Source organism: Pinus tabuliformis, chromosome 7 (assembly GCF_031772625.1).
Source record: "Pinus tabuliformis cultivar Carrire ecotype Pingquan chromosome 7, CPIR1, whole genome shotgun sequence".
NCBI lineage: Eukaryota > Viridiplantae > Streptophyta > Pinopsida > Pinales > Pinaceae > Pinus > Pinus tabuliformis.
In genome coordinates, this window is record NC_142293.1 from 690444551 (window position 1) to 690588729 (window position 144179).

Genomic DNA, 144179 nt, shown 5'->3' on the forward strand with positions numbered 1-144179 from the left:
TTGAAACAGGGACTCGTGGCAATTCGTACAAGTTCGCTCTACTGAACCAGTCTAAAAGCAAGTCACTGTGGGAGATTTCACATAACTCTTCCTTGGAGAATCCAATTTGGCTCAGACTTGTGGCATTGGAAAGAGGACACAGAAGGCTACTACAGGTAGCAATTTCAGAATTGGATGATCCGAAATTACAGAGATACATCAGATTCAATATCAGGCTTCTATAAAGTGAAAAAAGGTGTGTAGTTTTTTTTTTTAATTTTTGTGTAAGCTTGGTTTAACGGAATTCAAAGGGCATAGTAAAGCATTATTATCGGTAACTGATGCCCCGAGGAAAGAAAATGCAAACACCTAGTAAGGAACCTGAAAGCTCTAGCATGACTCATGAAGAAGAGGAAGAAATGCTACATGATATATCAAAATTACAAGAACAAGTGCAACAAATGTCACGCTCACAAAAGCTAACAGAAGCTAAGATAAGTGGCGTGGAATCTAAGATAAATGGCGTGGAATCTAAGGTAAATGGCGTGGAATCTAAGATAAAGGGCATGGAAGCTAAGATGGATGGCATGGAAGCTAAGGTGAATGGCATGGACGCTAAAATTGATGGCATGGATGATAAGATGGATGAATTGAAGAAGTTGCTACAAGAAAGGGTCACTAATGGTGAAAAGGTAGTAAAGGAAACTCATGATGAGAACAAAAGAAATGTTAATCATGATTCCATAGACTCTAATGTTGGATCGAAGACTCACCATGTTCCAAAAATCGATATGAGGAAGTTTGATGGCAAGGATCCCGCCACATGGATATTACAGATGGAGCAATTCTTCGATCTCAATAATGTGCAAAACACACAAAAGGTACGTATGGCAACTTTATATTTGGAACCAAATCAGTTTGTATGGTATCAATGGCTTTGTTCTCGTAAACAATTTATCACTTGGGCAATTTTTACGGAAGAATTGATAGCACATTATGAGGATACAAAAAGCAACACTTTTTTTAGCCAATTGATAAGTCTCAAACAAAAGGGTTCAATAATGGAGCACATTGAGGAGTTCCAAAAATTGAACATAAGGGTAAAAGATATTCCAGAGGAGCATAGGATTGATGTGTTCATAGGGTCTTTAAAGGATAATATCCAACATGATGTGCGCCTTTGGGAACCTGATTCATTAGAGAAGGCATTCAGGTTAGCAAGAAAAATGGAAAGCAAAATTATGGCAACTAGGAAGCATACCATTCACAACTATAAAGACGGAAGTGTTGTTGCCCATAGTCTTCCACAACCTACAAGGTTGACACCACAACAATTGGAAGAAAAAAGAGCAAAAGGGCTTTGTTACAATTGTGATAGCAAATACACAAAAGGTCATAAGTGTGCTGAGAAGAAATTATTCTACATAGATTGTGAAGAGGAAGAAGAAAAGGAGCAAGAAAGGTCAAAAGAAGAGGATATATTCCAGGAACAAAGCCTAGATGAAGAACAAATAAATCCGACCATATCTTGTAATGCATTGGCGGGAATTACCACTCCTCAAACCATCAAGATAGAAGGACAAATCAAGAAGAAAAAGGTAATAGTGTTGATTGATTCAGGAAGCACCCACAATTTTATTCATTGTAGGGTAGCAAAAGAATTGAATTGCTTCCTATATCCAGCACCAGAGTGTCAAGTGATGATTGCAAATGGAGGAACAATAAATTGTTCTGGAAAGTGCCATAATATCAAGCTATCCATGGGAGAATATGTATTGACTAGCCCAATGCTTTCCATTCCAATGGGAGGTGCTGATGTTGTACTAGGAGTCCAATGGCTACAATCCTTGGGTACAATAGCTTTTAATTTTCAAGAACTTTTCATGAAATTTTCTGTGGAAGGAAAGGAAGTTGAATTAAGGGGTATTGCAGGGAAACCAGGAAAGATAATCAGCTCTAATGGCATGACAAAGCTTCTAAAAAAGGAGCAAAGAGGTGTAATTGCACAATTATGTTCGCTAGATGTTTCCACATTGGAATCATCTATTTCTCCAGATCTCCAAAAAGTCCTGGACAATCATTCCAAGGTATTTGAGACTCCCAAAGGTCTCCCACCTATGCGTGATCATGATCATGCTATTCATCTGATTCCAGGAAGTGTTCCTCCAAACATCAGGCCGTACAGATATCCCTATGTCCAAAAAAGTGAAATTGAACGTATGGTTGCAGAAATGCTAGAGGCTGGTATAATTCAACCGAGTCAAAGTTCTTTCTCAGCTCCAGTAGTATTGGTGCACAAGAAGGATGGATCATGGCGCATGTGTCCAGATTATAGGGAGCTCAACAAGCTCACTATTAAAGATAAGTTCCCCATTCCTGTTATTGATGAATTACTGGATGAATTGCATGGATCAATTTACTTCACCAAGTTGGATCTTCGTTCGGGATATCATCAAATCAGAATGAAGATTGAAGACATTCCGAAAACAGCATTTAGAACTCATGAGGGTCATTATGAATTTTTGGTCATGCCTTTTGGCCTTACCAATGCACCTTCAACATTTCAAGGTTTGATGAATTCAATTTTCAAACCATTCCTTAGAAAATTTGTGTTAGTATTTTTTGATGATATACTAATCTACAGCAAGTCTTGGAAGGATCATGTTGAACATGTTGACAGGGTGCTACAACTATTGGAGGAGAAACAATTATATGCAAAAAGATCCAAATGTTTCTTTGGAGTCCAGGAGGTGGAATATTTGGGTCATATTGTATCTCATGAAGGAGTTAAGGTAGACCCTAGCAAAATTAAAGCCATTAAGGAATGGAAAATCCCCACATCCATAAAGCATCTGCGAGGATTTCTTGGGTTGACAGGGTATTATCGCAAGTTTGTTAAGAATTATGGGAGAATAGCAGCACCTCTAACAACATTATTGAAGAAAGATTCATTTTCATGGACTCCGGAAGCAACAAAGGCCTTTGAACATCTTAAAGAGGCAATGTGCCAAGCACCGGTCTTAGCTACACCGGACTTCACAAAAACCTTTATTGTGGAATGTGATGCTTCAGGAAATGGAATTGGTGCTGTTCTAATGCAAGATGAAAGACCCATTGCTTTTGAAAGTCGTCCAATCAAGGGAAAGTTTTTAAGCAAAGCTATTTATGAGAAGGAAATGTTGGCAATACTCCATGCACTTAAGAAATGGCGACCCTACCTAATGGGAAGACACTTCAAGGTAAAAACGGATCATGATAGCCTTAAATACTTTTTAGAACAAAGATTATCCTCTGAAGAGCAACAAAAGTGGGTCACAAAGATGTTGGGTTATGACTTTGAAATCATCTACAAAAAAGGGAAGCAAAATGTGGTGGCAGATGCACTCTCAAGAAAGGATGAGGATGTGGAAGCATTGTTGTGTGCCATTTCTATTATCCAACCAGATTGGATAAACGAAGCAAGGGAGGAATGGAAGAATGACGAAGAAGTGTGGGCACTTATTCGAAAGCTACAACAAGATTCCAGTACTTCTGATACATTTAGCTGGAAAAATGATTCGTTATGGTACAAAGATCGCTTATACCTCTGTAAGAATTCCCAGCTAAAACAAAAGATTCTTATGGAATTGCACACTTCTCCCTTAGGAGGGCACTCAGGATTTTTAAAAACTTACCACAGGGTTAAGAAGGAATTTTTTTGGGATGGCCTTAAATCAGATATTCAAAAGTTTGTGGCGGAATGTTTGGTTTGCCAACAAAATAAAGTTGAAACAATTAAGACACCGGGTCTATTACAACCTTTATCCATTCCAAGCCAACGTTGGGAGGAGGTTTCAATGGATTTTATCACAGGTTTACCCAAGTCTGAGGGAAAGAGTGTCATCATGGTGGTAGTTGACAGACTTACCAAGTATGCACACTTTTGTGCATTATCACATCCATTTAAAGCCAGTACAGTTTCTACTGCATTTATGGAAACAGTTCAAAAGCTACATGGAAACCCAAAGATTATTGTAAGTGACAGAGATCCCATTTTCACTGGAAATTTTTGGACAGAATTATTTTCTTGTCTTGGTACTCAGTTAGCTCATAGCTCATCTTATCATCCTCAATCTGATGGGCAAACTGAGATAGTAAACAAATGTTTGGAAGGATATCTTCGTTGCTTTGTATCTGATAAACAGACACAATGGGTCAAATGGTTGCCTCTGGCTGAATGGTGGTATAACACTTCCTTCCATACAGCAACAAAAATGACCCCATTTATGGCACTTTATGGGTATCAACCACCATCCATCACATCATATTTAAGAGAAAATTCTAAGGTTCAGGCAGTGGAACATCACATCGAACATCAACAACAAGTCCTCCAACTCTTAAAGGATAACCTCGTGTTGGCACAAAATAGAATGAAACAACAGGCAGATCAACATCGCAGTGAAAGAAGTTTTGATGTAGGTGATTGGGTATTCCTACGGCTACAACCATATAAGCAAATGTCCCTCAAGCAAGCTAAGAAGGATAATAAATTATCACCAAAGTATTATGGTCCGTACAAGGTGTTGCAAAAGATTGGTACTATGGCATACAAATTGGAGCTTCCTGCAGCTTCTCGATTGCACCCAGTTTTCCATGTTTCATGTTTAAAGAAGGTTATAGGTGACAAGCTCCCAGTTCAAACAATATTGCCAGAACTTGACGAGGAAGGAAAAATTATATTGGAACCGGAAGCAGTCACAGAAACAAGAACTCGACAGCTACGAAATCGATCAATTTCAGAGTATCTTATCAAGTGGAAGAACTTATCCGCTGAAGATTCCACATGGGAGGATGAGAATTTTATGCAGAAGTATCCAGAACTACTCAAGCGTTGAGGACAACACTTTTTTGAAGGAGAGGGGCATGTTGGGTCCCTATAATACTAGTGATTACCCCATTACTATTGTAGTTATACCCCTTATTTATATTGTTGTGCCCATTACCCCCATATTGTTATATTGTGCCCCATAGAATCCCTCTATTGTTATTTTTGTGCTTTACAATATTATTGTTAGGTAGGCTTTGATTATATTGTGACCCTTAGACTCCTATATATAGAAAGGAGGTTTTTCATTTGTATCATCCAAGAATTGTTCATTTATGTAATGTAAAGGAGGTTGCCCCCTCGAAGAGGCTGAATTATAAGGCGTTGATCTTTCTTTTCTATCTTTTCTTGAGCTGGTTTCATAACAGTTCAATAGATGAATATGAGAATAGATGACACTAGACAAGATGACGATGATGATTCTACTTTAGATGGTCAAATTGATTGTTGAATATAGGGTGGAATTTGGATGCTCCACTATGATGATGATTGAGTTAATAGGGTGGTAGTCGGAGCTCCCATATCATGATTATTCTTCTTCTATCGATACATCATTGTTCAACTGATAATAAAAGGAATCAATTTGAGTCAATATATGATGAGATGGATGTCTTATTGATATAGCAGGGATATATGCCTTTGAGACTAGTAGGGTTTGAGGATTGATCTCCCCTACCTTTAATTTTGCATTATTCCTCTTCTATGTGATGAGATATATCTGATATAAAATTCATGAGAGATGACATAAAGCCAGTTAGGGTTTGGAGGGTTGATCTCCCCTACCATTGGTTATAGAGTCCTCTTCTTGCATGAGACAATATGATATGGGTCATATAGATGATACAATTTTCTTTCTTCCTTGTGATTGAGATATATATATGATAAGATATCCTATATGAGGCTTAATTATGTTGATAGAAATTCCTCCCTAGCTGAGAGGGAGTGTTAAAATATGGGGCAACGTCGAGAAGAATTTCCCTTGAGAAAATGCATAAAATTATTCGAGTTTAAATTTAAGTTTCTCGCCTAATTTTTTAAGGTTGTCTTCAAATGGTTCATGTCAGCTTCCTCCAAAGGTAATGACCCTTCGTTAATGACAAAAACTATATATTTCCCATTGTGTTAATCTCTAAAGGGAAATTCGAATGGAAATTTGTTTTGATATTTTCGGATGGCATTTATGGTCAGTTATTTTCACAAGGGTTATGGGTTATGGACTTTGGATCTGCCTTAGAACTACTCTATCTCTCCAGTCAATACTCTCACTGATCAAAAAAATTATTCATTGGACTCTCACTCAAGCTACATGATCTATTTCACTCATGCTACATGATTTTCTCACTCTACCACATGACCATATTCTTGCAGGTCCTCTCTCACACCTTGCTATGGATATGGTCTCACATTATTGGCATTAATACACAATTTTACATATGGCTTGATTTATGGTTCCTTTGTGTTATAATCTACATCTCATGTATGATATCCTCAGCGTCACGTTATGTATGACATTCTTTTCATATGGTATGGCTCGTTTGGTTTGGTTTGGTTAGCATGGCCCAGTGACAGTGGTTCACATGGTCCAGTGTGAGCTGGTGACAGTGGTTTGCATGGCCCAGGGTGGCCCGGTGATAGTGGTTTGCATGGCCGAAGATGCCCTGATGATAGTGGTTTGCATGGCCCAAGGTGACTTGGTGACAATGGTTCACGTGGACTAGGGTGGCCTGTTGATAGTGGTTCATAGAGACAAGGGTAGCCTAATGATAGTGGTTTTCATGGCCTAGGGTGTCCTAGTGACAATGGTTCACATGACCCAGGGTGGCTCAGTGGCATTAATTCGTATGACCCAGGGTGGCTCAGTGATAGTGGTCCATATGGCCCAAGATGGCTTGCTCAGTGATCTAGCCCACATGGCGAATGGTTACATGATAGATTATGCAATAGTGATATGGTAGAAACCTTCTTATACTCGTTTGTTTATCAGAAGCTAGTTCACAAGCAAAGTTGTGAACTCACTTGGGATGGCCCAAGGAAGCCTGATGTGATGATATATATATTACTATGGATGCACTTTTTATCTCAGTTGAATAAATGATGAATATCTAATAGAAGAGGAAGAACTGAATTTCAGGTTTTCCCCCATGTGGGATTTTTCCCTAGTCTCCAATCAAATCATGGTGTCTCTACTTGTGCTTTATTTTCTTCCATTGTTCCTTTTTGTTTTGTTTCATTCTTGATGTTATTATGCTTTTTACATAGTTGTTGATGGTGTTATGATATAATGGGGTGGATGCATTATGTAAATATTGAAAAAAAATGAAAATGTAATTATCTAAAGCAAAGAACAATATATCCGTAAGAAAAAATAACACCTTCTAGCACCAAATCTATTGATGGGGAAAAAGGTAGCACCAATAGTTAGGGGGTCTCCCCAATGTGAGAGAAAGTGTCAAATGCTTAGAGACTAAGGATGAAATCAACCCACAACTGACAACTTGTAGAACACATGAATGTAACAACAGAATAAAAATGAGTATATCTCAAGAAGGACTCAGTTAGTTAAAACCATCTAAGATATATAAAAATGAGAATGTACTACAAGTTTACTACAAAATATTTCACAATAAGTTACTAGTATAGCATGGAATGAGAAAGAAAAGTTTCAAAGAAAACATATAAACATAATCCACGAATTAGTTCGTCAACATATGCCCAATATGTAAGAACGCATGCACCCACGATAAAAGTATCAGATATCTGTTACAAATACCATAAAGATACATGAGAATTGATGCAAAGAGTGAATAACTTCTCATTAATAATGTTACAAATTTAAATACATGTCCAGTAGGTCCATCAAAATATAATAGTGGAATGTAGGTCACTCATATTATCTCTAACATCAAACCTTAGCCTCACCACAACTCAGCGTAAAATCTACCAAGATCAAAGTTCTTTGAACTCCCTAAGCATAAACAACTATCTAAATGTTAGCAAATCTTCAGTGCTAAAATTCCCTTTTGAATGAGGTATGAGGGTACATTTATAGAAGTGGGGGGTGACCTTTCACATTCCTTATGATCTTTCAATGACCCATGACTCTTCAAATTCCCTAGGACCCATTTAACTTCCTCATGACCTTTGATGTTCTTATTGACCTTTTCCATGATTTTGATATTTTTCATTCTTATGAAAAAATAATATATTACAATATAACAAGAGGAAATGCAATGAGCTTTGATATAGTAGCTTGTAGGAAAAATATTGCAATTAGGGAGAGCCACTTTGATGTATTTGCTTTATCCTAGTAACCTTTATGTTGGTTGGATTGTCTAATGATTTTTTATTAATTAAGATCATATATCCATGCATCAATTATCCTAACTGCTTCAATCTTGTAAGCACACAGTTAATAATCATAACACAAGATGAAAAAAAATTACCATAACACTTGTAATCAATATAATCAATCCTAAGAGACTTAAAGGAGTTCTTAGCCCTAAAATATCAATTTGACCATGAGATTGAAGTTGATCGATCAATTGTATTTGTGTTATTTCTCTCACGGACCCTTTCCTTTTCATTGGTTCCATACTTTCTATGGATGATCATTAGAGAAATTTTGATGTCTAAAATGGCCTCCTAAGGAAAAATATAAAATAATAGTGGAAATAATAAAATAAGATTGGATTACCTCATCAAATTTTGGAGGGAAAAAAGAAAAACTACCTTTTCAACTCATATTTTCAACTTATCTCCACACAATTTTACTCAAATTTTGAGTGGGAGCACTCATCAGATGCAGAATTTAGTTCCTCATCCAAGAAGTACTCATGTTTCATACTTTCGATGGACCCTATGATACGAAAAATGAGAAATAGAAATAGAAATAGGAATTGAATGAGTAAAACTGTGGGGAGATAAATATAAATAGAAGTTGAAAAGGTAGTTTTATTTTTTTTTTATTTTATCCTTTTACCTTTTCACTCCAAAAATGGTGAATCATCCCCCATGGCTGACATCATCATTTTGAATCCTATTGATTCTCATAAAGTTTATTTTAGTTGTAAATTGTTGTTTTGAGGCCCACTTTTTACCTCAAAATTTCTCTAATGTCTATACTAAGGCACTGCAAATCAATTGTCCCTGAAACTTCAAAGATATTCATTACTAATACAAGTTGTCAGCCAAAAATATTATTCTAATTACTATTCTATAATGGATATGAATTTACAAAAATGTAGTGCATTAGGCCCTTTGGTCACAGTCGCACTTCTCAGGGATGGGTGCAATCAAGGTTCTTAGTGATGGAGTGTAATTTGAGAGTAGGTGGCTAAGTCACGCAGGTGTGGAAACAAGGGTAGAGACCAAGGTTAATTATAGTCAAGTTTCATCAGAGTAAATTACAATGAGGAAGAGTGAGTCACTAAACTAGACGAATGTGATAACTAGGCCAATAACAATTGGGAATCACAAGGATAGTGCGCAATGAAAGGAATGGAGTACTAAAGTTTATAAGGGAGATAATAGATGATTCATAATCGGGTTTTTCAAGGATAGTGTGATTCAATGTGAGTGATCCTTAGTTTGCACGAATGCGATCGAGCCAAATCGTAGTCGTAATTTTCAAGGGGAGGGTTAAAGCTTTTCTTAACTAAAATGAAATTATGCATGGGAAGTTAAAATTAGCTAATTGCTCAATCATATTTTGGCTCAAATAGAATGAGAGAAAGGGTTTTGAATGAAGGCTTTTACGTGCATATATACATTATCAATTATGAGCATTCAAAAAGTCACAGAATATAAAAAATACACATAACGAGACAAAATCTCATAAACAAAAAGAAAGACTCGCAATTGCAAAATTAGAATATAGGACACAATGCCTTCCTAGGTTCGATGCTTGTCATAGTCACAGGTCACAATGGCAGTGGAGAACTCTCCATGAAGATATTGCACAAATCATTAAGATGTCAATGACATGATAAATACACACTTGTGAGATAAGATGCAAGGGTTAAGGCGATCTCAGGGATTTCTTTATCGCATACTAGCCTTGCATAGTGTGATTGCAACTAAGTTGGTTCGATGCTTGCAAAAATGTGCAAAGTAAGCTTGTGAATGAAAAATGTGATTGTGATTGGTCTCAAAATTTTGATGGATAGTACAATAATTCTTACATGCAATATTTTGTTAAGTGGGGGATGAGAACCAAGTAAGTCAATGCTAGAATTTTCACTTATACAAATCCATTCCTGAAGAATGCAATGCATAATATGGGAGTACAGAGCTTTAAAGTTGCATGAATGAAGCAACACTTCTACAAACCATGATGCAGGTAGAATAATGATAACCAATATAAAGCAAGGTGGTCATAGGAAAAGTAGAGGGGGACCCTCAATGATAGCTAGGTCACCTAAGGATTTAACAAATTCAAGACACAAGAATACCTGTTAAAAAATTGAAAAGTAGAGGGGGACCCAAAATTTAGGTATTCATGCTAAAAATATTGGGGGGTGTTGTAGTGGCTACAACACCACCTTAACCATTTCCCACCAACTCATTCTTTCCCACCCGCACTCTCTCTCTATATCTCTCATTCTTTCTATTTTATCTCCCTTCACCCCTCCATCTCTCCCTCTCTCACCCTCACCAATCCCCCCAAACCCACCTTAACCATTTCCCATGTGTTAAAGTCACTAGTTACGGGAATGCATGTGCATTTCTAGCACTAGAAATGCACACGTATTTTTGGAACTAGGAACGCACATGCATTGTTGGTGCTCAAAATATTTGCATAGGTGTTGTTTTGAATTTAAATTTTTCTTGGAGAAAATCCTATGTGCATGATGAATTGGTTACTTTGGATATAGGTTCAAGATCACAAACCTGGTGGCTTGGGGAGTAAATACATGAAAACATCAATTTTTGAGAAAACACATATATATATATATATATATATATATATATATATATATATATATATATATATATATATATATATATATATATATATATATGACATTGGTTTTCTATAAGTTGAACAAATGTTTGTCCATGAAACTACCTGCACATATAGAGTTCATTGTGTAGATTCCAAAAATATATTTTTTAAATAAATAAAATAATAGTTTTATTTTTTATTTTTAATACTTTATTGTCTTGATATATATCAAAATATTAAAAGACATACTTATATTTCCACTATAACTTTTTGGGACCTTGACTAATTGGAATGAATGAATATACATACATACATACATACATATATATATATATATATATATATATGTGTGTGTGTGTGTGTGTGTGTGTGTGTGTGTGTGTGTGGTGTCCTAGAGGATATTAAGAACTACAACATAAAAAAAAAAAAAACAAAAAAAAATTGCTTGATAATGGTAAGACCCTTTTAGGTTGCATTAATGGGAGGCCTTGTAATTTCAAGGATATATATATGATTTTGGAAAATTAATTTTGAAAAAATAGATATGCAAAAGAGTAATATCCTCTTGACAACTCCACAAGTTTTTGTAGCAAGATTTCATCATTTAGATACTCAAAAATTGTACTAATGGGAAGATATGCATTATATTTTGCATGAAAAAAAAAATTTGAATGCCAAGAAAACTCATAATCCACAAAGTTAAAGAGAATTTCTATAAATAAAAATTATATATTCATAAATCCGACTCATTTTTCTACGTTTCATCTTTTTACACCATCTTCAAATTCATTGTGTCATTACTTCAAATCATCCTTCCAAGTTAACATGTTATTGTTTTCAAGTTTGCATTGCCACTAATGAGTGATGAGAGACGATGAACAACTTGCACCCACCCATTATGTGTGTGTGTGTGTGTGAAATATGTTTTTAATGTTTTTTATTAAATTTGGTTATACAATTTTTGTTGGGATTTCAATTTTTTTTAAAGTAAATTTCTATTATCTTCAAAAACTAATAATTACATCAAAATGTGTCATTGACTTGTCAGTCTATTGATGGGGAGATATGACCACAACCAAAAAATAACTCTCTAAAAAGAGGACAAAGATATATGGGAAAAGATGAGACAATACATGTCAAGAGGTTACGCAGGACCTTTCCTAGGATACAAAACCGAGATAAACTATTAGCAAAAACCGCATAGAGAAGAGTCATCATAAAACTATCCAAAGGGATTAGAATTTGAGGTAGTGATTTGCATAAGATCTTTTGAGCCCTCTTGAGCTATAGCCATCATCTATGTAAAACCCAAAGGTTGTTCTATCCTATCAAACCTGGGTCAACTTTACACAAATGGTGGTGAATGTGATCTAGAGATTGTAGTATGTCCTCATGATGCTCCTCTCTATCCACCAGCATATTCCCCAAAAGGAATTTCATCTTCCAATATATGTATATAGTTTACATGTAATGATTGAATTAACCTCTCGTATGCCTAGTGTTAGGGATCTATTCATCCAATTCAACTAGGACCTTTGTATCAAAGAGGGAGGTTATGTGCATGGGGACTATAGCTCGAGCTTCACCAATTTCCTCATAAATAGGACTTGGTGTCAGCTCTCAATAACACCTAGAAATGTCCTCCAATATGCAGTGCAAATGGGATTGTCCCCTCTAGGAAAATCCCCAATAATGTGCAACCCCTCTCCTGACATGTGCACTTTTATGTGGCATTGTACCATGCAGCTAATACTTGACTACAACAAGTTGATCCAACCATTGATACCTACTAGCCAAGATAAGGAAAAAAAAAATTGCCACCCCAAACAACCCCCAACTTGACGACTGATGTTGAATAGAAATTCACCAGTAAAATAATCCATAAGGTATTTCCTCTAATGCATTAACCTCCACCTTAATGCAACAATGGCAACCAACACCCCTACTTGTGCTCATCGAGGAGACTTCATAGAGATATTAAAACAAACTTCAGTCTAGAATAATACCAAGGGGAAGAGGATGGTGTGTACAAGTCTACAGCCAGCTCGAAAGGATCACTTGAAACAACCAGTAAAAAACCCAGTCTCCAAGCCATCTCTTCCTTGCTAAAGTGAACCACCCCGAAAATGTCATTCTTCCCCTTGCTATTAAAATAATGGATTATATTGAAACAGGAAACAATATACGATCCACAATTAAGCACATAAACTATCTATTATGGGAACAAGACAACAAAAGTCAGACACCTCACCCCCTCATAATTCCAAGCATTCCCATACCATGACCTACATCTAGAGTACACCAAGACTATCCCATCCAATTCTAGGAGCTCCAAATTCCTCTCGTCATAAAACACAAATGAAATGCAAATAGAGAAGGTGCTACAACCTTGTAACCCGAAAGCTAGATTCATAGTGACAATGCAAAAGAAAAACATGTAACCCCTTAACCCATTATTCCAAAAAAAGCCTGCAAACCTCCCTTATTTTTAGCTGATGTTGGTAGGCTTATGGAGGGGAGCGAGAAGATACCAATTCCAAAGGCCAAACATGTAATAGAATTGGTTGTCAACTAATTCTTCCCTGAAACTTGGGGGAAAAAGTTGTTCCAAAAAGCTTAAAATCTAAATTAGCCAACCTCCAAAAAAAAACCCACATCCTCTGAGTTAAAACTCCATACCCATGAGATTTCAATTTTTTATTACTAAAATTACATTTTTGGAATAACAAATGAATTTTAATGTTCTTAAAAACCTTTGAGACACTCACATGAATTCAACATCCAAAAAATACTAACTAATATTCAAACAAAATTATATATATATATATATATATATACCCATTCAAATAAAAAAAATTATGATGTGTTTCTTACATAATATGAGTATTATTAGCATTCGTAGAATACTTTATATATGTGAGAGGTCTACCCTATTATTAAGGAGAATGTATCTTTTATCCATTTTCATGTTGAGGATAAAGGTTTTTCCTAACTAATTAAAAGTTTATGATTTAGGGATGAACCAAGATTCTTTTATGATCATGGTTTTCTTATTTTGTATAGAGTTTTTTTTATGTTGATTATATCTAATTTTAAATTGTAAAATATTTTGATTAATCTCTATCTATATATATATATGAGATGTTGATGTGTTACCTTGTATGAGAGGTTAAAATTTCATGAGAAATTGAGGGTGGGAATCAATTTTGGGGTTACATTGTTACAAAACCTTAAGCTTATGTAGATTCAAGCATTAAAAAGGCATGGAAGAAGATCAACTATTGACTATCTTCCATGCCTATTGCATGCCCAAATCTACAATCAAGAGATAAAGATGTTCATTTTAAAAGGTGTCCAAATTTAATTCACTTAAACTTATATAATACTAATAACAACATTCTGCATCTTATTATTGAACCAATTATTTTACCACCTAATATATAAACTAACCCAACTTAAATATAATCTTAATCTTGTTTAAATATGAAGCAAACAATTTCCAATACTGAAATAAGTTAAGAATCAACTTAAAAACTACCCTTATAAAACCATAACTCCAATTTTCTACCACATAAACCAAAAAAAACAAAATATATAGTGATCCACTTTGAATTGGAAGTTTTATTAAATTTCACTTTAGGCTCTCAAATAAATTAACCATTTATTAAATTCCATGTGTAAGTTTTGTCTTCTTACACAATTGAACCACTATAGTAGATTTGTTGGTGTGTATAACTATAAGTAATGTACCATGAGACCATGATTAGAGAGGAGAATCAAGAGTGTTCTTTTAATGGTAATGTATATCACTTGCCTACAATTTTAATATTTTGCACAAAAATATATTTTTGTAAAATCTTTTTAATAGTATGTATCAATGTTTTTATGTGAGTTTATAATCCATTTTTTTGACTTCCCACAATAATAATATTGGTTTTTTTACAACTCTAAATAATTAAATTCATCAATAGTGTTGCCAAGTAATGATAATCAAATAGTGAAAGTTGGGAAATCATTTGAGCTTGTAATCAATCTTTTTGACTTCCAACCATAATGATAGTGGTTTGAAAGTTAAGAAATCATTTGAACTCGTAATCAATCTTTTTAATCTCCAACCATAACAATAGTGGTTTGTTTTCTTATGATTCAAATAATTAAATTTATCTAAAATCAACTGTAAATAATATTACTAAATAATAATAATAAAATGAAAATTGAGAAATGAAATATATAAAGATATTTAATTTTTTAAAAATTTACTATATAATAATAAAAAAATAATAAATAATAAACTAATAAATAATTTTCTCATACCAAAACCTTTCAAATCCTTTGAAAAGATTAAATCTAAATTTTGTTTATAGAATAGAAAATTAAACTACAACTACAAATATATTATTAATTTTCCACTTCAATTAACTTGTATTTAGATTCCTATATTAAATTCAATTATCTTGTATTTAAATTCCAATGTTTTTATTTGTATATGTTTTTTAAACTAAGTAAATTTTAGATCCCCATTTATAATTTAGCATATATACAAATTTTTTGTACTTCAAGGTGACAGGAATGCTTTTGATGGACTGCTTAGAACTTGTTCTTTTGATGGACTGCTTAGAACTTGTTCTTGACACCCTAACCAACATGTGTTTCAAGCAATTACATTTATTTCTTTGTGTAATTTGAGTGTACGTGTATTTTACAATTATTTTATATTAGTTTATAAGGAATAAAAGTTTTATAGTCGATAATTAATAATATGAATAATATTTAATAATTTATTATAAATATTTAGATTATAACTTTCACTATTAAAATGGATACTTTTATATTGTTTTTTTATTTTATCGAAGATTTTACAATTTATAAATAATGAAATATAATTAGTTTGAGGTTGAATACACTATGTTGTTGTGAAACAACTTCAATTTGAAATTAGATAGCAAGGATTTCAAAGTTTGGGCATCATACAATTTAGGGATAAATTGATAAAACAAAGTTTAAAGTGGCATATTCACTCCAAAGAATTCCCAAATAAATAATTTAGTAAAAAAAATTGTTTACTTCACATAGACACACATATATATCCAAAATAATTGAAGTCACCCTGAGGTAGTGATTGAATGTGTGATTATGCCTAAGGAGATTGTATTAAACAATCTCATGATTCATACAAATATAAGTGGATCCAAAGTCATCTTGTTGTCATTTAATCTAAAGTCAAACAATTGGTCACAGTAGGGACACTGTAAAAATGCCACACCGGATAAGATTGGCAAAATCTTGAGACTCTAAAGTAACACTTAATGGCGTTATTTCCACATAGAATCAACACTCTAACAAATTTTTTGACTATGTGGAATTTGTAAAGCTATGTTACTAGAAATGAAAAATCATAAACAAAACCTTAGACTCACACAAGTGCATAAATGTGTGTGTGTGAAGCTAATTGTGTGAAACATATGATTTGTTGTTTCTCATACCACATCTCATTCTCATTTCCTATTTCCTATTTCTAGTAACATAGGTTTACTAATGTCACATAGTTGGCAACTCTGCATATGCAAAAATATAATAAAATATTTCAATTTCTACTCGAATAAAGAGATATCATATTAATATTCATAAACAAAGTTTTGACAAGAATTAAGGTATCTTCCTTGTCATTTATAATTAAAGTGAAAATATTAAATGATCTCATGACTTGTACATATATAAGTTGATCGAATCCCACCAAATTCCCTTTCAATTTAAAGTCAAATTGCCCATATGCACATAGAAATATTATATCAAATGATCACATGAGACACATAAAAAAGACACATATATGTATCAAGGCCGACCTCCATGTCCTTTAATTTAAAATCCAAAGGGGATTGGATCCATTGGTGAGGTGCTAGGAGTTTTCCACATATAAGCAAGGAACAATTATCATAAGCGTTTTCCCTAGAGCTATGGGGTCACCTTGAGGTAGTGGTCAAATATGTGATTGCACCCAAAGGATTATAATAAAAGGTAACATGATTTGGCATAGAAAAGTGGATCAAATCCCACCCCCATGTCTTTAAAATTGTAAAATACTGGTGGTTCAATGTAATTAATTTGATGAAATTTTTAATATTGAGATCTCCAATTCTTGTCCCGCTATGTCTTAATGGTTTATCAACTACCATTGTGGTGGGTTCTAGTGTGGCGAAGGTTAAGGCCTAGCTATGTTCCACTTGGTTACTAGCTGCTATTACGGTAGGAAAATAAGTTTCCCTCAATATAGATATTTCAAAGAAGAGAGGGAATTTCAAAAGATTTTCCAAAAATGTCATTGTGCGTGTGTGAGAAAGAGAGAGAGAGTAAGAGAACTAGTAGTAGATCCGATTAATATGAAACCAAAACTAACATGTCAATTGGTCTACTAAAAAATACATATAGTATGCAAAATATATATATATATATATATATATATATATATATTGCTCCAAGTGCCTCTCCATAATCCATGTATGTTAAATAGTGTAAACTATCAACCTCATCAACTAGATCAAGAGATTTGATCGTATGACCTTCCCAATCATGAGGGAGGGAAAGTCCATTTGGCTCATGAGTGCTTAAGCTAACTCTTATGGCTAACCTTCGACTTGTCTATGAAAACCCAAAATAGCATTTTCTTAGAGTGCATGGCCCTGGATTAGAAAACCCAAAATGACATACATTAACATACACCTACATTTAATCAAGTTAGAGGTACCTTTTATGAACAATTAGTTGTTCATGCAGTAGGGATGGACCAACTATGTAAGCAATTCCAAAGGTACAAACTAATTTCTTCATTTTTTAACCTTTCTTTATTATATTGTGGTGGCATGTCTCTTATAAATGAAACCCATGGCCAATTTATCCTCATCCACAACCTAATGCACCTAAACAAGGGGTTCGACAACTTTGACAATCTCTTCTACTTTAGACCTAAAACTATTTTCAAAAGCTTCACTACAAATGTCCTTTCCATCATTATTGTTGGCCATTAAGATATACTGTAGTTCCTTATAGAAAAGCATATTCCTCACGTTCTACATTGTATGAAACAAGAAATTGAAACACGAGGAAGTTTGTCGCAAGTTCAATGATTAAAGGCCTAACAACCTACCCACCCCTATGTTTTTCCTCATCGTGTACAATGACCATGTGTTTGCAAATATGTTTGGGAATGCACTTGGCATGATCTAGAATGTTCTTAACCCGCTCCAATTTTCCTATATCTTCAAAAATGAAGTCCATGTGCATCACACAAGGTCCAAAATATGGTTTTGTGTTTTTCCTTCTTACCAGTAGAAACACAGTTAGACACATTATCAGTGATGACATGTATAACATTCTCCACCCCCACCTCCACAACCAATTCATCAAGAAGCTCAAACAATAATTGTGCATCTTTCACCTAATTAGATGCATCTACTCGTTCCCAAAAACATGGTTCATTATGGACAAGCAGTAAGGAAATTAAGTATGGTATGAGGCCATCCATTAATCTGTAATTGCATATATTGCCCTGGTCCATGATTCTTTAAAACCCTTCAAGTTCTCATTCATGGATCCAACTTCAATCTGTAAATGTTCCCTTAATGCCATGAAAACCAAAGCCTTTTGAAGCTTTTACCTGCAAAAACTATGGGATCCACCATAGGCTAATAATATGCTAATCAAGAAGTATTGAAAGATATATCCGCGTCATACCATCATCTAGCAATCAATTTGAAAGTTTCATCCTTGTATTTCATTTTTCAATGGCTATCAATGGTGGACTATGTCTAAGTGCTGGCCGTAGGGGTGAAGGTGGGTGGAAAAAGACCATCAACCTTTGTTCTCTTTGTTGTAGGTTTTTCATGGATTGGAGCAACATATCTAACAGGATCCCTGATAGGAGGTCAGCATCACTGTTGATAATATCGGCGATATATCGGCGATATTCGAAAATATCACGATATTTTCGGCAAAACGATATATCGCCGAGAAAATATCGCGATATTTTCTGTTTTGATAATATCGCGATATTTTCAAAATATCGGAAAATATCGGCAAAATATCGGCTATATTTAAAAATTTGAAAAAATTATTTTTTATGCTTGCCAATATTTGCCGATATTTTCGCCGATATTGCCGATAAGATATTTTCTGGACCCTCGCCGATATTTTGCCGATACCGATATTTTCAACACTGGTCAGCATTAGTGGAGGAGCCTTCGGACCTAAGGTAGCCTTGGGATGCAAGCTACTGCCTTCTCCGTATCTCATCATCCATCTTTTTCTAGTTGACCTCTTTTGCATGATATTCCTCAATAGACTCTAGCATTTCTTATCTAATATCCACATCAATTTCAGGGTATGCTCTAGCTTGTGCTCTAACACTAGCAAAGTTTTCCTTCGGTTTCTGAATCCTGATAGCTGGCGCTCGAACACCAGCCAAGTGTTCTTCATAAATCCCCCACTCCTTTTATGTTCTTGCAATATTTGCAAAAAAAGTTCCCATCAACCACATTATACTGACTCCATGCCTTTTTTTTCATCTTCATTGGGACCATGGTAATGACACAAACAAAAAAGGAATCTGCAAATGCAAAACCTCACTTTCCTTATTTGCTAATCTACAACTTTATGAGAAAAACAATGAGGATTTAAATAGAAACATTCGAATGGGCACAACAGTCCAGTCTCAAATGGCCCCCAAGCTTGTAAATGATAAGTAGACCACTAAGATAGAAGCCAAATCTACCAAAAGCAGCCAACAAACAGTGTCAAATCAGCTCCAAGCTCACCCTGAATCAAGTCTCTTCACCGCAGCTTCACAATCATCAAATGCTCACACGCAGCTCTATGAGAGAGATGTGGAGGAAAGAGAGGTGGGGGTTCTTATATAAGTTCTATTTAGAGTTTGGGAGGGAGGGAGGTCTTTTTTCAAATTTTTATGCCATTTTCTGCCCCCCAGAGATGCGCTAATGCCACGCAATTCACAGACCAGTTCACAGCCTAGTTACCAGAAACGGGACGATGTCCGCCGTTTCTGGCAGAAACCTTATGGGAAACCTAGCCATGCTAGAAACGCCGTCTGCAACGGCCGTTTTCGTTTTCACTGGCAAGAGACAGTTTCCCGCGAAACGAAACAGTTTGCCGCGAAACGAAACAGTTTCTTCTCGCCCTTTCCCGATAGACTTGCAGTTAAATTTATTTTTTCGAACTCGGTTTAAATTTAATTTTTTCAAATTAATTGAGTGGACAGTTAATTGAGTTTCATCCTCTTTAATTTGAACTCATTAAGGAGAAGAGAAGCCATAACGTTGTAGCTTGTCGCTTGCCTGGAAGGCACAACATAGTTCATGTGTGTTCCACAAATATGGAACAACCAGATGTACATGATGACTGAGATAGTTAAGCTAACGAATAAATCAAACCCTTACATTTAGCAACTTTGCTGACTTCAATACCTCTTCCCAACTTTATGAGATTCGTTTCTTTAACATTTAGATTCTGAAAGAAGATTGTTTGAACATGGTGATTCAAAAATAGTTAACATCATTAAAAAAACATGGATATTGTCATGGAAGCTGGAAGCTGAGCCAATTTGGATCACCAAGCACAAAGATTGCAGCGTTAGTCAATGCCTGAATACCTTGTCAAAAGAAACCGATGGTCTATGCAATTGTAACCAAGGGAAAGCACTAGTACTATCATGACAATCTGGAACAACACTTTCGAATAAATATACAGTTAAATACTCCTTGTTGTAAGTTTGGCTCTATAACGGTGGTAAATCAGTAAGCCAGTTGTTGCATATTCTGAAGGTCTTTATTTATTTCAGAATTATCATGTGACCGCAAAACCAATCTCCCGTTCCCAGAGAAGTACTTTTAAAGTTTACAAAGTTTTCATTGCTTGCAAACTAAATTCATGCATGCAACATGCAAATGGTCAATCATAGTTGTTGCTAATTCTGATGATGGCTAAATTTTTGGATCTACAAAATTATCGCTTTTTTCTTAAAACTGAATTAGTACTTACAATTGTTTTTTTACAATTTCATGAGCAGAAACATTGCAGGTTTATGATTAATACTTTGTTTATATTGTTCACCTTTAATATAGTGTTTTTCTCTCTCCTCTTTCTCTCTCCTCGTTTCTTATATGCGAAACTTCCAAACTTCGTTTCTCGTACCGTTCTCGTTTCCCGTTCCATTTCCTGTTTCTCGTTTCTGGTAACATAGGTTCACAGCTGTACCAGTCCCAAACCTGCTGATTTGGCATTGACAACGTCTTCCGGTCCAGTCCAGAGACAAGTTCAACGGCTGGCTGGTATGGACAGTTACAGAATGGGCAGTCCTGATAACACTAAAATATATATACATATTCACTTTTGACTTTAAACAGAAGTGCGAATTCGTTGTTTCTTTTATGTAGATGTCAATAATTGACAATTGATTATTTGTCATTGAGCTTGGAGTTCAAAATTAGAAAAGTGTATTTGGGACTATTTGTCATTGATCTTGGAGTTAAAAGTTAGAAAAGTATATTTAGCACTATTATTACAACGAGTCCAAGCTATTTTACCAGAAACAAGATATTTGGCTTTCTCCATACAATACTTTTGAGAAGAGTGGCTAGAGAGAATAATAATCGTGATTGGTGGATGTGACAAGATGTGTACCACTGGGATTATAACAATGGAGCATTCATGGAGTGGCATGATAAGATGGTGGAAGTGACCCAGCCGAGAGTCACACCTAGGATTATCAACTAGTATAACAAATGGTTGAATTTTGAGGTGACCAAGAACAATAGATACCTCTGCTTTGTGCCTCTAACATACTGTCCCGCTTTAATCAATGCTTTCCATCCAAATGGAATTTTGGATATCAGAACAGTATACCTTCACAGAACACTCACAGAAACAAAGAATTACTAAGCCCTACGCTACCAAGATAAGGCTAGTGATATGCATCCGGATGTTGGGCAGAAGCATAAATTTCCCACTCATTGCACTTGGTATCACCAATAATCCCTACAAGAACATTTTCCATCCTTGAAATGATGGAACCGGGTGGCATCCCGCAAATAAAAATCTCTTACAACAATCTTGGAGATGAACTTTATAGCCAAGTGGCATTCACCGCACATTCTAAGATTCTTGATGATCCGAATAGATGTCTTAGGAGGAGTGTTGATAAGCCCGAACGCAATGGCTAGCTTTTCACTATGATGGCAAACCATATCTTCTTTCTGCTCCTCTTCCACATCATGCAGGGCAAGGCTTCTGTTAGGTACATATCCTGCTTCCTTGATCTGCCCATATAATCTATCCAATTCTGCATAGATTTCCTGTGTCTGTGGGTGTGCTCGGTCACCTACAAGGAAAGTATAAACAACACCATTCAGCTCAATCCAGCTGCATCCAGGTGTCTTTCTTACTTTCCTATTAATCATCAATTTTCGGACCTTTTCTACATCGGCCCACCTGCCTGCTGCTGCATAAATATTCGACAGTAGCACATAATGTGCAGCATTATTTGAATGTGTCTCAAGAAGATTGTCAGCCACAAGTTCTCCTAACTCTATATTGGAATGGTTTCTGCAGGCACCAAGCAAGGATCCCCAGACAGCATCATTTGGTTTTATTGGCATTTTGTTTACAAAATGGTATGCCTCATGAAGATGGCCAGCACGACCGAGAAGGTCAACCATGCAGCAATAATGGTCTATTGTAGGCATAATGTGATAATTTCTAGCAATAGAATCAAAGTATTTCCAGCCATCATCCACTAGGCCTGCATGGCCGCATGCAGATAAAATGCCAATGAAGGTGGTCTCATTTGGATTTATATGGGATTGCTGCATTTGTTCAAAGAGTTGGAGGGCTTCCTTGCCACACCCGTGTGTAGCATATGCTACAAGCATAGCAGTCCACGAGATGACATCTCGTTGAGGCATCTTGATAAACACTCTGTACGCATCCTCCAAGCTCCCGCATTTGGCATACATGTCAATAAGGGCGTTACTCACAAATGTATCAAACTGAACTCCACTTCTAATTATATCTTCATGGACTTTCTTGCCATGTTCTAGAGCTGCCAAGTTAGCACATGCTGGAAGAACACTGGTGAACGTGACACAGTTTGGCCCCACACCTGTCACTTGCATTTGTTGAAAGAACTTCAGAGTGCCGCTGAAATTCCCACTCTGTGTACATCCTGAAATTATAGCATTCCATGAAACTACATCTCGTTCAGGCATGTTTTGAAAAAGTTCCAGAGCCTTATCAATATACCCAGTTTGTGCGTATCCTGCAATCATTGCATTCCATGATATCACATTCCGTTCAGGCATTGTCTGAAAAAACTTCAGGGCTTCATCAACATGTCCATCCTGTGCATATCCCGCAACCATAGTAGTCCATGACACTACATTCCTTTGAGGCAGTCTGTCAAAAACTTTAAGTGCATCCTCTATGCTCGAACATTTGGCATACATGTCCATAAGGGCGTTCCCCACAAAGATGTCATACTGAAACCTACCTCTAATTATAATTTCATGAATCTCTTTACCAACTCCCAGAGCTGCCAAGCCAGCGCAAGCTGGGAGAATGCATGCAAATGTCACTGAGCTGGGTTGCACAGTAGTCTCTTGCATTCGTCGAAAAAGATTCAAAGCATCCTGAAAATTCCCATTCTGTACATATCCAGCTATCATTGTATTCCATGAGACTGTGTCTTGTTTAGGTGCTTCCTGAAAGAGCTTCAGCGCCTCAGTAACATGCCCATTTTGGGCATACCCTGAAATCATTGTGTTCCATGACACCAAACTTCTTTCAGGCATTTGCTGAAAGAGCTCTGCAGCCTCACAAACAAGCCCATTCTGAGCACATCCTGCAATCATGGTATTCCAGGAGACCGTGTCCCGGTCGGGCATTTCATGAAACAACTTGAGAGCCTCCTTGACGAGCCCGTTCTGAGTATATCCTGAAAGCATCGCATTCGATGAGACAGTGTCATGTTCAGTCATTTTGTCAAACACTTTGCATGCATCCTGCGGACTTCCACATTTGAAATACAGATCCAAAAGGGCACTCCCTATAAATGCATCACACTGAAATCCGCTTCTAATTATGGCTCCATGCGCCTCCTTTCCATATTCCAGAGCTCCCATGTTGGCGCATGAGGGAAGAACGCTAGCGAAAGTGAATTCATCCATTTCGATGCCCATTTGCCGCATTTGGGAAAGCAATGTCAGGGCTTCTTTATCGTAACCATTCTTAGAGTAAGCTGCAATCAGGGCAGTCCATGAAACCACATTTCTTTCAGGCATTTCATCAAACACTTGGCGACCATCTACCAAAATCCGGCATTTAACGTACACTATCAAAAGTTTGGTTTGTAGAAAAGTGTTTGGGTTGAATCCCGTCTGTATGAAGTGGGCATGGATTATTTTTCCCTCTGGGAGGGCTGTTGTGCTGACACATCCCTGCAAGAGAGAAACATAGGTAGCATGATCGGCTGGAATACCAAGGGCGTCCATGTTATGCAATGTTAGGACGGCTTCTCTCAATCGCCCCAGCTTACACAATCTTGTGATATCATCAAAATGGGTTCTGTTAACAGTTCCATGTAGTTGTTTTGGTGGAAGAGGATCGGGATTAGGATCAGTGTCACAGTGTGTGAGGATGAGGTTAGTTGCTGCATGAAGATGGAGCAGAGGTTGGACATATAAGAGCACCCTGCTGCTTTTGTTTCTCCATAATAATAATCCGATGGGCATTGCCGTTGAACAACCTCCACCACCCTTTCCCACACGAGGGAAAGTGGAAGGATATCAACTTCAATGCGCTTCTAATTTACCATCACAGCAAGAGCCGAAACTAAGATGTGTTTTCCTCCGAATTTTCACTTCTAAATTTGATCAAATTCACAACAGAGCTCATTCAATAACCCAATATATCTAGATTATCTAGATGTTTTTGAGAAGCTCATTTAACAACAGAAAGGTCATTCAATAACCCAATATAAAGCTCATTCAATAACCCAATATATCTAGATTATCTAGATGTGTGTATTGGTTCTTGGACCAGCCGGGGTGTATTCTCCCAGCAAGCAGCAAGCGGCCGTGTTCATCTAGCAAGGCGCTGCATGGCTGTCGTCAGCTCGTGTCGCGAGATGTTTGGTTAAGTCCTATAACTAGCTCGCCCGGGAGATATCCTCCTGTCCTATCTCCTAGTTTCCTCTTTGATGTTGTTTAGTCATCCTGTCGGTGATGGCGGCTTTATCCGTCGAGCATGCTTACTCATTTTATTAATTTTTTGAGGCGGAGGTTTTTCAAAATTTCGATGGCGGCCTCTCCTCTTGAAAGAAAGCGTGACCCGTTAGGTGTTGGAAGGGCCTAGAATGACCTCTGAGGTGTTTTTGGATGTATTTTTTCAAATTAAAATAAAATAAAAATAAAAAAATTATGTTTTAAATAAAAAAATAATAAAAAAATAAAAAATGATTTGATAAATGTTTTGATATTGTTTAGAAAATTTTCGGCAAAATCACATAATCAATCTTTTGTCGACGCGTTTCGAATCAACCAGTGTGGTTCATCGTCAGGACAAGTTGAAAAACAACCAGTGTGGTTCATCGTCAGGACAAGTTGAAAAACAGATCCAGCGTCGCCTGTTTAAATAGCTAGAGCAGAGACCCCAACGGTTACCTGGCCAAAGGTTGACTTAAAGAGCAAGGTCAAATTTAATTATATTAGGTAAGAAATAAATAAATAAATAAATATCTAAATATATCAATGATAAATTATAATATACTAATAAATAAATCCAAATTTAATAAATATATATAAATCTATATAAAAAAAATTTTTTATATTACGTGTGAGATAACCAAATAAATATATAAATATATAAATAAAACAATAATAAATTATTTATTTATTAACTAAATATATAACTATATAAATCATAATAAATTATATTTATTTATTTATTAAATCAAAATATAAAACAAAAATAAATCAATTATTTAATTTATATAAATGGTATTATTAGTGAGGTAAATGAATATAAATTCATATATAAATATATAAATTTAGTTATATTAGGGGTGAGATAACAAACTAAATATATAACTAAATTAATAATAAATTATTTATTTAATAAATAAATATATAAAAATAATAATAAATTCTATTTATTTATTTATTTATTTATTAAATAAATAAATAAATATAAAAACATAAATTAATAAATATAATAGGAAAGATAAATTATTTATTTAATTTTATATAAATGGTATTATTAGTAAGGTAAATAAATATAAATTCATATATATAAATTTAGTTATATTAGGTTGAGATAACCAAATAAATATATAAATAAAATAATAATAAATTATTCATTTATTAACTAAATATATAAATATATAAAAATCATATAAAAAAAATAAAAAATTATTTATTTATTTATTAAATAAAAAAGTAAATTATTTATTTATTTTATATAAATGGTATTATTAGTGAGGTAAATAAATATAAATACATATATAAATATAAAAATTAGTTATATTAGGGGTGAGATAACAAAATAAATATATAAATATATAAATAAAATAATAATAAATTATTTATTTATTTATTAAATAAATATATAAATATATAAAAATAATGATAGATTATATTTATTTATTTATTAAATAAATAAATAAATATAAATTAAAAAATATAATAGCAAAGGTAAATAATTTATTTAATTCATATATAAGGGGTTTTTTTTTAGACGAAAGTTAAAGGGAGATTCAATTCTAAGGTTCTAATAGAAATAAATGGAATTTTTGGAAAAAATCTAATTATAACATGCTCAATAGTATCATAACCGGATAATACACTACATAACCCGAAATTAATTCATAACATATTAAGGACTCAAACACTCCAAAGAACTGTGACAAACTTGCCCAAAGAGAAATTAAAGGAGGGGGAAAGACAGAAACCCTAAGACCTAACAAAAAGGGGAAGAGGAGGCTAGGAAGACAAGGCTGGGACCCAGCACCTACTAATCCTCCAGCCATCATCCCTATTAAGATTGTTCGGCCTCTTCTCAATCTCCAGGGCCTCTCTAAATTTGCGATGGTGAAACTGCGCAATTTTGGCAATGACTTGAGCCTCCTCTATACACACATGATGCATAGTCTTTTCCGCATGCTCAGCCAGGGTCGAGGACTTGGTCCTCCCATGCCTTAAGTCAGCCGAATGCTCGCTAATCCGCTGATTGATCGAGCGACCAGTCTCACCAATATAGGGGGTCCCACAGGAACAGGGAATGACATAGACGCCTTTCATGTCCTTAGGGTCAATCGGGTCTTTCACAGACCTGAGGGAACTACGGATCGTATTGAGAGGTCTAAAAGTAGCGGGCACATCATACTTCCTCAGAATCCTCGCAATCCTGTCCGTGGTTCCTTGGATGTAAGGAAGGTTCACACCCATGCTACGATCATTAGGGACCCTTCGGATTGAAGGCTCCTTCTTGGCCCTGAGGAAGGCTTTTTGCCCGAGGTGCCTATTGTAACCATTCTTCTCAAAGACTTCTAGGAGGTGAGCCTTCTCCGTTTCCAGGCTCTCCTCATCCGAAATTCTAACAGCGCGGGTGGCAAGCGTGCTAAGAACCCCTAACTTCTGAGCGGGGAAATGATGCGAAGAAGCATGCAAGTATTGCTCAGTATGCGTCTTCTTTCTATACACCTGATGCGAAAAGGAACCATCCACCTTCTTAGAGATGAGGACATCCAAGAACGGAAGGCAACCATTGTTTTCTTTTTCCATCGTGAATTTAATGGCGGCGGATTGGTTATTAAGGTGACTAAAGAAACGATCCAGCTCGTCAGGACCATGAGACCAGACAACACCAGTGTCATCCACGAATCTTCTCCAAAGCTTTGGTAAGAGACGAGAGGAGGCCAAAGCCTTAGACTCAAAATCCTCCATGAAGAGATTAGCGACGACAGGGGACAAGGGGGAGCCCATGGCAACTCCGCAAGTCTGCTCATAGAATTCTCCCTCGAAGCTGAAAAAGGTAGAGGTAAGGCAAAGCTCAACTAACTTAGCCGTATCAGGGTCAGTTAGCTTATTAATAACCATCATGGCCTCATTGATAGGAATGCAAGTATAGAGAGAGACCACGTCGAAACTTACCAAAATGTCCTCAGGCTCAAGATTAATGTTCTTAAGATCCTCAATAAAAGAAGCTGAGTCTTTGACAAAGGACTCAGTCTGCCCGACCAAGGGTCTCAACTTTGCAGCGAGGAACTTGGCCAGGAGGTAAGTCGGACCACCGATGGTATTGACAATGGGTCTCAGGGGGACCCCATCCTTATGGATTTTAGGAAGACCATAAATCCTCGGAGTGATGGGGTTACCCTCAATAAGTTTCTGGGCTAGAGGAATCGTGGAATTGCACGACTTGATCGCAAGAGCGACTGCCCTAGAAATCTTTTTGAGGGGATTCTTCGAAAGCTTCTTATAACTCCCACTATTACAAAGATGGTCAATCATCTTATTTCTGTAATCTTGTCTATCCATGATAACGGCAGCCCCACCTTTATCAGCTTTTAGGACCACAACGTCACGATTACCGTTCAAGCTCTTCAGAGCCTCAAACTCAGCCTTGCTGATATTACTACGGGGAGGCTTAGCCCTCCTCAGGGTAACGGCACAATCCTGCCTAATCGTGTCTTTAATCTTATCAGGAAGGTTCTTAATACCAAATTCAACATCGCAAATGATGTCTTCAATCGGGATTTTTCTGGGTGCTAAGGCAAAATTAAGACCTTTCCCTAAGAGATTAAAAACCGCCGGCGAAAAGGAAAAACTCGACAGATTCACCACCTTATTGCCCTTCGAGTTACCCACCGACAAGCCCTTACTATTAGACCGGCTATCAATCCTATCCAACCCTCTATTACCACGACTACTATTCTTATTAAATACTTTCATAAAATCGCACTTAGGAATATCGACTTCCTCATTGCTACTTTTATAAATTATCGCTTTTTTATTAAGCTCACAATTGTTTTTAATATGCCCATTATTCTCGCTATTTAAATTACTTTTAAATATTATCTCTTTATTATGATACTCACATTTGTTTAAAATATGCTCATCCTTCACGTTATTTATATGTACATTCTTTTCGTTATTTAAATTACCTTTAAATATTATCGCTTTATTATGATACCTATAATTATTTATACTATGCTCATTATTTAAATCAACCTTAGCATTAACGCTCTCGCCTAAATCAGGGTCTATATTACTACAAGAGAAACTTACGGTCACATTATCCACCGCATCGTTTTGCTGGAAAGACGCACCAGGCAATACCGACTCCAACTTGTATACGCCCGGATCACTCCGCACAATGGAACGGCCTGCTCCTTCCTCGCAAATCTCAATACCCACCGCATCGATCTGCTGCAAAGACGCACCAGGTAATGCCGTCTCCAGCTCATAGAAGGCCGGATCACTCCGAGCATAAATTATATCTATATATATATTGTTTAAAAAAATAATGTATATATCATAAAAAAAAATTAACTTTTATAGTTAACACGTTTATTTAGTCATATATATTTCATTTAACATTTAAAAATACATTTTAAATAATGAATAATAAAACATTGTATTTTAAGCTTAAAAAACAATTATACCTAAAAAAATTTTGATACCGTTAAATCTATTTTATATTAATAATTAATAATACACAATACACATTTAAACCATATCTTTAGATAATAAACCGATAAGCATCATTTTATAACACTGCTTATCAAATTCCATTTGTTCACGTACCCTGGCCCAAGCTATGTATTTTAGCTAATAAGGTACAGTTGGGCCACTCTTCAGGCGGTAGGTAGATAAGCATTCTTCTATGGCACTTCATTGGATTTTTATCTTTTCATTTATAAGTTTGACTTCCGTCATAGTTTTGGTCTAGATTTTGTTAGTTATTTGCGACCTCTGAATTGTCTTTTCTCTTTTAATAAATCCAGAGGCATCCTACCATGAGTGCGTGCAAAGAAACTATTTAATAGTATTTAGTCTTTAACCTAAGATCTTTGATGTGGGGTACTTTTACTAATAGTTGTTCCCCATGTTAGTGACCAAATTTTTTAACGTGGATTATTTTTGCTAATAAATTTTTATCATGTTTCGTGATTAAATTCTTGCACATATTTCTTTCTCTCTTTCTTTTTAATTAGTTTATGAGTTGGTTTTATTAAGTTTGGTATTTGTTTGTTTTATATATATAGTTTTTGTCTTCTTAATAAGAAGCTTTGTTTTATTTTAAGAGTTGATTTTATTAAATTTAGTAATATATAGTTGTTTTCTTCTTAATAAAGAGATTTTAGCAATTTTCTACCCGGAGATTAGAAGATATTCTTGTATTTAAGAAAAATGAGGGTTTATGTTAAAATAATTTTTTACTGGGTGAGGGATTGAGTTTGGCGGGGGAAAGGGGATTGGTTTTCGGTTCTTAGGGATAAAGTTAGGATTGCATTCCCTGAAACTAAGAGTGTATTTTTGTGGCCTGTGTGCTTTCTAATTCCTATGGAATTAGTCTGTAGTAGAGCCTTGTAATTCAAATATGATTCAGATAGGATTTTTCCTATGTATAATGGATGATTTCTATTTGAATGAATTTATTTTTTGACTAAATTTAAAAAGTGTTTGTTTTAGTTCTATGAATGCCTTGTAGCAGAGGTGATCAACACAGCTCTATGGATGACTTGCAACAAAGGTGACCAACAAAGTTCTATGAACATCCTATAGCAAAGGAAATCAATAGAGGTGACTACATGTTGTAGCTACTACAACCACCCTCCAAAATTTTGCCCATGCTTAGATTTTGGAGCCTTCCTTCTATCCACAAGACCTCATCATTCACTGCCATCAAGTATTCATGCTATCTGAAAGACTTATATTTCATGCAGTGCTTGTGATGCCTTGTTTTGATCCCGACTAGAACCTTTTTCAAACACAAGCCATTTATTACCTTAACTTTGTAGCTTTATCAATCTTCCCTTCAGAAATGGTGTAATCTTGGAAGGCAAGTCAGCCTTAAGGATATGAATTGCGCAATACAGAGAGGCGAGCTAGCCTTGAGCTCAGAAATCGCTCAATCCTAGAGGGCAACCTGACCTTGAGCTCAAAAATTGCACAAAGTTATCCTTCCCCTAAAAAACTGCACAATTCACTGAGGCAAGGAATTGCCCAACCCCTTAAACCTAGGAATTGAACAATCTCTTTTCCCAGTGTCAAAAAGAAGTTTCCCGAAAAAGAAGAAGTGGCATGCCTAAAAAATAGGAGTTGCCCAATTGATGTCTGGTTCAATCCACTAATCTGTTAATTGTGACGTTTAGACAAGTGGTGTGTTTTCCTTTATTTTAGGCATGTGCGTCAGAGACCCTAACCAACCTAGATCTATATAATAAATACCCCTAGAGCTCATTTTCACATTCGATCTTGGAGCTCTAGATGTCCCAAGGAGATCAAGAAACATTCGGTTGAGTTTGCAGCACTTTTCTGAGTGAGTTTTGTTTTTCTCGCTTTTCCTATTACTTTTTGTTGTTTTGCTTCTGTGAGTGTTATTTCTCTCATTTCTCTTCATAGTTATTGTTTGTTTACCTTATATTAGCTTGTACAAGTGTTGGTTCGGTCTGTCATTCGCTTTTTACAAGTGTCACATCATTTTCTTGTTTTTACCTATTAGTGGTCGTCGTTTCAGCAACTCCTTATGCACGTTGTTTTTCCTTTTGCATGTTGATCTTCTGCACTTGATTTTCACTTATCTATATTTCCCTTAGTCAATTCTACACTCTTACTTGCACCATCACTCAGATCTACCACTTTTCCATCCACTTCTAGGGAAAATCTACCCTTTGCTTGGCCAACAGTTGCCAACTGGGCATTGCGCAACTCCAAGGCTCAAGCCTCATGCTTGGCCTCTGAGACTATGCAATGCACAGTCCTTGGCTTGCCAAACTACACATTACATAGTTTCAAGGCTCTAGCCTCATCCTTGGACACCGAGGTTGTGCAATGCATAGTCTCTCCCTCAGTCTGTCGAGGCTGATACTATGCATTGTACAGTCTCAAGCCTCAATCCTCTCCCTTAACTATTGAGATTGCACAATGTGCAGTTCATGAGGCCAGTCTCTTTACTCAGTCCAGGAATTGCATAATTTGCCCTCTCAGTCTTGTGGTTCTTGCCTTGATCTTGTTGTGTGAGTCATTTTGCTTGAGCTAGTTTATGTTTTCCATGTGTGAATTTTTCTCCTAAAGGTACTGCACTTTTTGAGCACTTCTCTCAACCAATAAATGTCACTATGGCTCCTAAGAGATCTATCTCAAAGACACTACAAAGAGCAGCATCGAGGAGGCAGTTGAGAGTACTCTAGTGAATTTTCTAGTTTTCTCAGACACAGTTTTTTATAGAAAAAGAGTCAGACATTACATGGCAGAAGGTGAATGAGGTATTCTCACCAAAAAGCTTCAAAGTACATCTTGAAGACCGGAAAGTTTACATCAATGTCCATAGGTTAGGATTACACAAGATTGCATGCAAATGCCTGGTTATTCCATGTGCAGACATTGTCAGCTGGACATTGTCCCATGCGATTACAAGGCCATGGCTCTCAACAGTGCTAGTGGACAAAGGCTTGCATCTTTTATGGCACAAGATTTTCAGAGTATGTATCATTTGTTGCTTCCAGAATATTACATGGATTCCCACTTCTACATAGTCACCAGCTACCTGAGCACAAAGGATATCATCAAATTTGGGTGAAAGAGGCTTTCAAATTCTGTCAAACACCCAACAACACTTACAATACCAAATCTCCCAAGAAGGCTTATCATTACTTAATAATCTTATGTTGTCAAATCTATGGCCAACCAAGACCATCTTTTGAATTTTGTGGTACTTTTCTTGTTAAATGTGGCCATATATGCTTTTAACTTTCTTTTCAACTAGATCAACCTCCAGGCTTCATTCCAAGCCATGACCTAAGGTGTGAGCAAGGGGAAGGGGAAAGTTGACCCTATGTGGACCCAGTGGAGGAATGTCTACCCATGTGGGAGAAATGATGAATGGGGTTAAAATGAATGGAAAGAGGGTAATATAAGCAGATAAGGGAGGTGGGACCATGCAACCAAAATTGAGGTTTCCATGAAATATCATCCCTGTAATGAAATGGTCAATAAAAGAGATCCCATAGCACTAGAATCCAAGTTTAATTCCTAAAAGGGGTATAGGGGACAAAGCGCAAACCTAACCCATTATTTCCACTGAATCCTCCCATTAATCCATGCCTATAAGTGTCCATGATAAGCAAACTATAATACTTAATTTCCAAATGACAAGGCATACCTTTAAATTCCGAAGGCCCACCTTCAAACATACGCTCATGGCAGATGGGTGAGGGACAACATGGCTGGCTCGGGTGGGAGAGAAAATGGTACAATGAGCTAGACGGTGGCTGCAAGGGGATGCTGGCTGCCGACTGAGGACCATCTTGGAGAATTTTTTTCTCTTGAGGAGATTACCCACCAAATGGTGTGTAACAAGTCCAACGCATGTCAGGAAAAAAGTTCTGAGAGCAGGTTGCATCTAGCAAGTAGGAAATTAGGTAGAACTTGGCCATAGATTTCTCCCTCCTATACATTATAAACGCAAGTATGAGCTTCCCTCTTATTAGCTACCCTTGTACCCCAACATGTGACCCGCGGCTACCCCCTCTCATTCCCTACTTCACTCACCTACCTGTCACATGCCACCACCTTTTGAAGGATGTACTTTGACTATATTAACGCCTTTAGAAGTAGAAACCACCTAATAGGGTACTTGGTTAACCCCATTTGGAGTTTAGGAAAACCCATTATTGAAGAGCAGGCAATTATGAAGTTCCCACATGTGGTCCATGATTAGGTAAGCTCATTTACTTGATTTCTCTAATGACTTGTTGTACTAGAAGGCTATGGGACGCATTGGATATTATGCAGGATTGCAAATGGTTTCTATTTGGGTTTGGTCTCTCTACACAGGGTGGTTCTAACCCTCCATAGGGCTACATTGGTACATGTAGGGTGAGCATTGAGATCCATGGGCCTCCACAACAACATATTGCACTCCATTGATCCCCATAGCCATTCAAAGATTACCCGTGGTTCACTTATTGGACAAGGAGGATGCACCTGATCCAACATGCACAGATGGCCCCAGATCTACACCATAAACTTGGCAGATGATCCAAGACTTGTACAATGATGTGGCATCACCTACACCATCATCCTAGCCCTTGCAAATGATCTACAACATCTTTGATTTGTTTGGAGACCCATGAGGATGCCTGTGTGCCCCCACATGTTATTTGGAGCACCACAGGTTATTACAATACGCCAAGCCCTTTTTTATTGCTTTTGAGGGTCATATTATTCATTGTGGCACCTAGGGACCTCATTATGCCTCTTAGAGGGCCCTACGACATGCATAGATTATTATTGGACCTCTTGAGAGGCTTACATTTTCATTTATGAGCTAGTTTGGTGGGCTTTTCACCAAAAGTTGTATTATTAGCACATTATTTTATTTTTGGGGCTTATGTAGGCCAAGGAGGCTAATTCAAACTCCGAAGTTGTGTATAAATAGGAGTGATATGAGTTCATTTCTCATCATCACTTTGGTTTGGATCACTTATCTCTCTTGAGATTTTCACACTTTTTCTTTAAAGGATGAATTGTAGATTTATGGATGAGTTTTCATGTATGTAATTGGTCTATCTTCTCTTGGAGCTTCCTTATTGTCAATTGTGAATGGATATATATACTCTATTACATGTAAGTATGCACTTTTTGATGTTATTCTTGTTTAGTTTTGTCATATATGTTGGACTGGGATTTTCATTGTTCTAGGGAATAATTGTTGCATGCGTTTACTGCTTAATATTGTAAAATTTGTCTCTATTATAGCATTTCCTTGAATTCCTGGGTCATGTAATAGGAGAGAAATGTCCTAGGGGGGGAATTTGACCTTGACAAGCCATTTATCTTACACATTGAAGTATAAAAGTTGTAGGGTTGCTTCATCTTGACCTGGAAGGAAAACGAAGTGATGTTGAGGCCTCCTTTAGTGGGAAGCAATAAATCCTACTCTTACTCAACATAAAATCCATTCTAAAAAAGATTAAGTCACTAATATACCAAGGGTGGTCACTAAAATCCACATTTTTTCACATCCTTTCGGGACTAGCCATATTGGGGTGACTAGGGCATCAATTTCCCAAAAAACTAGCCATAAAATAAATTCAATCTCCTAGGGTCTCTTGCGCTGGCCTTTCCTCTAGCCCTCCTCCAATTTTGAAGCCATTCCGACAATGGAATTGGAAGAAAAGTCAAGTCCTAGCTTCGGTCAAAAACTTCCTTGCCATCCCCAAAGCTAGTACCTCATAGGGTCAAGACAACATCTTCTAGTGAAATTATTTTCTCGATCCTTTCCCCCACCTTGTCTAGGGTAAGAATATCATTGGTTGCTTCATACCTCCTCATATCCTAGAGTGGGTCCACTTGGTCCCACTCAAAAAGACCATTCTCCAAGAACCATCCAAGATACCAATTCTAACAAGGATTTTAGGGATTAGGGAACTCATTCACAAGCCTATTCTTATAAAACTAACCCTCCAAATCTTCTTCCTTTCCCTATAAATACATAGTACCTTTCTTAGAAAGCAAGCTCCGTCCTTCAAACTTTTCTGGGAAAGGTTTTGGGTCACTCATATCCATTGACTTATCATTCATTAGTGACTACACACACATTGGGTCTCCTCCCATCGGTGAAATTCCGTAAATAGAAGGGAGCCTTAGCTAAGGTGACAATGGGCTAAGTCTCAATTTTTTTCCCTTGGCCTAGCACTTTCCCTTTAGGGATCCCCCTTAGGTCCCCTGCTAGTTTGAGCGGTAACATTTTGGCACCGTTGTCGGAGACATGTAACGTGTTTTTTGTTCCCCACATGACATATTGACATATCATTATTGGCGACTCCATTGGAAGAATGAAGCCTTAATTCTTCATTGAACTTCAAAGTCAATGCTTGTAGGGTGAAGCAAACATTTGTTAAGGAAATTTCATTAACCCTAGCAACTCACATGTCATTAAGGACCCAACAACATGTTGACCACATATTTTCTTGCCATAGATATGACAAGGACCCTAGGATACCCTTCATTGAAATCCATGAAGAATATGCTAATTTTCGATGGGGATCCACATTCTGCAACCAACCACATGGTAAGGTTCATAAGGTACCTTTCAAAGCAAAATATAACTCAACCTTGTGACCAAATGGAATTGTTTGTCCTATCCATTTCCCAAAGTATTGATTGGCTCAAATCATGTAAACCTAAAAGCATTCCTTCTCTTGCAATGTTGACTACACAGTTCTTTTTGCATGAAGGGTTGAGTTTCCAATCTCATGAAGAAATATCTCAAATGTTAGATGTGGCCCTTTGAGAGGAGGAAGTCATTGAATAAGGTTTTATGTTTGAATAAGGACCTCTTATTGATGTGTACTTTTATAATAATTGTTACACTAAAATTTGTCACCATGACTATTTGCAGTCAGTATGGCTCCATCAATAACCATACTGTCCTCCTTGGCAAGTCTTATACCTCTGCTCCTCATGTCAAACTCCAAAAAAGAGAGAAAGACTCTCTAAAATTGAAAAACACCGAGTTTCTCCTATACTGGACTCGTTAAAATTTCACAGTAAATGACATGTTCAATTACAAATAGGAACGAACCACTCCTTCTTAGGGTTCGAATCTAAACTAAGTTGGACTCATCCAAAGGATGAGCTTATAATCAAGAAAATGTTATCCTCCTCAAGCTTGTAAAAAATAAAGAGGTACTTGCCAGAAATGGTGGGGGAAAAGAGAGGAAAATGAGCCTATTTGTTATACTCTGTCTCGGAAAAACCTTATCACCACTCTTGAACACAACACTTTTATTCACCTGGGTTGGGAAATCCTTTGCCTAATAGTTGATCAAACCACATTGAAAGTCTTCAGCCGGTTTCTGGGTATTAACTTTGGGTCAATTATCACCAAGCCATCTGTTGTGTCGTTATGTGTTCAAGAGGTCACTGCCAATAAGCCATTCATCTACAAAATATCTGTCATCCATCTTGACCATCCCTGAGTTAGTCCTTGCAACTAAATTTCTTCAACTTGATCTATGATTTCGTGTTGTGGGCTTGCCTATGACGGATCACTTTCTATCAACATCAGCACATTATCTAGAAAGATGATCTAGGAATCATCAGTACCTTGAAATCTGCATGCCTCAATGGCAGATTTCTCGCCTTTGACGACAGTTTACATCATTGACTTTCGATCGAAGGATTCCATGACATGTTCGACATCAACACATCTACTCACATCTCATGGATTGTACTGGGTACTTTGAGAACCATTAACATCACTGGTGGTCTCTCTCACACTTTTTAACAGTTTACATCATTGACTGGTAATCAAGTGGTTTCTACCATGTTCGACATCAACTCATTTATTCGCATGGATAAAATCGTACTATTTCGGGAAGCAGAAATGAAGACCCTGGATCTAGTTTCCACCATCTAGGCTGCGAGGAGTTTTGTATTCATTATACATTAGACTAATTATAAACAGATGGCTATGTCCATACTGTGTCTACATGTGTCTATGATTATGATGTATTGCGAAATCATTCCTATGTCAGAGCAGTAGTTAGTTAGTTAGTTAAGTTTTTGATCTGAGTATGGGAATGCCTACCTCAGCGATGATATGATCTCATATATGTATTTTGTGTTGAATATTTGCAGGTTCCGACTAGGCTCTCCACAAGATAATCCTCGAAATGATAAAGTGCTTCACCCTTCCTAGATGATACAAAACCCTAATCTACTACAGACCTCGCACTTTAGGGGGCAATCTGTTACACTAAAATTTGTCACCATGACTCATTGCAGTCAGTATGGCTCCATCAATAACCATACTCTCCTCCTTGGCAAGTCTTATACCTCTGCTCCTCATGTCAAACTCCAAAAAAGAGATAAAGCCTTTAAAAAATCAATATAACTCTGGTTCCGCACTTTCTCTTACTCTTACCTGTGGGCCCGCACCTCAAGTACATAATACCTGCGTACTTGTACGCTCTGTCTGTAAAGGGGTGGGTGCGTACCCCTGTAAAAGTCAAAAGGCACAAGTTTTACTTCAAAAAACTTACTTGCGGTCGATTCTAGAGCATTCTAGAAGATGGTTTGACGTGGATTGAGCGCCTCCAGATGGTTCATGCATCCCAATGAAAGAGGAACTTATCCCATGAAGAGGGGAGCTATCCCTTTGAAAGAGGAGCTTATCCCATTGATGGTGGACCTGTTTAACTTCCTCCAAAGCATTATAAATACAGGCATTGGGCCAGAGGCAAGGGAGGTTGAAAGCTGAACATTCCTAAGGGTAAATGCTGCTGAAATTAGGACTCCCTTATCGAGCTTGAGAGGAGAGATTCCAATCCTTTCTTAGCTTCATTTGGAAGTGGGTGAGCTGATCAAAGTAGAGGAGAACTCTTACTGGACCCTGGGAGGGACCTGCACAACACCAAGGCACTGGTTGTAAGGTTTCTTTTGTTTCCAATTAATACAATTAAGTTCCTTTTTCTCAACAAGTTGTTATATATAATTTGTTTCATAAACTCCTTGGCCTTTATGATGAATATGTTTTATTATATGAGTTATTCAGGTGCTATGTAATCGTTTTCTTGTTAGTGAATGCAGGCTTCAAGGAGAAGGAGCTCATCTGGATCGAAGAGGCTTGGCTACTACAAACAACGTTGGACTAGAGGTAAGCCTTAAACACCTGGTTGATTTTATTTTAAATGCATATTTAGGGAAAGATAATGCTTGATTGTTTTGTTTGTCACTAGAAAAGCCTTGTTTTCTAGGGAGGTCGGTTTTGTCCGCAAAATTGACTCTTTCCGCATGACAAAATGGCGACTCCACTGGGGACTTGATTGTTTTCTTTGTCTATACTTTGACCTGAGAAACTGTATTTTCTGTTTCTGTTTTTGACTTGATGATTGTGGGATTGGGTGAATTTAGTTAATTTTGAGTTAGTTTTCTTTTTTCATAGTTTTGGGAGAAGTACGCACCCTCTGAGTTAAGCACAGTGCGTACCTGTACGCACTTTTGCTTTGTGCACAGAGCGTGGATGCACCTGTGTCAACAAGTTGCCTGCGTACCCTGTCAAAAATTTGAAAAATTTTAAATTTTTCTCTTTTTTATCATTTTAGAATTTGTTTATAGGTTTTAGCCATTGCCCAGACCTGCTTGTTTCCTGTCAAAAACTTTCCTTGGTTAATTTCATTGGCATTCCTGCTCTAAGCTTTTATCAATTGGGTGTTTTGAGTCTCTTTTTGAGAAATTCTTGATTTGTTTTCCTTTGGTCATTACTTGGAGGTTTCTCTCAGTCCTTTCACAATTTTGCATCTTTTTGCTTTTGTTTTTGCAAAAAAATTTCCTTTGAGTGTTAATCGCCTTTGAGTGTTTTTATTTTTTGATCTTTGGAACTCTCACCCAATTTTCTCGACTTGCACTTGATTGGTTCTTAGATTACATTAGAATCATCTTGTGTTTGAGAATTCTCTTGCATAGATCACATTTGCATAATTAGAATTCTCATTTTCAGAATATTAATGAAAAATGTGCATATATTACATTTGCATACTTTTCAAGTGAATTGTGCATAGATTACGATTACATAGTTTACATTCTGAAAAATCAATCGTAGATTTAGATCAGTTTTCTTTGATTTGAATTTACACAAAAATAAAAAATAAAAAAAACTATTTTGGAATTGATTTGCATTAGTTTTTCTTGATGAAATTAGTGCATTAGAGAATTTGTTATATTTTCTCTTAGTGATCAATTTTTTGCATTGTTGGAAGTGAATGGAAACTCTCTCCTTACTTTAGTTAGGATTCATCGAATTGAAAGGATTACATTATCATATTCAATTGCATTCAGTTTTGAGTCGGGTCATAACACCATTGGTTTCATATCCATTTACCCTTTTGAGTAATAACAGCCTAAATAACACAGCGCTTAATTAAAATTCATCTAGTAATTTTTACATTTCTAGGGCTCTTATACACCAACATAGCTTAGGCTAGTGTCTTGGAGTAGGAGAGTAATTAACTCTCCAAGACAGTAAAAACAAACAAGTAGCTGTATCTTGTGGTAGGGAAGAAATCCAATTGTTGCATTTATGCTCTGGGAAAGCTCCTCTTAAAGGAGAAGCACGAGATAGTGTCCGAACTAGTGCGGGAATCAATCCTTCCTCATTGGGAACGATGCCAGATATTCACGTATTAAAAACGGTAAACCTCGGATTAACCATTGTCGAGGAGCCTGGAGTCACTTGTTGGTAAACCTTGGATTATGTCAAGGAGCCTTCAAGGGGATTGAGCTTGCTACTCTGCCCTTGCGAGCGTATCGGATCGTAGACTGTTCCCCCAGGTATATTTGTTTTAGTTGGTAACCTTAGTGGCCATATTCTTTAGGATTCTTCCTAAGGTGACAATGGTGGGAAAGAGTCAATTTTGTCATGCGGAAAGAGTCAATTTTGCAGACAAAACCGACCTCCCTAGAAAACAAGGCTTTTCTAGTGACAAACAAAACAATCAAGCACTATCTTTCCCTAAATATGCATTTAAAATAAAAGCAACCAGGTGTTTAAGGCTTACCTTTAGTCCAACGCTGTTTGTAGCAGCCAAGCCTCTCCGATCCAGATGAGCTCCTTCTCCTTGAAGCCTGCATTCACTAACAAGCAAACGATTACATAGCACCTGAATAACTCATATAATAAAACATATTCATCATAAAGACCAAGGAGTTTATGAAACAAATTATACATAACAACTTGTTGAGAAAAATGAACTTAATTGTATTAATTGGAAACAAAAGAAACCTTACAACCAGTGCCTTGGTGTTGTGCAGGTCCCTCCCAGGGTCCAGCAAGAGTTCTCCTCTACTTTGATCAGCTCACCCACTTCCAAATGAAGCCAAGAAAGGATTGGGATCTCTCCTCTCAAGCTCTATAAGGGAGTCCTAATTTCAGCAACATCTACCCTTAGGAATGTTCAACTTTCAACCTCCCGTGCCTCTGGCCCAATGCCTGTATTTATAATGCTTTGGAGGAAGTTAAACAGGTCCACCATCAATGGGATAAGCTCCTCTTTCAAAGGGATAGCTCCCCTCTTCATGGGATAAGTTCCTCTTTCATTGGGATGCATGAACCATCTGGAGGAGCTCAATCCACGTCAAACCATCTTCTAGAATGCTCTAGAATCGACCGCAAGTAAGTTTTTTGAAGTAAAACTTGCGCCTTTTGACTTTTACAGGGGTACACACCCAACCCTTTACAGACAGAGCATACAAGTACGCAGGTATTATGTACTTGAGGTGCGTGCACGCAGGTAAGAGTAAGAGAAAGTGCGGAACCAGAGTTATATTGATTTTTTGAAGGCTTTCTCTCTTTTTTGGAGTTTGACATGAGGAGCAGAGGTATAAGACTTGCCAATGAGGACAGTATGGTTATTGATGGAGCCATACTGACTACAAATAGTCATGGTGACAAATTTTAGTGTAGCAGATTGCCCCCTAAAGTGTGAAGTCTGTAGTAGATTAGGGTTTTATATCATCTAGGAAGGGTGAAACACTTTATCATTTCGAGGATTATCTTGTGGAGAGCCCAGTTGGAACCTGCAAATATTCAACACAAAATACATATATGAAATCATATCATCGCTGAGGTAGGCATTCCCATACTTAGATCAAAAACTTAACTAACAAACTAACTACTACTCTGACATAGGAATGATTTCGCAATACATCATAATCATAGACACATGTAGACACAGTGTGGATGCAACCATCTGTTTATAATTAGTCTACTGTATAATGGATACAAAACTCCTCGCAGCCTGGATGGTGGAAACTAGATCCAGGGTCTTCATTTCTGCCTCCCGAAATAGTATGATTCTATCCATGCGAATAAATGAGTTGATGTCGAACATGGTAGAAACCACTTGATTACCAGTCAATGATGTAAACTGTTAACAAGTGTGAGAGAGACCACCAGTGATGTCAATGGTTCTCAAAGTACCCAGTACAATCCATGAGATGTGAATGAATGTGTTGATGTCGAACATGTCACAGAATCCTTTGATCGAAGGTCATTGATGTAACCTGTCGTCAAAGGTGAGAAACCTGCCATTGAGGCATGCATATTTCAAGGTATTGATGATTCCTAGATCATATTTCTAGATAATGTGTTGATGTCGATAGAAAGCGATCCGTCGTAGGCAAGCCCACAACATGAAATCATAGATCAAGTTGAAGAAATGTAGCTGTAAGGACTGACTCAGGGATGGTCAAGATGGATGACAGATATTTTGTAGATGAATGGTTTATTTGCAAGACTCCTCTTGAACACATAACAACACTACAGATGGTTTGGTGACAATTGTCCCAAAGTTAATACCCGGAAACCGGCTGAAGACTTTCAATGTGGTTTGATCAACTGTTAGGCAAAGGATTTCCCAACCCAGGTGAATGAAAAGTGTCGTGTTCAAGAGTGGTGATAAGGTTTTTCCGAGACAAAGTATAACAAATAGGCTCATTTTCCTCTCTTTTCCCCCACCATTTCTGGCAAGTACCTCTTTATTTTTTACAAGCTTGAGGAGGATAACATTTGCTTGATTATAAGCTCATCCTTCGGATGAGTCCAACTTAGTTTAGATTCGAACCCTAAGAAGGAGTGGTTCGTTCCTGTTTGTAATTGAACAGGTCCTTTACTGTGAAATTTTAACGAGTCCAGTATAGGAGAAACTCGGTGTTTTTCAATTTTAGAGAGTCTGAAAAACTTAAGAAGACTCCAGGGTTGACCTTTTTCGTAAATTTGTGTCTCCCAAGTCCAAAAAAGTATAAAATAATACTTGAGAGAACCGCTTGATCTTTTACGACCAAGGAGTACTTTTCGTTATTAGTGTCACTAATCCGAAAAAGTAAAAAAGCGATCAACGACACGTCGTTTTATAACCAATATTGAATTCGAAACGACAAAAATCCGGCAATCTTTTCATGTTTTTATGGTCGGAAAAGAGCTGTAAGTGGACCGTCTTTTAATTCCATTTTAACGAGTGTAAAAGAAATGCTCGGCAATCTTTTCATATTTTAGGAGTCAGAAAAGGGCTTAAAAGAGAACTCCAAGGTTTCACTTTTTCGTAAGTTTTAACGAGTTCGAAAAAATGATAAAAATGTACTCATGGTTTTCATTTTTTTGTAAGTTTTAATGAGGTCGAAAAAATGATAAAAATGTAATCATATGGCCGACTTTCAATTTAATTTATGAGCAGGAAAAGACAGAAAGAACTCGGCATGTTCATTTGTTTTACGAGAATGAAAGATAGCAAAATAATCTCGGGATTTTCATGAGTTTAACGAGTCTTGAAAATAACTGAAATTGACTCGAGATAGGTTTCGTTTTTACAAAATCTTGAAATAGAAAAAAACTATGCTTCAAAGTAGTTTCATTTTTACACAAGCTTGAAACAGAGAGAAAATTGTGCTTGATGCCCCCTAAGCGTAACTGCTAGAGCGCATGCCCCCCAGCTTCATTTCATTCAACTAAGTACAAGCTGGATGGAATGAAGGTTCATGTATGAGATCATTTGAAAGACTCGACCTAAAACTGTAAGAAAATTATGTAAAACACTGAAATAACTAACCTAAATATACAACTTAACATTTATGAGATCTAGTCAAACTCTCGACTCAAGTAGAGGAGGATTTGTTTCATTTTTTAACGAGCTTGACACAGGAAAAGAACTATGCTCGGATCCGGTTTCATGTTTACGCAAGCTTGAAACAAAAACTATGCTTGTTATAAGTTCGCATGCCCCCAGCATAATGACGCAAAATGAGGTACATGCCCCCCAAGCTTCATTGCATTCAACGAGGTGGATGGAATGAAGGTTTACTTTTGAAATCTTGGAAAGACTCATGGGAGTCGCCATTTTGTCATGCGGAAAGAGTCAATTTTGCGGACAAAACCGACCTCCCTAGAAAATAAGGCTTTTCTAGTGACAAACAAAACAATCAAGCACTATCTTTCCCTAAATATGCATTTAAAATAAAAGCAACCAGGTGTTTAAGGCTTACCTTTAGTCCAACGCTGTTTGTAGCAGCCAAGCCTCTCCGATCCAGATGAGCTCCTTCTCCTTGAAGCCTGCATTCACTAACAAGCAAACGATTATATAGCACCTGAATAACTCATATAATAAAACATATTCATCATAAAGACCAAGGAGTTTATGAAACAAATTATATATAACAACTTGTTGAGAAAAATGAACTTAATTGTATTAATTGGAAACAAAAGAAACCTTACAACCAGTGCCTTGGTGTTGTGCAGGTCCCTCCCAGGGTCCAGCAAGAGTTCTCCTCTACTTTGATCAGCTCACCCACTTCCAAAGGAAGCCAAGAAAGGATTGGGATCTCTCCTCTCAAGCTCTATAAAGGAGTCCTAATTTCAGCAGCATCTACCCTTAGGAATGTTCAACTTTCAACTTCCCTTGCCTATGGCCCAATGCCTATATTTATAATGCTTTGGAGGAAGTTAAACAAGTACACCATCAATGGGATAAGCTCCTCTTTCAAAGGGATAGCTCCCCTCTTCATGGGATAAGTTCCTCTTTCATTTGGATGCATGAACCATCTGGAGGCGCTTAATCCACGTCAAACCATATTCTAGAATGCTCTAGAATCAACCGCAAGTAAGTTTTCTGAAGTAAAACTTGCACCTTTTGACTTTTACAGGGGTACGCACCGACCCCTTTACAGACAGAGCGTACAAGTACGCAGGTATTATGTACTTGAGGTGCGTGCACGCAGGTAAGAGTAAGAGAAAGTGCGGAGCCAGAGTTATATTGATTTTTTGAAGGCTTTCTCTCTTTTTTGGAGTTTGACATGAGGAGCAGAGGTATAAGACTTGCCAAGTAGGACAGTATGGTTATTGATGGAGCCATACTTACTGCAAATAGTCATGGTGACAAATTTTAGTGTAACAGATTTCCCCCTAAAGTGCGAAGTCTGTAGTAGATTAGGGTTTTATATCATCTAGGAAGGGTGAAGCACTTTATCATTTCGAGGATTATCTTGTGGAGAGCCCGGTTGGAACCTACAAATATTCAACACAAAATACATATATGAGATCATATCATCGCTGAGGTAGGCATTCCCATACTCAGATCAAAAACTTAACTAACAAACTAACTACTACTCTGACATAGGAATTATTTCGCAATACATCATAATCATGGACACATGTAGACACAGTATGGACACAGCCATCTGTTTATAATTAGTCTACTGTATAATGAATACAAAACTCCTCGCAGCCTGGATGGTGGAAACTAGATCCAGGGTTTTCATTTCTGACTCCCGAAATAGTACGATTCTATCCATGCGAATAAATGAGTTGATGTCGAACATGGTAGAAACCACTTGATTACCAGTCAATGATGTAAACTGTTAACAAGTGTGAGGGAGACCACCAGTGATGTTAATGGTTCTCAAAGTACCCAGTACAATCCATGAGATGTGAATGAATGTGTTGATGTCGAACATGTCACAGAATCCCTTGACCGAAGGTCATTGATGTAACATGTCGTCAAAGGCGAGAAACCTGCCATTGAGGCATGTAGATTTCAAGGTACTGATGATTCCTAGATCATCTTTCTAGATAATGTGCTGATGTCGATAGAAAGTGATCCGTCGTAGGCAAACCCACAACACGAAATCATAGATCAAGTTGAAGAAATGTAGCTGTAAGGACTGACTCAGGGATGGTCAAGATGGATGACAGATATTTTGCAGATGAATGGTTTATTTGCAAGACTCCTCTTGAACACATAACGACACTACAGATGGTTTGGTGACAATTGTCCCAAAGTTAATATCTGGAAACCGGTTGAAGACTTTCAATGTGGTTTGATCAACTGTTAGGCAAAGGATTTCCCAACCCAGGTGAATGAAAAGTGTCGTGTTCAAGAGTGGTGATAAGGTGTTTCCGAGACAAAGTATAACAAATAGGCTCATTTTCCTCTCTTTTCCCCCACCATTTCTGGCAAGTACCTCTTTATTTTTTACAAGCTTGAGGAGGATAACATTTGCTTGATTATAAGCTCATCCTTCAGATGAGTCCAACTTAGTTTAGATTCGAACCATAAGAAGGACTGGTTCGTTCCTGTTTGTAATTGAACAGGTCCTTTACTGTGAAATTTTAACGAGTCCAGTATAGGAGAAACTTGGTGTTTTTCAATTTTAGAGAGTCTGAAAAACTTAAGAAGACTCCAGGGTTGACCTTTTTCGTAAATTTGTGTCTCCCAAGTCCGAAAAAGTATAAAATAATACTTGAGAGAATTGCTTGATCTTTTACGACCAATGAGTACTTTTCGTTATTAGTGTCACTAATCTGAAAAAGTAAAAATCGATCAACGACATGTCGTTTTATAACCAATATCGAATTCGAAACGACAAAAATCCGGAAATCTTTTCATGTTTTTACGGTCGGAAAAGAGCTGTAAGTGGACCGTCTTTTAATTCCGTTTTAACGAGTGTAAAAGAAACGCTCGGCAATCTTTTCATATTTTAGGAGTCAGAAAAGGGCTTAAAAGAGAACTCCAAGGTTTCACTTTTTCGTAAGTTTTAACGAGTTCAAAAAAATGATAAAAATGTACTCATGGTTTTCATTTTTTAGTAAGTTTTAATGAGGTCGAAAAAATGATAAAAATGTACTCATATGGCCAAATTTCAATTTAATTTACGAGCAAGAAAAGACGGAAAGAACTCGACATGTTCATTTGTTTTACGAGAATGAAAGATAGCAAAATAATCTCGGGATTTTCATGAGTTTAACGAGTCTTGAAAATAACTGAAATTGACTCGAGATAGGTTTAATTTTTACAAAAACTTGAAACAGAGAAAAACTATGCTTCAAAGTAGTTTCATTTTTACACAAGCTTGAAACAGAGAGAAAACTGTGCTTGATGCCCCCTAAGCGTAACTGCTAGCGCGCATGCCCCCCAGCTTCATTTCATTCAACTAAGTACAAGCTGGATGGAATGAAGGTTCATGTACAGGATCATTTGAAAGAATCGACCTAAAACTGTAAGAAAATTATGTAAAACACTGAAATAACTAACCTAAATATGCAACTTAACATTTATGAGATCTAGTAAAACTCTCGACTCAAGTAGAGGAGGATTTGTTTCATTTTTTAACGAGCTTGACACAGGAAAAGAACTATGCTCGGATCCGGTTTCATGTTTACGCAAGCTTGAAACAAAAACTATGCTTGTTATAAGTTCGCATGTCCCCAACATAATGACGCAAAATGAGGTACATGCCCCCCAAGCTTCATTGCATTCAATGAGGTGGATGGAATGAAGGTTTACTTTCGAAATCTTGGAAAGACTCATGGGAGTCGCCATTTTGTCATGCGGAAAGAGTCAATTTTGCGGACAAAACCGACCTCCCTAGAAAACAAGGCTTTTCTAGTGACAAACAAAACAATCAAGCACTATCTTTCCCTAAATATGCATTTAAAATAAAAGCAACCAGGTGTTTAAGGCTTACCTTTAGTCCAACGCTGTTTGTAGCAGCCAAGCCTCTCCGATCCAAATGAGCTCCTTCTCCTTGAAGCCTGCATTCACTAACAAGCATATGATTACATAGCACGTGAATAACTCATATAATAAAACATATTCATCATAAAGACCAAGGAGTTTATGAAACAAATTATATATAACAACTTGTTGAGAAAAATGAACTTAATTGTATTAATTGGAAACAAAAGAAACCTTACAACCAGTGCCTTGGTGTTGTGTAGGTCCCTCCCAGGGTCCAGCAAGAGTTCTCCTCTACTTTGATCAGCTCACCCACTTCCAAATGAAGCCAAGAAAGGATTGGGATCTCTCCTCTCAAGCTCTATAAGGGAGTCCTAATTTCAGTAGCATCTATCCTTAGGAATGTTCAGCTTTCAACCTCCCTTGCCTCTTGCCCAATGCCTGTATTTATAATGCTTTGGAGGAAGTTAAACAGGTCCACCATCAATGGGATAAGCTCCTCTTTCAAAGGGATAGCTCCCCTCTTCATGGGATAAGTTCCTCTTTCATTGGGATGCATGAACCATCTGAAGGCGCTCAATCCACGTCAAACCATCTTCTAGAATGCTCTAGAATCGACCGCAAGTAAGTTTTTTGAAGTAAAACTTGCGCCTTTTGACTTTTACAGGGGTACGCACCCACCCCTTTACAGACAGAGCGTACAAGTACACAGGTATTATGTACTTGAGGTGCGTGCACGCAGGTAAGAGTAAGAGAAAGTGCAGAACCAGAGTTATATTGATTTTTTGAAGGCTTTCTCTCTTTTTTGGAGTTTGACATGAGGAGCAGAGGTATAAGACTTGCCAAGGAGGATAGTATGGTTATTGATGGAGCCATACTGACTGCAAATAGTCATGGTGACAAATTTTAGTGTAACATATTGCCCCCTAAAGTGCGAAGTCTGTAGTAGATTAGGGTTTTATATCATCTAGGAAGGGTGAAGCACTTTATCATTTCGAGGATTATCTTGTGGAGAGCCCAGTTGGAACCTGCAAATATTCAACACAAAATACATATATGAGATCATATCATCGCTAAGGTAGGCATTCCCATACTCAGATCAAAAACTTAACTAACAAACTAACTACTGCTTTGACATAGGAATGATTTCGCAATACATCATAATCATAGACACATGTAGACACAGTATGGACGCAACCATCTGTTTATAATTATTCTACTGTATAATGAATACAAAACTCCTCGCAGCCTGGATGGTGGAAACTAGATCCAGGGTCTTCATTTCTGCCTCCCGAAATAGTACGATTCTATCCATGCGAATAAATGAGTTGATGTCGAACATGGTAGAAACCACTTGATTACCAGTCAATGATGTAAACTATTAACAAGTGTGAGAGAGACCACCAGTGATGTCAATGGTTCTAAAAGTACCCAGTACAATCCATGAGATGTGAATGAATGTGTTGATGTCGAACATGTCACAGAATCCCTTGATCGAAGGTCATTGATGTAACCTGTCGTCAAAGGCGAGAAACCTACCATTGAGGCATGCAGATTTCAAGGTACTGATGATTCCTAGATCATCTTTCTAGATAATGTGCTGATGTCGATAGAAAGCGATCCGTCGTAGGCAAGCCCACAACATGAAATCATAGATCAAGTTGAAGAAATTTAGTTGCAAGGACTGACTCAGGGATGGTCAAGATGGATGACAGATATTTTGTAGATGTATGGTTTATTTGCAGTGACCTCTTGAACACATAACGACACAACAAATGGCTTGGTGACAATTGACCCAAAGTTAATTCCCAGAAACCGGCTGAAGACTTTCAATGTGGTTTGATCAACTATCAGGCAAAGGATTTCCCAACCCAGGTGAATGAAAAGTGTCGTGTTCAAGAGTGGTGATAAGGTTTCTTCGAGACAAAGGATAACAAACAGGCTTATTTTTCTCTCTTTTCCCCCACCATTTCTGGCAAGTACCTCTTTATTTTTTACAAGCTTGAGGAGGATAACATTTGCTTGATTATAAGCTCATCCTTCGGATGAGTCCAACTTAGTTTAGATTCGAACCCTAAGAAGGAGTGGTCCGTTCCTGTTTGTAATCGAACAGGTCCTTTACTGTGAAATTTTAACGAGTCCAGTATAGGAGAAACTCGGCGTTTTTCAATTTTAGAGAGTCTGAAAAACTTAAGAAGACTCTAGGGTTGACCTTTTTCGTAAATTTGTGTCTCCCAAGCCCGAAAAAGTATAAAATAATACTTGAGAGAACCGCTTGATCTTTACGACCAAGGAGTACTTTCATGATTAGTGTCTCTGATCTGAAAAGTAAAAAGCGATCAAGGACACGTCGTTTTATTTCCAATATCGAATTTGAAACGACAAAAATCCGGCAATCTTTTCATGTTTTTACGGTCAGAAAAGGGCTATAAGAGGACCATCTTTTAATTCCGTTTTAACGAGTGTAAAAGAAACGCTTGGCAATCTTTCCATGTTTTAGGAGTCAGAAAAGAGCTTAAAGATGACTCTGATGTTTTTGTTTGTGAAAAATGACAATTTTCCCTGAAAATCCTTTATCCTGCACAAAAACCAACACATTACTCATACCTGTTGAAGATAGATAAAAATACTTTGAAAAATACCTTTTCATGGTGAAAAATAAACAAATTTACCATTTATTTACCCAAAAAACCTATAAAAAGGGCTTTTACCAATTCATTTTTACCATTTTACTGTTGAGGAGAGAAAAAGGGCTTTTGGCAAGAAACTTCCCATAGACATTTGCAATAATCATACAAGTAAATTTAAAACCATTCCATAATATGATTTACAAGATAAACCGGTAATAATGATATATATAGATAGGAGTGTGTCAAAAAATACATCGTCTTCGATCATAGGTTGAAAAACACCTTATGATTGGCAAAAATGATAAGTACAAAAAACCAAAATGTCACATGTGTCTACAAAACGACCATCCAATCACTGGTGATTATCTCTATATGACACCACTGCACGAGCCACCATACACAAGAACCTTCTAAAAGGTCCTGGGACCCCGACTACATAGCGCTGAAGCCGGATTGGAATGTCATCTATGGTAGTCTCTGGTATATCTGCTGTAAGACGCTCCAGGTCACTTTCCAACTCAGCCAAAGTCTCTGTGGCCTCGTCCTGTGGGGCCGGTGCTAGTGCAACTGGTAGTCTCCTCTCGTAAGGCTGGAGATTGGCTGGACGTCGTGGGCCTACATCTGCATTTTGAAAATTATTACTATCAGTTTTGAGACGATATAAAAACAAACAAAAGTGGAGTCGCCTTCGACGTCTCCATTCATGAATATGATCGGAAATATAAGTGGACGTCGATTGCTTTAATGAAGTTAGTAACTCCGTGCGATTATCATATCTGACCGACAACTGAAAATGAGTTAAAAACGAGGTAGCTAACTGGCTAAAATTATAAAAAGAGGCCCGTGGTAACTCAATGTACCACTTGGCCGCAAGACCAATGAGAGTGCGCTGGAAAATACGTAAGCGGATCGAATCATCCGAGATAGAATTAGAGGCACACCAGAGGTAAAAACCAACCTCCCTAGAAACTAAGGTGTTTCTAGTGACAAACAAAACAATCAAGCACTGGGGTGCGCTGGGGTTGATTGCTTGATTGCTTTTATTTTATGCATTTAAAATAAAAGCAATCAGGTGTTCAAGTCTTACCTTTAGTCCAACGCTGTTTGTAGCAACCAAGCCTCTTCGATCTAGATGAGCTCCTTCTCCTTGAAGCCTGCATTCACTAACAAGCAAATGATTACATAGCACCTGAATAACTCATATAATAAAAAATATTCATCATAAAGACCAAGGAGTTTATGAAACAAATTATATATAACAACTTGTTGAGAAAAATGAACTTAATTGTATTAATTGGAAACAAAAGAAACCATTACAACCAGTGCCTTGGTGTTGTGCAGGTCCCTCCCAGGGTCCAGCAAGAGTTCACCTCTACTTTGATCAACTCACCCACTTCCAAATGAAGCTAAGAAAGGAATGGAATCTATCCTCTCAACTCTATAAGGGAGTCCTAATTTCAGCAGCATCTACTCTTAGGAATGTTCAACTTTCAACCTCCCCTCCCTCTGGCCCAATGCCTATATTTATAATGCTTTGGAGGAAGTTAATCAGGTCCACCATCAATGGGATAAGCTCCTCTTTCAAAGGGATAGCTCCCCTCTTCATGGGATAAGTTCCTCTTTCATTGGGATGCATGAACCATCTGGAGGCGCTCAATCCACGTCAAACCATCTTCTAGAATGCTCTAGAATCGATCGCAAGTAAGTTTTTTGAAGTAAAACTTGCGCCTTTTGACTTTTACAGGGGTACGCACCCACCCCTTTAGAGACAGAGCGTACAAGTACGCAGGTATTATGAACTTGAGGTGCGTGCATGCAGGTAAGAGTAAGAGAAAGTGCGGAACCAGAGTTATATTGATTTTTAAAGGCTTTCTCTCTTTTTTGGAGTTTGACATGAGGAGCAGAGGTATAAGACTTGCCAAGGAGGACAGTATGGTTATTGATGGAGCCATACTGACTGCAAATAGTCATGGTGACAAATTTTAGTGTAAAAGATTGCCCCCTAAAGTGCGAAGCCTGTAGTAGATTAGGGTTTTATATCATCTAGGAAGGGTGAAGCACTTTATCATTTCAAGGATTATCTTGTGGAGAGCCCAGTCGGAACCTACAAATATTCAACACAAAATACATATATGAGATCATATCATCGCTGAGGTAGGAATTCCCTTACTCAGATCAAAAACTTAACTAACAAACTAACTACTGCTCTGACATAGGAATGATTTCGCAATACATCATAATCATAGACACATGTAGACACAGTATGGACGCAACCATCTATTTATAATTAGTCTACTGTATAATGAATAAAAAACTCCTCGCGGCCTGGATGGTGGAAACTAGATCCAGGGTCTTCATTTCTGCCTCTCAAAATAGTACGATTCTATCCATGCGAATAAATGAGTTGATGTCGAACATGGTAGAAACCACTTGATTACCAGTCAATGATGTAAACTGTTAACAACTGTGAGAGAAATCACCATTGATGTCAATGGATCTCAAAGTACCCAGTACAATCCGTGAGTTGTGAATGAATGTGTTGATGTCGAACATGTCACGGAATCCTTCGATCGAAAGTCAATGATGTAAACTGTCGTCAAAGGCGAGAAACCAGCCATTGAGGCATGCAGATCTCAAGGTACTGACGATTTCTAGATCATCTTTCTAGATAATGCGCTGATGTCGATAGAAAGCGATCCGTCGTAGGCAAGCCCACAACACGAAATCATAGATCAAGCTGAAGAAATGTAGCTGTAAGGACTGACTCAGGGATGGTCAAGATGGATGACAGATATTTTGCAGATGAATGGACTATTTGCAGTGACCTCTTGAACACATAACGACACAACAGATAGCTTGGTGACAAGTGACCCAAAGTTAATACCCAGAAACCGGCTGAAGACTTTCAATGTGGTTTGATCAACTGTTAGGCAAAGGATTTCCCAACCTAGGTGAATGAAAAGTGTCGTGTTCAAGAGTGGTGATAAGGTTTTTCCGAGACAAAGGATAACAAATAGGCTTATTTTTCTCTCTTTTCCCCCACCATTTTTGGCAAGTACCTCTTTATTTTTTACAAGCTTGAGGAGGATAACATTTGCTTGATTATAAGCTCATCCTTCGGATGAGTCCAGCTTAGTTTAGATTCGAACCCTAAGAAAGAGTGGTCCGTTCCTGTTTGTAATCGAACAGGTCCTTTACTGTGAAATTTTAACGAGTCCAGTATAGGAGAAACTCGGTGTTTTTCAATTTTAGAGAGTCTGAAAAACTTAAGAAGACTCCAGGGTTGAACTTTTTCATAAATTTGTGTCTCCCAAGCCTGAAAAAGTATAAAATAATACTTGAGAAAACCGCTTGATCTTTACGACCAAGGAGTACTTTCATGATTAGTGTCTCTGATATGAAAAGTAAAAAGCGATCAAGGACACGTCGTTTTATTTCCAATATCGAATTTGAAACGACAAAAATCCGGCAATCTTTTCATGTTTTTACGGTCAGAAAAGGGTTGTAAGAGGATCGTCTTTTAATTCCATTTTAATGAGTGTAAAAGAAACGCTTGTCAATCTTTTCATGTTTTAGGAGTCAGAAAAGGGCTTAAAGATGACTCTGATGTTTTTGTTTGTAAAAAATGACAATTTTCCCTGAAAACCCTTTATCTTGCACAAAAACCAACACATTACTCATACCTGTTGAAGATAGATAAAAATACTTTGAAAAATACCTTTTCATGGTGAAAAATAAACAAATTTACCATTTATTTACCCAAAAAACCTATAAAAAGGGCTTTTACCAATTCATTTTTACCATTTTACTGTTGAGGAGAGAAAAAGGGCTTTTGGCAAGAAACCTCCCGTGGACATTGCGGAGAATCCGATCGTCGAAATCGAACGCCGTCTCTTTCAGGTAATCTACAACATCCTCCTCTTCAATTTCATCCGTTTATAATTCTTTTTAGGCCCTAGATTTCATTTTTTGGAGGTTTTGGGGTTTCAAAGACCGCCTTTCGGCGTACGCAGGAACCACACTAGGGACCCGCGTACCCTGACATTTTCTCAGTTGGAAAAATGTCAGGGGTATGCACCTTGCCTTCAGGGACCCTGTGTACCCACGCTCTGTTCCTAAAGGCGGGGTGCGTACTCCGCGCAACAAGTTTTTAAACCCTAAATTCTCCAAAATGGACCAAATTTTTTTGATTTCAAAGAATCTAATGGATGTTTTATGGTGTGTAGATTGTTCACCATGCTCGATTGGCGCGAGAGAGATCACGAAGATGTTGATTTGGCCGCCATTAATCATCAACCGTCAATTGATGTTTTGAAGGCATGCGACCTTTATAAATACTGGGCCATACCTGGCATGAGGGCTCAAGTGAGCTTTCTAGAGTGGCTGGTAGAAAGATGTAACATTCAGGACCAGTGTTTTTATATTGGAGGGCACTAGCTTGAGATGGAGCCAGCAGATATCTACTTTCTCACTGGTTTGCCTAAGAGAGGCGAACACTTGACTCTGTTCGGGACTAGGGCAGGTGGCCAGTCTATCGCTAGCCTCCGACTAGAGTGGTGTAACACTCAGACTCAGGAGAAGGGGATAGAGATCAAAACTATATCCGGGCCTGAACTTATGGTGATTGCCTTTACAGTTACCAGACTTTGTGGGGCTGCCGCTTTACACATTGCCACTGGATCCCAGATGCGGATGGCGATTGATTGCTATCGAGGTACCATTTTCAACTGGTGTGATGTTGTGTTGGCCAATGTAAAAGGCCAACTGACTAGAGCCAAAAACGGACAGCTAAAGACCTTTGGTTATGGGGCTTTAGTTGTGAGTTTTGGCTTAGAGAGGGTTCTGATGCTGATCCCACAGCAGCTCACTGTTGAGGTTGGGCTTCCCCGAGAGTCCAAATTGATGCGATGGGTTGCGGTTATGGCCCGTCATCCTGATGAGGGGACGAAGGTTGTCCGATTTACTCCGGAGTACTTTCGCTGGTTAGAAGACCAAGTCTTTTCTATACAGGATTTTCCTTATGCTGGAGTTGATTTTCGTGGAGATCCGGACATGGTTCTTCCACCGGGAGAATAATGGGATGATACAGGTAACTTCATTTTTCACAAGTTTTTTAAACTATCTATTTTTTTGTTTGTTTTTATATCGTCTCAAAACTGATAGTAATAATTTTCAAAATGCAGATGTAGGCCCACGACATCCATCTAATCTCCGGCCTTACGAGAGGAGACTACCAGTTGCACCGGCACCGGCCCCACAGGATGAGGCCACAGAGACTTTGGCTGAATTGGAAAGTGACCTGGAGCGTCTTACAATAGATATATCGGAGACTACCATAGATGACATTCCAATCCGGCTTCAGCGCTATGTAGTCGGGGTCCCAAGACCTTTTAGGAGGTTCTTGTGTAGGGTGGCCCGTGTAGTGATGTCATATAGAGATCATCACCAGTGATTGGATGGTCGTTTTGTAGACACATGTGACATTTTGGTTTTTTGTACTTATCATTTTTGCCGATCATAAGGTGTTTTTCAACCTATGATCGAAGACGATGTATTTTTTGACACACTCCTATCTATATATATCATTATTACTGGTTTATCTTGTAAATCATGTTATGGAATGGTTTTAAATTTACATGTATGATTATTGCAAATGTCTATTTAACATTCGAGAAGCAATTGCATCTGCTAATGTATTTAAAGACCTTGGAATATGTTGATATTCAATGTAATCAAACTCACGTTCCAAGAGACGCACTCTCAAAAATAACCTTAATAACACTAGATTTCTAATGGCATACACTCTATTAAGCTGTAATACAACGAGTTCAGAATCTAACCTCAATATCAAACTCCAAATCCCAAATGAAATAGATTCAGATAATAACTCAATCACTGCACTATACTCGGCAATGTTGTTTGTTGTTTGACCTAGGCTCACCCCATGCATAGATACTAACTCGTCAGAGGGTGAATAGATAACCCAAGCTGCGGAAGAGATATTCCGTGTACTACGACAGGCACCATCAGCGAAACCAATGTATGTTTGGAGAGGCATCGACATCTGCATCATCAAGAGTAAAACCAAGATAAGCAGAATAACGACGAAAACACACTCTCTAAGCTAAGCACACTGTCTAAACTAACAAACACACCAGCTAGAAAGAAAAACTAACCTAACTAAAAATCTCCATACCCATTCTTTTAAGCATAATACCTCTTCAAGTAAAGACCATTTCTAGGTTTACCTAAAGAGTCCCCGTCAAAGTCTACCAACTCATAGGCCCCTTTTGCTAGCTTTCTCTTGACAATATAGGGCCCATGCCACATAGGAACGAATTTTCCAGCACCTAATTTATCATTAGCTTGATCATATAATAACACTAGGTCTCCTTCCGAAAAATTTCGAGGGGTCACATTTCGATCATACTGAGCTTTCATACGTTTTGCGTGAGTCTCGATCGCCAATGCAGCATCACATCGATTCTCATCTAATTGAGCTAAGTATAATAAATGCTTTTCCTCTTCGGAAGTAGCTGGAAGTAACTCGATGGCCATTTGTAGTGACGAGATTTCGCATTCAATGGGTAGCACAGCTTCCAAACCATAAACTAGTTGGAAAGAAGTGAACCCTGTTGATGTTTTCACTGAGGTTCGGCACGCCCAAAGCGCTGAAAATAACATGTTATGCCAATTCGACCGATGAATACCAATGATTCGTCAGATCATGATAACTAAAACTTTGTTGATGGACTCAACCAGACCATTCGCTTGTGGATAATAAGGAGTTGAACTATCGTGATGCAAACCAAGCTGGCCTGTAAGTTCTGTCATCATAACGTTTCGAAAATGGCGCCCATGGTCAGTGATTATCGCTTGTGGGACACCAAACCTAGCAATTATATGATTGAACATGAAAATTGCAGCTGTCTTGCCGTCTGCCTCGAATGTAGGCATCGCCTCGGCCCACTTAGTAAAATAATCTACCGCAAGGATGATATACGCATGCCCCCTGGCCGAGTGAGGGTTACATGTAATAAAATCGATACCCCATTTGGCAAAAGGACCAACGACAATTATAGGGTGGAGAGGAGCAGGTGGAGTGCACATCTTTCGATCAAACACTTGACAGTTGTGGCATTTTCGGACCGCAGTAATACAATCTTTAAACAAGGACGACCAGAAGTAGCCAGCGCGCAATATCTTTTGGGCTGTGGCATACCCAGACATATGACCGCCACACGCTCCAGAGTGACAGTCATTTAGAACCCTTTCAGCCTCTTCGCGAGTTAAGCAACGTCGGAAAATAGAGTCCGCCCCACGGCGATAAAGAGTATCTCCAATAATTTTGTATTATTGGGACTGGAATCGAATTTTCCGACGTTCCGACTTATAAACTTCGGGCCGAAAGGTTTGGGTCTAGAGATAGACGATGATATCCCCATACCACGGATCTAAAGTGCTGATTAGAAACAAAGATTCGTCCGCAATGGGCTCCTCTGCCACAGTTTCCGTGTCAGCACGCGAGAAGTCACACATTAACTCTGCAAAAACTAAAGATTTCTTAGACTTAGATTTTTCAAACTCCAAGTCGAACTCCTACAGGATAAAAATCCATTTAGAGTACTTGCCCCCTAGCAATTGTTTGGTCAAAATGTAAATCATAGGGTTGCAATCCGAAATGACTGTAGTTTTACATAGTAAAATGTAGTGACGAAAACGTTGGACAACTTGAACGGCTGCCAATGCCAATTTCTCCACATGTGAGTATTTTAGCTCAGTTGGATTTAACGTTCGATTAAGGTAATATATCACATGTTCCGTTCCGAATTCATCTTCCTGAACTAAGACCATTCCAATGGTGGAATGGGAGGTGGCGAGATACAAAAAGTAATCGTGGTTGTAGTTGGGAGGATGCAACAACGGTGCATGGGTCAACGCGTGTTTGAGTGCATCAAAAGATTTCTGAGCTATCTCATCCCAAGAGAATTGAACGTTCTGTTTCAACAACCGTGTAAAACCCTTTGTAACCTCGGCGTAGTTAGGAATGAATCGTCGTAAAAAGTTTGCTTTCCCCTGCAAACTTTGGAGTTGGCAAAGACTCGAAGGAGGAGGCAATTTGATGATAGCTTCTACCTTCGAGGGATCGACGCGAATGCCGGCTTTCGAAACTACAAATCCCAGTAATCGACTCGTTTCTTTATAGAAGACACATTTGTGTGGGTTCAACCGAATACGATAATGCCTACACCTCATGAAGATTGCTCGTAAATGGACAAGGTGATCAGCTCGATGTAATGAATGAGTAGGCAAGTCATCGAGATAAGGTTGCACAATGTGTTTGATGTCATGAAACGCATAAGACATCTCCCTTTGAAAAGTTGCTCCGGCATTCTTGAGCCCAAAAGGTAATTTGCAATAAGAAAATGTCCCCCATGGACAAATGAAAGCCGTTTTTAGTTGATCGGCAGGTAGAATGTTGATTTGATTGTAACCGGAAAAACCGTCCATAAAGGAAAATATTTCGCTGCCGGCACAATCATCAATTATTTGATCGATATAGGGAGTTGGGTAGTTGTCTTTTGGACAAGCTCGATTAATGTCCTTATAATCGATGCATATTCTTATTGTTCCCTGTTTTTTGTTAACGGAACAATATTCGATACCCAATCCGTTAACGGGATCAGATAAATGAAACCTGCTTTCAACAGTTTTCAACTTCTGCTTTAATTGCAGCCGCTTTTCGTGGGTGAATCTGACGCAAATGTTGCCGGACGGGTTTAGCATCCGGGTAAGTCTTGATCTCATGAACAACAATCACGGGATCAATTCCTGGCATTTCCTCATAGGACCAGGCAAACACGTCGCGGAATTCTTGAAATAGGGCCTTGTATGTCTGAATTTCGTCATCTGTACACGAGGCACCTATATGAATGTTCTCAACAATTCCAGGCTTAACCGAAATGTCAATGGGAATAGTTCGAGAAATATTTCCTAAATTCAGCTCTGAATCAGGATGTTTCATGGGATTCTGAGCTTCCTTGACATATTCAGCTGTAAAAATTGATGAGAAATCATTTTCAAAATGATCATCCTCGGGTAAAAACGAAGATCTATGATGGAGATCGTCCCATGGTAAATCATCTATACACAGGACTTCACGAAGTTGCTCGTCAGATGAAACAACTTCGGGAAATGCTATTAACTCCGAGGTTGATGTGAAAAGTGATTCCTCACGGACCACATTCATTTGGTCGATTTTGGTTGAACATAGGTCGGTAAAAGACTGCACGGCTTGATAGGCAATTTCATATGGACTCAACGACATAGCATCACCAAATGAGTCTATCTCAGATTCAGAAGGAATGATCCAAGGATCATCATAAACAATGGTGTCTGATGTAATCATATGAATGGATGCAAACGAAGACAATGCGTTGATTGGAGGAAAAGGAAAAGTTCCCAGTAAACCGGCATCTTTAACTAATCCTACTCCAACATCCTTATATGGGATAGTCGTTTTACCAACATGCTGAATACTCTCTGAAGAGGCTGGGTCGGATGAAAAGTAAGCCAGCTGGTCTATTGTTACGATCTTTCCATTATGTGGGAACTTTATTACTCGGAAGACCGACGAAACGACCGCTGTCATAGCGTAAGACCAACTTCAACCTAAGAGAAGGTTCTAGTCTAGAGGGGCATCAACCACCTCCACATCTAGACTAACGGTTTTTCCTTCAACCCCTATAGGCAAATCCTGTAGAATGCCAAAAGGATGAAACCCACGGCCATCAAAGGCCTTAAGAATCGTCGGGGATTGATTTAGTGAAGGAGAACCAAGCGATCTCCAACACTGTATCGACATAATACACGTTGAAGCTCCCTCATCAATTACAATCTGATGAATAGGCCTGTTTTTGACTATCACTGGGATCTGGAAAGCAATTTGATGAGGCAAACGTGGTGTACTATTTTCTAGATCAAAGATTATTAGATTCGGGTCCTGAACATCAACAGCTCCTATAGTCGACAAAAGTAATTTACGCTGTGCTGGGCGTGATTGCAGCACTTCCAAAGCCGACATTGCTGAGGGTGAAACAGCTAAGTCCTCAACAATGTTATAATTCTGGGCCACTCTCGCATGTGGATTGAAAGGAGATTTTCGAAGTATACCCTTGGCGGGTGGTTTGATTACCAAGTTTGGATTAGGCTTCTCGATCTGTAGCGGATCGGAACCGGGAGCTGAGGTTGATGGATTAGAATGAGAAGATTCTGCTTCTTTGCCATCAATAGGACTTTTACTATAATCTTATGATCGAGTCACAATCCTTACATGGGACATCATCAATATGGGTTCTTCACTGGCACTCGAGGAAGAACCTATCATCTTACTATCCTGCTTTGGAAATGGATCCTTCAAAACAGCAGGAGTTTGGGAACCTTTGACGATTTTCGCAACCTCTGCTCGATGAGGGCAGTCTCTTGTAAAGTGTTCCTCTTCAAAAATAAGACATGGATAACGAGGTTTGCGCTTTTCGTCATTGGTTTCCGACTTTTTAGTTTTCTCTTTTGAACTTTTGTTTGCTTTATTCTTCTTCTTCCCTTTCTTCTTTCCACCAGATTTTGATTTAGTTGTAGATGACTCTACAGCGTGAATATCGGCGGAAACCTCAGCAGAAGAATCTCCTGTCAGGGAATCAGGTAAGGTTATGATAGGAGAATAATTCTTGGAAGACTTCTTCTTACTTTTAGTGTTCACCGTACCAATCATGCCATCAGCAACATGAGACCTTGACGGAGCAGCAGCGATTTGATTTGACTTGGGAAGATCTGGGATCTTTTCGTGTAACGTACCTGACTGAGTATAAACTAAGTCAAGGTACTACTCTTGGGCAATCACTTGCTCCTCAGTAACTACTCTGGCCTTAGCTACGTCTTCAGTAATCTTCGGTAACAATGATTTAACAAACCATTCAGCTAAGATCTGGTCCGGGATAAAAACTTTCACTAACCGCCTTCGACGTCTCCATTCATGAATATGATCAGAAATATAAGTGGACGCCGATTGCTTTAATGAAGTTAGTAACTCCGTGCCATTATCATATCTGACCAGCAACTAAAATTGAGTTAAAAAAGAGGTAGCTAACTGGCTAAAATTATAAAAAGACGCCCGTGGTAACTCAATGTACCACTTGGCTGCAAGATGAATGAGAGTGCGCTGGAAAAGACATAAGCGGATCGAATCATCCGAGATAAAAGCAATCAACCCCAGTATCAATTTATACCTCAAGGTCAACCCCAATATCAGTACATGCCTCAAGGGTATCTACCCCACGGTCAATACTCGAACCAAGGTTTCCAACCACCCCAAGGTCAATCTTATGGTCAAGGAATGGGAAATGTACCTTTCAATTATCAATCCTACCCTCAACCTGGTTATGGTCCCCCCTATCCTCAACCTGTTATGGGTCAGTACCCCGGAATAAACATAGTGTGGGATCCATCGCAAATTCAACAGGTGTTGCAGCCAAATGTACAGTTGTCATCTCAAACTGGACAACCCTTAGTTTCTGGTTCACCCCAGCAACCAGTCCAGTCTAATATTCAAACTTCTGTACCTTCAGTAGTTTCTCAGTCTGGGCCTATTTCGCCTCGCACTCCATCTCAAACGACTGCTGCAACTACCGCAACATCTGTTCAATCTACCCCACTTACTTTTGGAGTATCGACAACTCCGGTTTCTACTGTTCCTGTATCTACTCCTCAGACATCTTTACCATCGTCTGGATCCATGATTCAAACTACGGTTCAGATGCCTGTAGGACAACCTGGTTTAAGTACGGTTGTCACTAGTCAACCACAATTCACTTATCAACCGTACCAGGGACAGTACCAATTCGGTCCTGCTGTCCAGCAGCCAGTTTACCAGTATCAACTGTATCCTGGGTACACTTATCAACAACCCCAGTACGGTCCGGTTAATCCTAGTTTTCCAGGAGGATACAATATCCCGAACGTGATTCCTATTCCTAGTTATCCTGGATATCCTCCTCCTGGGACTGGTCTCATGACCCAGAGTTTTAGGGATCCTAATCGGCAGCTACCGTTTATCGCAACTTTGGACTTACCAAACTTGTCGCGCCTAACGAACGATCCAATTAATTATCTTCCGTTTTGGCCGCCAATGCCGAATAAGTTTCCCAGTGACATTCCCAAGTTCGAAGGTAAATCTGGAGAGGACCCGTCGAATCATGTGATGACTTACCACCTCTGGTGTGCCTCTAATTCCATCTCGGATGATTCGATCCGCTTACGTCTTTTCCAGCGCACTCTCATTGGTCTCGCAGCCAAGTGGTATATTGAGTTACCACGGGCCTCTTTTTATAATTTTAGCCAGTTAGCTACCTCGTTTTTAACTCATTTTCAGTTGCCGGTCAGATATGATAATGGCACGGAGTTACTAACTTCGTTAAAGCAATCGACGTCCACTTATATTTCCGATCATATTCATGAATGGAGACGTCGAAGGCGGTTAGTGAAAGTTTTTATCCCGGACCAGATCTTAGCTGAATGGTTTGTTAAATCATTGTTTCCGAAGATTACTGAAGACATAGCTAAGGCCGGAGTAGTTACTGAGGAGCAAGTGATTGCTCAAGCACAATACCTTGACTTAGTTTATACTCAGTCAGGTACGTTGCACGAAAAGATCCCCGATCTTCCCAAGTCAAATCAAATCGCTGCAGCTCCTTCGGGATCTCATTCCGTTGATGGTATGATTGGTACGGTTAACACTAAAAGTAAGAAGAAGTCTTCCAAGAATTCTTCTCCTATCATAACCTTGCCTGATTCCCTGACAGGAGATTCTTCTGCTGAGGTTTCTACCGATATTCACGCTGTAGAGTCATCTACAACTAAATCAAAATTCGGTGGGAAAAAGAAAGGGAAGAAGAAGAATAAAGCAGACAAAACTCCAAAGGAGAAAACTGAAAAATCGGAAACCAATGACAAAAAGTGTAAACCTCGTTATCCATGTCTTATTTGTGAAGAGGAACACTTTACAAGAGATTGCCCTCATCGAGCAGAGGTTGCGAAGATCGTCAAAGGTTCCAAAACTCCTGTTGTTTTGAAGGATCCATTTCCAAAGCAGGATAGTAAGATGATAGGTTCTTCCTCGAGTGCCAGTGAAGAACCCATATTGATGATGTCCCATGTAAGGATTGCGACTCGATCGCAAGATTATAGTAAAAGTCCTGTTGATGGAAAAGAAGCAGAATCTTCTCATTCTAATCCATCAACCTCAGCTCCCGGTTCCGATCCGCTACAGATCGAGAAGCCTAATCCAGACTTGGTAATCAAACCGCCTGCCAAGGGTATACTTTGAAAATCTGCTTTCAATCCACATGTGAGAGTAGCCCAGAATTATAACATTGTTGAGACTTAGCTATTTCACCCTCAGCAATGTCGGCTTTGGAAGTGCTGCAATCATGCCCAGCATAGCGTAAATTACTTTTGTCGGCTATAGGAGCTGTTGATGTTCAGGACCCGAACCTAATAATCTTTGATCTAGAAAATAGTACACCACGTTTGCCTCATCAAATGGCTTTCCAGATCCCAGTGATAGTAAAAAACAAGCCTATTCATCGGACTGTAATTGATGAGGGAGCTTCAACGTGTATTATGTAGATACAGTGTTGGAGATCACTTGGTTCTCCTTCACTAAATCAATCCCCGACAATTCTTAAGGCCTTTGATGGCCGTGGGTTTCATCCTTTTGGCATTCTACAGGATTTGCCTATAGGGGTTGAAGGAAAAACCGTTAGTCTAGATGTGGAGGTGGTTGATGTCCCTCTAGACTACAACCTTCTCTTGGGTCGAAGTTGGTCTTACGCTATGACAGCGGTCGTTTCATCGGTCTTCCGAGTAATAAAGTTCCCACATAATGGAAAGATCATAGCAATAGACCAGCTGGCTTACTTTTCATCTGACCCAGCCTCTTCAGAGAGTATTTAGCATGTTGGTAAAACGACTATCCCATATAAGGATGTTGGAGTAGGATTAGTTAAAGATGCCGGTTTACTGGGAACTTTTCCTTTTCCTCCTATCAATGCATTGTCTTCGTTTGAATCCATTCATATGATTACATCAGACACCATTGTTTATGATGATCCTTGGATCGTTCCTTCTGAATCTGAGATAGACCCATTTGGTGATGCTATGCCTTTGAGTCCATATGAAATTTCCTATGAAGCCGTGCAGTCTTTTACCGACCCGCGTTCAACCGAAAAAGACTTAATGAATGTGGTCTGTGAGGAATCACTTTTCACATCAACCTCGGAGTTAATAGCGTTTCCCGAAGTTGTTTCATCTGACGAGCAACTTCGTGAAGTCCTGTGTGTAGACGATTTACCATGGGAAGATCTCCATCACAGATCTTCGTTTTTACCTGAGGATGATCGTTTTGAAAATGATTTCTCATCAATTTTTACAGCTGAATATGTCAAGGAAGCTCAGAATCCCATGAAACATCCTGATTCAGAGCTGAATTTGGGAAATATCTCTCGAACTATTCCCATTGACATTTCGGTTAAGCCTGGAATTGTTGAGAACATTCATATATGTGCCTCGTGTACAGGTGACGAAATTCAGACATACAAGGCCCTATTTCAAGAATTCCACGACGTGTTTGCCTGGTCCTATGAGGAAATGCCAGGAATTGATCCCACGATTGTTGTTCATGAGATCAAGACTTAACCGGACGCTAAACCCGTCCGGCAACGTTTGCGTCAGATTCACCCACGAAAAGCTGCTGCAATTAAAGTAGAAGTTGAGAAACTGTTGAAAGCAGGTTTCATTTATCCGATCCCGTTAACGGATTAGGTATCGAATATTGTTCCGGTTAACAAAAAACAGGGAACAATAAGAATATGCATTGATTATAGGGACATTAATCGAGCTTGTCCAAAAGACAACTACCCAACTCCCTATATCGATCAAATAATTGATGATTGTGCCGGCAGCGAAATATTTTCCTTTATGGATGGTTTTTCCGGTTACAATCAAATCAACATTCTACTTGCCGATCAACCAAAAACAGCTTTCATTTGTCCATGGGGGACATTTTCTTATTGCAAATTACCTTTTGGGCTCAAGAATGCCGGAGCAACTTTTCAAAGGGAGATGTCTTATGCGTTTCATGACATCAAACACATTGTGAAACCTTATCTCGATGACTTGCCTGCTCATTCATTACATTGAGCTGATCACCTTGTCCATTTACGAGCAATCTTCATGAGGTGTAGGCATTATCGTATTCGGTTGAACCCACACAAATGTGTCTTCTGTATAGAAACGGGTCGATTACTGGGATTTGTAGTTTCGAAAACCGGCATTCGTGTCGATCCCTCGAAGGTAGAAGCTATCATCAAATTGCCTCCTCCTTCGAGTCTTCGCCAACTCCAAAGTTTGCAGGGGAAAGCAAACTTTTTACGATGATTCATTCCTAACTACGCTGAGGTTACAAAGGGTTTTACACAGTTGTTGAAACAAAACGCTCAATTCTCTTAGGATGAGATAGCTCAGAAATCTTTTGATGCACTCAAGCACGCGTTGACCCATGCACCGTTGTTGCATCCTCCCAACTACAGGCAGGATTACTTTTTGTATCTCGCCGCCTCCTAGTCCACCATTGGAATGGTCTTAGTTCAGGAAGATGAATTTGGAACGGAACATGCGATATATTACCTTAGTCGGACGTTAAATCCAACTGAGCTAAAATACTCACATGTGGAGAAATTGGCATTGGCAACCATTCAAGCTGTCCAACGTTTTCGTCACTACATTTTACTTTGTAAAACTACAATCATTTCGGATTGCAACCCTATGATCTACATTTTGACCAAACAATTGCTAGGGGGCAAGTACTCTAAAAGGATTGTTATCCTGCAGGAGTTCAACTTGGAGTTTGAGAAATCTAAGTCTAAGAAATCTTTAGTTTTTGCAGAGTTAATGTGTGACTTCCAGCGTGCTGACACGAAAACTATGGCAGAGGAGCCCATTGCGAACGAATCTTTGTTTCTAATCAGCACTTTAGATCCGTGGTATGGGGATATCATTGTCTATCTCTAGACCCAAACCTTTCGGCCCGAAGTTTCAAAGTCGGAACGTCGGAAAATTCGATTCCAGTCCCAACAATATAAAATTATTAGAGATACTCTTTATCGCCGTGGGGCGGACACTATTTTTCAATGTTGCTTAACTCACGAAGAGGCTAAAAGGGTTCTAAATGACTGTCACTCTGGAGCGTGTGGCGGTCATATGTTTGGGTATGCCACAGCCCAAAAGATATTGCACGCTGGCTACTTATGACCGTCCTTGTTTAAAGATTGTATTACTGCGGTCCGAAAATGCCACAACTGTCAAGTGTTTGATCGAAAGATGCACGCTCCACCTGCTCTTCTCCATCCTATAATTTTCGTTGGTCCTTTTGCCAAATGGGGTATCGATTTTATTACATGTAACCCTCACTCGGCTGGGAGGCATGCGTATATCATCCTTGCGGTAGATTATTTTACTAAGTGGGCCGAGGCGATGCCTACATTCGAGGCAGACGGCAAGACAGCTGCAATTTTTGTGTTCAATCATATAATTGCTAGGTTTGGTGTCCCACAAGCGATAATCACTGACCATGGGTGCCATTTTCGAAACGTCATGATGACAGAACTTACAGGCCAGCTTGGTTTGCGTCACGATAGTTCAACTCCTTATTATCCACAAGTGAATGGTCTGGTTGAGTCCATCAAAAAAGTTTTAGTTATCATGATCCGACGAATCATTGGTATTCATCGGTCGAATTGGCACAACATGTTATTTTCAGCGCTTTGGGCGTACCGAACCTCAGTGAAAACATCAACAGGGTTCACTCCTTTCCAACTAGTTTATGGTTTGGAAGTTGTGCTACCCATTGAATGCGAAATCCCGTCACTGCAAATGGCCATCGAATTACTTCCAGCTACTTCCGAAGAGGAAAAGCGTTTATTATACTTAGCTCAATTAGATGAGAATCGCATTGGCGATCGAGACTCACGCAAAACGTATGAAAGCTCAGTATGATCGAAATGTGACCCCTCGAAATTTTTCAGAAGGAGACCTGGTGTTATTGTATGATCAAGCTAATGATAAATTAGGTGCTAGAAAATTCGTTCCTATGTGGCATGGGCCCTATATTGTCAAGCGAAAGCTAGCAAAAGGGGCCTATGAGTTGGTAGACTTTGACGGGGACTCTTTGGGTAAACCCAGAAATGGACTTTACCTAAAGAGGTATTATGCTTAAAAGATGGGTATGGAGATTTTTAGTTAGGTTAGTTTTTCTTTCTAGCTGGTGTGTTTGTTAGTTTAGACAGTGTGCTTAGCTTAGAGAGTGTGTTTTTGTCATTATTCTGGCTTATCTTGGTTTTACTCTTGATATTGCAGATGTCGATGCCTCTCCAAACATACATTGGTTTCGCTGATGGTGCTTGTCATAGTACATGGAATATCTCTTCCGCAGCTTGGGTTATCTATTCGCCCTCTGACGAGTTAGTTTCTATGCATGGGGTAAGCCTCGGTCAAACAAAAAACAACATTGCCGAGTACGGTGCAGTGATTGAGTTATTGTATGAATCTATTTCATTTGGGATTCAGAGTTTGATAGTGAGGTTAGATTCTGAACTCGTTGTATTATAGCTTAATAGAGTGTATGCCATTAGAAATCCAGTGTTATTAAGGTTATTTTTGAGAGTGTGTCTCTTGGAACGTGAGTTTGATTACATTGAATATCAACATATTCCAAGGTCTTTAAATACATTAGCAGATGCAATTGCTTCTCGAATGTTAAATAGACATTTGCAATAATCATACATGTAAATTTAAAACCATTCCATAACATGATTTACAAGATAAACCGGTAATAATGATATATATAGATAGGAGCGTGTCAAAAAATACATCGTCTTCGATCATAGGTTGAAAAACACCTTATGATCGGCAAAAATGATAAGTACAAAAAACCAAAATGTCACATGTGTCTACAAAACGACCATCCAATCACTGGTGATGATCTCTATATGACACCACTACACGAGCCACCCTACACAAGAACCTTCTAAAAGGTCCTGGGACCCCGACTACATAGCGCTGAAGCCGGATTGGAATGTCATCTATGGTAGTCTCTGGTATATCTACTATAAGATGCTCCAGGTCACTTTCCAACTCAGCCAAAGTCTCTGTGGCCTCGTCCTGTGGGGCCGGTGCCGGTGCAACTGGTAGTCTCCTCTCGTAAGGCCGGAGATTTGCTGGACGTCGTGGGCCTACATCTGCATTTTGAAAATTATTACTATCAGTTTTGAGACGATATAAAAACAAACAAAAAAATAGATAGTTTAAAAAACTTGTGAAAAATGAAGTTACCTATATCATCCCATTGTTCTCCCAGTGGAAGAACCATGTCTGGATCTCCACGAAAATCAACTCCGACATAAGGAAAATCTTGTATAGAAAAGACCTGGTCTTCCAACCAGCGAAATTACTCCGGAGTAAATCGGACAACCTCCGTCCCCTCATCAGGATGACGGGCCATAACCGCAACCCATCACATCAATTTGGGCTCTCGGGGAAGCCCAGCCTCAACAGTGAGCTGCTGTGGGATCAGCATCGGAACCCTCTTTAAGCCAAAACTCACAACTAAAGCCCCATAACCAAAGGTCTTTAGCTGTCCGTTTTTGGCTCTAGTCAGTTGGCCTTTTACATTGGCCAACACAGCATCACACCAGTTGAAAATGGTACCTCGATAGCAATCAATCGCCATCCGCATCTGGGATCCAGTGGCAATGTGTAAAGCGGCAGCCCCGCAAAGTCTGGTAACTGTAAAGGCAATCACCATAAGTTCAGGCCAGGATATATTTTTGATCTCTATCCCCTTCTCCTGAGTCTGAGTGTTACACCACTCTAGTCAGAGGCTAGCGATAGACTGGCCACCTGCCCTAGTCCCGATCAGAGTCAAGTGTTCGCCTCTCTTGGGCAAACTAGTGAGAAAGTAGATATCTGCCGGCTCCATCTCAAGCTGGTGCCCTCCAATATAAAAACACTGGTCCTGAACGTTCCATCTTTCTACCAGCCACTCTAGAAAGCTCACTTGGGCCCTCATGCCAGGTATGGCCCAGTATTTATAAAGGCCGCATGCCTTCAAAGCATCAATTGACGGTTGATGATTAATGGCGGCCAAATCAACATCTTCGTGCTCTCTCTCATGCCAATCGAGCATGGTGAACAATCTACACACCATAAAACATCCATTAGATTCCATGAAATCAAAAAAATTTGGTCCATTTTGGAGAATTTAGGGTTTAAAAACTTGTTGCGTGGAGTACGCACCCCGCCTTTAGGAACAGAGCATGGGTACGTAGGGTACCTGAAGGCAAGGTGCGTACCCCTGACATTTTTCCAACTGAGAAAATGTCGGGGTACGCGAGTCCCTAGTGTGGTGCTTGCGTACGCCAAGAGGCGGTCTTTGAAACCCCAAAACCTCCAAAAAATGAAATCTAGGGCCTAAAAAGAATTCTAAACGGATGAAATTGAAGAGGAGGATGTTGTAGATTACATGAAAGAGACGGTGTTCGATTTCGACGGTTGGATTCTCCACAATGTCCACGGGAAGTTTCTTGCCAAAAGCCCTTTTTCTCTCCTCAACAGTAAAATGGTAAAAATGAATTGGTAAAAGCCCTTTTTATAGGTTTTTTGGGTAAATAAATGGTAAATTTGTTTATTTTTCACCATGAAAAGGTATTTTTCAAAGTATTTTTATCTATCTTCAACAGGTATGAGTAATGTGTTGGTTTTTGTGCAGGATAAAGGATTTTTAGGGAAAATTGTCATTTTTTACAAACAAAAACATCAGAGTCATCTTTAAGCCCTTTTCTGACTCCTAAAACATGAAAATATTGCCGAGCGTTTCTTTTACACTCGTTAAAACGGAATTAAAAGACGGTCCTCTTACAACCCTTTTCTGACCGTAAAAATATGAAAAGATTGTCGGATTTTTGTTGTTTCAAATTCGATATTGGAAATAAAACGACGTGTCCTTGATCTCTTTTTACTTTTCAGATCAGAGACACTAATCATGAAAGTACTCCTTGGTCGTAAAGATCAAGCGGTTCTCTCAAGTATTATTTTATACTTTTTCAGGCTTGGGAGACACAAATTTACAAAAAAGTTCAACCCTAGAGTCTTCTTAAGTTTTTCAGACTCTCTAAAATTGAAAAACACCGAGTTTCTCCTATACTGGACTCGTTAAAATTTCACAGTAAAGGACCTGTTCGATTACAAACAGGAACGGACCATTCCTTCTTAGGGTTCGAATCTAAACTAAGTTGGACTCATCCGAAGGATGAGCTTATAATCAAGCAAATGTTATCCTCCTCAAGCTTGTAAAAAATAAAGAGGTACTTGCCAGAAATGGTGGGGGAAAAGAGAGGAAAATGAGCCTATTTGTTACACTTTGTCTCGGAAAAACCTTATCATCACTCTTGAACATGACACTTTTCATTCACCTGGGTTGGGAAATCCTTTGCCTAACAGTTGATCAAACCACATTGAAAGTCTTCAGCCGGTTTCTGGGTATTAACTTTGGGTCAATTGTCACCAAGCCATCTGTTGTGTCGTTATGTGTTCAAGAGGTCACTGCAAATAAGCCATTCATCTGCAAAATATCTGTTATCCATCTTGACCATCCCTGAGTCAGTCCTTACAGCTACATTTCTTCAACTTGATTTATGATTTCGTGTTGTGGGCTTGCCTACGACGGATCGCTTTCTATCGACATCAGCACATTATCTAGAAAGATGATCTATAAATCGTCAGTACCTTGAGATCTGCATGCCTCAATGGCAGGTTTCTCGCCTTTGACGATAGCCTACATCATTGACTTTCGATCGAAGGATTCCGTGACATGTTCGACATCAACATATTCATTCACATCTCACGGATTGTACTGGGTACTTTGAGAGCCATTCACATCACTGGTGGTTTCTCTCACACTTGTTAACAGTTTACATCATTGACTAGTAATCAAGTGGTTTCTACCATGTTCGACATCAACTCATTTATTCGCATGGATAGAATCGTACTATTTCGGGAAGCAGAAATGAAGACCCTGGATCTAGTTTCTGCCATCCAGGCTGCGAGGAGTTTTGTATTCATTATATAGTAGACTAATTATAAACAGATGGATGTGTCCATACTGTGTCTATGATTATGATGTATTGCTAAATCATTCCTATATCAGAGCAGTAGTTAGTTTGTTAGTTAAGTTTTTGATCTGAGTATGGGAATGCCTATCTCATCGATGATATGATCTCATATATGTATTTTGTGTTGAATATTTGCGGTTCCAACTGGGCTCTCCACAAGATAATCCTTGAAATTATAAAGTGCTTCACCCTTCCTAGATGATATAAAACCCTAATCTACTACAAGCTTCGCATTTTAGGGGGCAATCTGTTACACTAAAATTTGTCACCATGACTATTTGCAGTCAGTATGGCTCCATCAATAACCATACTGTCCTCCTTGGCAAGTCTTATACCTCTGCTCCTCATGTCAAACTCCAAAAAAGAGAGAAAGCCTTTAAAAATCAATATAACTCTGGTTCCGCACTTTCTCTTACTCTTACCTGCGTGCACGCACCTCAAGTTCATAATACCTGCGTACTTGTACGCTTTGTCTGTAAAGGGGTGGGTGTGTACCCCTGTAAAAGTCAAAAGGCTCAAGTTTTACTTCAAAAAACTTACTTGCAGTCGATTCTAGAGCATTCTAGAAGATGGTTTGACGTGGATTGAGCGCCTCCAGATGGTTCATGCATCCCAATGAAAGAGGAACTTATCCCATGAAGAGGGGAGCTATCCCTTTGAAAGAGGGGCTTATCCCATTGATGGTGGACATGTTTAACTTCCTCCAAAGCATTATAAATACAGGCATTGGGCCAGAGGCAAGGGAGGTTGAAAGCTGAACATTCCTAAGGGTAGATGCTGCTGAAATTAGGACTCCCTTATAGAGCTTGAGAGGATAGATTCCATTCCTTTCTTAGCTTCATTTGGAAGTGGGTGAGCTGATCAAAGTAGAGGAGAACTCTTGCTGGACCCTGGGAGGGACCTGCACAAAACCAAGGCACTGGTTGTAATGGTTTCTTTTGTTTCCAATTAATACAATTAAGTTCATTTTTCTCAACAAGTTGTTATATATAATTCGTTTCATAAACTCCTTGGTCTTTATGATGAATATGTTTTATTATATGAGTTATTCAGGTGCTATGTAATCTTTTGCTTGTTAGTGAATGCAGGCTTCAAGGAGAAGGAGCTCATCTGGATCGAAGAGGCTTGGCTGCTACAAACAACGTTGGACTAAAGGTAAGACTTGAACACCTGATTGCTTTTATTTTAAATGCATATTTAGGGAAAGATAGTGCTTGATTGTTTTGTTTGTCACTAGAAAAGCCTTGTTTTCTAGGGAGGTCGGTTTTGTACACAAAATTGACTCTTTCCACATGACAATAATGCCAAGGGAGAGACTTAGGAATTGGAAAGCATATCCTCTAAGGAAAATGAGGAAGATCTCAACCTCGAGAGCCCTCAAACAATGCAAGAATGGATGATGGAATATGAAAATTCTTGCAAGAAATTGATGGCCACATATAACTCCCAAGAGATTTTCTCCCACTACTATGAGCAATTGGAAAGACTTTGTAACACGAAGAGTGAATATAAAGAAATTCCTACCGATGACCTTCTTCTTGAGACATTTGATCAAAATCATGTAGTAAATACCTTGGAGATCATTCTTCAAGAACAAATGAAGGAGGCAAAGTCCTCCCTATCCAAAGAAGTGAATGAATGGAATCCTAACCAACACCAAATATACAATGAAGAATTGGATGATTCTAAGGAAAATCATGATAATCGAATAAATGAAGAATCTGCGAGTGAATTTTGGTTTGTCGATCGGGGAATTGGGTATGATTATAGAAATGAAGACCCCGTGGTTTCTCAAATCCATAAGAATAAGCTTAGGGAAGAAGAAAATGCTCTGCCCCTTCTAAATAAAAATGTTGGCCCTTATGAAGCCCTTCCTAGTGATTGGAAAGGTCTCTTCTTTATGTTATAAGATGATTCAATCAAAGAAGAGTCTTCCAAAATTGTGGAAAATTCTGATGACTCTAATATAGAAGAAATTAAGGAAGATACTTCCTTAGGCTATCCCACTGATAAAGGGTTTTTCTTCGTGTTCTATCATTCCTCACCTTTTTATGCCCCTACCCTAGAAATAGATATTTGTGATGATCTTCATTCCCTTAGCCTTCATGAAGGGTTGCTTTCGCTTATGAAGAACCATGAATCATGGTTTTTCCCCAAATATAATGACAAGTCCACTTCTTGTTTTCCCAATGAAAAAAATAACATCATCCTAAATGCGTTTAAGACACTCAATCTTTCTTACCTAGAGGGGGTGATGCATCTGAGGTAGCTCTTCATCAAAGATTCAGGCTCTTGGGTCTCTTTTTTTCCCACCTCCCACCCCCGTAACTCCTCGCATCATTTTTCCCATTTATATTGTCGAGTCCATTCCAAAATAATCATGGAAGCATGAATTCTTGTATTGATCAATTGACATGTTCGTTGCATTGGGTCTACGATTATACCTATCACTTGACATTATATCATATGCATGATAGAGTAGGATGCATTGCATGCTGATTTTTGCATTAGAAATAACATCATATGGTTTTCTCATCATAGATAGATGCATATTTGCATATTTTTATTTTTATTTTTATTTTATTTTATTTTATTTTTATTTATTTATTTATTTCTGTTGATTTTATGTCCTAACATATTAGCAGGTGCGATCATGAGACATCGTGAAAGCATGTTGCCCCATGTTTTTCTATTTATTATATGTGCAGGTGACAAGTCTATGGTAACAAAGATATTGTTGGAGTTAGAGGAGCTTCGCCCACTTCTTCGAGAGATCACATCCTAGTTGGAGCTAAATGTTACCCACCATTTGGTGGGTAATATCCCTAAGAGAGAAATTTTCTCCAATATGGTCCTCAACTAGTAGCCAGAAGCCCCTTGCAGCCACTAGTTAGCTCATTGTGCCATTTCTCTGCCACCCGAGCTAGCCATGTGGTTCCTCGCCCATCTGCCATGATCGTATGTTTGAAGGTGGCCCTACTAAATCTAAAGGTATGCCTTGTCATTTGTAGATTAAGTATTGTAGTTTTCTTATCATGGACACTTATGGGCATTTATTAATGGGAGGATTCAACAGACATAATGGGTTAGGTTAGTGCTTTTGTCCCCTAGACCCCTTTTAGGAACTAAACTTGCATTCTAGTCCCATGGGATCTCTTTTATTGACCATTTGGTTCCAAGGATGGTATTTCATGGGAAACCCCGATTTTGGTTGTGTGGTCCCACTCCCTTATCTGCTTATATTACCGTCTTTCCATTCATTTTTACCCCATTCTTCATTTCTCCCACTTAGGTCCACATTGCTCCACTAGGCCCACATAGAGTCAACTTGCCCCTTCCCCTTACCGACACCTTCGATCATGGCCTAGAATGAAGTCCGGAAGTTGGTGCAGTTGAAAAGTAAGTTAAAAGCATATATGGCCACATTTAACAAGAAAAGTACCACAAAATGAAAAATATGGAAAGGAAAAAAAACATTTTTCACGTGGGCAAAAGAAAATACATGAGCTATACCTCATCATCATGACCATCACCCTGGTTCCTACAGGTTCTATGAGCCTTCTTCATCATATAGGAACAAATGATTGTCCCAAACCCTAGTGGATGATGAACCACCCCCTTAAAGACGGGGATTCCACTGCTATATCTTACGCATCATGCTCTAACCGCTTGAGCCCTGAGCATTCAATAAAATAAAATCATAAGAAGTAAAAAGGCATAAGATAAGGGTGGAAAAATCAAGGTCGGGGCACCTCATATATCACGATTGCTCCCTCTTATACAATATAAACCCAAGTGTGGGCTTACCTCTTATTAGCCACCCTTATACCCCAGCATATGACCTAAGTATGCCCCCTCTCATTCCCTACTTCACTCACCTACCTATCACATGCCACTATCTTTTGAAGGATGTACCTTGACTATATAATCCCCTTTAGAAGTAGAAACCACCTAATAGAGTACTTGGTTAACCCCATTTGGAGTTTAGGAGACATTGGTACATCCTGAAGCCCATTATGAAAGGGAAGGCCATTATGAAGTCCTCACCTATGGTCCATGATTAGGTAATCTCATTTACTTGATTTCTCTAATGACTTGTTGTACGAGAAGGCTAGGGGACAGATTGGATCTTATACAAGATTGCAGATGGTTTCCGTTCGGGTTTGGCCTCACTGTACGGGCTCCTAACCCTCCAGAAGGCTACATTGGCACATGTAGGGAGAGTGCTGAGATCCATGAGCCTCCACAACAATAGATTGTACTCCATGGATCCCCACAACCATCTGGAGATTGCGCGTGGTTCACTTATTGGATGAGGAGGATGCCTCTAATCCATCATCCCCAGTTGGCTCTAGATCTACACCATACACTTAACAGATGATCCAAGACTTGAAGGATGATGTGTCATCACCTACACCATCATCCTAATCCTTGCAGATGATCTACAACATCTTTGATTTGTTTGGAGACCCATGAGGACACACCTGTGCCCCCACATATCATGTTGAGCACCACAGGTTATTACAAGGGGCCAACCCCTTTCCCACTACTTTTAAGGGTCATATTATTCATTGTGGCACCCAGGGACCTCATTAGGCCTCTTAGAGGTCCCTTCAACATGCATAGATTATTATTTGACCTCTTGAGAGGCTTACATTTTCATTTATGAGCTAGTTTGGTGAGCTTGTAACCAAAAGTTGTATTATTAGCACATTATTTTATTTTTGGGGCTTCTGTAGGCCAAGGAGGCTAGATCGAACTCCTAAGTTATGTATAAATAGGAGTGAGATGAGTTCATTTCTCCTCATCACTTTGGTTTGGATCACTTATCTCTCTTGATATTTTTGCACTTTTTTAAGGATGAATTGGAGATTTATGGATGAGTTTTGATGTATGGATATTGGTTTATCTTCTCTTGGAGCTTCTTTATTGTCAATTATGAATGGACGGATTTACTCTATTACATGTAAGTACATGCTTTTGATGGTACTCTTGTTTACTTTTGTCGTATATGTTGGATTGGGATTTTCACTGTTCTAGGGCATAATTGTTGCATGCATTTACTGCTTAGTATTGTAGAATTTGTCTCTATTATAGCATTTCCTTCAATGTATGTGCCATGTAATAGGAGAGAAATCTCCTAGGGGTAAAATTTGACCTTGAAAAGGCATTTCTCTTGTACATTGTGTAAATTTTTTTGTAGATTCAACAACTCATGTGATATACCAAAACATAAGACAAGAATCTACTCTAATCTTTACAGCGGAAACCAATAATGATCGCTGAAAACAATAATCAGAAAGAGGAAGAATATAAATCACACATAACATAATATTTCTCCGGGGAAAGAAACTACTAAAAATCCTGACTATCTATATTTCATTAACAAGAAGATATGAGAAGAAAATACAATGCTTGTTCACCCTAGAACAATCCCTGCACAAGTATTATCTAACTCTCTACCTCACAAGTGCGATCTAGGAAACACTTAGCCAATTCTGCTACCTTCCAAGCCCCTACTTCCTTGTGCAATACCTTAGAGAATTAACCCATATTTAATTGGGAAATCCTTCCTCCATAACTGCGCAATCCAAACTTAGGTCCTCAACTGATTTCATGCACCATTTGTACAACTTTGAAAATTATAAAACTGATAGTACATTGCCCCTACACTATAATCTCAATTGGGTCTTCCTCTGAACTGACATGCATGAATTATTTGTGGGTGAATATTTAGTTAGCTGGTGTGGCACTAGTTGATGCATTGGTGCACTAATCCACTACTAGACCTCTACTAGTTCCTCCAACAATTAGAACTAGTTTAACTGACTATAACTCAGCTAGACTGAGTTTTCTAATTACAACTCCAAAGAAATCAACTTGGGCCCCTAAAATTTAGGGATCACACTTAGATGACTCCAGATAGACTTCTAACTCGAAATTCCTAATCTAAGTAAGCCAACTTAACTTAGTTAACTATTACAAGTTGCTATGAGAAAATAATTGCAATTTTAATTCACAATTTAATTCAAGGACAAATTAAATTGGAATTTCTTCTTGATATTTTTAACACTCCCTCTCAACAAGAAAGCGATTATCAACTACCCCGATCCTGTCTCTTTGAAACTCAAATTTACATCTTGACAATGCCTTTGTGAAAATGTCAACATCCTTCTCCTTTGTGGGAATGTACTCCAATAACATAATCTGCCTCTGCACATAATCTCGAAGATATTAATATTGGATATCAATATGCTTGGATCGATCATGAAAAAATGGATTTTAAGAGAGTTTGATACAACTCTTATTATCACAGTAAATCACAGTTGGATCCATCTGTTGACCAAACAAACCAACCATAATCTTCCTCATCCAAATGGCCTCACAAGCTGCTTGACTAGCAGCCATGTACTTTTCCTCTACTGAACTGAGTGCAGCTAATCTCTATTTCCTTCTATACCATGAAAGAACTATTGACCCAATACTAAAGATCCTTCCTAATGTTCTCTTCCTATCAAATGCACTCCCTGCCCAATTTACATCAGTGAAGCCTTAAAGCTTCACTCCTTCTATCTGTCTGTACCACAATCCATACTGAGTAGTGCCTCTAAGGTATCTCAACACATGCTTGGTCGCCTTCCAATATAGCTTGGTCAGCCTAACCATTGCTTGACTAAGCTGGTTAACTGCATAACACATGTCTGGTCATGTGTTCACCAAATACATGAGTGAACCCACAAGCTGTCTGTAAACAATAGTTTCCACTACTTCACCTGAAGTAGCATCCTCCTTTCTCCAGTTACCTACTAGAGGATTCTCCATGGGTTTACTACTCTCCACGTAGAACCTTTTCAATATCTCATTGGCATACTTTCCCTGAGAGACAAAAAGTTCCCCATCACCTTGCCATACTTCCATGCCCATAAAGTAGTGCATGAGCCCCAAGTCCTTCATTTTGAACTCTCTTGCAAGATCCTCTTTGCAAGACTTGATAAAATTATCATCACTTGTCAGAATCAAATCATTGACATATAAAACAATAATAAACAATTTACCTTCCACCACAATATGGTACAGGTTCTCATCTGCTTCACTTTTAGTGAAGCCCAACTCGGTGAAGTAGCTATCCATCCTGGTGTACCAAGCACGAGGTGCTTTCTTCAACCCATACAATGCTCGCTTGAGTCAGAACACATGTGACTCATGGTCAAAGGTCTCAAAACCTTTAGGTTTCTCAATATACACCTCTTCCTAAATTATGCCATTAAGGAAGGTTGTCTTTACATCCATCAGATGTATCTTCTAACCCATATGTGCTGATAGTGCCAAAATGGATATGATTGATGAGTACCTTGCAACAGGAGAAAAGGTCTCATCGTAGTCAATCCCCTCTACTTGAGAAATCCCCGGGCCACAAACCTGGCCTTATATTTCTCCACGCTACCATGCATTGTTTTCTTTACCTTGTAAAGCCATTGGGAACTCACCTCTGACTTGTCTACTGGTCTTGGGACCACATCCAAAACACTGTTACAAACAATGGAGTCATACTCCTCCACCATGGCATCAACCCAAACTGATTGTTTCACTACCTATTCAAAAGAATATGGCTCTGTCTCAACACATATGCTCATAAGATCCATGTATCTAGTGTACCTCTCAGGTGACCTCCTCTGCCTGCGCTGTGATGTGGGTAATCCCACATTCTCTCTCGCATCCTACAATAACCTATCAACCTCTCTAGTGTGCTTTCTCTCATCTCTGGAAGACTCTACCTGAGTGGATGTCTCCACTCTTGGATCCTTTGCATGTGGCTGCTCCACATGAATATGAGGCTCCTCCTTAGGAGCTAAAATCTTCTCAGTCACATGTATCTGAAGCTCCCTCTCAAGGGAACATCTTATGGCCTTCTCTTCATCGATTTTGACATCCATGCGAACCATTATCATACTGTTGGTCGGTAGGTACACCTGACAGTTGTGAGTTGTATTAGTTTACCCCAAAGATATCCCTAACTCTGTTGTCGGATCAAGCTTCTTCCGTGCATCTTTGGTCACATGGAAATATAACGATGAACCAAAAATCCTAAAGTGACCCACATTTGGTCTCTTCCCTGAGAAAGCCTCCCCTGGTGTACTCATCCCAAGAATCCGATGAGGGCTTTTGTTCTGAAAATGAACAGTTGCGTTTCATGATTTTACCCACAATTGTAGTGGTAGGCCCTAATCATGCAACATCAGCCATGCTACCCCTACAATGCTTGTGTTATTCCTTTTAGCCACCCCATTATTTTGTGGGTTATGGGGTGCTATCAACTCTCGTTTATTGCCTTCTGCTGCACTAAATTTTTTAAAATTTCTTGACACATACTCTCCATTGTTATCACTCCAAAGAGCTTTAACCTTCATGCCAATATCTTTCTCTACCAATGCTATAAATTCAAAAAACTTTGCAAAATTCTAATCTTTCTTCTGCATGAAAAAGCTCCAACATTTACGAGAAAAATTATAAACAAATATAACATAATATATGTGCTTGGGTGGATGCTGTCGAGAAAAGTCCACATGCATCTGAATGGACTTGATCAAGGATCACCTGTGCTCAACTGTCTTTGTTGTGAAAGGAAGCTTTGGTGAATTTTCCCAAAGTACACCCTTTGCATGTGTCAACTTTCTCTAGTGTACCTTTGGGAAGACCATAGAAATTTGTTGCATGATTTTCAAAGCGCCATGATGCAAGTGACCCAACCACCTGTGCCACAACTCACTGATGTCTCAGCTCTGCACCTTCTCTGCTTTCATGCTCAAGGTAGCACAATCTTCTACCTCCAACTTATAGAGATTCTTCACCTGAATCCCTATCCTTTTTACCTATCCCGTGGCTATGTGATGAAGGAACACGTTTCCCTTACTAAAGATCACATCATAGCCTCTATCCTCCAACATGGAAATAGATACCAAGTTCTTCTTCAAACCAGGAACATACATAACATCTTGCAAAGTGAGGGGAGCACCTGACTCCCTATGAAAGGTAACTATACCCAACCTGGTAGCACTATACCTCCCATCATCACCCATATCGATATGCATCTGGAGATCCTTCTCCTCCAAGTCACTGAAGAGCTTCTTGTTACCATTCATGTGGAAAGAAGCTCCACTATCTAAGTACCATAAACTACCCATCATTGATGACACCATGCATATGATGAGGGTAAAGTACAATTAAAATAGTGAGGCACGAGCCTCACCTACTGCTCCTTCTAAGGACTTCTTTTTGGACTTCTTGAGCAAACCATTTGTAGCAAAATAAGGGTAAATGATATTCCAGAGGAACATAGGATTGATGTGTTCATAGGGACTTTAAAGGATAACATCCAACATGAGGTTCACCTTTAGGAATCTGATTCATTCAGAACTAGGATATTGTTTCCCAACATTCAGCTTGGAATATGTGTCCCTTACCCATGGTCTTATTTTTGCCTTTATTTACATTATTACATGGAATTTTCACCAGGGATGTTATAGGACCCTCCCCCTTGGGGAACATATTCCTCGGCGTTAAACCACACCAAGACCTCAACAAGACCGTTGAAAGGCAAACATACTACCCATGGATATTTATAAATTAGCTCATTGTAGTATTTACAATGAATGACCTACTCAAAAGTAAAACATCATGACAACATGACCAGATAACAACCATATCGCATACTAGAGATTTATAACACAACAAATTATGGTAATTACAATAACCACATATACACATATGCACATTTGCTAAACCAGCAAATAAAAGGATACAATGCCCTGTATCAATCAACAAGGGAATCTAGAGGATTACACCTCCACCCTCAAAGTAATACCAGGATTCACCTCCTTCTTAGGAAATCCAGAATCCATTGTCACAGTCAAAGCTGCATCTAATGTCCATCGCTACAATCCTGCACCACTTATCCTCTCAGTGAACAGTTACCAACTCATTGTTCCAGGGTGCACTCCCAATGTGCATATGATTCCATCTGGCAATGATAATGACCAAAACCAATATATCTGTGACCTTCCCTTATCTACTACATAGTACCTCAGGAAATATGGTCACCCCCTTATGTGCAGTCACTCACCTTCCAAGTTTCCTGAAATCTCCTATCTGGGTCGATCCATCCCTTGGCAAGGCTTCCTCGCATTAGAAGATACAAAACCAAGGCATATACCTGCCTTAAAACCATCATACTAGTCGTAGCATGCTCATCGAAATCAATGGACACTATTGGATACCAATCTCCCACAATGGCCCTACTCCTAAAGTGTTTTACTAGCATACTACTACATGTTCCAATTTCTTTCGTTGTTTCTCCCAATTCTTGCAGTAAATTTCAACCACTCAACTTGGCATGTTAATGCATTCTTATTCCAAATACATAACTTCCATTAGATTAAAATAAATTAAAATAACCTCAAATAATACCTCATTGGTAATTTTTCAATAAGGTACACTTGCAATCCTGTTTTCTTCCTATCACAATAAGTCAAACTAGCATATTTGACCAAATCAACATGTATAAATATATCACATCAGGTTAGCTCAAAACAAAACCATCAAAATCATAAATCATAGGTAACCATCATAAATCATAATCATAAAGCACATGCATAATAAAACTAAAGTAAAATATTGATACTTATCCTTTAATCAATCCTTAGCTTCCACCTTTGTCTTTATTTTGTATGCACTCTGGATCGGTTGCCACAACAGACAAACACCCAATGCCTTATCCTTAGCCATGTGCACATACACGTAGTGTGCATCACACACATACAGCTACACACGTCATACAACACCATGAAATGCATGCATCTACACTAGTGCCATATGTACCACATGTACACAGTACCAACTTTACACTGCAACCACCTGCACAATGTGTTCACAATGTCACATGTACAAGGCACCACCTACAAAACATGTACACAACTCCACATGTACATTGCACCACTATACAATGTGTACACAATACCAAATGTACATAGCATCACATGCACAAGATGTGCACAACACCACATGTACATAGCATCACATGCACGACATGCACACAACACCACATGCACACAAAACCACATGTACAACAAGTACACAACACCACTTGTATAATCATGCACAAAACACCATATGTACATAGCACCATATGTACAACATACACATAACATGACATGTACATATCATTGCATATCCAACATGTACATAGCATCATCTGTACACAACACAACATATCCGACATGCATAGAGTACCATATGCACACAATGCTGCATATGCATCATGTACATAACACCATCTATACCCAACACTGCATATGCAATATTCGTACAACACTACCTATACCATCATGTACATAACATTGCATAAATAACATGTACACATGCTATATATACATAATAATGCATGCACACAACATCATAGATGGAACATGTACAATATATACAACATATGCATCTCACATCCAAAATCACACTGTCCCTACCAATAAACCTTGCTCCCAACGTCTTATCTATGCTTGTCCCAGCATGTCGTAGGTCACACTTCTTTCATTTCGATGTTGTATCCCTCGGTATAACTTGTCCATAACATAGACATGATATAATCGCATAATATCAACTCATAACTATATGATACTAAACTTGTATATTTGTCACGACTACTCTTCCCGCTTGATTCCTCATAGCTAGGAAATTCTTCATGCCACTCACCTGCATAAACAATCATTCTTGCATAATAATGATTCTTGATGACCCTATCAGATAGTAACATAGATACATGGATACATGCATATATATACATAAACATTAGCATAAAAAAAGCATGGTCTTGTTAGACAACGATACACATACATACATACATGTATACATATAAACATCATCATAATCATGATCATAACATAACTACCACATAACATAAGGTATAGATTAAGATAACTTCCTTTATTAATTCAACACCTGCACAACATTTAGAACAACGGTTCTGAACATAGCCAAGGCATATGATGCCTCAAATCCATTTACTTTACCTTTTCTTGCTACCATTCTCATGACTATATTGCTACCGTTCATTTACCACAATGGACCCAACCAGTCGAACTGACTGTCATAGTCATAACTTTTGCTACGCTTACTCAAGCAACGAGCTTCATCTGAGTCTTACCTAATCCATTGGGCACCACATGACTCTCCCTGAGCTCCACTAACTTTCCTCTTTCCGAACCAATTCCCAAGACTCAAAACATAAAAGGAAACTCAAGAAACAAACAAGAAGAAGATCATGAAAACCCTTAACAACAATACAACACCACGACAAAGTGACATAGCTATGCACCAGACACACGCAAAAAAACAAACCAAGTGCAACAATCGTAAAAGACCAAAAGCACAAGACTAACAACAGACACCATTACTTAATCGACATAGTTCGTAGTGCTTCCAAAGGAAAGCTGAACCCGAGGCTCCTTCAAGATTCATGTCAATCTCTCTTTCTATGCAACTCCCTCCATTATACTGCCATAAACACATAATGTCAATGCATAAATATATATAACAACACATCAGTTACCTTATCTTGTTGTTCCAAGCTTGCTGCCTTGCAACTTAACACATCCACACCATCTCTCAAGGGACTCCAGTTATCTTGATAGATCCACCTATTACTAGAGACTAGCTAATATACATGTCAAGTACGTGTTCATGAATCTACCACATATTCACATAATTTCAGCAAAATCAAGGTTAATAAGACTCCTTGTATGCAAAGCACTCATTTGTTTGGAATTAGAGTTTCCAAACCTAGCCAAAGAAATTCTTGCCCAATTCATTTCTTTTACATTTTTCCTTGACGCGTTCGAGGATTCTTATGCATTTCCGCATCACCCAACTATTAGTTGTATAAACACATCAACTATTACCTTGTCATGCTAATACAAATCATGTTCCCTGCAACTTCTCACACATGTCAACCACATGTTCCACATATCAAGACAATCATATCTATCAATTCAAAATCAACCTTTACCAGGACTAACAATCATATCATAATCCCTAGTCAACTCATAGTCATCATTCATAATACATAATGCTACAACTATCACCTATCATACTCTAGTACATGTCAGCTATCTCAACTTGTATGTATTAGCACATTCATCGTAAAACAAGATCATTTGAACACATACTCATATTATGCAATCCATCAAACATCCAACCAATTCGCAACATACCATGCTAAATAAATTGACTAGATGACAAAATCAAATAGTCAAGCACCAAATATACGACATAAGCAAACTCGTACCTTACCGTGTCTTAGGGGAGGCTATCTCATTTGCACAATCAATCTAGTTAGTGCAATGTAACTTCACAACATATCAAATCAAACATAAATAAGATCATGATAGCCAGAATAGTCACTAGCTAACATGTTTATGTCATAACTCATACACAATTATTGTTAACACATATGCAAATTCAATCTAGATTAGTACACCACCATATCACAAATATTTCGGCTCACACCTAAATATCATAACCAAAACCATCTACATAGGCCAATCCAATTTAGCATGATACATATAACATTAAGGTATAATTGCTATAACCCTAATCATCAAACTATTTATCACTCTCATCAACAACATATAACCTAATCGTCACTAACTTTCATATAACAACAACAAGTTAACCTATAACATACTCATCAACAACATATAACATAATCATCTGGTTATCTATTATAAAACAACAATAGAAATGTATACAACTACAGGTTACTATCATTCTTGACTATCCCACACATGTGCATACAACTACACTAATCAACTAACATCTATCATGAATGTAACCATAACATCAAAAGACATGTACGTACACCTAATGTATATAAACCTAATGCATATAACAATCATTGACTTACATACCTGCACGCTAAACATACAATACCTGTATGATGATCTTCTCTTACCCTAAAGTCCAATGTTGCAACCTCATTATGATGCTCTGCATCTCCTGCTCTATCTCAACCAACACATTAGCATCATAACATACCAATATCACCTTGATGACCTAAATTGCATACCATGACTTCACAAGGCATGTTTGGTCTACCATTTATGCATAAATATAACTAAGACCATACATGCATGACCACAACCATTACTCCATTGTAGACATTGCCTCATGTAACTATCAACTTGCATAAGCAATTCATTGTACACACTGCCTCATGTAACTATCAACCTGCATACACATAACCACATGTAGTCAAGCATAAGCGATCAATTCTTTTAATCAACCTACGAGACTAATGCATTAATGTAATAACCAAGAATGAAACCCAACATACAAGGATGTAATCAAGCTGCATATACTCATGTCACCAGTCATATACTCCTGACGATGCATTCCATAAAATCAACATCAAGTTCCTCATGACAACCCTGATACAACCATGATCAATATTATGCAATGCAACAAGCACATGGAATGTAAGTGTAAGAGACACACATGCAATTGACATGCATGAATGACCAACACATTCACTTAAGGAGAGTGCAACCATGGTCTGATACGAATATGTAACAAACCCTCCCAGGTTTACCCAAAGTAACCATGCCAACTAGGGTAAACATGATGAAATATGCTACTACAATCATATTCGACCTCCTATGTCACGTTAAGGAAGTGGAATCGACGAAACATCACATACAGTCATCCAACATCATCAACAAAACCCTCAGGAGACAAGTCAGACAATCAGATGACCTGTCGTTCGGTCCCACTACTATTCTGCATCTCTTAGGCCATAGTTTCTCTCATGCTATGGGAAAGGGAATGACTAGAAACCCAAAGTTTCTCTCACAGGACTACCAGCTGACGAATGTGGACCAAAATTGCTAGTTCTGTGACAACCACCCCAGGATTTAAGCCACTTTTCTAGCCCATAATCCTGGGCTCTACCCAGAACTTGTTGTAACTTCGAGAATTCATTAAAAACATAACAAAAATGTTTTTCAATAAAAAATCACCCTTAGGACTAGGCTTGAGTGCCCCCAACCAAGACTAACATTCTATCAAACACTTGGCATCAATGCAACCTACAGGTCTAGGATACAAGACAAAGCATAAATGGTTGAGACAACTTATGAAACATAACCAGAAGGATCACCTCCTTCTCCATTGAACTAGTGCATCAACAATTAGGTCTTACATCCATCCATTTAATAGTTATAAGTAAATATATGAAATAACCATGACATGAACCAGTCATTCAATAATTCTTATAACCATCATAAACCATATAAATTTCAGATATATGACATCCATTAAATCCACATATAAATCAATGCAAAATTGAGAGAACTTAGCTTTATTAATCATAGGAAAATTTGACTAGGTTCGAGACTTCCACATACCACTCAACCATAGACACGGCTAAATCAAATCTCTCTTTTATCCAGTCACCCCCATGCCATATTCCAAGCATGAATGTGGGATCTAATAGAACAACCAATCCAAGATAAACCAAGGGAATCTAAGGGTTAAACCACCTCCACCCTCACCAAACCATGATCACACCAAAATCAGTGCTTTGATCACAACCAAACAGAACTTGGAATTCCATTCGAAATCCATCACTATCGTTGAGGAATTTTCTGTCTCCTTGTCTCTCAGGCTTTTCTGCAATCCAATCCCAGATCACTAGGCCCTAAATCGAGACCAATCTCTCGGGCTTTACCAGAATCCAAACCTGGATCATTAAGCCCTAAACTGAGACTTCTCCCTCAGGCTTTACCATGTATCCCACCAAAACTGGTCAAGGAATTCATAGGCCTTTGGGAATGGAACTTGAGACCACCTCTGCCTTGGATTTTGAAATCCATCCGGCAAACCAAAGCTTAAAAACCAAAATAAACATCTCAACACCACACCATCCAGAAAAGGGCAAGGCTAGCGTGAAAACCACTTTCATAACTTGGAAAGACGATGCCACAGATAGAAAGAGAACCATACGCCAACATCCAAATCCATGCATGTCCAAACCAGCTAGGAAATCAAACATGCAAAATGTTACCTATAAGTATTCTTGTTGAAGTTGCTTGATCAACTTGGAATATGTGTCCCTTACCTGTGGTCTTATTTTTTCCTTTATTTACATTATTACATGGAATTTTAACTATGGTTATTAAGGAACCGTCCCCCTTGGGGAACATCATCCTTAGTCTTAAACCACACCAAGAACTCAACAAGACCATTGAAAGGAAAACATACTGCCCATGGAGCTTTATAACTTAGCTCATTGCAGTATTTACAATTAATGACCTACTCAAAAGTAAAAAATCATGAAAACATGACCAGATAACAACCATACCGCATACTGGAGCTTTATAACATAGCTCATTACGGTATTTACAATAACCACATATACACATATGCACATTTTCTAAACCAGCAAATAAAAGGATATGATGCTCGTTTCAATAAATAAGGGAGTCTAGAGGATCACATCTCCACCCTCAAAATAATACCAGGATTCACCTCCTTCCTAGGAAGTCTAGAATCCACTGTCACAGTCAAAGTTGCATCCAATGTCCAGCGCTACAATCCTGCGCCACTTGACCTCTCATTGAAAAGTTATTGACTCATTGTTCCAGGGCACACTCCCAATGTTCATATGATTCCATCTCACAATGCTAATGACAAAAAACAATATATCCGTGACCTTCCCTTCTCTACTACATAGTCCCTCAAGAAATTTGGTCAACCCCTTCCATCAGTTACTCACCTTCCAAGTTCCCCATAAGCCTCTATTCCAGTCGATCCATCCCTTAGCAAGGCTTCCTCATGTTAGAAGATACAAAACCAAGGAATATACTTGCCTCAAAACCATCATACCAGTCATATCATTCTCATCGAAATCAAAGGACACTATTGGATACCAATGTCCCATAATTGCCCTACTCCTAAAGTGTTTTACCAGCATACTGCTACATGTTCCAATTTATTTTGTTGTTGCTACCATTCTTGCAGTTGATTTCGACCACTCAAATGGGCATGTTCATGCATTCCTGTTCCAAGCACATAACTTCCATTAGATTCAAATAAATTGAAATAACCTCAAATCATACCTCATTGGTAATTTGTCAATAAGGTACACTTGCAATCCTATTCGCTTCCTATCACAACAAGTCAAGTTAACATATTTGACCAAATCAACATGTATAAATATATCACATCAAGTTAGCTCAAAACAAAACCATAAAAATCATAAATCATATGTAACCATCATAGACCATAATCATAAATCACATGGATAATAAAAATGAAGTAAAATAAAGATACTTATCCTTTAATCAATCATTAGCTTCCACCTATGTCTCTATTCTGTACACACTCCAGATAGGTTTCCACACTAGACAAACACCTAGTGCCTTCTCCTCAACCATGTGCACATACATGTAGTGTGCATCACACACATAGAGCTACATACGTTATACAACACCATGGAATACATGCATGTACACCAGTGCCATATGTACCACATGTACACATTACCACCTTTACACTGCAACAACCTTCATAATGTGTGCACAACATCACATGTACAAGGCACCATCTACACTACATGTACACAACGCCTCATGTACACTATACCACTATACAACATGTACACAATACCAAATGTACATAGCATCAAATGCATGACATGTGCACGACACCATGTGTACATAGCATCACATGAACGACATGTACACAACACCACATGCACACAAAACCACATGTACAACAAGTACACAACACCACATGCTCACAACACCACTTATATAATCATGTACACAACACCATATGTACAACATACACACAACACCACATGTACATAGAACTGCATATCCAACATGTACATAGCATCATTTTTACTCAACACCACATATCTGACATGCAAAGAGCACCATATGCACACAACGCCACATATACATCATGTACATAGCACCATCTATACCCAACACTGCAAATGCAATATTCGTACAACATTATATGTACCATCTTGTACATAACATTTCATAAACAACATGTACACATGCTATGCCTACACAACAACGCATGCACACAAAAACATAGATGAAACATGTACACCATATACAACATATGCACCTCACTTCCAAAAGCACACTGTCTCTACCAATAAACCTTGCTCCCAACGTCTTGTCTATGCTTGTCCCAACATGTCGCAGACCACACTACTTTCATCTCATTGATGTATCCCTCGGTATAACCTGTCCATAGCATAAACGTGATATAATCACATAATATCAACTCATAACCATATGATACTCACCTTGTATATTTATCATGACTACTCTTCCCACTTGATTCCTCATAGCCATGAACTTCTTCATGTCACTCACCTGCATAAGCAATCGTTCCTGCACAATAATGATTCCCAATGACCCTGTCAGATAGTAACATAGATACATGGATACATGCATATATATACATAAACCTTATCATAAAACAATCATGGTCATGTTAGACAACGATATACATACATACATACATACATACATACATGTATACATATAAACATCAACATAATCATGATCATAACATGATTACTAGATAACATAAGGTCTAAGTTAAGAGAACTTCCTTTATTCATTCAACACATGCACAACATTGAGAACATTAGTTCCCAACATAGCCAAGGCATATGACACCTCAAATCCATTTACTTTACCTTTTCTTGTTAGCTTTCTCATGAATATATTGCCACCGTTCATTTACCACAATGGATCCAGCGAGTCCAACCAATTGTCATAGTATTACCTTCCGCTGCACTTACTCATGCACCGAGCTTCATCCGAGTCTTACCTTACCAGTTGGGTACCACATGAATCTCCTCGAGATCCACTAACTTTCCTCTTTCCAAACTAAATCCCAAGACTCAAAACATAAAAGGAAATTCAAGAAACAAACAAGAAGAAGATCATGAAAACCCATAACAACAATACGACACCATAGCAAAGTGGCATAGCTATGCACCAGACACACACAAAATCACAAATCAAGCACAAAATTCATAAAAGACCAAAAGCACAAGACTAAAAACAGACACCAGCACTCAATCCCCATGGTTCATAATGCTTCCAAAGGAAATCTCAACCCGAAGCTTCTTTAAGATTCATGGCAATCTCTCTTGCCATGCAACTCCCTGTATTATACTGCCATAAACACATACTGTCAGTGCATAGATAAGCATAACAACACATCAACTGCCTTCTCTTGTCATTCTAATCTTTTTGCCTTGCAACTTAACACATCCACACCATCTCTCAAGGGACTCCAGTTCTCTTGACAGATCCACCTATAACTAGAGACTAGCTAGTATACCTGTCCAGTACGTGTTCATGAATCTAGCACATATCCACATAATGTCAAAAAAATCAAGGTTAAGAAGACTCGTTGTATGTAGATAACTCAGTTGTTCGGAATTAGAGTTTCCAAACCTAGCCAAAGAAATTCTTGCCAAATTCCTTTCTTTTATATTTTTCCTTGCTACAATAGAGGCTTCCTATGTGCTGTCACATCACCCAACTATTAGTTATATAAACACATCAACTATTACCTTGTCATGCTAATACCAAGCATGTTTCCTGCAACTTCTCACACATGTCAACCACATGTTCCACATATCAAGACAATCATATCTATCAATTCAAAATCAACCTTTACAAGGACTAACAATCATGTCATAATCCATAGTCAACTCATAGTCATTAGTCATAATACATAGTTCTACAACTATCACCTATCATACTCAAGTACATGTCAGCTATCTCAACTCATATGTATTAGTACATTCATCGTAAAACAAGATCATTTGAACACATACTCATATTATGAAATTCATCAAACATTCAACCAACTTGCAACATACCATGTTAAATAAATCGACTAGATGGCGTAATCAAATAGTCAAGCACCAAATATACAACATAAGCAAATTCGTACCTTACTGTGTCTTAAGCGAGGTTATCTTGTCTGCACAATCATTGTAGTTAGAGTGATATAACTTCACAACATATCAAATCAAACATAAATAAGAACATGATAGCCAGAATAGTCACTAGCTAACATGTTTACATCATAACTCATACACAATTATCATTCACACATATGCAAAGTCAATCTAGATTAGTACAACACCATATCACAAATATGTCAGCTCATACCTAAATATTGTAACCATAACCATCTGTATAGGCCAATCCAATTTAGCATGATACATATAACATCGAGGTATAAATTCTATAACCCTAATCTTCAAACTATTTATCATTCTCATCAACAACATATAACCTAATCATCAAGCTAACTGTCATATAACAACAATAGGTTAACCTATAACATACTTATCAACAACATATAACATAATAATCTGGTTATATAGTATAAAAAAACAATAGAAATGTATAGAGCTACATGTTACTATCATTCTTGACTATCTGACACATGTGCATATAACTACACTAATCAACTAACATCTATCATGAATGTAACCATAACATCAAAGACATGGACATAAACTTAATCTATATAAACATAATGCATATAACAATCGTTGACTTACATACCTGCATGCTAAGCATACAATACCTGTGTGATGATCTTCTCTTACCACAAAGTCCAATGACGCAACCTCATTATGATGCTCTACATCTCTTGCTCTATCTCAGCCAACACATTAGCATCATAACATATCAATATCAACCTGATGACCTAAATTGCATACCATGACTTCACAAGGCATGTTTGACCTAATATTTATGCATAACTGTAACCAAGACCATACATGCATTACCACAACCATTACTCCATTGTACACATTGCCTCATGAAACTATCAACCTGCATAAGCAATGCTTAATCAACTACACATATGCATAACCACATGTAGTCAAGCATAATCGATCAATTCTTGTAATCAACCTACAAGACTAATGCATGTAATGTAATAACCAAGAATGAAACCCAACATACAAGGATGTAATCAAGCTGCATATACTCATGTAACTAGTCATGTACTCTTGACGATGCATTCCATAAAATTAACATCAAGTTCCTCATGACAACCTTGCTACAACCATGATCAATATTATGCAATGCAACAAGCACACAAAATGTAAGTGTAAGAGACACACATGCAACTGAAATGAATGCATGACCAACACTTTCACTTAAGGAGAGTGAAACCACGCTCTAATACTAATCTGTAACAAACCCTCCCTGGTTTACCCAAAGTAACCATGCCAACTAGGGTAAACATGATGAGAGATGCTACTACAATCAGATTCGATCTCCTATGTCACCTTAAGGAAGTGGAATTGACAGAACATCACATACAATCATCCAACATCATCAACAAAACCCTCAGGAGACAAATTAGACACTCAGATGGCATGTCCCTGGGTCCCACTACTATTCTGCAACTCTTAGGGCATTTTTACTCTCATGTTATGGGCAAGGGAGTGACCAGAAACTCAAATTTTCTCTCATAAGCCTGCTTGCCAACGACTGTGTACCAAAATTGCTAGTTCTTTGCTAGTGACCCTGGGATTTAACCCAATTTTCTTGCCCAGAATCTTGGCCTCTACCCAAAACTTGTTGTAACTTCGAGAATTCCTTAAAAACATAATAATAATGTTGATCAATAAAAAATCAGCCTCAGGACTAGGCCTGAGCATCCCCAACCGGGACTGACATTTTGTCAAGCACTTGGCATCAATGCAACCTATAGGTCTAGGATACAAGACAAAAGCATAAATGACAGAAAAACTTATGAAACATAACGAGAAGGATCACCTCCTTCTCCATTGAACTACTACATCATCAATTAGGTCTTACATCCATCCATTTAACAATTATAGGTAAATATATGAAATAAGTGTGACATTAACAAGTCATTCAAACATGCTTATAACCATCATAATGTTGGCATTATGATACAAGTGTTGTCCTTGATGGCAACTCACTCAGAGGTTGATACAGGTAATGGCAACTTAATCAGAGGACAAATCTTAGTACAACAGGTCAAGAGAGATATATACGCAGGTTCATTGTGACAGAGCCGCGTATACACGCGGGTTAGACGTTTCGAAGACGCATATGCATATACATGCACTTTCACGCAAGGAAAAGCGCGTACATGTGGGAGAACTTATGTTTTGGTCCGTGGTATTTAGCCCTTGGTATTTGAACCTATGGTTGTGGACCATGGTATCTCATCAGAAGTGTTGATCCCAAGTATTGGGTCCATGGTATTGTTTCTACATGGTTTTGGACCATGGTATTGAGAGAAGCCTAACCTATATAAGGAGAAGATCATTAGGCAAAGGATAGCAAGGAATGGATGTCTGACGAAGTGGGAAGATCTAGTATTGCTGGTTATGGGTTTGTGATGCTTGGCTCGGGTTGGATATGACAGCGAAGGTATAAGTAATTATCTTTAGATCTGTACGTGGGTTGTCTCTGGTGAAAGCGCGTATACACGCGGTTTTGATATAGTCAAGTAGCATATGCATTATGAGATTTGGTGTTTCAGGTTGTTGTTGATTCTAGTGGTTATTGCAGAGTTCTGGGCTTTGGTTTGTGTTCTGTGTTTTTGATGACAGGGTTTCAGTGATTCAGTATTGGGTGATTTAGATATTTTATGATGCAAGTATAAGTTGATGATTGTATTGCAACAGTGATCGTTTTGTACTTATGGATCCAGTCTGAAAATGTATGAAACGTGGTCCTTGGAAGAAAAGAAGGTTGTAGCCTTCTGTAGGTCAGCACCTACGTACTAGTATCTTGGCTAGTGCAAGAGCTATGGGGGTTGTAGATCCCTTCCAGGAGAAGCTGGAGAACGAGAGAGGGTTGTAGCTCTCTGCAAGTTGCAGCCTGCGTGTTAGTAAAGGACTACACCAGTATATTGTAAAAGAAGTTTCTTATTAAAGGAAGATAGAAACAAATTGCAGCAGGTGGTTTTCACCCACATTGGGTTTCCACCTTCTATCATGGTGTTCATGTGTGTGGCTTATGTGTGATGTTATACTGCTCTTATTTACTGTTAATAATGTTCTGATGCATTCACTGAAGATAAACTAACTGAATCATAAGATTACTATATGTACGCTAGTTGCATTTAACACAGTCGCGTATATACGCAGATATCATGAACTGAAGTAGCATATATGAATCTGAGTATGAAAATGAAAAAGTGTTTGAGTTGATAATACTGATTCACCCCCCCCTCTCAGTATTATTTCCAACAATTGGTATCAGAGCAGGTCCTTTAGAAGAAGCTTGATTGCTTGAAGGAACGATCCATCAGAATGGCTAATCCAGAAAGAGAGGCACACATCAGGCCACCAATCTTTGACGGGAACAACTTTACCCACTGGAAGATAAGAACCACGGCATATCTACAATCGCTTGGAGCAGAAGTTTGGGGAATCGTGGAAGGAGGATACAATTACCCATCAGCAATTCCTACAGATACAGCAGAGAAAAAGCAATATGAGCTCAATGCCAAAGCTGTTACTGTCTTATTGGGAAGTTTGACACAATCAGAATTTATGAAGGTCATGCATTTCAAATCAGCTAAGAAAATATGGGACAAAAATATTCTAAGCTACGAAGGAGATGAACAGGTAAAAAGAGCAAAGCTTCAAACTATCAGAATCCAATATGAAAATCTTAAGATGCATAGTAATGAAAGCATAGCTAATTACTTCTTGTGTATAGATGAGATTGTAAATTGTATGAGGAATTTGGGTGAAGAATTTAAAGAAGTTGTCTTAGTTGAAAAGGTTTTGATATCCCTGTCTGCTAAATTTGATTCCAAAGTGTCTGCCATAGAAGAAAAGGAGAATCTGCATAAAATCACCATGTCACAGCTTCACGGAATCTTAAATGCTTTTGAGATGAGAAAAGAAGGACCATCAGAAGCCGCATTTGAAGCATCAGGATACATGTCAAGAGAAGAAGATGAGGTAAATTTTGTCAAGAATCTTGAACGGGGAACTGGATAGTTCGAAGGTAAGCTACCTTTCAAATGCTTTTCATGTGGTAGAGTTGGTCACTACGCTGCTAGATGCCCTCATAACAAAGGAAAGATATCTGAAGAAGGTAATAGAAGCTATTATACCCATGTTAAAAGTAATGACTCATTCAATGGTAGTGAAGACATTAGAAGTCTCATGGCATATGAAAAGAAGAATGCAGAAACTGAAGAAGTTACCAAATTAAACGAACAATTGGAGTCAGTAACCAGGGTAAGGGAGAAATTGCAGGATATAGTGAAAGATCAGAGCATAACAATTCAGGGACTTGAATCAAAGATCCTCTCTCTAAAAGAAGATCTTGAAAAATCAAAGAAGCAGAACAGAGAAGCTCTTGAACATGAAGTGATCAAATTAAAGCAGCAAGTGGAAGAAGGAAGAAAAGTTGAAGAAGTCCTAAGGAAACAATATCTGGAAAAGGAAGAACAACATCAGGTTGAGGTAAATATCTTAAAAGGTAAATTAGAAGAAAAGGATAAATTGTTGCGATTTCAAGATAGTACTAAGATTTTGGATGACATTCTTGGTAGTCAAAGATCCCCTATTATCAAAACTGGTCTTGGCTTTTATGAATCTGTTGAAGGTGAATCTAGCTCACAAGGTGAGGCAAGAAACTCTAATGAGAAATCTGAAATGCTCAAGGAACAGCCAAGGAAAGAAATTCCTCAAAGAAAATCCTTTGCTCCTAACTATGGAAGTGATAGGCGATTATTTCCTCCACTGAATAATGTTGAATTTTATGTATGTCATAATGTTGGACATGTTGCAGCCAGATGTAGAAGTAGAATGGTTCAAGACCATCACAAAAGATCATCACATTCCAGGTATTTCAGAGGATATTGTTTTGGCTGCAATGCGTTTGGACACAAAGCAATTGATTGCAATAGAAGGAACATGAGATATGTAAGATGTTATACATGCAAAAAACTTGGACATAAAGCAAGGGAATGCAGGAGAAAATTTCAAAATTCAAAACAAGAGGACCATACATCATCACAATTCCAGGAATTAAGAAGACATAATTAAAGACAGAAAGGTGTGACATAACTCAGTTAGCTGACATAACAGACACAGGGGAAACTGAAAGTGAAGAAATTCAGTATTCCATCTTGCATGCGTTGATATAATGAAGACAAGTCGTGTATATACACGAGTTACAGGCTGCAGAGTTGCGTATATGAAGATCAGAAGAAAAGACAGTAGAACAGACTCAGGAAATGGTTCGGTCATGATAGGCATAAGCTCAGGGGGAGCATATACTTCAAATAATGCATTGTTGGCATTATGGTCAGAAGTTGGTGATGAAGTCTATGAAGCTAAATAATACATATTGCTATTTGATCAAAGAAATGGTATTGCAGGTTTGGATGCTGATGCTTATGGTGCAGATCATATATGATGTATGATAGGTGGCTAATGACTATCATGGTATTGAATGGATTGCTGGTCTTAGAACTTGCATCTGCTCAGGGGGGGCATGGATGGATTGATACAACTTGGCATATACAAAAGGGGAGCCCAATCAGAGACTTCAACAAGTACTCAGGGGAGTATGAACAGCAGAGGGAAAGAACTTGTTGGTCTGCCCTTTTACCTTGATGTCAAAGGGGGAGAGTGACTTGGTGTAGTGGTTGCCATCAAGTCCAAAGGGGGAGATCGTTGGCATTATGATACAAGTGTTGTCCTTGATGGCAACTCACTCAGAGGTTGATACAGGCAATGGCAACTTAATCAGAGGACAGATCTTAGTACAACAGGTCAAGAGAGATATATACGCAGGTTCATTGTGACAGATCCGTGTATACACGCGGGTTAGATGTTCCGAAGACGCGTATGCGTATACACGCACTTTCACATAAGGAGAAACGTGTACATGTGGGAGAACTTATGTTTTGGTTCGTGGTATTTAGCCCTCGGTATTTGAACCTATGGTTGTAGACCATGGTATCTCGTCAAAAGTGTTGATCCCAAGTATTGGGTCCATGGTATTGTTTCTACATGGTTTTGGACCATGGTATTGAGAGAAGCCTAACCTATATAAGGAGAAGATCATTAGGAAAAGGATAGCAAGGAATGGATGTCTGATGAAGTGGGAAGATCTAGTATTGTTGGTTATGGGTTTGTGATGCTTGGCTCGGGTTGGATATGACAGTGAAGGTATAAGTAATTATCTTTAGATCTGTACGCGGGTTGTCTCTGGTGAGAGCGCGTATACACGCGGTTTTGATATAGTCAAGTAGTGTATGCATTATGAGATTTGGTGTTTTAGGTTGCTGTTGATTCTAGTGGTTATTGCAGAGTTCTGGGCTCTGGTTTGTGTTCTGTGTTTTTGATGACAGGGTCTCAGTGATTCGGTATTGGGTGATTTATAGATTTATGATGCAAGTATACGTTGATGATTGTATTGCAGCAGTGATTGTTTTGTACTTATGGATCCAGTCTGAAAATGTATGAAACATGGTCCCTGGAAGAAAAGAAGGTTGTAGCCTTCTGTAGGTCAGCACCTATGTACTAGTATCTTGGCTAGTGCAAGAGCTAAGGGGGTTGTAGCTCCCTTCCAGGAGAAGCTGGAGAATGAGAGAGGGTTGTAGCTCTCTGTAGGTTGCAGCCTGCGTGCTGGTAAAGGATTGCACCAGTACATTGTAAAAGAAGTTTCTTATTAAAGGAAGATAGAAACAAATTGCAGCAGGTGGTTTTCACCCACATTGGGTTTCCACCTTATATCATGGTGTTCATGTGTGTGGCTTATGTGTGATGTTATACTGCTCCTGTTTACTGTTAATAATGTTCTGATGCATTCACTGAAGATAAACTAACTGAATCATAAGATTACTGTATGTATGCTAGTTGCATTTAACACAGTCGCATATATACGTGGATATCATGAACTGAAGTAGCGTATATGAATCTGAGTATGAAAATGAAAAAGTGTTTGAGTTGATAATACTGATTCACCCCCCCTCTCAGTATTATTTCCAACACATAAACCATATAAATATCATAGATATGATAACCATTAAATCCACATATAAATCAGTGCAAAATTGAGAGAACTTAGCTTTATTAATCATAAGAAAATATGACCAGGTTTTGGACTTTCATGTACCACTCAACCATAGACATGGTTGAACCAAATCTCTCTTTCAGCTAGTCACTCTTGTGCCATATTCCAAGCATGAATGTGGGATCTCATAGAATAACCAATCCAATATCAACCAAGGGAATCTAGAGGTTAAACCACCTCCACCCTCACCAAACCATGATCACACCAAAACCGGTGCTCTGATCACAACTGAACAGAACTTGGACTGCCATCCAGAATCCATCACTATCATTGAGGAATTTTCCATCTCCTTGTCTCTCAGGCTTTACTATAGTCCAATGTCGGATCGGTAGGCCCTAAAATGAGAGTAGTCTCTCAGACTAAACTGCAATCCAAACATGGATCACTAGGTCCTAAATCAAGACTTCTCCGTCGGGCTTTACCGTATATCCCGCCAAAATGGTCAAGGGATTCCTAGGTCCTTGGGAATGGAACTTGAGACCACCTCTGCCCCAGATTCTAAAATCCATTTGGCAAACCAAAGCTTAAAAACTGAAATAAACATCCCAACACCATGGCATCCAGAAAAGGGTAAGGCTAGCCTAAAAACCATTGTTATATCTCGGCAAGACCATTCCATAGAGAGCAAGAGAACCACACACCAACATGAAAAGCCATGCATGTCCAAACTAGCTAGGAAATCACACATGCAAAAGGTTACCTGTAAGTATTCTTGCTAAAGCTACTTGATCCTTCTTTCCTTTCCTTGATCCTTACTTGCTTTTCCTTTCCTTTCCTCACTTTCTCTTTCCTTGCTCCAACTAGAGTGCTCCAAGAAAACTCTAAGTGACCAAGAGAGTGAGAGAGAGAGTATTAATGGGAGAGCTCCAAACTTGAACTTCACAAAAGATTAGCACTGAGCAACCCGCCAACTGATCCTCAAAAGCCTTTTTATCAATGAGGCCTCTAATCTCTTCATTTTCCATTATTTCTGTCAATTTCCTCCTCACATGCAACCTATGACCTTTCAACTTCCTTTTCTCCTAATTTACTTTATTTTCATAAATAAATGTGTCGAAAATGCCTTTTTTCCTCGTTAATGCCTTTGCCTTAGCCTTTTCCAATTTTCCTTAGCCAAAACGCACACATCCAGTGATGCTCACCGGGATATCTTTGCCCAACATTTAGCTTGGAATATGTGTCCCTTTGTTGTGGTTTTATTTTTGCCTTTATTTACATTATTACATGGAATTTTCACCAAGGTTGTTACAAAGATCCACCAAATTAGCATGATACATGTATAATCATAATCACATCAACATATAACACCAATTTAATTAATATATAGTTATCAATGCCTAATCATACCAACTCATGCCATGACCTCATGCATGAAAAATACAACCATATCGATATATGCATAACAATATATAAGCACTCGCATGCATAAGCAATGTGTAACCAATGCATAACTAACATACACTCATGATGATTGTTATCACTCCAGAAAGCTCTCCTAGGTTGTAGCTCGGAGATGCCCGGTAACATATAAATATTCAATATCATTCCTGGAACTATTGGAATGGATGATGGTTTGGATCAAGTCAAATGACTATTTCAACTCTGTTTTCACTCAAGACATGCATGAACACCCTCATATTTACAAGGCTTTAGGCCACTAATGCTCAATAGTTTATAGATTCAATGGATATATGGAGAATACTAACTGTACCAGCAAATGCATACGTAAACACATAAGAATGGCTAGCTACAAAAAGTAAATGAAGCTTGCAAATCTAATTCATCAATGCAGAGATAAGATGAAAATTATCTGGCATTAGACATAGAAGAAAACATGAATAACCTATTCAAGTGCAAGCTTAGAATAGAGGAGAAAACGGGAATTGAGCATGTACAAAAAAAGCAGCTTATATTGCTGGAATGAAGATGAGAAGCTTAGAGGAGCAGAGTCTCCACAGTCTCCAAAAGTTGAACCCCTGTTACTCTGAACTTTCAACTATTTATAGGCCTTTTACAATGCTCTCGAACCTTCTGAGGCTCGAGAGGTCTTAATCTATCCCCTCTGTCTTTAACGACTTGATGCCATGACTAGACATGCATGAGCTCGGAGGTTTCTTTTTCTAACAGCAGAGTAACCGCATTTTGGTAATTTGCTGCATTGTCAGGGAGCTCGCTCGTGCTAGCGATGCTCCATGATCACTTCTGTTGGTTTTGGTTGCATCATGTTGTGGCTTTTTATCCTTCCAGCCTCTGTCTCCTGGCCTCTATTTGGATGAGTGCATCGGGCCTTTGAAATCCTTTAAATGGTCGCTTTCTGTTAACATGGAGAAATGTTGCAACACTGTGAAATTCCGCCAAAACACAGTTCATTTCGAACTTCAAAAGTCCTCAAATATGGTCTATTCCTCTATTGGGTCCGCCCTCAATCGCTATCGCAAGTCACTTCAGCCTTGTTTCCAAGGTTTCCTTTCGTATTTTGAAATACATTAAAAAACACTAAAAATCCTGAAAAAATGGCTTTGGTGGATCTGAAATATTATATATTTTCATTCCCGAACCCCTTCGGCTCCGAGTTTTATTGCATCGACGCTGTCCCTTTATATTTTGTTAAGTAACAAAATATGCGAAAATACATTAACAAATGCCTTTCGACATATCTCAAAATCTATGCAATAATGCTTATATAGCCATCGGGTCCGGCTAATCGCATCGCACATCGCTCATGCCCCGGGCCGATGTAAGCACTCCTTGTATTTTCCGATAGCAATCATGTGATGCAATGTGGTCCGTCGATCTATGCGCTTGATCGATGGTCCACATTGACTCCGTCGATCGCCATCGCAAGTTCCACATGGTCCACCCTCAATCTGCAGATTGCCACCGCCGATTGCGGCCACCGATTGCCACCACCGATTGTGATTTGCCGATCATATCTGGATAGTTGATTGGCCAGATCAGACGGCTACTATGCATTTCACTGTTCAGATCTCCAATACTCAGTTTTTTCACTAATTCCTTGGGTTTTTGCCTCCCGATAGTGTTTTTCTGCCATTCTAAGGGCTCTTCTCTTGTGATTGCTTTGATCTTTGGCATGATTTTACTAGCTTTTGAAGACTTAGAGAGCATATTTGGATCCATTTGGATCAGGACAAGATGCAATTATAGATGCAAGAGTAATATTTTGAAGTCTGGCTTATGGCCAAAGTGGAACAAGAGGAGACATGGCCATCAAAGCTAAACAGGGGACATTTCCTCTAAAAATAGTAGCACTGCACCTCAGGGGCTAACACTGGCTCCTTCTAGGGATGAAAGCCTCCCTGTGAGGTTTCAAGAATTACAGATCGATGCCTTTCTTGTAAAGCCACAATCAAATCTATCTCCTAGTGTTCCATTGGGCATGATGTTTATTTTGCATAGAAAATAAAAACTGAAAAACATATTTACAATATCAAGGCTTTAAAGCCTTAAATGAAATAAAGTTTCAAGAACCGCCCATTGATTGGGCCACCAAAAACATCTTCTCCTTCCAGACTGTGCAGAATAAAGGTATTGTTCTACTGAATTTGAGCGTTGACAAACAGGCCTATCCATAAGGAGTCAAAATTACCATGATTACCTTTCTTTTCCTTCAATGCATCCCATTTGAGAACCCAGTCACCAACTTGGAAATTGTCCACTTTTACCTTCCTGTCAAAGGTTTCTTTTATTTTCTTCTGATGAACTTTTGACTTCTGAACCAGTTATTCTCTAATCTACTGTAATTCAACCAAGCTACTCATTCTCCTTGCCATGTCATTCTCTTCATCCTGTTCTTCTTTCAATAATTTGGCCATAGGGAGAATTAGCTGGATAGGAAAAATAGAATTAGCACCATAAACCAGCTTAAATGGAGAATTTCCTATGGACTTGTTGTTGGTAACTTTGTCAGCCCACAATGCAAACTTCAACTTGGAATCCCAGCTCTTTTTGTTGTCCTCCAACAATTTTTTGATTATCCTTACAAGAATCTTGTTAGATGATTCTGTCGGGCCATTGCCTTGAGGATAATATGAGGTAGAAATGCACCAATTGAATGCCCATGGATTTAGTCATGTCCACCAATTCTTTTGCCTTGAAAGCTGCTGCATTATCAGTGACTAGTTTGGTTGGGCAACCAAATCTAGTGAAAATATTCTCATTCAAGAACTTTATGACAACTTGATGATTAGCATTCTTAGTGGGTATAGCCTCAATCCACTTGGTGAAATAATCAATGACTACCAAGATCCATATGTGTTTGCCACTAGAATGTGGGTTGATCTCACCTATAAAGTCCAAGCCCCACTGTTGGAAGGGACCATTGGCGTGTACTGGCTTCAAGGGCGGAGATTTTAGCTGTTGCCTTCATGCAAACCTCTAACATTTGTCACAAGACCTCACAAAAGAACACGCATTAGAGAACAGAGTAGGCCAATAATACCTAGCTCTCAGGATCTTGTGGGTTGTGGTTTTCCAATAATGATGCCATCCACAGATGCTAGAATGGAATTGTTGCATGACTTCCACATATTGTCCTTTATCTAGGCATCTCAAGAGGATTCCTGATGGGTTTCTCTAATAAAGCAAGTTTTTATTAATGCAAAATTTGGCTGATTTGAGCTTAATGGCCTAGGCTTGACTTGAGCTAAGCCCTGGAGTGACTTCTAGCTTCTGCAAAAAATGAACTATACTAGAACACCATTCATAGGTGGTTAGATTTGCAGCCAAAGACTGATTATGCTCTTGCTCTTCTACTGCTCCCTCTGTCCGCTCACCATCTGAATTTGTACCCAAGCAATTGATGTCTAATAAGCTGCAATTTTCCTTAGCCATAAGCATAGCCAAGCCTTGGCCTTTCACAAGCCTGGTGGGCTTCACCTCTATGTTGAACTCTATGAATTTTGCAATCCATTCAGCTCTCTTTCCATCAATATATGGCTGAGTTAGAACATTTTTTACTGAGGCTAAAGGTACATATGCAATCAATTTGGAATGAAAGATATAAATTCTGAGTGCCTTTAAAGATTTTATGAGAGTATAAGCTTGTTTTTCAGTAAGGTCATACCTTAGTTCAACATCCCTAAGAGTTTTGCTAAAAAAGGCCATAGGTGTCTCTGCGCCTTCATCATTTTTCTCTAATAGAACTGTTGCAAGTGTATCATAAGAGGCAAAAGAGAAAATATAAAACTCCTTGGTGTAATTTGGGCTGATTAGAGTGGGAGCTTCCATGATAGCTTGTTTTATGGCTTCAAAATATCTTCTTGCAGCATCTGCCCATTTTATTTCTGATCTTTTCTTTAGCATGGAAATGATGTGCTTCACAAGCTCTGCAAAGTTTGGAATGAACCTCCTTACAAAGTTAATCTTACCCAAGAAAGATCGAATGTCCCTTTTTGACCTTGGGATGGACAATGTTTGAATTTCTTGGACTCTTGCTGGATCAATCTTCACTCCTTCAATAGAGACAATATGTCCCAAAAGTTTGCCTTCTTCTAGAGCAAACTGTGACTTCTTTGGGTTCACAGAAATTCCAAACTATCTGCACTTTAGAAACACCTTCTTTAGATGCTGCAAATGGTCCTTGTGAGTGCTGGAAAAGACTGTTATTTCATCAAGGTAAATAAGGACAAACTTGTCCTTCTCTCCCACAAAGGCTATGTCCATGGACCTATGAAAAGTAGCCCAACATTCATTGGTCCAAAAGGCATCTTGGAGTACATGAAAGTGCCCCAAGGAGTAGTGAAGGTGGTTTTTTCCTGATCTTCTGGATGTACAACAATCTAATTGTAACCTGAAAATCCATCTAAGAAAGACATCTGCTACCACAATATCCATCATCATGCTCTTCATGGGTAGCTGAGACAAGGTGATGGCTAGGTCCTTGATTAATCCAAGACATTTCACTTTTATAGAGTCAAAAGAAAACAGGTCATGATAAGGCTGGGTAATTTCAAGACCCAACTCATCCATGACAGCCTTGGGCATTAGATTATGGCTGGCTCCAGTGTCCAGAAGGCAGTTGTGAAGGATTTTGTCATGAATAGTCAGAGAGACATAGAATGATGGGGAGCTGTCATCATAGTTTTCAATCATTGGGCTGAGAACAACAACTGGTTTGTCATCTTGCAGATTTACATAATCAGTGGAGGCTTGGATGGCATTAGGCTCAAGGGCCTTGAGGATAAATCTCTTGAAGGAATCATTCTTCACTAGTTCAATCAGACGTATAGGCATTCTTAGCATTTGAATTTCTGATTGAAAAATAAAAGGAGAAGGATACTTGTCAAGGTCTCTTACCTCGTGAGCTGGAGCTTTGAGGATGATGGGATCAACTGCTGGTCACTTTTGCTTATTAGCTTGTTGTACTACAGGGACATCTACTCTTTGAACAGGAGTTTCCTTGGCATTATTCATCTTCAACCTCAGATCATATATGTGTTGATCTTCAGTTTGCAGAACAGCTTTACCATCCCATTCTTGGTTGATCTGGTCATTGAATAATGACTTTTCATAGGCAACTGAGGTCAAAAAGGAGGCACTGCCTTTGTTTCCCAGACAATGGATCTCATCATCTTCTTCAAACTATTCTTCTTCCATGACTACATTCTGGAAAGGGGTCTTCACCCTTTGGTCTTCGTTGGCATCTTTGCTTCTTTGCAGGATCTGCAACTTCTCATTAGCTCTTCTATATGGATTTGGATTTCTAGGAGCAAAGGTATTAGGAAATCTTCCTTTCCCAAGGTGCTGCTCAAATTTTAATTTGGAGATTTTAGAGGCTAACGACTCTATCATCTTGGTCATTTTATCTATCTTGGGATCTGAAAATGATGAAGATTCGCCCATCTGTCTGCTTGTATCAACATTCCCCTTGAGCTTCTCTGTAGCCATGATGTTTGATTCTACTTCCAAGGCTGCGTCCTGCATATCAACCAAGGTAGCACATCATCTCTCCCTCAATAGTAGACAAAAGTTAGAATCAAAAGCACTAACATAGGTGAGTTTAGCAGAGGTAGTGGTGGGTTTTACTTCAGCTAGTATCTTGCTATACATGGGTTAAACCTCTTATTAAAATCAAACAACAAATCACCATTTTCCCTCTTTAAGTTCCCAAACTCAGTGTGGTAGTAGAGTATATCCTTCTTATCCCCCCAATTCTTTAGGAATGCATCATCTAAAGCCTCAATATCAGTTCTCTGAACCATTTTCTAGCCTCTCCATCTAGGCTTTGGACAAAGACTCTCATCCACACATCATCTTCACTAATGTCTAGGTTATCAGCATAGCTATAGAATGATTCAAGATGTTCCTCGGCTAAAACACCTTTAGTCCCAGTAAACTTAGGCCTATACTTCTGATATTCTCCAGTAGGCATGGCATTCAAAGGAGTGGGTAGTACTAGAGGTCCATACCTAGCAGTGATGATTCTTTCCATTTTGGTAGGTGCTTGTGGTCTTGCCATAACTATGGTGTCTATAAGGGTACTGGAAGTTTGAATGATAGAGGGCTGAGGAGTGACTGATAGGACTAGAGGAGTCTGATGGATAGGAGGTGAGGTTTCCTTTGGGCTTACAACAAAAGGAGAACCTAAAGAATAAGGAGCTTTATGAATCTCTAAGATTTTTTCTTCACTGCTAGTATTAGATGCTATACTCTCAACATGTATTTGTTCTATTACAGGATTTTCTTGAAGAGATATAGAATATTGTTTAGAGCTACCTGAACCTGATTCTCCTTTATGCAATGCCTTTCTTTCTTTGATGATTTTTTCAGGGTCAGGTACTGGGTCAGCTTGTGGCTTTTGAGGATTTCTCCGAGTATGTCTCACAAACTGAGCCAAAACTATGAAGTGGAGTTGCCAAGAGGTTCATCCTCCAGTAGAGTCACCAGATAGATGATTATAACCAAAAAAGTGCCTAGACTTTGTCTATCATCAAACTTGGAACTGTGTCGTCTCCCAGGGAAGCTAAGCTTCAGTTTCCTCTCCCCGGCAACGATGCCAATTATGTTATCACTCCAAGAAGTTGTCCTAGGTTATAGCTCGGAGATGCCTGGTAACATATAAATCTTCAATATTGTTCTCGGAACTATTGGAATGGATGATGGTTTGGATCAAGTCAGATGGATGTTTCAACTCTAATTTCACTCAAGACATGCATGAACACCCTTAGCTTTACAAGGCTTTAGGCCACTAATGCTCAATAGTTTATAGATTCAATGGATAGATGGAGGATACTGACTGTACCAGCAGATGCATACATAAACACATATCAATGACTAGCTACAGAAAGTAAATGAAGTTTGCAAATCTAATTCATCAACGCAGAGATAACATGACAGTTATCTGGCATTAGACATATAAGAAAACATGAATAACCTATTCAAGTGAAAGCTTAGAATAGAGGATAAAATGGGAATTGAACATGTAACAAAAAAAGAAGCTTATATTGTTGGAATGAAGATGAGAAGCTTAGAGGAGTAGAGTCTCCACAGTCTCCAAAAGTTGAACCCCTGTTACTCTGAACTTTCAACTATTTATAGGCCTTTTACAATGCTCTCGAAACTTCTTAGGCTCGAGAGGTCTTAATCTATCCCCTCTATCTTTAACGACTTGATGCCATGACTAGACACGCATGAGCTCGAAGGTTTATTTTTCTAACAGTAGAGTAACCACATTCTGGTAATTTGTTGCGCTGTCAGGGAGCTCGCTCGTGCCAACGATGCTCCATGATCACTTCTGTTGGTTTTGGCTGCATCGTGCTATGGTTTTTTATCCTTCTGACCTCTGTCTCCCGACCTCTGTCTAGATGAGTGCATCGGCCTTTGAAATCCTTTAAACAACCGCCTTCTATTAACATGGAGAAATGCTACAACACTGTGAAATTCCGCCAAAAAACAGTTCATTTCGGACTTCAAAAGTCCTCAAATATGGTCTATTCCTCTATTAGGTCTGCCCTCAATTTCTATCGCAAGTCGCTTCGGCCTTGTTTCCAACGTTTCCTTTAATATTTTGAAATACATTAAAAACACTAAAAATCCTGAAAAAATGGCTTTAACGGATCTAAAATATTATATATTTTCATTGCCGAACCCCTTCGGATCTGGGTTTTATCGCATCGGCTCTGTCCCTTTATATTTTGTTAAATAACTAAATATGTGAAAATACATTAACAAATGCCTTTCGGTGGATCTCAAAATCTATGCAATAATACTTATATAGCCATCAGGTCTAGCTAATCGCATCGCACATCGCTCATGCCTCGGGGCCAATGTAAGCACTCGTATTTTCTGATAGTGATCTTGTGATGCAATGTGGGCCATTGATCTACGCGCTTGATCAACGGTCCACGTTGACTTTGCCAATCACCATCACAAGTTCCAAATGGTCCGCCCTTAATCCACCGATTTCCACCGTCGATTGTGATGGCTGATTGCAATTTGCCGATAAGATCTAGACCATTGATTGGCCAAATCTGATGGCTACTGTGCATTTCACTATTCAGACCTCCGATACTTAGTTTTTTCACTGTTTCCTTGGGTTTTTGCTTCCCGATAGTATTTTTTTGCCATTCTAAGGGCTCTTCTCCTACGATTGCTTTGATCTTTAGCATGATTTTACTAGCTTTTGAAGACTTAGAGAGCATATTTGGATCCATTTGGATTAGGACCTGATGCAATTATAGATGCAAGAGTAATATTTTGAAGTCTAGCTTATGGACAAAGTGGAGCAAGAGGAGACGTGGCCATCGAAGCTAAGACAGGGGAAATTCCCACTAAAAATAGCAGCACTGCACCTCAGGGGCTATCAGTGACCACATCCAACAACACACCATTCATTTTCACATGGGAACACCATTACAGCCATGGACACCACCATGCATACACAAAAAGTACATAGATCACAAGAATAGAGAATGCATATATGCAACCGACATGAATGCATGACCAACACACCACCCATCCAGTTGAAGGAGTGAACCATGCTCTGATACCACTCTGTAACACCCTCCTCCCACGTTTACGCAAGTTAACTGGTCCAATGGGGTAAACATGTGACAAGAGGCTACTATGATGTGATTTAACTCCCCATGTATAGTTAAGGAAGTGTAACTGACAAAACCAAGCCAATTTGACCTTCCATACATGCTAAAAAACCTTCATGAGCCAACCAACCCTTCCAGGTGACCAACCCCTAAGGAACCTTGAAATTTCACTGATTTGGATCCCTAGCTGCTCCCATGACAAGCCATGCATGTGACTGAGGCCTTCTAGTCGCTCCCATAGCAAAGGCATGCCAACAACTATGGAATTTTTCAATTAGTCTAGATCCAACGACCCTAGATTTTGTGCTGCTTTTATAGGGTCGGCACTCGAGCCCTTGCCTAGAACTTCATGAAACTTTTAGAAATGCTAAACAAAAATGTAACAAAGGTACTAATGAAAATTCTTTATCAATTAATTGACTGGACCCCTACTAGCCATGACAAGCATTTCATCAAACGTGTCACAAATATGCAATTTACAGGTCATAACAATAGATCTAAGCATAAGGGTCTCATACTTATCTAAGATTCATAAAGAAGCATTGTTTCCATATCAAAATAGATCCATTATCATCTATTAGGTCATGTATTCATTTTACATTTATTTAAAAATCAAATCATGATGAGATCCATACATCAATTCTGTCATAAAACATATTCATAACCAGCATATAACCAACAAAAACAACAAGGATATAACAACCGTAAGAATCACATATAAACCAGTACATTTACAAATGAAATACCAATGAGAAGGAGCTATTATTAATGAATTCAAAAACCAACCAGGTATGGGACTTCCATGAACAACCCAACCATAGATTGGTTGAAATAAATATTTATTTCATCTAATCACCCCCATGCCATATTCCAGGCATGAATGTGGGACTCAAAACCTGTTATGCAACCAGCTCACAAAATAGAAGAAGAGATAGATCAAGGACTTCAAATAAGCCTCTTCGAGGGGGAAACCTCCTTTACATTACACAAATGAATAATTCTTGGATGATTCAAATGAAAAAACCTCCATTCTATACATAGGAGTCTAAGGGGTCAAAATATATTCAGAGTCGACATAACAATAATAATGTAAGGGCACAATAATAAAAATAGTGGGCTTATATGGGGCACAATAATAACAATATGGGGACAACAGGGGAAAAACAATAACGATAAGGGGCTACAATGACAATAATAATGGGGGAATCACTAATATTATAGGGACCTAACATGCCCCTCTCCTTCAAAAAAGTGTTGTCCTCAACGCTTGAGTAGTTTTGGATGCTTCTGTATAAAATTATCATCCTCCCATGTGGAATCTTTAGTGGGTAAGTTCTTCCACTTGATGAGATACTCTAAAATTGAACTATTTCGTAGCCGTTGAGTTCTTGTTTTTGTGACTGCTTCAAGTTCCAACATCATTTTTCCTTCCTCGTCAAGCTCTAACGATATTGTTTGAACTGGGAGCTTGCCACCTATAACCTTCTTTAGTCATGAAACATGGAAAACTGGGTGCACTCGGGAAGATGTAGGAAGCCCCAATTGTATGCCATAGTACCAATCTTTTGTAACACCTTGTACGGACCATAATAATTTGGTGATAATTTATTATCCTTCTTAGCTTGCTTGAGGGAAATTTGTTTGTATGGTTGTAGTTGTAGAAATACCCAGTCACCTAGATCAAAAATTCCTTCACTGCAATGTTTATCTGCCTGTTGTTTCATTCTATTCTGTGCCAAAGTGAGGTTATCCTTTAAGAGTTGGAGAACTCGTTGTTTATGCTTGATGTGATCTTCCACTACTGGAACCTTAGAATTTTATCTGAAAGATGTTGTTATGGATGGTGGATGATATCCATAAAATGCCATAAATGGGGTCATTTTTGTTGTAGTATGGCAGGAAGTGTTATACCACCATTCAACCAGAGGAAACCACTTCACCCATTCTCTTTGTTTATCAGATACAAAGAAATGAAGATATCCTTCCAAACATTTGTTCACTATCTCAGTTTGCCCATCATATTGAGGATGATAAGATGAGCTATGAGCTAACTGAGTACCCAGACAAGAAAATAATTTGGTCCAAAAATTTCCAGTGAAAATGGGATCTTTGTTGCTTACAATAATCTTTGGGTTTCCATGTAGATTTTGAATTGTTTCCATAAATGCAGTAGTAACTGCACTGACTTTAAATGGATGAGATAATGCACACAAGTGTTCATAATTGGTAAGTATATCAACTACCACCATGATGACACTCTTTCCTTCGGACTTGGGTAAACCTGTGATAAAATCCATTGAAACCTCCTCCCAGCATTGACTTGGAATGGATAAAGGTTGTAACAGACCCGAGGTCTTAATTGTATCAAATTTATTTTGTTGGAAAACCAAACATTCTACGACAAAATTTTGAATATCATATTTAAGGCCATCCCAAAAAAATTCATTCTTAACCCTATGGTAATTTTTTAAAAATACCGAGTGCCCTCCTAAGGGAGAGGTGTGCAATTCTAGAAGAATATATTTTTTTTTAAGTTGGGAATTCTTACAGAGGTATAAGCAATATTTGTACCATAGTGAATCATTTTTCCAGCAAAATGTATCAGATATAATAGGATCTTGCTACAAATTTTGAATGAGTGCCCACACTTATTCATCATTCTTCCATTCATCCCTTGCTTCGTTTATCCAATTTGGTTGGATTATAGAAATGGCACAAAGCAATGCTTTCACATCCTCATCCTTTCTCGAGAGTGCACCTGCAACAACATTTTTCTTCCCTTTTTTTTTAGATGATTTCAAAGTCATAACCTAACATCTTTGTGACCCATTTTTGTTGCTCTTCTGAAGATGATCTTTGTTCTAAAAAGTATTTAAGACTATCATGATATGTTTTTACCTTGAAGTGTCTTCCCATTACGTAAGGTCCTCCTTTATTAAGTGCATGTAGTATTTCCAACATTTCCTTCTCATAAATAGCTTTGTGTAAATACTTTCCTTTAATGGGATGACTTTCAAAAGCAATGGTCTTCCTTCTTGCATTAAAAAACACCAATTCCATTTCTTGAGGCATCACATTCCACAATAAAGGTTTTTGTGAAGTCTGGCATAGCTATGACCAGTGCTTGGCACATTTCCTCTTTAAGATGTTCAAAGGCTTTCGTTTCTTCTGCAGTATAAGAAAATGCATCTTTCTTCAGTAATGTTGTTAGAGGTGCTCCTATTTTCCCATAATTCTTAACAAACTTGCAATAATACCCTGTCAACCTGAGAAATAATCACATATGATTTATGGATGTGGGGATTTTGCATTTCTTAATGGCTTTAATTTTTCTAGGGTCTACCTTAACACCTTCATGAGACACAATATGACCTAGATATTCCACCTCCTGTACTCCAAAGAAACATTTGGAGGTTTTTTGCTATAATTGTTTCTCCTCCAATAGTTTGAGCACCCTGTCAACATGTTGAACATGATTCTTCCAAGACTTGCTGTAGAATAGTATATCATCAAAAAATACTAACACAAATTTTCTAAGGAAGGGTCTGAAAATGGAATTCATCAAACTTTTGAATGTATAAGGTGCATTGGTAAGGCCAAAAGGAATGACCAAAAATTTTTAATGACCCTCATGAGTTCTAAATGTTGTTTTCAGAATGTCTTTAGTCTTCATTTTGATTTGATGATATCCTAAAATAAGATCCAACTTGGCGAATTCAATTGCTTTATGTAATTCATCCATTAATTCATCAATGATGGGAATGGGAAATTTATCTTTAATAGTGATCTTGTTGATCTCCCTATAATCTATACACATGCACCATGATTCATCATTCTTATGCACCAATACTACTGGAGCAGAGAAAGAACTTTCATTAGGTTGAATTATACCAACCTCTAGCATTTCTGCAACCATACGTTCAATTTCACTCTTTTGGGAATAGGTATATCTGTAAGGCCTGATGTTTGGAGGAACACTTCCTGGAATTAAATGAATAACATGATCATGATCACGAATAGGTGGGAGGCAATTTTGAGTTTCAATCACCTTGGAATGATTTTCCAATTCTTTTTGGAGATCTGGAGAAATAGATGGTTTCAATGTGGGAACCTCTAGTGAACATAATTGTGAAATTATGCCTCGTTGCTCTTTCTTTGAAAGATTTTTCATGCCATTAGATATGATTAACTTTCCTGGTTTCCCTACGATACCCCTTAATTCAACTTCCGTTCCTTTTGAAAAAAAATTCAAGAAAAGTTGAAAATTAAAAGCTATCGTACACAAATATTTTAGCCATTGGACTCCTAGTACAACATCAACACCACCCATTGGAATAGAAAGCATTGGACTATTTAATACATAATCTCCCATGGATAGCTTGATATTATGGAACTTTACAAAGCAATTTATGGTTCCTCCATTTGCAACCATCACTTGACACTCTGGTGCTAGATATAGAAAGAAATTAAATTCTTTGGCTATCTTACAATGAATAAAATTATGGGTACTACCCAAATCAATCAACACTATTACCTTTTTCTTCTTGATATGCCCTTCTATCTTGAGAGTTTGATAAGTGGTAATTCCTGCCAATGCATTACAAGATATGGTAGGATTCATTTCTTCTTTCTCTAGGGTTTATTCCTTATGTATATCCTCTTCTTTTGACATTTCTTGTTCCTTTTATTCCTCCTATTCACAATCTATGTAAAATAATTTATTCTCAGCACACTTATGACCTTTAGTGTATTTTCTATCACAACTATAAAAGACCTTTTTCTCTTTTTTCTTCCCATTTTTGTGGTGTCAAACTTGTAGGTTTTGGAATAATAGGGGTAGAAACACTTCCATATTTATAGTTGTGAGTGGTATGCTTCCACGTTGCCATAATTTTTCTTTCAATTTTTCTTGCCAACTTGAATTCTTTCTCCAATGAGTCATGTTCCCAAAGGCGAACCTCATGTTGGATGTTATCCTTTAAAGTCCCTATGAACACATCAATCCTATGCTCCTCTGGAATATCATTTATCCTTTAAAGGAGGTGTTGCTCTTTGTATCCTCATAATGTGTTATCATTTCCTCTATAAAAATTGACCAAGTGACAATTTGTTTACGAGAGCAAAGGCATCGATACCATACAAACTGATTGGGTTCCAAATATAAAGTTGAAATGTGTACCTTTTGTGTGTTTTTCACATTATGGAGATCGAAATATTTTTCCATCTGTATTATCCATGTTATGGTATCCTTGCCATCAAACTTCCTCATATCGATATTTGCAACGTGGTGAGTCTTCGTTCCAATGTTAGAGTTTATGAAATCATGATTAAAATTTCTTTTGTTCTCATCATGAGTTTCCTCTACTACATTTTCGCCATTAGGAAGCCTTTCTTGTAGCAAATTTGTCAAACCTTCCTTCAAACCTTCCATGTATTTCTTCAAATATTCAATGTTGTCTTTCTTCAAATCATGATTAACATTTCTTTTGTTCTCATCATGAGTTTCCTCTACTACCTTTTCACCATTAGGAAGCCTTTCTTGTAGCAACTTTGTCAAACCATCCTTCCAACCTTCCATGTCTTTCTTCAAATCTTCAATGTTTCCTTTCAATTTTGCTTCTATACCATTGATGTCATTCTTCAAACCATCCATCTTAGCTTCTGTTACTTTTTGTGAGAATGAAATTTGTTGCACTTGGTCTCGTAATTTTGATATATCATGTTGCATTTCTTCCTCTTCTTCATGTGTCATAGTAGAGATTTTGGGTTTCTTACTAGGTGTTGCCATTTTCTTTCTTCGGGGCATCAACTAATGATAATTTTCTTCACTATGACCTTTTAATCACTTCAAACTAATTTTTCAAACAAAACTTATGTAAATTTTTAAAAAGACTACACACCTTTTTTCTCTTTGTAGGAGCTCGATATTGAATCTATTGTATCTCTATAATTTCATATTTCCAAGGTCTAAAATTTCGTCTTGTGGTAGCCCTCTATGTCCTCTTTCCAACCCCACAAGTCTGATCAAGATTGGATTTTCCAAGGAGTTATGCCCAATCTCCCACAATGGCCTAATTATAAACTGGTTCAGTAGATAAAACTTGTATAAAATTCCATGTATCACTGGTTTGAACTTAGGCCTTGAAAGCGATAACCAACAAACTACAGTCTGTCTTCTTTCTATCACTTTTTACAAAATTTGAATTAGATGCTCAGAGAGAAAGTTATGATGATTTTCCCAATGTCACCTATTTGAGATGGAATTCGGGATCCTACAAAAACCCTACCTTCCTCGGTTCATATCTCTAAAAATGTACTGAGAAGCAGTCTGAAATTTAGACACAACGTTCATCACAATGTCATATCAAATGGTTTTTTCAGCTTCTGAAGCTTCATATAAAAGAGTTATCGCGAAAATGTGATGATGACTTGTTTGAAGCAGCAAAACCCTAGAATCCAAAGCTCTAATACCAAATGTTATGCAACCAGCTCACAAAATAGAAGAAGAGATAGATCAATGACTTCAAAATAAGCCTCTTCGAGGGGGAAACCTCCTTTACATTACACAAATGAAAAATTATTGGATAATTCAAATGAAAAAACCTCCTTTCTATATATAGGATTCTAAGGGGTCACAATATAATCATAACCGACATAACAATAATAATATAAGGGCACAACAATAACAATAGTGGGCTTCTACGGGGCATAATAATAACAATATGGGGACAACATGGGCACAAAAATAACAACAAGGGGCTATAATGACAATAATAATGGGGAAATCACTAGTATTATAGGGACCTAACAAAACCAAACCAAACCAAGTTTCCTCAGGCTTTACCGCAGTCCCCATTGGATCACTAGGCCCTAAACAAGCATGGATACCACTGGATTTCTCTACCTACACCGTGAGGAATTTTCCTTACTCCTAGTTTGTAGGATTTACCGTATATCTTGCCACACAACGGTCAAGGATTCTTACACCTGATCAAGACTCCACCCTCCAGGATTTACCATATATCTTTCCATTCACCGGTCAAGGGATTCCTAGGGCCAATCGAGGGAGCACACCTCTAGAATTTACTATATATCACGCCACTCATCAGTCGAGTATTCCTAGGCCCACCGAGGTAGAAAAAAACTGACTTACCACAATCCTAGTCTGGTCCATGGATTCCTAGGCCATGTGATTTTTTTTCTTCAGAAACCATCTCACTAAACTTCGAAACCATCTAGCAATCCATCTTAACCAAATACAAGAGAACCCATCACACCTTGGCTACCCAGAAATGGAAAGGCAAGGTTGAAGAACATTATCACACCTAGAAAAACCCACGCCAATGACAGTGAGAGAACCAAATATAAACATGCATGTACCATGCATGCCAAAACTAGCAAGGAAATCACACATGCAAATCGATAACCGCAAAGAATCCTACTGTAGCTGCTTGATCCTGCTCTTCCTTCCTTGATCCTTGCCTTCTTGGTCCTTCCCTTGCTTTCCTTGATCCAACGCTAGAGTGCTCCAAGAAAACTTTAAGTGTCCAAGAGTGTTAGAGAGAGATAATAGAGAGATAGCTCCAAAACTGAACTAACAAAAGGTATCAACTGATCCTCAAAAACCTTTTTATTAATGAGGCCTCTATTTTCTTCAATTTTCCATTATTTTCCTTCATTTTCCTCCTCACATGCAATCTATGACCTTTCAACTTCCTTTTCTCCTAATTTCCATTATTTTCGTAAATAAAATGCCAATTAATGCCACTTTGCCTTTTCAAAGCATTTTCCATTGCCTTTCCCAATTTCCTTAGCCAATAAAGCAAATGAAAACCCACACTAGGATGTTTTTCCCGACACTCAGCTTGGAATACGTGTCCCATGACATTGGTTATTATTTTTCCTTTATTAAGTTTATTACATGGAATTTTGAACAGGGTTGTTACATCAGAGCCAACACGTTTTCATGCATATGTTGTGAATATAATAGGACTATTCTTGTTATGTTTGCAATATATATTATTTCATTTACGCTAATGGTAATGAACTATTTTTTTGCATCAGTATGAATCTTGTTGAATTCATGTTGTTGTATATTTCCATCATTGTTAACTTGCAAACTATTTTGCAGGCTGACTTGTGATGCCTTTTATGACCATGTGTTCCTTTCAAGCCATGTACTATTATAGAATTCTAAGGGGTTCACTCACTTTCTCTTCATTGTGTTAGAACCTTTCATGCATTGCACTTCACCCTTCACAAATCTATACACTTGTTTCCCCAAAGTCATGAATACATCATTCTACACGTTATTGTAGCCAAGGAATAACATTGAATCCCACTATTTTGGCAAACGGGTTGTATTCTGGATGGGGCACATATTCCAAATGGTGTGAGATCTAATTAGCACTTCATAGCAGGGAGACCCCTTGAATGTTGGTAGGTCCAACATTGTAGACATTTTTGGTGCTAGAAGGAGGGTTAGATGACAAGCTGATCCCGTGAAGTCTGTTGTGAACTTTCCTATATTTAAATGGCTTCTTCCCATATCTTAACCCCATCATGTTTTTCCATAACTGCAAATATGAAAGTTCCCAAGGGGATAATTAATGACTTGTAAAATATGAAGTTCAATAGTGAGGGTGGAATAACCATTCTTGAGCACACTGCTCACTTTCCTAAATTTAACACTCATCACAATATTCACAATGAGGATATTGCTTACATGTTGTTTGTTCTCACATCCAAAACTCACATTAATGAATGGTGTTACACATTTCCAATAATCCGGATTTAAACAGGAACACAATAAAATACATAGATAACCATAAAGACAAATATGCAGTGGAAATAATACTTCATTTCATTACTATAAAATACTGAAATATGCTTACAAATAGAAATGGAAATAACCCAACTAGGGCGATGGTAGCTTATCTATGAGAAGAGATGTGTCGGCTACATGCCTCTGAATTGTTCTACAAAAATTGTGTTACAATGAGGCTCGAGGGCCTATTTATTGTTGAGAAACAATGGAAAACCCTTCACATTCCAAAACCTAACCCTAGAAGATGAAATGCCAAATTGTGGGCCCCGTTTTTGGGTAAGTTGGTACATCAACTTCCCGGGGTTGCGAATTGGTCGTACTATGTCCGTTTGACGTGCATGATAGCCCGTTGGAAAGATATCTCCGAGGAATACGACATAAAATATGATTTTTAGACAAAAAATTGCTGGCGGTGGATTTCCCAAAAAACGTCGTTTAGGGCCTCAAAACGGCTCCAGAAGTTTAGGACCCGAAAAACTGCTAAAAATAGTAAACTTTGCTATAATTAAGGAAACAGAAAAACTGAAAGAGACAGTTGTGGGGGTCCAAATGGGATAGGTGGGTGGCCACTAACATCCACTTGGATCATCCAATCACTTGTATTCACTCTTTCGAAAATCTTGTAAAGGTGCTCTATTGCACCTTGAGAGGCGTGATTATAAATATCTTTATAGAAAAATCATGCATCTAAGAAAAGCACCTGATGAATCTCTTAACGATTTTCATGATTTCTTCATTCATTTGTGTTATAATTTTTCTGAATATGATATTGATTTGAGTTTCATGAAAGAGAAGTTTGAATTTATTGTTCATATTTCAATGAATCCAAGAGAATATGAATCTTTCGAAAATCTCCCAATATATACTTGTTATGGGGCTCCTAAATATGCGATGATTCAAGGAAGTTGTTGTTCCAAGTGACTCTTCATCTTCTTCTCATCAAATAACTTCATTTACGCAGGATGAGGTTGGAGAACTTGAGAGTCCATTCGTTGATCTACCACTGTCTTCTCCCACACCACATATTCAAAATTTAAACGCAATTTTGGACTATGGATATGATGTTTCTAGTGACGAGCTTTCTCCTCATCCTCCGTATGTTGGTTCCTTTGGTCCTCCTCAATCATTTCGTCTGATGTTCATGAGGATCAAATTCAGGATGAAGTTAGTGTTGACCAAACAACTTGCAATATCATTTATGATGATTATGTGCGCGATTCTATTTATGAGCAAGAATTTGTGATGAAAGTTGATGTTTCTCCTTTTTCCCTTCTCCCTAATTATCTTAACATTTTTCACGGTTCTGTCATACTTGTTGCATCTTTCAAAGAATCAATTTTTGATGATGTTAATTCTGATTACACTCAAGACTCGTGGAATGTCATTTTGACATCTGAACTTGGAGAGGGAAAATATTCTCTTCCTGATCTTTCCCATCCATCATTTTATCATTGTGAAGAGACAAAGAGTGAAATTTATTTTTTTCAACCTTGCCCTCTCTATGATTCATCAGGTCATGAGGATCCTTTCCTTTTTGATGATGGATTTTCTGGTCATGGCTGTCATGGTCTGTTCATCAACTCACCTAGTCACGACTCCATGTTTTCCACTATTAATTTTTCTAAACCACCAGTTTTTGATGATCTACCTTATGATGTCTTGGAACTACCACAAGTTATCAGGGCACTTCAACTCACACTGATGGTTATGTTAGGTTCTCGTATTATTGATGTAGCAAGACAACGAACTTGAGAGTCCTTGAATTAAATTAGGAGAAAATTTTAATTCCACATCACAAGATAACTTGTACGAGTTAACTAAGTTAGTTTCACTTAGTTGGCTCAGTTAATTTGAGTTGAGGGACTAACTTGAGTCATGTAAAGTGGTTCCTAAATTTTAGGAGCCTAGGATGAGTTTAATTTGATTTGTAATAATATAATGAATTTAAACTAGTTCTAACTATTGGAGGAACTAGTAGGAGGTCTAGTAGTGGGGTGTAGCTTCAATGTCCGACTTGTTAATTGATAGATTATCCATAATTAACTCATGCATGCATGAAATACGAGTTGCCCAGTTGAGATTGGAGTTCAAGGGAATTGTACTATCATATGTATAATTATCTAAGTTGTTGTTGATGGTGCTGGACCCGCCAACATGTTAGGGGATCTCCCTGGTAAGAATTCCCTATTAGACCTCAGACCATTTGGTGTAGAGTCCCAGCAGTGGGTTGTATATCAATGCCTTGACCACGATTTTGCACAGATGCAAGTAAGATAACTCTGGTGGTAGCAAGGGTGTGATCGATGCAGTGAGTCAAGGAAGGTGGATGAGAGGTTCTAACACAGGTTGGTTGAGATGGGTGCACCCCTTGGCAACCTATAATAGTACTCAGATGGGAAGGGAACACACAAGTGAAGATACATCACAAGATGGAAAGCAAGTTAGCTGGCAATCCAAAGTGATGGTTAAACCAATCAACACATTTCAAAAAGATTTATACATACTCATACGGAACAATCCATACATGAATGCGTAAGAAAGAAAATACATATGTCATTTATAGTAAACAAGAAAATTGGAATACAATACAACATATGCATGAAACATGTTGGCTTTTATTATAAAAAGAAGTGTAAGTTCCAGTCATACAATACATCCATGTGCACCCTCTAGCCCCAATAGTGGAACATTATAGCCACATCCGCTTGCTCCTCCAAAGAGATGAACTAGCTCTATGCATTAGAGAAGCCAAGACGTGTTACAATACTGTCCAAGCTCTCTCCAAGATAGTCTTATTGGAAGGTTGGCTGACCAAAAGCCTTTTCAATGAGTTATGAGGTTCTATTTATAGCAAAGGGTAGGGTGACTCTTGACATTCTCCTTTGTGACAGTTCATCTACTCTCATGACTCTTCATCTACTCTATGACTGTTACATCCAACTATTGACACTTGAACTTCCACTTGACATGATGTTACATTACAATGTGCATGTGCTCATGTGAGACAAAATGGCTTGAGAAAGCCATGCAAGACATCAATGACACTCGGTCCGTTGAGGTGAGAACAACTCTTTGACATGCTTATGATGGTGAAGGTGGTGAGTTGATGCCAAGCTTGGTCATCCATGATGGTGTGCACGCACCACATGGTGACATCTTACCGAAGAGGACTCTTGCCTCTGTTCCATCTGGGTGCATTGGTATGGCTCCTTCGTCCAACTCGCCTGATAGCATGCACATGGTCTTCTTGGGTGTGGCTGAACTGGCAACACACTGATGCATAGTGTACGTGTTGATCTTCAAGTGTGTGCTGGTGTTCATGCACATCAACTTGCCTAAGTGCATGTTCGGCTCCAGTTGGACTTGCTTCTTGTATTCTCCTTGGTGAGTGTGATGAATGGGTTGGATCGCATGTGTGCGCACAATGACATGCATGCTGCTGAATCCCTTGCATGCGATCAACAATACTACTCACCATGGCTGCTCTGTGCCAACTCCTGGGATAGATCTAAAACTTGTATGAGCACAAGTTCATCCGTGAGTGCATGTTGCGCCCACTGCTATTCCTGTTCCTACCGTAACTCATTCGTCTGTCTGTGCAACTTCATGTTCTTCCTTGAGTTGCTGCTTGAGCACATGAAACTTCTTCTTTGTTCCATTCTTTGTCTTCGTGCGATCTTAATGCCACGTCATCACCTCATAGCCCGAGTCTCCAAATTTTCTTTCATCACCAGTAAATCTGCTGGAGCTTGCAAATTTGTTCCACCTCTGTGTTGTCAACAACCTTCCTCTTGCATTTGTTGCATTCGGTATGCTATCTTCAACTGCTGTTCATGATGTTGTTCGTTGTGATGCTTCTGTTGTCATATCTTGATGTCCTTGACTAAGAACAACTCGATATCTTTGTGAGTAGGCAAGCTCATAGACATTTGATCGAATGCATCTCCAGGTGTGCTCTAAATGGTGTCTTCAACTCTGCTCTCTTGGAAACCATTATACATGCACTACTGAGAGGAAAATGAACACCTGCAATACTTGGAGACATGGCAACACTCATGGCAAGAAATCTATCAGTTGAAAACCAAAATGAACTTGAGAACTGACTTTCAACATACCTGTGTGACTGATCATGAAGGTTGCACAATTTTGGTCGGGAGGTCAGGAGACTGACTGCTAAGATTGCACAAGGCACAGTCTAGGCTATTGGGAGACTGACTGACTACTGGAACTTCACAATTCACAATCCATTCTGGCTGCTGACTGCTGGAATTGCGTAATGCGCAATCTCAGCTGGAAATGGCTGCAGGCTAAGTGACTGAATTGTGCAATTTTCTGGGCCAGTAGTCATTGTCCCTCAAAAATGCGCAAAACAATCCTAGAGGACAGTCACTAGGCATAAATTCACATTTCCTGAGACGAAGACAAAGGCTTCCTTCTTAGGATTGCACAATGCTATCTTGCTGAGGCTCTTCATGAGGTAGAGTCCAGGCTAAGGTTGCCCAAACTTGCCAATGGGCAACTGAAAGAAAATGTGTAAGTGAATGCATGGTGACACTAAGTGAAAGTGGAAGTGATTTATAGTGCATGTAAGCATTGAACAAAAGATTCAATAAATAGATCAACATGCATGTGGGTGAAGCGAGTTGCCGAATCGACGACCATTCATGCAAAACAGTTTCATGTATGTGATAACAGTGAGATAGCAACGAAACTGAAACGGTGCTTGTACAAGCTAGTATGTATCAAAATGATAGTAAGAACTCACTGAAATCAAGCAGATAACGTTCATAAAAAGTGAAACAGAAAAAGCGCCAAAAATGCAACATAATTCATAGAAAGTGGGCTTACCCCAAAATAGCTAAGCTGAGTCATCCTTCACGCGGGCTCTTCTTTACATTCCTGCACACACTCATCATGAATGATGGCGTAGGTTGGCTGCATAACACCAACTCTGTCAATAGCTTGATCCTCGTTCACAATAGGTAAGGAGTCTGGAATGGGAGAACACAAGACAATACAATATGGAGGATCAACAGAACATGAGGATGGAGGTCGATGGAACGAGTCCATGTGACAACCAACAGGCTTGCAATCAAAATCTACACAAATCTCAAGAGTGGGTGGGGTGGGAGGATGTGACAGTTCAACAAGAGGTGTGTGCATGATCTCCCACATCACTCTGTAGTGGTGGAGCTGTTTGATGAGGTGAAGGCAGACAGTCACTTGTGACAATGACTATGTCTACTTATGATTGTGTAATTCCATTACCAGAGTATGAGAAGGCTTCAAGTGGTTTCAAGAATTGCAATTTTCAGATATGTAAAGAAGATACTCAAATGTCCCATCAAGAAATTCTCAATCAATGTCATCTTCGGGGAATCGATATGCAAGATTACAAAAGCGTGTGTGAAACTATTCAATGGATTCATCAGGTGCTTTTCGTAATTACAGAACTTCTTTGTTGAGTTATTTATAGTTAAAGTGATTGAAAGCACACTCTATCTCTATGATCAAATGAGCAAGAGAATGAATAGATTGTTTGGGCAACGTGGCCCACTAGTGCATTGAGTGCCCTTGAAGCGTGTAGACGAACAACATGCAACTCATGTATTATTCAAAGAATCCATGTCTTTCACATGAGCCTACAATGTCGACCACGTGCCTCACCAATGCTATGTAGCCTCCATCATCAAATGTTTTATGAGAAAAGTTATCTGAGAGATTTTCCAAGATGATGAGGTTGTTTCCATAAGACATACATTCCGGAAGAGAAACTCGGTAGTTAGTCATGATAGATGTTTAGAGATTCAAAACAGATGTGAGGACTTAGCTTGTCATCTAGCCCTCCTTCTAGCTCCAAAATGTTGATGGTGTTGGACCCGCCAATATGTCAGGGGATCTCCCCAGTAAGAAGTCCCAATTAGACCTTAGACCATTTGGTGTAGGAGTCCCAGCAATGGGTTGTATAGCAATGCCTTGACTGCGATTTCGCACAAAGGCAAGTAAGATAACTCTGTTGGTAGCAAGGGTGTGACTACTACAATGAGTCAAGGAAGGTGCATGAGAGGTTCTAACACAGGTGGGTTGAGATGAGTGCACCCCTTGGCAACCTATAATAGTACTCAGATGGGAAGGGAACACACGAGCGAAGATACTGTTATCACTCAAAATTTTTCCCTAGAAGCTTTTAGAAGAAGGAAAGGACCGAGGTAACCACAAACCAACTTTCAAGCCTAGGCTCTAGCCACCCTTTGGCTTAGAGAGGGCTCTCTCTATATGATTTAGCTTTGTTTGCTGTGATTTTACGCTAGTTCTGAAGGTTTAGGGGGTTTTGATTTCTATTGAAGGTTGGATGGTGGAATCCTTAAAACAGATGGATAGAATGATGTTTTTGGACCATTGGGCTACGGAGTCAAAGAAGGGCAGCATAATTGGAATTAACTCACTAAAGGGAGTGTTCAAAGAGCAAGCTAGCATAGTAAAGTGCAGGTATTTAGGCCAGATGGGTGAAATGATCTTAACCAGGGTGAGAGAGCACTTAAGAATTCTCAGATCGGGATTAAAATGAGGAGCAGAGGATAGTCATGAACAAAGGGAAATTAAGAATCCTTTGCTATAGATTATAGGGAGACTACCTAAACTAAGGAGCAATCAATAATTCCTTAGCTTATATAATTAGCAGAAAACATTTAAATGCATAACAGTTAAAACAGAGTGCAATGAAGCAAATTATGAGATATCATTCCATATTATAGCATTTAGATTTCAGATATACATTAAAGATTGTGTAAAACTTTAAAGAAAAATAAAAAAAACAAGAGAAAATACTTTTCTGCACTTTGCTTTACACATGAATCCTATGAAATATCTTGTCTTTATTCATTAATCTAGCTTTCTGGTCCAATCAGTGATACAATAGCTTACAGTCTTGTGATCAGAAAGGTCTATAGAAATGTCTAAGAATCCACCTACATGCTTCAAATTGTGAAGTATCTATACAAAAATTGTTACAAAATATCTCAAACTAACTTGAGATTTAATCTAGGAAATACAAGTATCTTCTTGCAAGAAGATAGAGACATCTATTGAACTATTTCATGCTGTCCCTTTTATTGTGATGCTGCTGGATTTTATGGTTGGATTTGTAGCCCTTTATGCTGGCTTTCCGTTGTGGTATTTTATGTTGGAATCTTCCTTAACTTTTATCTTTCACCTGATACTCTTTGACACTGATACACTTTGGCATGCTGACCTGTTTTCATCTGTTTACCTGGTTTTTGATTTTTACTGTGTAGTGACTTTTTTGACTGTGAATTTCTTACAATAAATCAATCATATTTTCTCACCATTTAGCTTCAGGTAACCTGACATTCATCATTGCAATACGCCTTACATCAAATTCATGATATTTTGATTGGGTTGAGCGAAATGGCGAACCCTAGCTCCGCCGTCTCATTGCCCTCGGCCGCCGTCGGCTCCTGGATCGCTCTGAGCGTGAATAAGTTCAAAGGATCGGGGCAAAGACCAAAGGGCTGTCTCTTAGCAGCAGATCCGCATCATGATCTTGCCGTGATCACTGGCTCGAACCCCAGCACTGTTATCTCCAGGCCCCACGGCGCAGCTGGGTCACGGATTGTTCAGGCAGCGAAAGGTTTGGAGCGACATGGGCAAAGATCTAAGGTTTATCATGTAGAGGCAGGCACACATGATACCCTCGCCATGATTACTGGGGACGCAGATCAAAAAAGGCCTGCAAACCTCTTTGCAGAGATCTCAAGAAAAGCCTGGACCCGTCCCTCTGCATCCACGGCATGCATTTTCCGCCCCCTTCTGATTGAGGGAGCAACGGATAAGAAAGATCTTGTAGATCCCTCAGCTTTTCCTCTGACCACGGCCTCCAGAAAGGAAGGGACGACACCAAATAGAAGCACGCCGCCCCTGCTCCTGAGACAAATACAGGATTCGAAAACATATCAGGACATCGGCCCACCCTCTCCACAGATCGGATGGGGAAAAAGGCATACAGAATCTTCCCCATCATTCCAGATTCAAATCAGACTCCTTAGCGGCAAAACCATGCTACAATGGGTAAGAGCGACGGATCTAGTGCTAGACCTCAAGCAGGCTTTGGAGATCAAGTTGGGGACTCCCTCTGCAGCATATCGACTTCTCCACGCAGGTAAACAACTTGAGGATCTCAACCCCCTGTCTTTTTACAGCATCCAGAGAAATTCCTCCATAGAACTCATCCTGCGTTTAAGAGGAGGCGCTGCAGGACAGTCATCCTCAGCTAAGGCTTTTTCTTACAAGGATGCTGTCCATGCTAAGATTCCAAAGAAAACAGATCCACCTGCTCAAGCTCCTAAGCCTTTCCTGGTGGACAAACTGGAGGAAACCCCCTCCATAGAAATAAAGCATCCATCGCTGGATGAGCAAACCCAACATTTTGCGGATCATGGCCTTATATGCAGGTTTAATGGGCTATGGCCCCGCACAGCAGACCTCTACCAATGGATCCACTCTAACTGGACCAATAACTGCAAGGTTCTGCTATGCTCAAAAGGATTTTTTATCGTAGTGTTTGCCTTTGAGACGGATTATCAAAAAGCCTTAACTGGTGGCCCATGGTTTTGGGGTACTGCTGGCTTATTCCTCACTCCTTGGTTCCAAGAGTTCGATCCATCCACAGCAGTCATCACCAAACTTCCCATCTGGGTCAGACTTCCAAACCTCCCAGCAAATCTTTGGCATTTTGCGGTACTTCAAGGTATCGGCAACACTCTAGGCAGCCTTTTAGACACAGACGTCTATAGAGGGGAAAAGGGCTTATACACTTATGCCAGGATATGTGTAGAAATAGACATCAGCAAAGGTCTCCCGGACCAGATCAATCTCAAAATAGGAGATTTCCACTGGACTCAGACTTTGGACTACGAGAACACAGCCTTCCGATGCCGCAACTGCCATCTTATAGGCCACCTTCAGAGTTCTTGTCCCACGATGCCAGCCCAAAAGAAGAAAGCCAACACTAAGCAGAAATCCAAAAGCTGGAAGCCTCATGATCCTCCTCCCATGGATGATTTTGATTTCAGCTCAGATGAAGAGGAAGAGAACAAGGAAGGTGAGGCAGCAGCGCCGGAACCGGATCCGTCCTTGGCAGATCCAACAGTTGCATCCGTCACACCAGCCTCTCAGAAAAGGAACCATGAAACCTCATCCTCGGACTCGGACAAGGAGACATCTCCGTCGGCGCATCTCAGCTTGCAAATCACGCCAGCTCAGCAAAACCCCCCTGAGTGGGTCAAAGTTGGCAAAAAGAAAGGGAAAAAATGCAGAATAGTGGATTCCGCACATGATGGGTAGATTCCTCTGCTTTGTTCCTGCTCCTCTGTTCCTTCTGTTTCTTCTTGTTCAGCATTGTTCTCTACTCTTTCTCTCTTAGGAGCCGAGGTGGACAACCAATCCTTTCCGGCTGCCTTTGTTCTTGTTTCTCCTGGTTGTAATCCCGCATTGTACCATACGTTTTCTTAATAGAATTAGTTTTTTACCGAGAAAAAAAAAAAACCTGACATTCATCATTCGCCTATATATCTCATCAGCCTCAGTATACTTGGAAAAATTGGGCTTGGTGACGAACAAGTGTTTTACCTCATGCTGGAGGAAAAACAAGTTCTCAAATGTATTATACAAAACTTTGCCTGTTGGCAGTGCTTTTATTCCTGAAGTGCTAGCTTGTTCTTTAGCCAACTGCCTGAGTCTTCTATCATAGTCCTGTTGTGTCATAAGTTTGTCGTTAATGACCAATGGACTAGGAAATCCTTTCTCCCTCAAAATTTGGAATTTAGCCATGAATCTATCAATGGCTGTCTGCATGTTTTGGCACTTTTCCTCCAAGTTTAGCATTAGGTTCCTCTTGGAAAGGACCTTCCTTATCTCCAAAATGGTTTCAGTTCTATCTTCTATATCCAGCTCATGAAGCTCATACCTATTTTTGCTGTTGAGAAAGTGGATGAGTCTATTGGCATCCTCAGGCATGTCTCCCAATTCCTCCTTGACCTTCTGAATAGCTATTGTAGCTATCTTTTTCAATTCCATCTGCTAAAAAATTGTTGGCATTATGATGCATGTGTTGTACTTGATGGCAACCCTCTCATAGAAGAACATATCACTTACATATAACTAGATCAATCTACAGATGTGACTAAATGCATGGGATGCAGGACAACTCAAAGGAACAAGAAGATCAAGTTCTAAGTGTGACAAGTTAGCTTTGCCATCAAGTCCAAAGGGGGAGATTGTTGGCATTATGAGACAAGTGTTGTCCTTGATGGCAAATCACACTAATGACAAATCATAGTGCAGAAGGATAGTAGCAAGGAATTGATGATCAAACTACAAGTATGAAGAGAAAATATATATACACAGGTTCACTATATACCAAGTAGGGTATACACGCAGGTTCAGTATATACCTAGTCGTGTATACACAGGTTCGCTATATACCAAGTAGTGTATACACGCAGTTTCATGCATGGAAAAGCGCGTACATGTCGGAAAGCTTACTTTTGGTCCGTAGTAGTTAGTCCTCGGTATTTGAACCTATGGTTTTGGACCATGGTATCTCGACAAGTGTGTTGATCCCAGGTATTGGGCTCTTGGTATTGATTTATTATGGTTTTGGACCATGGTATTGAGCAAGGCCTAAGACTATAAAAGGAGAAGAAGATCATTAGGCAATTGTATCGGAAAAGTCTTGAATATCTGATGAAGGATGAGATCCAGTATGCAGGTTATGGGTTGATGATGCATTGCTTAATTTGAGCTAAGGAGGGATCTCACCAGTTGATGGAGAACAAGATCTAAGGAGAGATCGGGATCAAATGGTTTGAAATGAACTATCTTTATGATGCTTAGTCTAGATCTGCATAATGACGCATGTAATATACTATTATGAGTATGACTGATGTCTGGTATAGCTACAAAGTTATAAGAAAATATTTTTAGATCTGCACGCGGGTTGTCTTTGGCAAAAGCGCGTATGTACGCGGGTTTGATTCATTGTAATAGCGTATACATTTTGAAGTTTGATGTTTGAAGTTGCAGTTGGGTCTGAGTGATTTTGCAGAGTTCTGTGTCTGCTCTGTGTTCTGGTTGACAGGGTTTCAGTGATTCAGAAATTGATGATGCTAGTAGTGATTGTTTTGAGCTTCAATGATAGTTATGGGTCCAGTATGAAAATTGGATGAAACATGGCCTTTCAGATTATGTGTTGTGCTTCAGGAGTATCCAGTCTGAAAATGTATGAAACGTTGTACCTAGAGGAGAGAAGATTGTAGGCCGGCGTCTACGTACTAGTATCTTAGCTAGTACAAGAGCAAAGGGGGTTGGAGCTGTCACGCGGAAAGAGTCGATTGTGCGGACACAACCAACCTCCCTAGGAGCCTAAGACTCTCTAGTGACAAACAAGACAAACAAGAGCAATCCTTCTCTAAACATGCATTTACTATATGGGAAATCAAGTGTTTAGATCCTACCTGTAATCCAACGCTGTTGTAGCAGTCCAGCTCCGCTGATCCGGATGAGCTCCTCCTTCACTTTGAAACCTGCATACACTAACAATCAAACGATTAAATAGCACTTGATAATCTCATAGAATAAAACATATTTAACACATAGACCAAGGAGTACATGAAACAACTCATAAATAACAAGTTATTGAGAAGAATGGACTCATTTGCATTAATAGGTAACAAAAGGAACAAATACAACTTGAGCCTTGGTGTTGTGCAAGTCCCTCCCAGGGTCCATCAAGAGTTCTCCTTTACTTTGACAAATCTCACCCACTTCCAAATAGAACAAGCAAAGATGGCTATCTCTCCTCACAAGCTTCTAAATGGGAGTCCTAATTCCTGCAGCATTTACCCTTAGAAATGTATAGCTTCCAACCTCCTCTCCTTCTGGCCCAATGCCTGTATTTATAGTGCTCAAGAGGAAGTTAATCAGGTCCACCATCAATGGGATAATCCCCTCTTTGGATGGGATAGCTCCCTTATTGATGGGATAAGTTCCTCTTTGGTAGGAGTGCATGAACCATCTGGAGGCGCTCAATACACGTCGAACAACCTTCTAGAATGCTCTAGAAATGACCACAAGTGACTTTTTAAAGATGAAACTTGCGCATTTTAACCTTTACAGGGGGACGCACCTGCCCCTTTACATACAGAGCGTCCAAAGACGCAGCTTTTGTGAAAATTGGGTGCGTCCCCGCAGGTAAGGTTGAGAGAACCTGCGTCCCCAGAGATAAATACATTTATAAAGACTTTCTCTCTTTTTGGAGTTTGACATGGAGAGCAGAGGCATAAGACTTGCCCAAGAGGATAGCATGACTGTTGATAGAGCCATACTAACTGTAAATAGTCATGGTGACATTTTTTAGTGTAACAGATTGCCCCCTAAAGTGCGAAGCCTGAAATAGATTAGGGTTTTGTATTATCTAGGAAGGGTGAAGCGCTTTATCATTTCAAGGATTATCTCGTGGAGAGCCTGGTCAGAACCTGCAATTTTCAACACAAAATACATGTATAAGATTATATCATCACTGAGGTAGGCATTCCCATACTCAGATTAAAACTTTAACTAACAGACTAACTACTCTGATACAGGAATGATCTTGTAGTACATCATAATCATAGACTTTTGTAGACACAGTATGGGCGCAGCCATCTGTTTATGATTAGTCTACTTAGATAATGAATACAAAACTCCTCGCAGCCTGGATGGTGGAAACTAGATCCAGGGTCTTCATTTCTACTTCCCGAATTGGTACGATTCTAGCCATGCGAATAAATGAGTTGATGTCGAACATGGTAGAAACCACTTGATTACCAGTCGATGATGTAAACTGTTAACAAGCGTGAGAGAGACCACCAGTAATGTCAATGGTTCTCAAAGTACCCAGTACAATCCATGAGATGTGAATGAATGAGTTGATGTCGAACATTTCACGGAATCCTTCGATCGAAAGTCAATGATGTAAACTGACGTCAAAGGCGAGAAACTTGCCATTGATGCATGCAGACTTCAAGGTACTGACGATTTCTAAGTCATCTCTCTAGATAATGTGCTGATGTCGATAGAAAGCGACCCGTTGCAGGCAAGCCCGCAACACGAAATCATTGTTCAAGTTGAAGAAATGTTGCTGTAAGGACTGACTCAGGGATGGTCAAATGGATGACAAGTATTTTGCAGATGAAAGTTTTGCTTGCAGACCTCTTGAACACATAACGACACAACAGATGGCTTGGTGATAAACGACTCAAAGTTAATCCCCGGAACCCGGCTGAAGACTTTCAAAGTGGTTTGATCAACTGTGAGGTAAAGGATTTCCCAACCCAGGTGAATGAAAAGTGTCGTGTTCAAGAGTGGTAATAAAGTTTCTTCTGAGACAAAAGGTAACAAATAGGCTCATTCTTCTCTCTTTTCCCCCACCATTTCTGGCAAGTACCTCTTTATTTTTAACAAGCTTGAGGAGGATAACATATGCTTGATTATAAGCTCATCCTTCGGATGAGTCCAACCTAGTTTTGATTCGAACCCTAGGAAGGAGTGGTTCGTTCCTGTTTGTAATTGAACAGGTCCTTTACTGTGAAATGTTTAACGAGCCCAGTATAGGAGAAACTCGGCGTTTTTCAATTTTAGAGAGTCTGAAAAACTTAAGAAGACTCCAAGTTGAACTTTTTCGTAGATTTGTGTCCCTCAAGCCCGAAAAAGTATAAAATAATACCTGGGGGAACCGCTTGATCTTGCGACCAAGGAGTACTTTCATAATTAGTGCCACTGACCTGAAAAGTAAAAAGCGATCAAGGACACGTCGTTTTATTTCCGTATCGAGTTTGAAACGACAAAAACCCGGCAATCTTTTCCTGATTTTACGGTCAGAAAAGAGCTATAAGGGGACCGTCTTTTAATTCCGTTTTAACGAGTGTAAAAGAAACGCTCGGCAATCTTTTCATTTTTTAGGAGTCAGAAAAGGGCTTAAAAGATGACTCTGATATTTTGGTTCGTGAAAAATGACAATTTTCCCTCTAAATCCCTTTGTCCTGCACAAAAATGACACATTACTCATACCTGTTTAAGATAGGCAAAAATACATCGAAAAACATCCTTCCATGGTGAAAAATGAACAAATTCATCCAAAAAACCTATAAAAAGACTTTTTACCATGTCATTTTTACCATTTTACTGTTGAGGTTGAAAAAAGGGCTTTTGGCAAGAAACTTCCCGTGGTCGCTGCGGAAAATCCGACCGTCAGAATCGAACGCCGTCTCTTCCAGGTATTTTACAACATCCTACTCTTCAATTTCATCCGATTAAAATTGTGTTTTAGGTTTTAGTTTTGATTTTTTGGGGGGTTTTGGGTTTCAAAATGCGCTCTGCGGTGGACGCAGGTGACCTGCGTCCCCCGACTTTTTCCTACACAGGAAAAAGGTCGGGGGACGCAGCCCACCTTCAGGCCAGCTGCGTCCCGACGCCCTGTGTTCTAAACGCGGGGTGCGTCCTCCGTGAAAGGCGGAATTTGAAACCCCAATCTCCACAAATAACCATTCAAATTTCCCCAAATCAATTCTAATCATTGTTTCTTGGTGTGTAGGGCACTCACCATGTTGGATTGGAGAGAAAGAGAGCACGAAGACGTTGATTTAGCTGCAATTGAACATCAACCTTCCATTGATGCCCTAAAAGCATGCGGGCTATATAAATACTGGGCCATACCTGGCATGAGGGCTCAGGTGAGATTCTTGGAATGGCTGGTTGAGAGATGGAACGTTCAAGAGCAATGCTTTTACATCGGAGGGCACCAGCTCGAGATAGAGCCCTCTGATGTATACTTTCTCACTGGCTTGCCAAATAGAGGCGAGCAACTCAATCTAGCCGGGACTAGGCCGGGTGGCCAATCCCTTGCTAGTCTCCGGGTAGATTGGTGCACACCCAATGCACACCATGCGAAAGGCGTGGAAATCAAACACATCTCTCTGCGTGAACTCAAAGTTATAGCTTTCACGGTTACCAGAATTTGCGGTGCAGCCGCTTTACATATTGCCTCTGGGTCCCAAATGCGGATGGCGATTGACTGTTACCAAGGCACCATTTTCAACTGGTGTGATGCTGTGTCGGCTAATATGAAGAGCCAACTGACTAGGGCAAAGAACGGACGACTGAAGACCTTTGGATATGGGCCTCTAGTCGTGAGCTTTGCCTTAGAGAGAGTTCCGATGCTGATCCCTCAGCAACTCACTGTTGATATCTTGGGTCCTCGGGAGCCAAAGCTGGTACGATGGGTTGCGGTGATGGCCCGGCATCCTGACGAGGGCGCGGCGATTGTTCGATTCTCTGATAGTTATTTTCACTGGTTAGAGGACCAGGTTTTTTTGATCCAGGACTTTCCGTATGCCGGAGTAGATTTTCGAGGTGATCCGGACATGGTTCTTCCACAGGGAGAACAATGGGATGACAGAGGTACTTTATTTTTCACAAGTTTTCAAATTATGTATTTTTTTTTTTTATATATATCGTCTCAAAACTGACAGTAAAAATTTTTAAAATGCAGATGTTGGTCCACAGCGCCCAGCCAACCTCCGGCCTTTTGAGAGGAGACATCCAGTTGCACCGGTACCGGCCCCACAGGACGCGGCTGCAGAGTCACTAGCTGAGTTGGAGCAGGATCTAGAGCGTCTGACGGCGGATATGCCTGAGACTACCATAGATGATATTCCTATCAGACTTCAGCGCTATGTAGTCGCAGTCCCTGGACCGTTTAGGAGATTTTTGTGTAAGGTAGCCCGTGCAGTGGTGTCGTATAGGGAGCACCACCAGTGATTGGCTAGTCACTTTGTAGACACATGTGACATTTTTGACTTTTTGTACTTTATCATTTTTGCCGATCATAAGGTGTTTTTCAACCTATGATCGAAGACGATGTATATTTTTTGACACACTCCTATCTATATATATATATCACTATTACCGGCTTATCTTGTTTAACATATGTGATGAAATGTTTTTAAATTTACTTGCATGATTATCGTAAATGTCTGTCCAACACTCGAGAAGCAATTGCATCTGCTAATGTATTTAAAGACCTTGGAATATGCTGATATTCAATGTAATCAAATTCACGTTCCAAGAGACGCACTCTCAAAAACAACCTTAATAACACAGGATTTCTAATGGCATAAACTCTATTAAGCTGTAATACAACAAGTTCAGAATCTAACCTCACTATCAAACGTCGAATTCCAAATGAAATAGATTCGGATAATAATTCAACCACTGCACTGTATTCTGCAATGTTGTTCGTTGTTTGACCGAGGCTTACCCCATGCATAGAAACTAACTCGTCAGAGGGTGAATAGATAACCCAAGCTGCGGAAGAGATATTCCGTGTACTACGACAAGCACCATCAGCAAATCCAATGTATGTTTGGAGAGGCGTCGACATCTGCAATATCAAGAGTAAAACCAAGATAAGCCAGAATAACGACGAAAAACACACTCTCTAAGCTAAGCACACTGACTAACTAACAAACATACTAGCTAGAAAGAAAACCTAACCTAACTAAAAATTCTCCATACCCACCATTTAAGCATAATACCTCTTTAGGTAAAGTCCATTTCTGGGTTTACCCAAAGAGTCCCCATCAAAATCTACCAGCTCATAAGCCCCTTTTGCTAGCTTTCGCTTTACAATGTAGGGTCCATGCCACATAGGAACGAATTTTCCAGCACCTAGCTTATCGTTAGCTTGATCATATAATAGCACTAGGTCTCCCTCCGAAAAACTTCGAGGGGTCACATTTCTATCATACTGAGCTTTCATTCGCTTCGCGTGAGTCTCGATTGCCAATGTAGCGTCACGTCGAGTCTCATCTAATTTAGCTAAGTACAATAAACGTTTCTCCTCTTCGGAAGTAGCTGGAAGTAATTCGACAGCCATTTGAAGTGATGGGATTTCGCATTCAATGGGTAACACAGCTTCCAAGCCATAAACTAGCTGGAAAGGAGTGAACCCTGTTGAAGTTTTCACTGAGGTTCGGTATGCCCATAGCGCCGAAAATAACATGTTGTGCCAATTCGACCGATGAATACCAATGGTTCGTCGGATCATGATAACTAGAACTTTGTTGATAGACTCAACCAAACCGTTGGCTTGCGGATAATAAGGAGTAGAGCTATCGTGGCGCAAACCAAGCTGGCTTGTAAGCTCAGTCATCATGATGTTTCGAAAATGGCTCCCATGGTCAGTAATGATTGCTTGTGGGACACCAAACCTAGTTATGATATGATTGAATACGAAAACTGCAGCTGTTTTGCCGCTTGCGTCGAATGTAGGCATCGCCTCGGCCCATTTAGTAAAATAATCAACCGCGAGGATGATATACGCATGCCCCCCGGCCGAGTGAGGGTTACAAGTAATAAAGTCGATACCCCATTTGGCGAATGGACCAACGGCAATTATAGGGTGGAGAGGAGCAGGTGGTGCGCGCATCTTGCGATCAAACACTTGACAGTTGTGGCACTTCCGGACTGCAATGATACAATCTTTAAACATAGACGGCCAGAAATAGCCAGCGCGCAACACCTTCTGAGCTGTGGCATACCCAGACATATGACCGCCACATGCTCCAGAGTGACAATCATTCAAAACCCTCTCAGCCTCTTCGTGAGTTAAACAACGTCGAAAAACTAAGTCTGCCCCCCGGCGATAAAGTGTATCTCCAATAATTTTGTATTGCTGGGATTGAAACCGAATTTTTCGACGTTCCGCCTTTGAAGCTTCAGGCCGAAAGGTTTGGGTTTGGAGATAGATGATTATATCCCCGTACCACGGATCTAAAGTACTGATAAGAAACAAAGATTCGTCCGCAATGGACTCCTCTGCCACAGTCTCTGTGTCAGCACGCGGGAAATCACACATCAATTCCGCAAAAACTAAGGATTTCTTAGACTTGGACTTCTCGAACTCCAAGTCGAACTCTTGCAGGATAACGATCCATTTAGAGTACTTGCCCCCTAGCAGTTGTTTTGTCAAAATGTAAATCATAGGGTTGCAATCCGAAATAACTGTAGTTTTACGGAGAAGAATGTAGTGACGAAAACGCTGGACAGCTTGAACGGCTGCCAGGGCCAATTTCTCCACATGCGAATATTTTAGCTCAGTGGGATTTAAGGTCCTACTAAGATAATATATCACATGTTCCGCTCCGAATTCATCTTCTTGAACTAACACCATTCCAATGGTGGAATGCGAAGCTGCGAGGTATAAGAAGTAGTCCTGGTTGTAGTTGGGAGGATGCAACAACGGTGCATGGGTCAACGCGTGTTTAAGTGCATCAAAAGATTGTTGGGCAATCTCGTCCCAAAAGAATTGAGCGTTCTGTTTCAACAACCGTGTAAAACCTTTAGTGACCTCGGCGTAGTTTGGGATGAATCGGCGTAAAAAGTTCGCTTTCCCTTGCAAACTTTGGAGTTGGCGCAAACTCGAAGGAGGAGGCAATTTGATGATAGCTTCGACCTTCGAGGGATCGACGCGAATGCCGGCTTTTGAAACAACAAATCCCAGCAATCGACCTGTTTCTATACAGAAAACACACTTGTGGGGATTCAACCGAATTCGATAATGCCTACACCTCATAAAGATTGCTCGTAAGTGGACAAGGTGATCAGCTCGATGTAAAGAATGAGCAGGCAAATCATCGAGATACGGTTGCACAATGTGCTTGATGTCATGAAATGCGTAAGACATCGCCCGTTGAAAAGTGGCCCCGGCATTCTTAAGCCCAAAAGGTAATTTGCAATAAGCAAATGTCCCCCATGGACAAATGAATGCCGTTTTTGGTTGGTCGGCAGGTAGAATATTGATTTGATTATAGCCCGAAAAACCATCCATGAAGGAAAACATTTCACTTCCGGCACAATCATCAATAATTTGATCGATATAAGGCGTAGGATAGTTGTCTTTTGGACAAGCTCGATTTATATCCCTATAGTCGATACAGATTCTTATTGTTCCTTGTTTCTTATTGACCGGAACAATATTCGATACCCAATCCGTTAACGGGATCGGATAAATGAAACCTGCTTTCAACAGCTTTTCGACTTCTGCTTTAATCGCAGCCGCTTTTCGAGGGTGAATCTGACGCAACCGTTGCCGGACGGGTTTAGCATCCGGGTAGGTCTTTATTTCATGAACAACAATGGCAGGATCGATTCCCGGCATTTCCTCGTAAGACCAGGCAAACACATCGCGAAATTCTTGGAATAGGGCCTTGTAAGTTTGGATTTCATCTTCTGTACATGCGGCACCTATATGAATGTTCTCCTCAATTCCGGGCTTCACTGAAATATCAATGGGAATAGTACGAGAAATATTCCCTAAATTCAACTCTGAATCAGAATGTTTCGTTGGATCCTGAGCGTCTTTGACATATTCAGCGGTAAAGATAGATGAAAAATCATTTTCAAATGCATCATCCTTAGGTAAAAACGAAGATCTGTGATGGAGATCTTCCCATGGTAGATCGTCTACACTTAGGATTTCGCGAAGTTGTTCGTCAGATGACACGACTTCGGGAAACGCTATCCGTTCTAAGGTTGAGGTGAAAAGTGATTCTTCACTGACCACATTCATTTGGTCGATTTGGGTTGAACGCGAGTCGGTAAAAGACATGACAGCTTCATAAGCAATTTCATATGGACTCAAAGGCATAGCATCACCGAATGAGTCTATCTCAGAGTCAGATGGGACAATCCAAGGATCATCATAAATAATGTTTTCTGATGTAATCATATGAATTGTTGCAAATGAAGGTTCTACGCTGAGTGGAGGGAGAGGAAAAGTTCCCAGTAAACCGGAATCTTTAACTAAACCTACGCCAACGTCCCTATAAGGGATTGTCGTCTTACCGACATGCTGGATACTCTCTGAAGAGGCTGGGTCGGATGAAAAGTATGTCAGCTGATCAATAGTCACGATCTTACCGTTATGTGGAAACTTAATTACTCTGAAGACCGATGAAACGACCGCCGTCATAGCATATGACCAACTTCGACCCAAAAGAAGGTTGTAGTCTAGAGGGGCATCAACCACTTCCACATCCAGACTAACGGTTTTACCTTCTACCCCTATAGGCAATTCCTGTAGAATACCAAACGGACGGAACCCACGGCCATCAAAGGCCTTAAGGATGGTGGGGGATTGGTTCAACGAAGGAGAACCAAGAGATCTCCAACATTGAATCGACATAATACACGTAGAGGCTCCCTCATCAATCACAGTCCGATGAATAGGCCTGTTTTTTACTATCACTGGAATTTGGAAAGCCATTTGATGGGGGAGACGTGGTGTACTATTTTCTAGATCGAAGATTATTAGATTCGGGTCCTGAACATCAACAGCTCCGATAGCCGACAAAAGTAATTTTCGTTGTGCTGGGCATGATTGCAGCACTTCTAATGCCGACATTGCTGAGGGTGAAACAGCTAAGTCCTCAACAATGTTGTAATTCTGGGCTGCTCTCGCATGTGGATTGAAAGCAGACCTTCGAAGTACACCCTTGGCGGGCGGTTTGATTACTAAGTCCGGGTTAGGTTTCTCGATCTGTAGTGGATCGGAACCAGGAGCTGAGGTTGATGGGTTAGAGTGAGAAGATTCTGCTTCCTTACCATCAACAGGATTCTTACTACCATAATCTTGCGATCGAGTCGCAATCCTCACATGAGACATCATCAAAATGGGTTCTTCACTGGCATTCGAGGAAGAACCTATCATCTTATTCTCCTGCTCTGGAAATGGATTTTTTAACACAGCAGGAGTGGGAGAACCTTTGACTATTTTCACAACCTCGGCCCGATGAGGGCAATCTCTCGTAAAATGATCCTCTTCACAAATAAGACAAGGATATCGAGGTTTGCGCTTTTTGTCATTGGTTTCCGACTTTTCTGTTTTCTCCTTCGGAGCCTTGTCTGCTTTAGCCTTCTTTCCTTTCTTCTTTCCGCCGTTTTTTGATTTGGCCATAGATGACTCTACAGCGTGAATATCGGCGGTAAGTTTAGGAGAAGACTCTCCTGTCGGGGAATCAGGCAAAGTGATAATAGGAGTAGTTGAAGCCTTGGAAGACTTCTTCTTGCTCTTTGTATTCACGATACCAATCATACCATCAGCGGCATGAGATCCCGAAGGAGCAGCAGCGATTTGATTCGACTTTGGAAGATCCGGAATCTTCTCGTGTAACGTACCCGACTGAGTGTAAACTAAGTCAAGGTATTGCGCCTGAGCAATGACTTGCTCCTCAGTAACTACTCCGGCCTTAGCTACATCTTCAGTAATCTTCGGTAATAATGATTTAACAAACCATTCAGCTAAGATTTGGTCCGGGATAAAAACTTTCACTAGCCTTCTTCGACGTCTCCACTCATGAATGTGATCAGAAATATACGTGGACGTTGATTGTTTTAGTGAAGTTAATAACTCCGTGCCGTTATCGTATCTGACCGGCAACTGAAAGTGAGTTAAGAACGAGGTAGCTAACTGGCTAAAATTGTAAAAAGAGGCCCGTGGTAACTCAATGTACCACTTGGCCGCGAGACCAATGAGTGTACGCTGGAAAAGACGTAAGCGGATCGAATCATCCGAGATAGAATTTGAAGCACACCAGAGGTGGTAAGTCATCACATGATTGGACGGATCCTCTCCAGACTTACCTTCGAACTTGGGTATATCACTGGGCAACTTATTTGGCATTGGCGGCCAGAACTGAAGATATTGAATTGGATCGTTCGTTAGGCGCGTCAAGTCTGGTAAATCCAAAGTTGCGATAAACGGTAACTGCCGGTTAGGATCTCTAAAACTCTGGGTCACAATACCAGCCCCAGGAGGAGGATATCCAGGATAACTAGGAACAGGAGTCGCATTTGGGATATTATATCCTCCTGGAAAACCAGGATTAACCGGACCGTACTGGGGTTGTTGATAAGTGTACCCAGGATACGGTTGATACTGGTAAACCGGTTGTTGGACAGCTTGCCCAGGTTGGTACTGTCCCTGGTACGGTTGGTGAACAAATTGAGGTTGAGTAGTGACAACCGTACTTATACCAGGCTGACCTGCAGGCATCTGGACCGTGGTTTGAATCGTAGATCCAGACAACGGTAAAGATGTCTGAGGAGTGGTTACAGAGACAGTAGAAACCGGAGCCGTCGATACTCCAGAAGTAAGTATGGTAGATGTGGCGGTAGTTGCAGCAGCCGTTTGAGATGGAGTACTAGGTGCAATTGGCGGCTGAGTAACTACCGAAGTTACAGAAGTTTGAACATTTGACTGGACAGGTTGCGGTTGCTGGGGTGGACCAGAAACTACAGGTTGTCCAGCTTGAGGTACCAACTGTATACTTGGCTGCAACACCTGTTGACCCTGTGATGGATCCCACACTAACATTCCAGGGTATTGACCCGTAACAGGTTGAGGATACTGAGATCCATAACCGGATTGAGGATAGGATTGATAATTGTAAGGTGCAGTTCCCATACTTGGAACATATGACTGACCTTGAGGTGGTTGATAACCTTGACTCGAGTATTGACCTTGAGGTTGATAACCTTGAGGTAAATACGGATACTGGGGTTGACCTTGACCTTGAGGTTGGTACCCTTGAGGTTGATACCCTTGGGGTTGATACCCTTGGGGTTGCCATCCTTGAGGTTGCCATCCTTGAGGTTGATATTGATACTGAGGTTGACCCTGGGGTACATATTGAGGCTGGGGTTGACCTTGAGGCATGTATTGCACCATAGGCGCATACTGACCTTGAGGTTGCCCCCCAGACACAAATGGTGTACCTTGAGGTTGCCCCCCAGGCGGTAATTGGCCACCTTGAGGTTGGGAAACGGGAACTGAACCTGACATCATGTAAATGTCTCCTACACCCAATGGTATATTACCACTGTTTCCAACTAATAACCCATGATCAACGGGTTGAGGAGATGCCCCCGCAAAGGTACCAGAAAGTGATTGATACCTGGTGGGAACAGAAGGACCGCCGTGTAAGAAAGATTCAGGACTTTGAGTAAACACGGACGACTGACCAGACATATTTACAGGAGTATGAATACCTCCAGGTGGAAAAGGAGTACGAGGTGTAGAAAAACCTAGCCCAAAGTTGTCTAAATAATTGGTTAACGAAAGGTACCAAGTAGTACTTCTAGGAGGACTGTAAAAGATAGATTCACGCTCCCTTAGATCAATAGTAAGTTGATCTTCAAGGTTAGAGACGCCTATTTCTTCCTCTGGAGCAAGTTCTTCGATAGCAATCAAACCAGTAGGAAGATTTTCGGTGATAATTCTTTCTATTCTCGGTGAATCAGGAACACTAGAAGTCGGAGTAACAGGTTCAGATATTTCAGGTTCTTCGCCTGTATCACTAGCAGACGAAAAACTACCAACAAGCTCAGAAACTGTAACAGCTTCGGGATTATAACCTGTCTCTAAACCTTGGTAATCTGAATGGACTACCAAGGAAGATTCTCCTTCTTCAGGTGAACCTACTCTACTGCCACTAGGAGGAGTTACAAGGACCTTTAAACCTTCTAGATTACCCGGGTCGTCTCGAGGAGGTGATCCCCTAAGTCTACGGGATCTTCTCAACAATTCGGCCACAGAAACAACTTCAGGAGACTGGCCCCGAAGTCTACGGGACTGTCTCGGTAATTCCGCCACAGCTAAAAACTTTTAACTACTACACACGAAAACAAAATAAAATTTCAAATCAAACCACCTAAAGTCTCTAAAGAACCAAACAAATTTGAATCACACGCCTAAAGAATCTAGGGCGTCAAACCAAGCACAAACAGTAGCCTTCCAGACCGAAAGCGCTAGTTGGTGATGAAGCCCAACATCGCTGGATTCAGTACAGAAGTGGCGGGTGGAACAGTTACCCCGGCAACCTGCTTAATGAATAGACTGGACCAAGTTCCTCCACTTTAACCGTCTCGAGTGAAGTGAACCCCCCAGAAAATCCAAGTGAGTCTAGCCGACGTCTGCTCCAGGTACAGTGGGATCTTCCCTCCACCGTCACCTCGGTAGAATCCTAAAGATAATGGTCACTAAGGTTACCAACCGCAACAAATGCACCTGGGGAACAGTCTAAACTCCGACAGCACGCAAGGGCAGAGTAGCAAGCTCAATCCCCTTGCCGGCTCCTTGACAATAATCCAAGGTTTACCGACAAGTGACCCCTGGCTCCTCGACAATGGTTAATCCGAGGTTTACCGTTTGTAATACGTGCGTGTCTGGCGTCGTTCCCAACGAGGGGGGATTGATCCCCTCACTGGTTCGGACACGAGCTCGTGCTTCTCCTTTAAGAGGAGCTTTCCCAGAGTACAAATGAGACAATTGGATTTATTCTATCACAAGATAAGCTACTTGTTTGGTTTTGTTGTCTTGGAGAGTTAATTACTCACCTACTCCAAGACACTAGCCTGATCTAAATTGGTGTTTCAGAGCCCTAGTAAATAAAAGTTACTACGTCGATTTTACTTTAAGCGTTAATTTTATGGTTTTTTCTTAAAAACGAAAGGTAGCGAAAGTGAAACCAATGGTGTGTAGACTCGACTCAAACCACTACAAAGATGCACCTAAGATGATTTACGCTACTTTCCTTTTTCAATGAAATTCTTGACTAAGAGAGTTGGGAGATGCAAATTTTATAGAAAACAACTTTCTCAGTAAAGACAATCAAAGAAACAATTCTCTTTATCTTTTCAAGCATACAAACATGACCACTCTTTACGTGCACGAAAAACTCTTTTTCTTTCAAAACTTTTCAAAGCTACTTGAAACAAAACTTTTCAAAGGAGATGTTTTTTGTATTTTCTCTTTTTAATAAAGCATATAAATCTATCTTAACAAAAATCAATCTCAAAAGCTATAAAATCTATGAAAACTTGACTCACAAGCAAATCAAAAGGGAAATTACTCTAAGCAAACCTAACAAGGCAAAAGCTCACAAAGATGATTGTAGATTGTTTTACTTGACCAAAATCAAATCAAGGACCAGCTAATGCAGAATCAAAAGACTAGTCAAAACAAAACTCAAATCTTTTTGTTCTTTTTGTAAAATGGAATTCAAGACTCAATCAACAAGCACTTCGAAATTTGCCCAAAGAGACAACTCAATGGTAAGTTGCTCTCACAGGTAGACTTTATGACAGGTCTGACTTCTAAGAATGCTGACAAAACCAGAGAGATCTAAGGCTTGACAACTTCTACCGCCAAAGTCACTACAAGACCTACTCAAAAATCAAACCCTAGGGCTTAACTTCCATGAAATCCACTAAAACACTCAATGCTATCGAAACAAGTTCAGGTGAAGATCTTTGACAAGGGACTAATGAATCTGGGCAGTAAAAACTAAGAAAAAGCAAAATCTAAGAGCAAAAATGCAAAAAATGGAATTTTCTCAAATTTTAGCAGGGGACGCAGGCAACCCGTTAGAACAGGTGCGGGCCCGCTCTGTGCACACAGCGACAGTGCGTCCAGGGACGCACTGTGCAATACTCAGAGGGTGCGTCCTACTGGAAAATTCAAGAAAAACCAAAATGAATCTAACCCTAAGCTAACCCACCCAAAGACAAAGTCACAGAGCCAAAAACCAGAAAAATAAATCAATTTTCTCAGAGAAAAGTTCATACAAAGGAAAAGACTTTTCACATCAATGGATTCCCCAGTGGAGTCGCCAATTTGTCAAGCGGAAAGAGTCGATTGTGCGAACACAACCAACCTCCCTAGGAGCCTAAGACTCTCTAGTGACAAACAAGGCAAACAAGAGCAATCCTTCTCTAAACATGCATTTACTATATGGGAAATCAAGTGTTTAGATCCTACCTGTAATCCAACGCTGTTGTAGCAGTCCAGCTCCGCTGATCCGGATGAGCTCCTCCTTCACTTTGAAACCTGCATACACTAACAATCAAACGATTAAATAGCACTTGATAATCTCATAGAATAAAACATATTTAACACATAGACCAAGGAGTACATGAAACAACTCATAAATAACAAGTTATTGAGAAGAATGGACTTATTTGCATTAATAGGTAACAGAAGGAACAAATACAACCTAAGCCTTGGTGTTGTGCAAGTCCCTCCCAGGGTCCATCAAGAGTTCTCCTTTACTTTGACAAAGCTCACCCACTTCCAAATAGAACAAGCAAAGATGGCTATCTCTCCTCAAAAGCTTCTAAATGGGAGTCCTAATTCCTGCAGCATTTACCCTTAGAAATGTATAGCTTCCAACCTCCTCTCCTTCTAGCCCAATGCCTGTATTTATAGTGCTCAAGAGGAAGTTAATCAGGTCCACCATCAATGGGATAATCCCCTCTTTGGATGGGATAGCTCCCTTATTGATGGGATAAGTTCCTCTTTGGTAGGAGTGCATGAACCATCTGGAGGCGCTCAATACACGTCGAACAACCTTCTAGAATGCTCTAGAAATGACCACAAGTGACTTTTTAAAGATGAAACTTGCACATTTTAACCTTTACAGGGGGACG

The 144179-nt window shown here is 39.1% G+C and overlaps 1 pseudogene; it reads right to left on the minus strand.

Moving 5' to 3' along the window:
• Positions 1-21566: 21566 nt before the first annotated feature.
• LOC149249370 (putative pentatricopeptide repeat-containing protein At3g13770, mitochondrial pseudogene) lies at positions 21567-25023 on the minus strand (annotated as a pseudogene).
• Positions 25024-144179: the final 119156 nt, after the last annotated feature.